The sequence below is a fragment of the Neolamprologus multifasciatus genome, chromosome 8 (assembly GCF_963576455.1).
Source record: "Neolamprologus multifasciatus chromosome 8, fNeoMul1.2, whole genome shotgun sequence".
In the NCBI taxonomy this organism is placed as follows: Eukaryota; Metazoa; Chordata; class Actinopteri; order Cichliformes; family Cichlidae; genus Neolamprologus; species Neolamprologus multifasciatus.
This window is the reverse complement of record NC_140446.1, coordinates 10,125,562-10,260,409: the sequence shown is the minus strand read 5'-3', so window position 1 is coordinate 10,260,409 and position 134,848 is coordinate 10,125,562. Positions and strand designations below refer to the sequence as shown.

Below are 134,848 nucleotides of genomic sequence, written 5' to 3'. Positions count from 1 at the left end.
CTCAAATTTCTCAAAAAGGTCAAGTCAGTAAATCCAGACTTCGCTGGGCCCATTGTGGTCCACTGCAGGTATGCAAGAGCTGAGCTAATGTAGCCTAATGTTCAGTATTTTACTGTTTACCCCTAATGGTTTTAATTATCCAATTTGTTTCTATGGAGATCAGTGTATTATGCTTAAAACATCCCCTTTGTATGTGTGTGGGCAAGCAATCTCTCTGCTAAAGATGGAAACATTTGGAGTGACTATAGCAATACATGTGTTTACAAGCACAGATGTTGCTTTGTTCCCTCCTGATGTCTGTTAACGTGCTAGTGTCAGCTGAGGATTATGGTTCACTCAGCTCAGTGTGTCATTTGTTTTCCATCTCCAGTGCTGGTGTTGGGAGGACGGGAACCTTCATTGTAATAGATGCCATGATTGAAATGATGCACGCAGAGCAGAAAATTGACGTGTTTGGGTTTGTCTCCAAGATACGAGAGCAGCGCTCGCAACTCATCCAGACAGATGTGAGTTGGAGAAGGATTATGTTAGCCACATGACGTAACGCTAACACCTGGCATGTGTGTGGGACATGTGAATTATCCTTTACAGTAAATCATCTGCAACTAGGCCCATGCACAGTGTGTGTTATTCATCTGTGTGTATTTTCACTCCAGATGCAGTACTCATTCATCTATCAGGCCTTGCTTGAATACTACCTCTATGGAGACACAGAACTGGATGTTTCTTCTCTGGAAGGTCATCTGCAGAAACTGCACAACACCTTTAATGATGGTGATCGGATTGGCCTGGAGGAAGAGTTTAAGGTAGAACCTCTTTTTACATTCAGACCCATAAAGGATCCCATCTAACAAACGCTCACACAATATTACAGACTAAACTTAGAAATCTCTAAAAAAAACCTAATGAAAATGCAGTTGTTTCTTTATTAGTCATTTTAACTTATTAAGCTTTTTATTTGTCAGTTATTGAAACACTTTTCATAAATGTTATGAAGCATGTGAAGGTTCTGGGAACTATGAACCTGCCCACGCAGGCACTAAAAATATACACTAATAATCAATGCAAAAGAAATTCTAGATTTTTCAATCCCCTTCAGTCATATCACTTCTAAGAACATATAGTGCAGTCAAAAGGTACTTAGCTTCTTCCCCAGTTCTTTTTTTCTTTTTTTTTTTTTGCATATTTGTCACATGTTTCAAATCAAACAGATCAAACAAATTTTGATGATCTGAAACCACTCTTCTTCAAAATCAGCAAAGAAGGCCATCTCATTGCAAATGATCACAAATGGTCAAAGCCCGTTATTAGGTTTAGACAAGACACGTACACATAGATAGCTGGTTTACTCTTAATAAATGAAATCATGATATAAAACTGCCTTTTTATTTCCTTTGGTTATCTTTGTCTAAACGTATCTGAAATATGTGAAAGAAAAAAAAGAAATCAGCACACCACTGCACATATAAACCTGACTTGCATACATTCCTCCATTGCTGCATGAGAATTCAATTGTGCTACAAAATGGTCATTATGATTTATCATCAATACTATAGCTTAGTTTATTTCCCCTATTTTGATTCATAAACCAAAGGACAGTGAATATTTTATAAAGTTGTAACATTTAGATTTTCCTTGCTTGATCCCTGTTTAGAAACTGACCAACATGCGCATAATGAAAGAGAACATGAGAACAGGAAACCTCCCAGCCAACATGAAGAAGAACAGAGTTCTGCAAATTATTCCCTGTAAGTAAGATGAAATCCATATAAATAACCAACTTATGTCAAATCTCGAGCTGCAGATTACATTGCCTGCAGCTGCCTTTAGAATGTTTTTCTAATCCTGTCCCTTGCAGTACTTACAATACCATACTACTAATGTAAACATGTTTTTGAGCTGCTTCAATCTGCGTGTTTATGATGTACTGTTTCCATTTCAGATGACTTCAACAGAGTAATTCTTTCCATGAGAAGAGGTCAAGAGTACACAGACTATGTCAATGCATCTTTTATAGATGTGAGCATTTTGTATTTCCTAATTTGTTCTTTCTGAGGTTTTAAGGTATTTGTGTTAACACAAATAATTGTACCGATGAAGCTTTATATTATACTGATAAAGTCCTTTATATTTTGATGTGACTCAGGGCTACAGACAGAAGGACTACTACATTGCCACACAGGGCCCTCTGCAGCACACAGTGGAGGATTTTTGGAGAATGGTGTGGGAGTGGAAATGTCACTCCATAGTCATGCTCACTGAGCTCCAGGAGAGGGAGCAGGTAAGCTGCGGTAACTAATCGCTGCAAGCCAGCTATGATTGATGGCTGTAATAAACACAACGAATACACAACATAAAACGTCCCAGTTCTGATTTCCTGTCTTTGTCACGAAACTGTACATTTATTTAAGTTCATATTTATGAAGTATTTAACTTGTTAAACTACAGTTTCTTTTATTCATCGCTGTGAGTAAACAAATTTTCATCTGTTTTGCAGGACAAATGTTGCCAATACTGGCCGACAGAGGACTCAGTCTCCTATGGAGACTACACAGTAGAGCTAAAGGGAGACACCCTGTGTGAAACCTTTAGCCTACGAGACTTGGTACTCACCTTTGTTCCGGTAAGCAAATTAAACCTGTCCTATCAATACAGGCAAATGTAACACGCCTGCTCTGCGTCTTTATCAGTTATAGTGAAATAAAGGCTTTTATTGATCCTTCATGCAATTCCTTTATATAAAATAATTGTTTTTTATAATATGAAAATTGAACAAGTGTCACAACACAACATAAAATAACTCCATTACAACTTCTGAATTCTTACCCAATTAAACAATAAAGTATCAAATAAAAACAGAACCACCTCATTCCCTCCTAAATTTACCCCCCAAAAATGTAAAATGTGCACAAAGGCATACACTTATTTGAAAAAGAAGGTACACACTTTCAATTCTGCAATTTCACGATCAGGATATAACATAAAAAAAATAAATAATTTAAAGCATCTGGCCATTAGCACGTCTTAAAATTAGGCAAATAGGACCTCAGATGAACACTACCACGTCAAGCCAAACTGTAGAAACAGTCAGTAAAATAACTAAGAATCATTTTCAGAATGGTTCTTAGTCATCAGTCATACACTTTCTGTATGATTTTTTTTAAGCCAATTACTTTTAGAATATCTGCTGTGCACGAGCTAATGTGGCTCCAGCTTTAGCTTTTGGGCAGATGTCCTCATGTTATGAATTTGCTGGGAGATCCACTGGTGGGAAGATTGGTGGCTGTGTTGAATGTTGTGATCTAAAGTTTGACAGATAGATACTGATACTGATTTGGTGATTTTCTTTCTTTTTTTTCTTCTTTTTTTTAAGAAAGTCAGTATATCTGATGATAATTTTTTACCTTTTACAGACGTGAAACAAACACATGCCTTATTCATTGGTCCTTACTAAGACGATATAGTGATGCAGTTTAAAAATAATACAGTTTTATTGACTCAACAAGTTATGAATTACAGAGAATACGTGTGTACCCTCTGGTGGACAAACTATGTATTGTCTCGTTTCATTTATCGAGTGTTTTAAATGCTAAAACCAATAACAGCAGCAATCTCTCTCACTGTAGTTTAGTGTTTGTCAATGAACTTATAGCCCTTCCCAGCAGCAGCTGCTTACCTAAGATCCCTGCTGATGTTTTGTCATGTATGCTTGTATTTACCCGATTTCCAGACCTCTTACGGACAAGGTTTTTTTTTCTCTATTATGTCCTGATACATAAAACCTTACAACTGAATAAGGGTGTACTATATATTTTTTAAATTGCTGTATTGCAATGATTTTCAAATCGTTTAAACTACAGATGTGAGTGAAAATGGTATAAAGATATCAACAAGTTGATATGACAGATTAGTTGCTTAGTACAGTGTTAGTTAAAAGATGAGTTAAAAGCAGGATTTTTTTTTTTTAGAAAGTTGAAAGTATTTTTATCTTTGTAAAGCTAGACAGGCTCTAACACAATTGTCTAACAACAACAAATCTCTAAGTGAGTATATCGATCTCTCTGGGCTGCCAGAGGGGAAAATGAGGATAGGAAGTGTTTAGGGTTATCAAGCGGAGCCTCCCATCTCATATATTTTATTTAATTCGACCCGCCTCACCTCCCAGAGGCTTTGTAGTACATTCCTGACTCCCTGGGCCTCACCCATATGTCCACCACTCGTCTGCTGCACGTTTAACCTGTACTGACGTCACACTTGCCATTACGCTTTCATATGCTGCTAATAAATCATATTTGAACGATATTATGATCCCTCATCCACCTGTGGGTTTCCTCTCAAAGGAGAAGCAGACAAGGATGATCAGGCACTTCCACTTCCACGGCTGGCCAGAGATCGGAATCCCGGCCGAGGGGAAAGGCATGATCGACATTATCGCCGCAGTGCAGAAACAGCAGCAGCAGTCTGGGAACCACCCCATTGTTGTACACTGCAGGTACAACACATAGAACTCTATTCATATAAATATTATATACACTTACCTTGTCACATTTGTTGTCTTCTTTTTTATCTGACAATATAAAATATAGAAGGATTTTTGCATTGCAAACACTGTTCGTGCTTTGTGTGTCCTGCAGTGCTGGTGCAGGGCGAACAGGTACGTTCATTGCACTGAGCAATATCTTGGAGCGAGTCAAGGCAGAAGGCCTGCTGGACGTGTTTCAAACTGTGAAGAGTTTACGCATGCAGAGGCCTCACATGGTCCAAACAGTGGTGAGTGGTTCACAAATATTTAAAAGCACTAGAAAAATGTCTCGCTTTAGCTCAAGTGTCGCTGATTTCGTAGGCAATTATGTGTCCGTCTCTAACCATCTTTTTGTTTTTCTTTCCGTCCCACAGGAACAATATGACTTCTGCTACAGGGTGGTACAAGACTTTGTTGACATTTTCTCAGACTATGCCAATTTTAAATGATGAGATTTGCCTTAAACATGGTTTTTAAATGTTGTTTTCTAAAGCCAGTTTGTCAGTTTTATGCGTTTCTTTAACTTGGTTAAAATAATCTTCTATTTTGCTATGCACTTGTCCTACCATTAACTCCAGCTCCTTTCTTGCTGTAATATATGGTATGTCAGTCGATGAGAATTGTAAATGAAAAAGCTAGATTAATAATGTATATTTCACAACATGTATGATCATTTCTTCGTCATGAAGTGTTGTTTCAGAGTCCGATTTTAGTTTTGTTGTATAATATTGTACTTTAAATGTTTGCGTTATTTTGGATTGACCACATAATATTTTTAAAAGTTGTAGTTATTGTAAATGTATTTATGTATTGACAATGACATTCCTTTCTTTTATTTGGAGAAGATGGCAGGAATGTTAATATTTGTTTTATGTTGTAGTTAATTGTACACATACATTCTTTCATTTTGATGACTTCTGAGATTAGAGGTGATACTGAAACTGTTTTTCATTCTCCTCGAGCTACATGGCCATCGCGATTGTGATGCTTTTTCCAATGGAAACGGTGTCTGAAAATGAATGAATGAATCACATCAACCATAATGCAGAGGGCATAAAGTTACGCACCAAAGGCTGAGGTGACGATACATAGGTTTTAGTTTGTTTTTTTTTAAATATGGACTGAGGCAGAAGTTCAACAGACGTAGCAGAATCGCAAACGATTCGTAAACTTTAACGTTTTGTACCTCAAAAGGTCGTGTAACTGCAGTGAACATGGATGTAACATAACTAGAGTCTGCCTTTTGTCTGTAGACAGCAAAAAGCATTTTGCTAAAGTGGCTGCACATTAACAAGCACACAACTAAGCCTTTTACCAAGAACCTGTAATACTGAAGAGCATGTTTACTGCTTTATTTGTATTTTAGACTAGAGTTTTACACAAATTAGTGCCATATGTACTTTTTAAAGACCGGAAGTGTGGTCTCCAAATGTAGTAACTGCAGTATAATTTTACGATGCACAGTCACAATACAGGGAAGTAATAGAAGTTCATCATTAATCCTGAGTCCTGTAATGGCAAAAACCACAATATACCAATGTGGTGCTTCAGTGCCTGTCTAATGCCAGAGAAACAAAAACAGCCCATTATATCTACGTCTACTTCTTTGACACCTTTTAGATTCCACTGGTTTGTTTTGGCACAGTGGTAAAAATGAGGAAGCAGAATGTTTTAAATAAAAACTGTCCAGTGGAGTTTGAGTCTTTTGAAAGTATCTGAATGTTTGAGCTTTTCTGTGCATTTTTCTGAGGTAAATCCATCTGGTACTCCATTAGCAATTTTGTTGATGCTGTATGTAAATATAGGCTGACATGACAAAGTGCTAACATTGTGAAATTCGCTGAACAGCAAGAACCTGTCAAGTGATTGGTCATATTTTCGTGTGCTAAATGTATATGTCTGTGGGAGATGTGAGGTTAAGCACAAGAAACAACCCAAGTCTATTTTTCCCATGGCTCCTTTTCTGTCCGTGCACCCTTTTTGAGAAACTCGAGGTGAGTCTGTTTAACCTACAGCTCTGCCTTTGCTATCTCTGTGGGTGGCCTATCCATTTTTTGACTCTCAGTGTCTTTGAAATGCAAATTGCAATATTAAAATCTTCTGAAAATGCTGCGGGTGTCTCAGAAACATGTCTTGAATATGCAACAGCTTTTATGTTTCATTTCAAATTTAGGTGAGATACACAGGAGACAGCTTAAGCTGCCAGTTTGGTTTGTTTGTTTTGCTTTTGAATCAGTGACAGCGGGGTGTTCTTAATGCAATATTTGTGTGGAGAAAATGCTGCATTCACTCTACATAACAGAGTTACACTTTAACTGTAAATTAGTACTATAACTTTCATATCAACTATTCGCCATGGTTTTTACACATAATTATATGTTGTCTCTTACTTCTAAAAAAACAAAACAAAAAACCCCCCACACAAACCAAAAACTATTAATCTACCTAGCTCAAGCTCAGGAGATAGAGCAGATCATCTACTACTCAGATTGGTGGTTCGATCCCTGGCTGTTACAGTACACATGCCAAATATCCTGTGGAAAGGTACTGACCCCAAGTTGCTCTCTGAAGGAATGTGTGTGAATGTTTGATTCTTGTATGAATGTGAACGTATGATTGAGGCATGTTGTATAGAGCACTTTGGACTGGTTCCTAGAGCCCGGGATGTCTGCACAACAATAGGCATTTCCCAGCATACATTTTTACTCAAAGCAGGAAAAACATATAAACACTGGCCACTTCATTAAGTACACCTTTTCAACCGCTCCTTAATGTAAATATCTAACTCGGCCAACCACGTGGGAGACACTCAGTGTGAACTCAGAATCAGAATAGAGATGAGGGGTGATTTAAGTGACTCTGAATGTGATGGTGCCAGACAGGCCAGCCTGAGTATTTCAGAAACTGCTGATCTGAGTTGTCTGAGAGAAAATTCCTTGTTTAATTCAGAGAAGCATGGATTGATTAGTTCAATCCAGGAAGGCAACATACAGGAAGGCCACGACGTTAACACCATTTTATGTGAATCGTAAGACAATAAAATTTAAAAAAGCAACAGTGGAGACATGCCACAGACGAACACTAGCCACTAATATGCAAACAGAGAAAAACCGTAATGTCGATGTCTATACAAAAGACTGTTTAAGAAAAGAAAGCGAAAACCTCAAACTAATTCAAAACATACACAGTAACAAAGAGGTTTTGTTTGTCCTTCCTTACTCTTCCTACGCTTCCATTCTATAAAAAAAAAAAAGTCATTTAAAAAAAAAAAAGCTTTTTTAAACTTGTATATTTAGTTTAAGCCAACAGGGGGCAGTACGCCTCAATCTATATGTAAAGAGTTTTTAATTAAAGGGGCCATTGATCCCCATTAACTGTAACTGCACATCACCAAAAAAGAAACTACAACAAGCTACACATAGGCATACAACACCATACCAAAAACATATGTAAAACAAACAAAACAGCTCCTTACAACACAAATTATTCCCCATATCAGGGTGAGTATTGTGGAAATTATACATTTATTGCGATAGCAATTCATGTTAACAATTTCTACCTTCAGTTAAGAAAGTCATAGCAAATAGATACCATTTGAAAAACTATTTTTCCTTTTCTTAAACAAAAATAAAGTTTTTTGGGTTTCCCGGGTTACTAGTTTGGGGCTAGAATAATCATATCCCTCTATGCTGTAATGTGCATTTCTGTACAAAATAATTGTGGGTATTAAAGCAACAATATTTTTCATCATTTTTCTTTTTCTATTTGGACTAAGCGGGGGCGATGTTATCAGAAGGAGTGCACAACTGGCTGGATGTCTCAAAGCTGTGAGCACAGTGCCAACACTCTGACTCTGTCCTATTGTTCTTTACTCAGTCCTCATTCAGTGTTTGCAGTCCTGAAATAATACTGATAATGTGATTAATATTAATATTACACTCTGTAGATTCTTAAGGAAATGGTCTGCTTTGATAGGGGACTTTTTTCTGCTTTCCTTCAGTGCGTCATCTCCCTTTTCTTCCTCACACAGCTGTAAATGTCTATACAGGAAAGGAGACACCTTGTCCCACTTCCTGAGATCAACAGCAGACTTTTGGCATTTGCGAGTCATTGTGAAAATATCTCTGGTCTCTAACATGTTTTACAACATCACAGAAGCATGTTCTCTTAATGATGCAGGGAATGACGGTTTATCTTTTCACCCACAACTGCAGCTGCTCCTCTCTACTGGCCAATCACAGCAGCTCCTCCATCACTTACAAAGCCAAGAAACGATGTGCATGTCATTTCTTTAGAAAACAACTCATGGCAAGGTTTTCAGCAGCTCTAGTGCATAGCTCCATTTCAGCTTCACACACGGCAGAAAACCCAGAGCAATATGCATATTTACAAATGTGGCACAATAACAGTATCTTTATTGACACACAGCTGGCTTGGGATCTGACAGTAAATAATGTTTTGTGTTCTACTACATCATACACGTAAGCTGTTACACACAGATTTCCGTTTTACGTGAAAAGAAAATTGTAGTAAAGTACCTCTTCTCTTGATAAATCCTGCACTCCAACTGAGTCTCAGGGCCATACATGGTCCAATAATTTCGAATAGACTTCACATGTATACTGTTGCATCATCTGAATAGAAATGTTGGCCATATATATGGCTAATATTTCTGACTTTCTGGCATTCATGGTGTATGATATTTCACCAAAAACAGCAAAGAAATGTCACTAAAATTTTCCATTTCTAATAAAACATCTAACCAGGAAACTCTCTGAATGCTGTCTACAAATTTATGTTTAATCAAATCTCTAAAACATCTTTTATTTGATCCCGTTCTGGGTACTTCAGTTTTTGATCACCATTTATGATCACTACACCCAATTGCTACATATATTCCTCTGGAGTATAATTCTGTAACACTGGTAAAGATGTGCTCATTTCAAATAGAGATTTTGGTCCCATCTGCTGTATTATTGATAAAACATAGATAATGTGCATTTGCTAGTTAGAAGCTTCTTTAATTATTTTTTTTTCAAGGGAAAGCTCTGGGAAGTCTAATAATCAAGTCATAGATCTCATAATCGAGATGACACACCTGATCTAATATATTACACATTGTATCCAGATGCAAGATGGATCTAGAGGTATAACAGAAACATAAAATATTTTTTTAAATTTCCAATACTGTTAATATACAGCAGCTGTGGCATAAATATTGCACAAGGTGGTTGTCTATTAAATTTGTTAAACTCTGTATGTGTGCTTACATAGCAAAAGGTTGCTGTCACCAGTCATTCAGGGAGGAGTAATGTAAGGCTATTTTTGTCAAACAATTACGTTTCCTATCCTTCAGAAAAAAACACAAGTGACAAAAAGCCTCTTTGTTGACAACTTCCTCGGGCAACCAGCGCCATGGTAACAATCCTCAGCGGGAAGAGTTGCTGCCCAAAAAAGGTCAGGATGAGTGAAGAAGTCACATGAATTATGTATTAACCCCCTAACTGACTCCATTACTTTGGTTGACCCCAAGCTAATTCTATGTTGTCATTCACAGTGCCTTCCATTTTCTTTCCAGTATAATATGGATCATGAGCCATTTACGAGCAGGATGACATGAAATGTGACCTCTCTGCTGAAATGCTTTCATATGTAGCTTTGGAAAATAACTTCTGATTATACTGAGTACATGTCAAAAAAAAAAAAAGTCTTGTCACTAGTTCTGTCACTTTGTCCAAAACAAGCTCAAGTTCCTTTGAAAACATCTCCTGAACAAAGCAACTCTTTGAACCAACAATGAGATTTCAGCATTTCATGGAAATTATGGTAAATTATGGGTATTTAATCCTTTCCACGAAGGAAGTACTGAAGGAAAGGTGGAAAACAACTGAATTTAACAGTATTTAAAACTCAAGCAGCAGCCAAGAAACCATTCTTAAGCAAGGAAAACAGGAAGTAAAGGCTGGAATGCTATGCCAAAATACATAAGTACTGGATTGATAATCAGTGGGAACAGGTCCTAGGAAGTGATAAATCAAGGACTCAAAATTTTGGTTAAAATCACTGTCAAAGGAGGTCAGGAGAGAGGTGACAGTGAGGGTCTGCAGCCATCTGTAAAACACAGGTCATGGTTTGTGCACAAGAAAGCATAACAGACTAAGGCTGAAGCAGTGTTGGATCTTCTTTACAGAAAACAGAACAAAAGGCATCCAATAGCCGAAGAAGAGGCTTTCTTCTTAAAAGCCTTTAAGAAGCCTGGAAAACTATTCTTAAAGACTAGTAAAGTAAAAGAAATGACAGGAAAGCTTGCCTGAGAGAGTTCAGCTGTGTTGAAGAACAAATGTGGTCATACCAAATAATGACTTTCAAGCTTGTTAGAATTGTGCAAAATCTAGTTTTGCCATATATAATGTATTTCTATATATTTATGCACAGTTTTCAAAATATTGCTGTAGACTTTTGCACACTACTCTATGTCAGCACACTGTATACATTAAAACTGCTGTAAAGAAACAATTGCCTTTACAATCCACACTTTATTGAAATGAAACACATTATGACAGTGCTCAGTTACTTTGTTTCAAAGAGTTTTTCAAGATTATAGTTATGGCTATTAATTGCCCTTTAAAGTGCAGTTTCTTTTTCTGATAGTAATCTGTCAGTAGTGATATGAATACTGATGGCAATACTTATCTTTTAATTTAGTTCAGTTCACTGTTATTTATATAGCGTCAAATCATAACAACACTTGCCTCAAGGTGCTTTATATTGTAACAATAATACAGAGAAAATCCCAACAATCACATGACCCCATGTAAGCAAGCACTTGGCAACAGTGGGAAGGAAAAACTCCCTTTTAACAGGAAGAAACCTCTCAGCAGAAACACTCTGGGAGAGGCGGCCAATGTTCCCTCTAAGCTGCACTGCATCGCGCACTGCTGCCACGGTCTCTGCACACAGAAAATCTGTGTTGTGCACAAAAATAAATAAATAACCTGAATTGAAATTAAAATAAATATGTTAACAATTCATTCTGTTTTGCAGTGTGAGTCAGTAAGTGACCGCTGGAGCAGCCATCATTGGCTGGAGCGTATATACATTCGTATATACGCAGCTAATCAACGTTGTTGACAGGCTATGACAGCGTCCTTATGTGGCGACACCAGTGTTTTAGCTAGCAAAGCAGCGTGGCTGATGTGGACTGAAGCCACGTTAATGACAACGTGTACAACCATTGGAGATGTGAACAGGACAGACGGAACAATTGACGGAAAAAGTGTGGACTTTATACCAGTTTTTAAATTGTGTTGATAGATTTATGATAAAAATATATGCAATGTTTTTTTTTCCCTGAATACTATCATTGTTTATATTTACTGCGGGAAACAACGGTAAAAACTGAGTTTTATAAGGAAAGTGCTTGAAAGCACTCTCTGCCAGGAGTGATACATCGTGGGCCTGCAGGTATCAGGCTGTTGTTCTCCTTTATCTCATAGTGGACAGAAATTATTTTTTGGAGTGACCCAAATAATTTGTGTGGCATCAGATTTGATGCAGAACACCTGATTTTCTGTAAATAGTTTGAAATATTTATTTTTGAAAAAAAAAAAACGCCTTGGCTGCATTTTTAGGTAAACAGCTGCAAAAAACCTTGTTGTTTGCAAAACTAAGTTACTTTTTTCAAGAAGTAACTATATAATTCATTGCCCAACATTATATACTGTATTTTGCAGACAGAGAGTTACAGGACTCTCCCAGACCACAGACCAAGTCAGAGCTTTATATATATATATATATATATATATATATATATATATATATATATATATATATATATATATATATACAGTGTTGGGGAGTAACGGAATACATGTACCGCCGTTACGTATTTAAAATACAAAATATGAGTAACTGTATTCCGTTACAGTTACCATTTAAAAAGGTGGTATTTAGAATACAGTTACTTTGTTGAAATAAATGGATTACACGGCGGTACTTCCTTGTTTCATATTGTTTAACAGCTACGTTCTGTTGTTCCAGGTGGCAGCGTTACGGTTGCCATGGTTACAGGGTGACGCTCTCTCTGCGTGTTTCCTGAGTGAGAGGCCTTTTTGTTGTTGTTGTGCTAAGCTAATAGGCAGAATGACCGGTATAGCTCTAAAGAATGTAGCATCATAGGCAGCGTAGTCCGTGCTGCAGGGAGAATGGACTGCCATACCCGTTACGTGTCTGTGAGCGAGGGAGGGAGAAAAAGGAAAAGTAAGAGCTGTCATCCAGCAAAAAACGGGAGCTGGAAGCATCTAAATATAATAATAACTACTGCAGCCAAGAAGAGTGCCTGACGAGCCCAGTTGTAAGTAAGCTATTAAGACTCGACTGTACACCGTGTTTTCCTCCAAAAACTTGGAGCAGCCTTTCAACGCCTCTCTCTGTCTCTCGCAAGCAAAGTTGACCCAGATAACAAAGTAAAGCTAGTTTTCGGCTACGAGCCCGACACAGAACCCACCGTATTAGCCAGAGGTCCCTTTACTACGGTTCGGAGCCGCGGACCTTAAGTAACAGTAATAAATCACAGCAATAGTACATTCACGTAGTTGTAAACAGCATGATAATATATTAAGTAATCCAAAGTATTCAGAATATGTTACTCTCATTGAGTAACTGTCACAGTCAGCTGACAGCTGACTGTGACAGGAAGATGGCGCCTTTGCTCGGCTCGACGTCTACCTGCCTACGCTGTATTGTATGTTATGTTTTTATATCAGCCCTGACGTTTAATATATGGAGCTATGCTGCTGTGATTTACGACCGTTCTTCCTTGCTCCACATCAAAGAGTCTATGGAACGTCTTTATGATGACTGGGACAGTTATAGAAAAACTTTCCCCCCACCATTTGTGCAATCTTCCACCTCACCGGATTACTTCTTGCTACCGGCGAAACGTGCCCTAAGCAATTCCAAGAAGAAATCGAGGAAAAGAGGCTGTAGGGCCGGCATCCAGGTACACATCAGACGAGCCTACAGATCGGAGATCTCCCGACTCGTCTGGAGGCGTCCCCGGTTTCTGCTACCAGTTACCCTTCCGGATTTGATTGGAAACACGTACTTGCAGCCACTACAGCGTGGATCCTACCCATCTGATGCTCTGGATTTTGCCGATTATCCCCCCACCACTGCGCCCTCACAGCCCGCATCGCACAACCGGTGGTTGGCCCCGCCGGTTCCGTGGCGCTGCTGGAGACCTCGCGTGCGGACACGGTGTTTGCTGTCAATTCCACTCCGACAAGCTGATGGGAAACCTGCGCTACCAGCTTTTAATCGGATTGCGCTCTTGAACGCCCGCTCCATCGCAAACAAATCCTTCTCTCTGAATGAGCTCTTCACAAGGAAAAGCCTGGACTTTCTGTTTCTCACCGAAACATGGCAGAAGGATGGCGAATTTGTTCACCTAAACGAACTGCGTCCTGCAGACTGCTCTTACTTGGGCGCCCCCCGTTTAGGTCGCCGTGGTGGAGGTCTTGCCGTTGTCTTTAAGGACAGTTTCATCTGCAGAGGTATGCAAACTGAAAACTATTCTTCCTTTGAGTCGCAAACAATTAAGGTGGGCTCTACGAACATCTTTTATTGTGTTTTAGTCTATCGCCCTCCTGGCCCTGCTACTGAGTTCTTAAAGGATTTTATGGACTTCTTATCTTCTATTATCAAGCTGGAGAAAGTTTTAATTCTTGGGGATTTTAACATTCATATTGATGATGCCTCATCTAACTCTGCAGCTGAACTTCTATCTATATCTGAGTCTTTTAACTTTGTCCAACATGTCTCTGGTCCAACCCATTTAAAAGGTCATACCTTGGACCTTGTTTTTTCCTTGGGCCTCAACATTGGCAATGTGTTTGCTGAGGATGTACATTTGAGTGACCATAATTGTATCTTTGTTGAACTTAATTTTAGCTCTAAACAGACGCCTGTGAAGTTAAAAACTCATAGACGCATAATAACTGAGACTACTGCTGAGAGGTTCTCCATTATGTTTGACAGGTCTCCACTTTTTACCGGAAACGATGTAAATGTTCTTATTCAGTCTTTTAATAGGGAATGCACATCCATTTTGGATCAAGTGGCACCTATTAAAACAAGCTCGGCTTTACAAAAGAAGACATGCCCTTGGATAAATGAGACTATCTTAAACTTAAGGAGAATATGCCGCAAAATAGAACGACTATGGAAGAAAACCAAACTTGACGTACACAGGCTCCATCTTCGAGATCTCATGCTCTCCTTAAATGACACAGTGAAAACTGTTAGATCTGAATATTTTTCTAGGCTCATAACAAAAAACAAGAGAAATCCCAAGTTTCTTTTTGACAAAGTTAGTGCTATTGTCTCCCCAGATGTGGTACCTTTAGATGTACACTCTAAAGTAGATAGTAATAAACTCCTCCGATTTTTTGTTGATAAGATTAACGACGTCAATGCTAAAATTTCCCCAAAGCTTTCTTGTTCTCCGAGTCAGGCACTCCCATTGTACTCCTGGTCAACTTTTACAACTGTAACATATGAGGAAATAGCAGCCCTGGTTGACAAAATGAAGCCATCCTCAAGCCCCTCAGACATTATCCCCACTAAGCTTTTTATTAATGCCTTTGACACCATTGGTCCTTGGGTTGTGAACCTTTTTAATGTTTCTCTTCAGACTGGGGTGTTCCCCAGCGTTTTTAAACATGCCATTGTGGAACCAAGGCTCAAAAAACCCAACCTGGACCCAACACTACTTCAAAATTTAAGACCTATCTCCAAACTCCCATTTATGTCAAAACTCCTTGAGAAGGCAGTAGCTGTCCACCTTACGGCATACTTGGAGAAATATAACATCCATGACTGTTTTCAATCTGGGTTCCGTAAATTGCATTCCACTGAGACAGCACTACTGAAAGTAACTAATGATATTATGATGTCAGCAGACTCCGGAGAATACACAGTCCTAGTCTTGTTAGACCTTACCTCAGCCTTTGATACAGTCAACCATACCATCCTGATAAACAGACTGAGAGACCTGGTTGGGATGTCTGGCTCTGTTTTAGACTGGTTTTCATCTTATATATCTGAAAGGAGTTTTAGCGTGTCTGCAAACCAGATCATGTCCTCAGGGCTCTGTGCTGGGACCTATTCTGTTTTTAATATACATTCTTCCTTTAAGTCAGATAATACAGCAGTTTCCTGAAGTATCTTACCATCTTTTTGCTGACGATATTCAGCTATATTATTCGTTTAAGCCTGCTGAAGCTCATAAGCTCTCCAATCTGAGTGACTGTTTAACCAACATTAAACAATGGTTGAACAATAACTGCTTACAGCTAAACCCAGACAAAACAGAAACTTTGATTATTGCACCAGGCAGTGCAATACCTGATATTAAACGGCGACTGGGTGACTTAGGTTCCTCCCAGAAACATAACCTTAGAAACTTGGGTGTCATTTTTGATGAAGCTTTTTCTTTGGAGGGACATCTAAATCAGACAGTAAGAACCTGCTTTTTTCACCTGAGGAACATTTCTAAACTTAGATCCATCGTGTCAACAAGTGAACTCGAGATGATAATACATGCTTTTATCTCTACAAGACTTGACTACTGTAACAGCCTGTTTACTTGTCTAAACATGAAAGGGCTATCCCGCCTACAGGTGGTTCAAAACTCTGCAGCGAGGCTACTGACCCGCTCGAACAAGGGTGCTCATATGACCCCTGTGTTAAAGTCGCTGCACTGGCTACCAATCAGATTCAGGTTCCATTTTAAAATTCTAGTTTTAACTTTTAGAGCATTACAGAGACAGGCACCCCCCTACATTGCTGATCTGATTCATACACATACCTCCACTCGTAACCTGAGGTCAGCAAACCAAAATCTTTTAGTGGTCCCCCACACTCGTTTTAAAACCCGAGGGGACCGATCTTTCCAAGCTGTTGCACCCAGATTGTGGAATGCACTTCCCCTATTTCTACGGGGTTTGGACTCAGTGGAGACCTTCAAAAAGCAGCTAAAGACATTTTTATTTCAAAAAGCTTTTAATTAGACCAGGGTTTTCATGGTGTATTTTATGACTGTATTATGTTTTTACCTTGTAAAGCACTTTGTGACATATGTCTGTGAAAGGTGCTATATAAATAAAGTTTACTTACTTACTTACTTAACGTAACGGAATACGTTACAGAATACATTTTGGGGCATGTATTCTGTATCCTGTTATGGAATACATTTTAAAAGTAACCTTCCCAACACTGTACACACACACACACACACACACACACACACACACACACATATATATATATATATAGGCTAAAACACTTAATTAAAAGTAGTCTAACATAAATGTAAATGCTGTAATTTCATTTCATTTATTTATTTATAAAGCACATTTAATAACAACAGGGATTTGATTATTTTAATAAACCAACAACAATGACAACAATAAATATTGTAGAAAAAAATACTCATATTATGGCTTCAGCTGGTCTGTTAACAGCCTCCAGCTCTAGTGTACCAGCTGTTGACCAATGCTAACACGGGGCCAAGAAAGCTAAAGAGGCACTTGAAAACAAAAACATTCCTTCTGAGTGAAATTTGGCTACATCAAAAGAGCACTGGATTGGAACCAGCAGGCAGCAAGGCCATTTGTTGGAGGCAAAGTATATGCCACCACAAGCCACAAACAGGTGTAGGAATGCCTTGGTCTCCGAGTACAATTCAAAGAAATCTGATGGCACATCAGATGGCATCGAAGCTATTTTGGGCACATATGAATACAAGTGTACCTTCACATTTTCAAAGCTGTCTGGTTTGTCATGGACTGTGACCTGGAGCTGTACTTGAAACAGATAGTTAACTGAGCTAAATAGGCAATTTCTTTTTTAAATTCAGATTTCTCAAACAATAAGAAAATAATGTACAACAGAAAAATTCAGTCAACCACAGGCTAAAAGCTGCTAACAATGACAGTCACAAAAATTGTAATCACTGTATTCACCCTTTAATTAATGGTGATTAAGTAATAAATCAAAATTTTGCCACTAAATGAAAAGTAACTGATACTAATATGGTACATAGTGGGAAGATATTCTACTTAAAAACACTAATTTCAACAAACGTGGTGTTAAACAAAAAGACAGGGCAAGTATAATTAACAAATTTTATGCCTGGGTTCCATGCCTGGAACACCTCACCCAGGAGGCGCCCTGGGGGCATCCTTGTCAGATGCCCAAACCACCTCAGCTGGCTCCTTTCGATGTGGAGCAGCAGCGGCTCTACTCTGAGCCCCTCCCGGATGGTCACCCTATCTCTAAGGGAGAGGCCAGCCACCCTTCGGAGGAAGCTCATTTCCGCCGCTTGTATCCGCGATCTCTTTCTTTCGGTCACTACCCACAGCTCGTGGCCATAGGTGAGCCATAGCTGAGAATATAACCCCTCCAATAAAATTATGAATTATCTTGCATAAATATTCTGTTGATTTTTTTTACTAATTTCCGTTATTACCAGCAAAATAGTTGCATGTTTAATCATCTGGGAATTTACCCAGATTTATTTAGACAAAGATCTCAACCTCCCCAATGTTCAGCACAAAGTTACTCTGACATGTACCATTAATATCTGAGGAAAGAACCGGAGATCCTGTTGTCTGTCTGTCTGACAGGAGAGCATCTGTCTATCCTATGGGATCCTCACTGGCTTGATAATGCATTGCTGTTAGATTTGTTCTCACACACCCTCTTCCTCTTTTTTTTCTTCTTCACAGCACACGGTCTTCCTACAGAAAAAAACAAAACAGTCTGACTGTAATTCAATCAGATAGCTCTTACTGGAATGCTAATGTGACACGATGCCCCCTAAAGTGCATTACCAGTGTTATCCTACTCCTCCCTCGGCCATATCAGGTTAATATGCTTTCAAGTTTCTTTTTTAGGAATTCCAGGGGATGCACTGATGAACCAGCTGCCCAATTTGGAACCAAAATGTTTAAAAATAGAAACAGATCTATCTATCTATCTATCTATCTATCTATCTATCTATCTATCTATCTATCTATCTATCTATCTATCTATCTATCTATCTATAACTTTCAGCATGTTTGTGACTCTAAGCCTCAAGTCCACTGATCCATAATAAAAAATATGAATTTTGGTGGTGGGGGAAAAAAGCGGTTTGAGCAAGCAATAACCAAACATAGGCGAAGGTGTGCTAGTGAATACACCAACAGAAAGGGACAGTATGTTGGAGTTCTACTAAAAAAATCATCATAAAGAAGAAACTTGTCACCGAGCACTAGAGTTGTGTTTTGAAGCATTCTTAAAAGTGTGTCATCTGAAATATCGCAGAGGAATAAACCACATGAGAATCTGCCTACATAGGTAACAGGCAATAGTGTGCCCATGGCTTTGGTCTCAAAACATATGTAAACAATAGGAAAAGTAAACAATATCCCTTCCCAGACGCCTTAACGCCCACTCACACCCTGGGCCATCTGACCTCAGGAATTCGCATCATAAGGTGGGGCCAGGTTTCACAATGAACTCACCCGAAACTCTGGCTGATTGGGACCCACACCCAGTTCCACACCTTGGCTCAGGCGATTAGAGGATCATCAGGGGGTCCTTTTGTCCCTCTGGGGGGGGGACACTCCCACCAGGTTTATATCTGGGACTCTCCACCATTTGACCTTAGAACTGAAGAAGCCTCTCGGATGAGAGGTGAAACGTCTTCAAGTAACTTAAAGAAGTCCAGACGCTTTTCTTTGCAAGCTCCTTTGACTACGATGACCTGGATGACTGAGAACCTTCACAGACAATAGGAAAAGGGGCACCATCAAAATTTTGGTGAAAGCTTGGGCTTGCTTTTCCCCCTCAAAAGATTCAGCACAGTCTTAACAATTCATTAGATGTTAATGAAGTAAAGATTCTCAGCTTTAACTGAGTTTAATAAATATAATTACATTAGCTTCGTCAGTATTACAGCTATTTTTATACAAAGCCTCAAAGTAAGTGGATAAACTAGCATGATTTTATTTTTTTTCCAACTTTAATTTTTTTTAAATTAATTTTAGTTAACATTAAAACAAAAGAAAAAAACACAGTAAAGAAAATTACAAACATACAAACAGGCTGGAGTTTACATTTCTTTTCCATCTATTCCATGCACATTTCTTGTTGTGTTGTTTTCTTGGTGCCACTTCGGAATGCTTTCCACTTCCTCCATTGTCCATCGTATTTACATCCCATCAGTCTGATATTGAATGTTATTTTTTCCATCTCTGAGATACCCTCTACAAACTAGCATGATTTTAAATACAAGGATTGTTTTTAATACTTGGATAAAAATTGTTTGCTGTCAGTGACTGCCTGAGGTCAAGAACCAGTTGACATCACTGGTTTCTTCCCTTGAAAATCTCTGCCAGACTTTCACTACAGCCACCTTCAGTTTCTGCCAGTTTGTGGGTCTCTCTACCTTGAGAGACCTTGAGTAACTGAAAACTATGCTCTGTTGCACTGAGATCAGGTGACTGACTTGGCCATTGAAGAATATACAATTTCTTTGCTTTGAGAAACTCTTGGGTTGCTTTGGGTCACTATCTATTTGAACTTTGAAGCACTGTCCCAAGTAATTTTTCGAGACTTGAATGAATTTGAGCAGCAAATATAGCCCTATATAACCAGTTCAGAATGCATCCCCCCCACGCATGTTTTTCCTCCCTACAATGGTTTGTTTCTTAACCAAGGAGAGAATTCTGTGATCACCTACTTTAGCTGCCTTCTGTGCTTCTCTAAGTCTTCTGGTGCTTCTGAGCTACAAAGTGCATTCCTTCTTTTCAATGTAACATAAGGAACCAGATTTCTGTTGCTATCACCAGATTGCTATCACTCTGATAGCCTAACAATTGGCCTTCTTCACTTTCATCAAAACTTGCGTCTCTTTGGACATATTGACAGTTCCAGCGAACAGCTACCATACATTCAAACTTTAACACTTTATTTATCACTAAATAATGAGGGGAGTTGTCTATCAGGTGAGGCGAGTAATTTGTCAAATTACTTTTGAGTCTCTGAAAATGGAAGATTATGTATAAAAAACAGCTACAATCTCCAAAAAGTTCATTCTAAATTTCTGTAAAACCCTGTGATCAATCACATCTTCATCATTTGTGTTAAAACTTTAAAATTGTTTGAAAAGCGTAACCACAGTAAACTATGTTAAATTACTTTCTACACCCAGTGTCAGAGGACATAAAGGAGTGGACTTACTGGCATTCCCAGAGAGTGCCTACATCTGGGTTCAATTTAACACATAATGAGGAATAGCTGTGACACTCTGAAATCAGAGGTCCTTGATATTAACATGTGTCAAAAAGGGAGGGCACGATGTTTTATGGGAAATTCATTCCAGCTCTTGCCTCACTGAATAAAATGACTTAGAATAAGCAAGTTAAGACCTTTAAACTGCTACATATGTCCTTTTAAAATAAGTATGATCAAGTGTGTTAAATCTGATGCTAAGAAACCACAACTCTGTTTTATATCAGTGAATTTAGACTGCCACTGTAATAAAAAAATGCAAACAAGCCACAAAGAGAATAGTTCATTTTCCTGTTTTATTATATTATTGACTGCAGTTTTGTTGTATCAAACAGGACAGACGGTATATCTTGATTTAAAGCTGACATCACAAGAAGTGCTAGGAGTCATCTTTGATGTTATTATTGAAGTGGGGCACATTAACCATTTTTAAAAAAAATATTTTTGTAAACAAAAATGGTTAATGTGCCCCATTAACCCCCAAAATCCCCAACAAAATGATTCATGAACTAAAACATTACCGACTCCTATTGTGTGTAGAACATTAACTGCAGACAAGAAGGACAGCTTGGTTCAACTTCCCCCACAGTAAAATACTGAAGCCAAAATTGTACTTTTAACAGTTTTTGTTGGTAGTTTTAAAACAAATAAGGACTTGTTTAAATCAAGGTAATTACAACCAGGATGCTATATTTATAAAATATTTATAAAGTCATTCTATTGCTTAAATTCAAATTGTTTCTTCAATTTGAGAGTTTTGACTTTGATTTAGTACAGTTTCAAAAATGCACAGTAATGTTACCAAAAACTTCCAAAACAAAACTTTTACTCAGTGTCCTTTGTTTCCCGGACAACAGCACTTCCTACCTCACATTTTCAACCAGTGTCTATACTCCATAAAGCAGATGGCAGGATGAGGTAGAAAGAATTTTACTCAGTGTGGAACGGGGGTCAGTCTTACTGCTAGCAAGGGATGAGGTGGAGGAAGGTCAGACATCAGAGCAGAAAGCAAAAGGTCAGAGGAAGACACTGCAGCTTTTGAGGAGCCTAAGCAGTCACCTGCCATCCAGAATAGGAAAAACTGAAACAAACACACACACGCACACACAGAGAGAGAAACATTCTTTAGCAAATCACAGATCCTTACTGGTTTCCTAGTTAGAGCCAGTTCAGTAGGTTTAGACAGATTCAAGATTAGGCAGTTCATTAAAATAACAAATAACCTAGAATTCTCTGATAAGGGGGAAAAGAATAAAGTGAGAACTTAGACAGAATGAAACCAAATAAGATACCAAATCCCACAACTTCAGAGACCTAAGTTATTCAATAAATTTTGTCCACAACAGACATTGGGTGTCATTAACTTGCCCCTGCTCGGGCTATTTAACAGCTGGCATTTTCTCCTTGTGACCTTTAACCTTCAGGCTCTAACATCTGGCCCCCCTCTACCTGATCTCCTGACTCCTGACTTAGCATGACTCCACTTCCACAGTTTTGAGTAAACTATCTTTTGGCCTCACTCAGTCAGTAGAGAAAATCAGATACTGAAATTTTTGGGGGCATAACAGACAGAACAGACCAGACTTCACTTTAGCTTTTTAGACCAAACTAATTATAGGAGCTGCTCTTAGATTGGGACCCTCATTGCATGTCAACTCTTAATGAATGCAATATATTCTGTTTTATTACTGTGCTGCTTTAACTTCATTGATGGAAAAATTACAAAAGTGTAACGATCAGATTGTATATGTTCAGTGAAACCTGCAGTTGTTTTACTGAGTTAAAGTGAGTTAAGTCAAAAACTCACTGCAGATTGATTATCTGTTCAACAATTCAGCGGGAGACCTCAGTGCGAACTGTGAGGAGGCGCTATCTAACCTCTGAAGTGGCTGCAAATTTTACCAGGGTTTTAGACGAATGCCCCCCTGTGATTTTACCTGCACCCTGTGATTTTATTTTTAGTCATTTTAACAGCAAACTGAAGAAAAGCCTTGACTCCGTTGCTCCACTTACCACCAAAAAGATTAACGTAAAACATGCATCACCCTGGAGAAACGAAGAAGTCAAAAAATTCAAAAGAAATTGCAGGGCAGCAGAAAGGAGATGGAGGAAAAATAAAAATACAATCAACCATGAAATATTTTGCGAGCAACTTAAAATGTACAATAATACATTAAGGAATTCAAGAAATTCATACTTTGCCAAAATAATCAGTAATAACAAAAATAATCCCAAGGTCCTCTTTTCCACCATAGATCATTTATTTAACCCTGATTTTAACAGCTCCCACAGAACCCCCACAGACTCGCTCTGTGAGCAGTTTGCAGACCACTTCAGGGGAAAAATCAGCGCCATCAGATCTGATATTTTATCTTCTCGCGATATGATTTTAAACACATCTGAGGACTCGATTGTACCCGAGGAGACACTGGACAGCTTTGTCCTGGTTAATGCTGAGAACCTTAAGAAAGTTTTCTCCACAGTGAGACCCACCACATGTCTTTTAGATCCAATCCCTTCTTCACTCTTTAAAACACTTTATGGATCTTTTGAAGCTGAGCTTTTATACATGATGAATTGCTCTCTTCAGTTGGGTGTCTTCCCTGCTGCCTTTAAAACGGCGGTGGTGAGGCCCCTTCTGAAGAAGAGCAATTTGGATTGTAATGATTTTAATAACTACAGACCTGTATCCAACTTACCATTTTTAAGTAAAATTTTAGAAAAACTTGTTTTTACTCAGATTAATGACTTTTTGAGTGATAGACAGATCCTGGAGATATTCCAGTCTGGATTTAGGGTGAACCACAGCACAGAGACTGCTCTCCTAAAGGTTTTAAATGATCTTAGATGTAACTGGGACTCCCAAAAGCTCTCAGTCCTGGTGCTACTGGATCTAAGCGCAGCCTTTGATACAGTAGACCACGCTATTCTTTTAAACAGACTGAAACACATGGTGGGCCTCTCTGGTGCTGTACACAACTGGTTCACTTCCTATCTCTCAGACAGAACTTTTACGGTGAGTATGGATACATGCTCCTCTAAGATCCATAAAGTGACATGTGGTGTGCCTCAAGGGTCAGTTTTAGGCCCTGTACTTTTTAATTTGTATATGCTCCCTCTCGGCGGTGTCATCAGGAGGCATGGAGTGAACTTCCACAGTTACGCTGATGACACTCAGCTGTACATTTCCATGTCTCCTGATGATACCAGACCAATGGATGCCCTTTTTAACTGTATTTTAGATATAAGATCTTGGATGGCAGAAAACTTTTTACAGCTTAACCAGGACAAAACTGAAGTTTTAATTGTCGGTCCTGAGGCTCAGAGAGAGAAACTCTTGTCTAAATTACAGGCATTTTCACTATGTCCTTCGCTACAAGTGAAAAACCTGGGTGTTATTTTTGACTCTGAGCTTGGTTTTATCCCACATATTAAACATGTAACCAAAATTGGATTTTATCATCTAAAAAATATAGCCAGAGTCCGCCCTATTCTCTCTCGGGCCAACACGGAGATGTTGATGCATGCTTTTATTACCAGTCGCATTGATTACTGTAATGCCCTGCTCTCTGGTCTTCCTAAAAAGAATAACTTTACAACTTTTACAAAACTCTGCAGCTCGTGTGCTGACGAAGACGAGAGGGCGGGCCCACATTACACCGGTTTTAGAATCGCTGCACTGGCTCCCCGTGTGTTTCAGGATCGATTTTAAAGTTATTTTATTGGTTTTTAAATGTCTTAATGGTCTTGGGCCTTCTTATCTCTCAGATCTGCTTTTATCATATGAACCCTCGCGGACCTTGAGGTCCTCTGGTACTGGCCTTTTGATTGTCCCTAAAGTCAGGACACATACTCACGGAGAGGCAGCTTTTCAGTGGTATGGTCCTCGTCTGTGGAACAGCCTGCCGGAGGAGCTCAGGGCTGCAGAGAACGTACATGTTTTTAAGAACAGGCTCAAGACCCACCTTTTTAACTTGGCTTTTACTTAACGTTTATTTATTTTACGCTTATTTATTCTATCCTGTTATTCTATTGTTAATTTAGGTTTTACCTAATATTTATTGATTTTATTCTTATTCATTTTTTAATCTTCTTACTCTATTTATATTTATATTTATATTGTATCCCGTTCTTATTTATTTTATCTTTTTACCCAGTATATACTCTTATTAGGTCATATCTCCAGTGTTTCCTCAGAGGGCGCTCTCTGCACCAGGGCTGTGATCGACCGTGGCCGCTGGGGCTCTGGGGGTCCTCTCAGCCTGGCTGGGGGGCTTCTTTGCCTCCCTCCTGCTGTGTGCCCAGCCTGGAGGCTGCGGTCTGTGACCGGCTTCCGGTGCAGACGGCTCCCCATGATAGTGTTTCCTCACTTGGCTCATGCGTACCCAGTCCAATTTTACTTTTTAAGTGTGCGTGTGTGTGTGTGTGTGGGGTGGGGGGGTGGGGGGGGGCTGCTTTTAACCATGTAAAGCACTTTGTGCTACATTTTTTTTGTATGAAAAGTGCTTTATAAATAAAGATTGATTGATTGATTGATTGATTGATTAAAGTGAGTTAAGTCAAAAACTCACTGCAGATTGATTATCTGTTCAACTGGCATCATTACATGTCCTTATCCTCCTCATCTTACATCCATGTTGTTCTTTATATTCAAGAGCATAAAGAACAAGAAAAAAGAAAGAAAAAGTCTATTTATTGATTGTCATGTTTCGGTGACTGCTAAACTAATGTGTGGACTAACAAATATTTTAAGCTCCTATTTCCCATCTCATCCTGTGGTTTGTCTCTGAATTATTGTTCTAAACTTTCAAGCAATTTGTAAAATTGGTAAACAATGTATTGTGAAAGACCTTACTACTTTTCTCTTTACATGTATGGGTCAACAAGTTGACAGTATCTCAGGAAACATATTCCCTTTTCTTTTAGTTTTCATGCTGTTGAAGAGAGAGGGAGAGAGAGAGAGAGAGAGAGAGAGAGAGAGAGAGAGAGATATCTATATATTGCTCCCATGTTGAATGTAATACTTCAAACAGCAGTGATCATTCACTTCCAGCTGGTTTCACTTTAAGCAGGGAAGCTACACATTCTCAAACCATGAGACTCCTGAAATTAGAAGGTGAACATGAAGGTCTGGTCATTCTGATACAAGTCAATGTTTGTGCACAAGCTTGACGTACATGTTGGAATCAAATCATTACAGAGCACAGCTGCAAGTGGTCAGAGAAAACATTTTGGGAGGAATCTAAACAACATAAAGACTGGACACAGTGCAGCTCTGCCAAAGCTTATACTTTGTATAAGCTTTGGCATATACAAAGCTTATACTGCTCAAATTTAAACTTTGTGTGATTTTGCCCATGTTTTTAATATAACTTTTCCTTATGTTAAGATAACTAGCTGGTGGCTGGTGTTGAAATTCAACCATAATTTGACATACAGCCATTAATGAAATGTGGAATATTGTAGTATTTGAACTGTAATAACTTATACAATTTTTTTGGCCAAAAAGATCATCAGTCCAACACAATTGCACTAAACAGACATGTAGCTGGACTGAGCAGAGGACAAACAAGTGGGGTACACAATCAGTCAGTCGGTGAATCTGGGTCCTGTGACACAAATTCAACATACATAGAATATCGTTTCTTCCCTAACCTAAATACAGGCTCAAAGTCACAGTAGTACTGCAGCCAAAGGAGCAGTGTGTGATAGGAAAATGCATATGTGTGATAGGAAAATGCATATCGTGCAAGGCAGTAAGACTGTAAAAGCCTTATATACATAAATGCCTTGAAACCAGGAGGGAAAGCCAATAAAAATGCAGCCTGTGCAAGTTAATATACCTATCAATCACTATCAAAGCTCTAACAAGATGGTCTGATCTTTTTGCTGCAGATCTTAAGTGGTATGAGAATTCGGGTTTCAATTCAGTTCACATTTATTTATATTGCTCAAATTCACTCAAAGTGCTTTATATTATAAGGTAAGATCCTCCAGTATTCTGGAGAAAATGGCAACAATGTAGCAACACCTGATGAGGAAATATTTTGCCAGGGTGAGAAAGAAAAACTCACTTTTGACAGGAAGAAACTTCTGACAAAACAGGGTTTAGTTAGCCAGGCACCTCTAGCCCTCCCCTTTTAAGGGAGGGACTAAGGGGAAAAATGGCATTCTGTAATGCTACAATGAAAAAGAAGTGCTCAATGCATCGCATGAGGTCCTGTAGCAGTCTGAGACTTACTAAAATAACTAAGAGAAGGTTCATGATCTCCTGACTATAACCAACTATAAGCTTTAACAAAACTTAAAAAGTAAGTAAGCTAGACTACTTGCTTATTTTTTTAAAGGGCAGCATATAAATGTATTTGCCCAGTTGCATCCGATTGCTTGCAGTCAACATGAAAGAAGCTAGGAATTAACTTATTAATGTCTTTCTTAAAATCTGGATTTCTTATAGGTAAAAGTTCAGTCCTGTTACCCATGCATGAAGACCATGGGGTTCTCTTTTCTGGAGAACTGCTCAGTAGTATATTCATTTGTGCACATGTTCTCCAACACAACATGTCCTGGAGGAGCTTAGATAAGTTACCATAGCAAGGTACCCTGGTGAGTTGTGAACCACCAGTAGTGAAAAATGCAGGATGAAGTCGTAAGTTACCTTCCTAAATCCCCAGTCCTGGTACATGGTAAATGCCTCAGTTCCATCTGCTGGTCTATATTAGCTGAAAGATTTGAAATAGCATTCTGGCAAACACGGTCCTTGTTTTGCTATAAACGTGAATGATTACATGAATGCAATCAGAGCATGTTCAAATTTAACTGGCAAATGGAACTACAAAAACTACAAATGGAAACCATAAAGTACCAAAAATCTTGTCCTTTGCTTAAAGATTTCGTGTTTTTTTCTTATCCAGAATCTGTTTATAGACATTAGTCTTGGACTGAGGCACTTGGAGCATAAGTACAAACAGTTACCCCCTGCTCTCTCTCACTGCGCACATCACTGGATAGATAGATACTTACTGTTAATGATGATTTTCATATTTAGTGACAGACTGATGGAGCGTTCACAAATTCAAGCTGAACAATAGGACCATACCGCCATCTTGAAGGAAATGTTCAGCTTGTCATTTAGAATACAATTAAGTGAGAATAACTGTTGCCGTAATAATGCGTGTTTTTCTTTGATCACTGCACAAAATACTGGAAGAGCTCCAAGCAAAAATAACACCTCCGTCTGCGGTTCCTCCATAAAGAAAACAAACCATTTCCTCATTGCCACTTGTACTGATTGCACAAAGCATACATTAGTATGCATGCATATCACACTCATACATTTACCGTTTTCTGTTGATGGGAGCAGGTTTTTTCTCACACAAGCAGCAGCACTGTGGTGTTGAACTGCTGCACTTAAAGTGTACCCTGGTGTGCGAATAGCTGGGAAACAAAAACACCCAAGTCTTTGTTTTGTAACCTTGTTAAAAGTGTGGAAAAAGCAAACACAGCTTGCAGGCAGTGGTGTCCATGTCAAGACCCTGGGAGTTTAATCATCATCCTGTGCTGGATGACCAAGCCTCTTTATCTTTAAAAGGGTCTCTATCTGAGATTTCAGTAGAAGTATTAAGATGGGTTTTTTCTTGGTTTGCTTTTTCCCCCCAAGTTCCAAGTTAAGATTGCATCTTTAAAAAAGAAAAAGGAAAGAAAAGGGAGGGGGTTGCTGGTATCAACGATTAAAGCAGGAAATTGACTTTTTTCCTGCTTTTCCGCACTTCTCTCGAACATCCCTCCAGGTTTGGTTCCAGCTCTGGTTCCAACTCAAGATCTAACATTGCTTTCATGTTTGACCCACTTCTACAAGACAGAGACAATGACAAAGAATTATAGGGAGAAGGAAAATGATTTTAAAAAGGCACCAGTGTAAGAGAGCAAGAGTGCTAGAGAAGTGGAAGAGATTAAAAAAGAGAGGCAGAATATAAGTAACCACACATACACACACTGAGGAAAAATGACAAAGACAATAACATCGATGGAGAGGAAGACAGTAAAAGAAAGGGGACAAACAGAAGGCAAGCTGAAGGCGCCTGTGAAGGAGGGGAGTGGGTTAAGAGGGAGGAGAGAAGCTCTGCTTCTCCTAATAAAGCGAGTGTATGTGAAAGGAGGTGCTGAAAACAGACTGAGCTGAGAGCTGTGCTACCACAGAGAGAGAGAGAGAGAGCGAGCGAGAGAGAGAGAGCGAGAGAGAGAGAGAGAGAGAGAGGGGGGAAACAGAGTGTGTGGAAGACAGAGGGTTAGAGAGAAAGAGTGAGAGGAAGGGGGAGACAGAGAGGAAAGAGAGGGGCAAAGAATAGAAAGAGCATTGTGTGGCTGCTGAGAAAGAACCCATGTCTGCACAAAGAGGTAGGTGTACTGCTTTGACTGGTACACACACACAAATGCACGCACAAAAGTAGGAAATCCTTGCCAGTGTATCCAGCAGTAGGATGTTGCAGCAGTCTTTTCAATAGACGTTAAACGTCAAGTGAGTGCATGTTCTCTTCCAACTGTGTGACTTGCCTTACTACATGTAGCAGCTGTGTAGCAGTGCACGGAGGCAGGTCGATCACTTTTCCACAGCATGTGCTAGACCGTGTGTACAGACGGCATAACCAGATGTCTCATGTGCGTTCAACATATGTGAGTCAGTGGGATACTGATGGGCCATGTGTAGCTGATGACAAACACAGTGGCACACGTACACAGAGTTACTACCATGATTAAGAAAGGTTAATTACAGTTTATCAGACAAAGTCCTTTTTTATTAGCCCTATTTTTATCATATTAACTGAATCCAGCTAATCATGTAATCAGTTTGACTGTTAAACTATTATGGGTATTTGTACTGATAATTGCCTGATTATTCTATCACTGTGAAGGAGGGTAAGGGTACAGCTTTTAACTGAGTGAAAAGTAATTAATGAGTTTAGTTTAAGCTGTCTCTGAATTAGAGAACATTTTTCAGCTTATCTTCCGGTTTCTATTCTCCTTATTCTTTAGTCATTTAGAGATCATTTTCAATGATGTGAGCACTGCAAATTCAAAGAAGTACAACTACATTTGTGGTGGTGAGTTTTTCATTTTTAGTATTTGGGATAGCCTAGTCCTCTTTAAAAAAAATTGTTACTATTGCAATAATTGAATTTAAAAATCCAGTTAAGTCAGTGTTGGTGTCAAATGCCTTCCACCTTCCTCATATTCTCAGGAAATTGGTTCATGTACTGTCAGTGTTTCTGAATACTACAAATGAGTCGCTTTTATATGCACTTAAAAATAAAAACAATCTGAAAAGCTTGATATTACTAGATGTCAGGAAGAAAATTAGTTTATTCCTAATTTGGACGACTTGTCTCTTCAAAGTCCTTACAGCGTACCGGGGTTAGTGTTGGGCTCCTTGTGCATCAGGAACGTGTGGTCATTACCACAAATGTGTACAAATGTCACATATGTGCATGTTTGGTGACATGTAGCTTATCTAAAAGTGTCGAGATAAAGCAAAAGAGCAATCATGAAAACACCATTGTGTTACTGGTTACTCATTGGGTTGTTTTGGACTGAAACAGCAATAGTTATTTTTACTGCTTAAGTTCATGTTGGTCCAGTTGAGCTCGAGGTCAGCACCAGTCTGTCCTGCAAGGTCAGACTGGACTAAGCACTAAGGACAGATCACTTCCCCATGGCAAGCAGGGATGGTTCCTCACATTTCTCATCATATGATGTTGCCAGAGGTTCCCCTTTACAGGAAGAAGCTGTTTCACAATTCACAAGTCTAAAATATATTTATAGATCTGCCAAGTAGGCGATGTTGCCTCCCTCTTAACATAAACAACAAATGAGGACACAACATGTGGAAACAAAAATTCATAGAATAAGTCAAGGATGTTGTTTGGCGAGGCATAGCTGCTTGTGATGCGCGTGAGAAACTCTTCGCCATGTGCCTGTCCGTGAGGAGGAGAGGCACTCCACTGAAATCAATTTTATTTTATTTATATAGTGCAAATTCACAACAGTTGACTCAAGGTGCTTTATTTTGTAAAGATCATGCAATAACAGAGAGAACCCCTTGGTGACAGTGGGAAGGAAGAAAAAAACCTCAGGGAAGGCAGCCATCTGTTGTAGCTGGTTGGGAGTGAGGGGAGAGAGAAGAAGACAGAGCGAGGACAAAAACAAACTATGGGAAAAAGAACCTGGATTTAATAATTACCATTGAATAAATACAGTAGTGGTGTATGACCAAACAGGGAGTGCAAATACACAAATTTGTAGTTGACAAGATCTCACTGGGCCAAATAACAGGCCTGGGCAAATTCCCACAGTGGTTTCAACCTTAACCTCTAGTGACTGTAATGACCAATGCCTTTTATCATTAACAATCAATTATGGGTCAACCTCATTACCACCTGCAAAAAGAGGACAACCTCCACCCAAACTGTGTTTTTAGAAGTGAAGAAGCCTCTTAAATGACAGCGGAAATATCTTCAAAAATGTAATTTTTCCAAATTACCCCAACCTAGATGACTGAGAATCTATACAAGTTCTGTTTGCTCCTGTACAACATTAACATTATCCATTATTCCAAAAGTTTAATATTAAAAAATATTGTTTTCATCAGCTTGCAAGTATCAGGTTGCACTTACAAGCAGCTCGGTACAATTTACTGGTACTGAACTGGTTTAAATGGTTTTAAATGCTTCCTCCACAACACCTGAGAACAAAACATTCCAGCTGTTCCACTGCAGATATCTAATATCATGAACCTGTAGTAATCTTTAGTTTTAATTATTGCATCTGACAGTTAGTGTTTATATACACCTTCCACATTTGATGACTTCCTTTTATGTCTGTTCTTTTTAAACTGGATGACTTTCCCACCACCGATCTATTTATTTATTTTTTGTTAAATAGAGGATACAAACACTTAGATTACTATGCTCTAAGGCACATTCTGCTGAGTCTGTCTTTATGCAACACACACAGATGTACGTTCAGACAGTCTGCGTGTGTCCACATATGTTTATGAGTAATTAAAGCCAAACCACCAGAGCAGCACAACATTTTAAGACCTGCCTCGAAGGCAGGTTGTTGTCTCGTCTTCCCGTCATTATAAAACCACACGAGCAAATCTCTAGCTGCGTCACCCATTGACTCATCACTAAATGTAAAGCAACTGCCCTCTCAGCATCTGCTGATGCAAAACAACCTCAATCATGTTCCTCTATGTTTCTTTCTCTTCCTCTCCATATCTTTATGACAGGCGTTTCATGAGTCCAAATTTTCCCATCAGCAGGGGTGGAGATTTTTTTTAGTGTCACGCCATTCAGAAAACAAACAAACCTCAGTGCTCTTTAACATACTGACAGTAAAGAGGTATTTCAGTGCTTTTTTTTTTTCTTTTTTTGTGAATTTAAGTCAAATCTGTATCGGGTTTTTTGTATGATGTTTAAATTCTTAAAGTCTTACACAAGTACATTTACGACTGCATAAAGTGCAGGGAGTGATCACCATGAGACAGAAGGATGAGTGTACGGATGGATTTTCTGCTGTTAATGTTATTCTATGTGCCACAGTTACTGAACATTGTTTCTATAGATAAAAGCTCCACATGTTGTCTATGTAAACAGCACTCATGCATACTTTAGGCAGCAGGGGTTCCTGTAAATGTTATTTTAAACCCTGTTCTTTCAACTGCCTGCATCCTGAAAGGTAAAAGTTCAAGCAAATTTAGGGCATGATAAAAAAAAGGCTTTAATCTTAAAAAAAAAAAGATTTCTGGATGTCAACTAAATGATAGCAGATGCTATGCTGTTCCAGTGGCCCCTTGTGGCATCTTTTTCCCACCACTCTGTCATGACTTCGAGGTTCAAACAATCCACCTCAGCAACACAATTGTGCTTACAAGGGATCGGAAATGAAAACACTGGCGGCGTGTCTGCGGAAAATGCTTGCCAAATCTGTATGCTTGGGAACAGGAGACTGTGTGTGTGTGTATCTGGCAGACAGTTGTGCGTGGTGAGGGGAGTTTTGTTTGTTCACACGAATGTTTGGAAATAATATTTGGTTTTAGACTAAGGATTAGACTATGCTTATATTTCTAATGATTCGAGAAGGCGCAGTGCCATTAAAGTTCCTCACAACACAGAAAAGCAAACCTTATTCCGTATGTAAAAGCCTGTTGATGTTGCAAGAGAATTCCTCTGATGTCATTTGCCAAATTTTCTGCTCAGGTAAACCCTCATTTTCTGTCTCAGCATGTTTTGGTATCCTTTTAGCCGACAGCTATATCATTCTTACGTGGTTACATATAAAGTTGCAGTCTTCCCCCACTTTAATCTCAAAGCAAATGACAGGAGGACTTTGAGACAAATTGCTCCAAGTTGCTGCACACTCAGACTTGACAGTAACTTTAAGACAGGGTAAGGTTCAGTTCTGTCTGCCACCTTTATAACTCTTTGGTTACGCGTCACTTCTAGACTTCGATATTGTACGATAATAAGTAGGAGTCACTTGTAATTAACGGAGTGAGTCACTGATGCCAAGTTTTGTTACTTTATTTATGTCAAAGTCAGAATAGTTAAAGCAGTTGTTGGAGACTGCAGCAAAAGCACAGTTATTGTGACATTTGGAATGAATTATGATCCATTTGCCTTTCAAGTGGTTGCTGTGAAAATGGGAACTGGGTCAGTCTGTCTGCTTATTATTTGCATAAATTCAATAATCTGTCAACAGTAAATCTGAATCAGACCACTGTTACTTGGACAGAGGTCTGCTACAAGTTGACCTGTGCGATCGCCTTGTGATCGAAAATGGTTACCCAATGGTAAAAGACATTACACACTCAATCGGGAAGTCAGTCAGCTCTTACTGGTTACAAAATGCCAGAAAATTCAGAGAAATACCCAGGCAACCACCAAAGGAGGATGAGACCCTATATTTACTAGAGATGAACAAGATCCAGTTCTAAAAATGTTTAATACGTCAACATGTGGCTTCATTCTTGCACCTCTGCAGCTGCATGCCCTCAAGAAAAAGTTTGATTAAGTCCATATTTCTTCTGAAGCAAGTGAATAGCCTCAAATGATGTAGTTCAGACAGGAATGCTGAGTTAGTGGCATTATATAAGCTTTTGATGAGCTTAACTAATGTGGAAACTTCAGTATCAATGCTGTCTTTTTTTCCTTCTTCAGTGTGAAAATTTTAAGAAGGGTTCTGCCATATCATCTACAATAATACAGGTCAAAACTTTCATATGATATAAAAGTGTCATATCCTTTCTAGTATACACAAACAAGACAAGGCCCAACATGTCCAACAGTGAGAACCGTGTCATGGAGCAATTTTGGGAACCCTTGGCAAAGCACACTACTTTAAATATGCAGAAAAACCCCCCCAAAATGAACTACCCCCGATAAAGGTGGAAATAAACTTGTTTCATGATTTAAGGCAAAACACGCGCCATCAAGGCTACAAAGGCGGAGATACTAGCAGTTGATGATTCCACTGAAAACTGCTGGAGTTCCCACTAACTCCAAATGAGAGGAAGCACAATGGTGAATTGAAAGCATCTGGTGACAGCATCCCAGGTAGAAAATGTTTTTTCAATTTCAGTTTTATTACGAGAGAATATAGTGCAGGTTATCTAAACAGGAACAAAGATATGTTACTTTATTTATTTTTAAACTAAGACATTAAGCAGTTATGCTATACATTTACTTACAATTTTGAAGAAGAACACTACCTAGGCTATTTTTGTACTTACGTCTGACTTATGCTGTGTTACTAGATATTTTCCCATAAATAAAATACAAAAATTCCAATTTCAGTTCTGGGTTAATTTCAGGCACTTTGTCTTGCACCTACTTCAAAAGTCTATAATTTTTCTATGTCAGATTTGGTCATCAGTTGCAACACTTGTCATTTTGACCCATTTCAGTTAGAGGGTCAGCCATGCACTTACCTAATGTAAGTGCAGAGAAGCATCCTAATGGGTTCATTGTGTAACTGACGCCACCAACGCTTACATTAGAGCCTCTTATTGCGTGTTTTGTTTGGGTTTCCGGCAATGCATTTAATTACCAAAATTAGGGAGGGGATAGCCTAACATATGAAACAGGAAATGACTGCCTTGTAATCCATTTATTTCAACAAAATAACTATATTCTAATTATAACTTCATCACATCATTTAAATGGTAACTGTAATGAAATAAAGTTACTCATATTTTGTATTTTAAATATGTACATATGCCGGTACATGTATTCCGTTATTCCCCAACACTGACTATAACACTGTTGTTGGTGGCACCTTGTAGCAACAGATAAACATTTTATTGTTTCATATTAAAAATAATCACCTACATCTAATTCAAAATGAATGCTGAATATTCTGAAGTTTTTTTTCTGGATTATCCTCACACTGCTCAAGGAAGACTCCTCTGGATACAAAGGAATGTCTGAATCCCTAGTTCTCACTTGATTCATTGGCTCAGTAAACATTTTCCTTATTAGTTTATGGTTACGACCACTAGCCATAACTCTTCTTTAGTACAGGATGTTATACATTTTGTAAATCATGGTCCCCCGTTAGTGTCGAACAGACAATAAAGCTTGGTTTGCTTTATGGGATGACTTTTGATAGACAAGTGCCTAACATATGAGCTTGCAGTGTCCTCAGTTTCTGATTCAGATCTACCCTTTGTTAATCGCAAACTCACAAACTGCCTTAAAAGCAAGAGTTCAAAACTAAATTGAGATGTATATATTAAAATAATAATTATGTGCAACTTTTTTAAAAGTACAGGCTTAAGAAAGTTCTTGCTCTTCCGACTTCCACCATGTAGCCATTGTTAGAGAGGAAATATCCATCAAGCTGTATTAAAAGCTACAGGAAATAGGCTTTAAAAGAATACTTATGCATTCATCCATACACTTCCACTTCTCCAAATTCAGGCGCCTAGAGCCTATCCCAGCTGACCTTTCGTCAGTCTGTTGCGGTAATGTTTTATCACTGTTTTAACATAATGTACTTTTACAAGTCTACAGCTACTGTCATGTGCTGGGTTGTACTATGTACAGAGCTGAGAGTGAAAATACAAGGAACTTGCAAGCTTTGAAATATCTCCATTTGGACATTTATTTTTCAAGCATCTAAGTTGCTTATTTCAATTTAGTGGGCGTTTAATTTGTTTTATTGTTACCATTATTCCAGACCAAGGATGCTTCAAGTTTTGACAATCAAGCGATGATTTAGGGAGCCAGCATATTTGGGAGACCCACATGACAAATGTATTTTTATACTCTGTTACAGTATTTAAGTAACTCTAAAAGTTGGATTTCTTAAAATCACCTGTGTCAAATGTTAGAAATGGATAGTCTGCTTCAATGGGTGTACAGGAAATGCTTTTAAACGCCATTTCTTGGAAGTGATGTTGAAACAATTACAGGATATTTATTACAGGAGTGTGTACGTAATGTATTATTGTGGGAAGGCTTGAATTATACAGCTCTCTGAAGTTAGGAAGGTTGGCAATCGTTCTCTAGTGTATGTTTGATTATGTATGTGCATGTGTGTTGCAAGAGAGGAAAACAAATGACAGAAACCATCTGTGAATGGATCAACAAATCTGCAGGCAGGTCATGTTCAGGGGTATACACACGCACACACACACACACACACACACAAACTTTTCAACAACCTCCATTCTTCTACACACACCCCACACATAGACACACACACACACAGCCTTACAGAACAGAAGGGAATTCCGATCCGTCACTGAGATGACATCACAGTCTCCAATAATAAGAAACAGTCAAACAAGGGAGTCCCCACTTCCCTCCTCCCTCATACACATCCCACAGAATGAACAGAGGGTAGAAAGAGTAGTGCTGGGCAGAGTGACTCTCATTAGCTCCCATAGAGAGAGTCCCTTTTAAGGGGTTCACATGCACACACGAGAACGCGCCGACATACGCACAAACACGCTTTAGTTGCATCTCCATAGCGACCAGCTCTGCTGTCCCAGCTTGGGGAGGAAACTGAGTGCTTTAAAGCTGCTACAACGCAAACACACACACATGCACACACATACAGCTCTGTTCTAATCCGTGTCCGGCCACGACGGAAAAACCTCTCCTCATCTTATCACCCGGCTACCTCCCTCTGTCACTTCTCTCCTCTCCCCGTCCAGCCCATATTTTCTTTGCCTTCAACTTCCACCCTCTCTCCCTTTCTCACATACCCTCCCCCTCTCTTTTTCTCCCTTTCACTATCTGTCTCTGTCCCTTACCCGTCTGAAGTACACAACAGAGGTAAGTGCTCTCGCTCGCTGTGTGCCTCTGGGTTTAATGTGCTTTAACTTTCAGTCTTTCAGTGCGTTTTCTCACAGTAGACTGAGGTGAGCTTAACTATCGGTGCTGCGGGTACTGTTGGTGAAGTAGGCAGAAAAACTGTTTTGTCCTGTACTCTGCCGGTAGGTCAGTTTCTGCTTTGCCAGCTGTCGTGCGCGCCTCGACAGTATCTGTCAGTTCGTTTGCCCTGGCATTAATCAAACAACCATGTGTGTGCTTGTATATGTGGGCTTGCTTTCATACTGGTATCTTATTCATTGATTTTCCATCACAGTAGCTTTGTGACCACAGACAGCCTTTTATACCCTTTTTGTGTCTGTTCTTGAAACTGTGCACTTAAAAGTGCATATTATCTGCTATAGCATTTTGACTTTATCCCATTAGAGCAATTGTGATAGCTCTATACTTCGGAGTACTTCAAGAGGAATGAGAACCAAAAAAGTAATATTTAATATCAAAATAATAACTAGCACATGTTGAAATCTTTAATCACTGTTTTCATACACTCTTGTGGGACTATAGCTATTGAATTAATAGGTCAGCCTTTCTTTGGTAGAGTTGACTTTTTGATTATATCCAATTGTCCTTCTGTGTTGTACAAACAGTTCAAGTATTTCCACAATAATAGTTCTCTTTAAGTGCTTTTCATAGTGGATATCTGATCTTTCAGCCCATGTTAAATACACCAGTGAGATACCCTCTCTAATGTGCTGTGGCTGAAATAACAACTCCCCCTAAAATCAATGAACAGTCTGGCAACAATTTACAGACCCCAAATCAGAAAGCCCTTGGTTACAAAACACAACAAAACAATTAAACGCTCTTTCCAACACAGTTTCTCTCCAACATCCAAGCACACACATGCTGTGACATACGCCACATCTGGAACCAAGAGTGGCTAAACACATACTTATTTAACAGTGTGTCCCCATCTTCCCCTTTTTACCCTCTCGCCTCTCCTCTCCTTCCTGTCTCTGTCTGTCTCTCCACCCACGCTCTCAGAGATGAAAGAGAAGAACCCCTGGCCTACGCCTGTGACCATCATCATCATTGTGATTGGTGTCATAGCGATTGTTGCCCTGGTGACGGTGGCGGTTTTGCAGAACAAACCTGTTCCCCAAAAGTACAAGGTAAAGTACTGAAATGTTGTGACCTGTTCCCTGTGTGGGAGTCAAATGTGTTACACAAGAATCTCAAGCCAAAGTCCACAAACCAAATAAGGCATCTTGTCAGTATAGGACCTCAGCTTGTACAACCGGCTTTACAAATCCACCACCAAATATGGCCAGCGGATATCAACAATAACATTAAATCATCTCTTTAGTTACAGTTGCAGACCCAGGTTTGAGTCTCACAGCTGAAAGCATGGTCTAGTTTTTATAAAGTACTGTACTCCTAATTCACATGGATTGGTGCTACAGTTTTGGCAACATGTAGTTTATACAATTATTAACCTGATGTTAAATGTTTGCATGTAACTAATTAACTAGAATTTGTTATTTTTCCGCTCCTCCTCCAGTATGGGATTGTGCTGGACGCTGGATCTTCCCACACAGCTCTTTATATTTATCAGTGGCCAGCAGAGAAGGATAACAACACTGGCAGAGTTGAACAGACACACTCCTGCAAAGTCAAAGGTACAGTATATGTTGCACAAATACTCTCATATGACAGTGCAAACTTACGTATATGCATTAATATGTAGGAAATTGCATATGAATCTGCATATTTACTGATATAGCTATTAGTGTTTGTGTATGTGCGTGTGTAAATTTGGTCATAAATGATATATTCCTGTTTAATAATGATTCCTTCTAAAAAGCTACAATTAAGTATAATTGTATTATACTATTTTCCTTAAGTCCAAGGTGATTCATTTTCTCTTCATTCAGTTTGAAATCTTATGCTCTTTTAAAGAAAACTGCATCTGAAGCCAAAGACTGATCAGAATTTACATCTAGAGACTTGGTGGATTAGCATAGCCACTTACTAATTATTCATTAGCATTATTGAGTACACATTTGATGGTTCCTTAAAAAGTCTTCACATTAAATTTCATATTAAATGACAAATGGCACTGGGCAACACCTTACCGAGTCAGCCATTGTTTCAAATGTTGTGTTAAGTCTATAAATGGATTTTGTTCAACTTCCCAGGACCACTATAGAAAAAAAATTGACAACAGATAACGCACTAATCAATTCAGACACTACCTGAAAATGAGAAGCTGGAGTGTAGGTGGGTTGCAAAGTGGCTTGGAGATACACACCAACTGTAGGCAGATTAAGCAATGGCACACCGTTTATGATTTATGATTTGTCACATACAGTGGCTTGCAAAAGTATTCGGCCCCCTTGAACTTTTCCACATTTTGTCACATTACAGCCGCAAACATGAATTGATTTTATTGAAATTCCACGTGAAAGACCAATACAAAGTGGTGTACACGTGAGAAGTGGATCGAAAATCATACATGATTCCAAACATTTTTTACAAATAAATAACTGCAAAGTGGGGTGTGTGTAATTATTCAGCCCCCTGAGTCAATACTTTGTAGAACCACCTTTTGCTGCAATTACAGCTGCCAGTCTTTTAGGGTATGTCTCTACCAGCTTTGCACATCTAGAGACTGAAATCCTTGCCCATTCTTCTTTGCAAAACAGCTCCAGCTCAGTCAGATTAGATGGACAGCGTTTGTGAACAGCAGTTTTCAGATCTTACCACAGATTCTCGATTGGATTTAGATCTGGACTTTGACTGGGCCGTTCTAACACATGGATATGTTTTGTTTTAAATCATTCCATTGTTGCCCTGGCTTTATGTTTAGGGTTGTTGTCCTGCTGGAAGGTGAACCTCCGCCCCAGTCTCAAGTCTTTTGCAGACTCCAAGAGATTTTCTTCCAAGATTGCCCTGTATTTGGCTCCATCCATCTTCCCATCAACTCTGACCAGCTTCCCTGTCCCTGCTGAAGAGAAGCACCCCCAGAGCATGATGCTGCCACCACCATATTTGACAGTGGGGATGGTGTGTTCAGAGTGATGTGCAGTGTTAGTTTTCCGCCACACATAGCGTTTTGCATTTTGGCCAAAAAGTTCCATTTTGGTCTCATCTGACCAGAGCACCTTCTTCCACATGTTTGCCGTGTCATCCACATGGCTTGTGGCAAACTGCAAATGGGACTTCTTATGGTTTTCTGTTAACAATGGCTTTCTTCTTGCCACTCTTCCAAGGCCAACTTTGTGCAGTGCACGACTAATAGTTGTCCTATGGACAGATTCCCCCACCTGAGCTGTAGATCTCTGCAGGTCGTCCAGAGTCACCATGGGCCTCCTGGCTGCATTTCTGATCAGCGCTCTCCTTGTTCGGCCTGTGAGTTTAGGTGGACGGCCTTGTCTTGGTAGGTTTACAGTTGTGCCGTACTCCTTCCATTTCTGAATGATCACTTGAACAGTGCTCCGTGGGATGTTCAAGGCTTGGGAAATCTTTTTGTAGCCTAAGCCTGCTTTGAATTTCTCAATAACTTTATCCCTGACCTGTCTGGTGTGTTCTTTGGACTTCATGGTGTTGTTGCTCCCAATATTCTCTTAGACAACCTCTGATGGTTGCTGCTGTATTTGTACTGACATTAGATTACACACAGGTGCACTCTATTTAGTCATTAGCACTCATCAGGGAATGTCTATGGGCAACTGACTGCACTCAGACCAAAGGGGGCTGAATAATTACGCACAGCCCACTTTGCAGTTATTTATTTGTAAATAATGTTTGGAATCATGTATGATTTTTGTTCCACTTCTCACGTGTACACCACTTTGTTTTGGTCTTTCACGTGGAATTCCAATAAAATTGATTCATGTTTGTGGCTGTAATGTGACAAAATGTGGGAAAGTTCAAGGGGGCAGAATACTTTTGCAAGCCACTGTAGGTGTGTAGGAGGGTATTAGTTGAAGTGGGTTGGCATGAAGATCAGTTGAACTTTGGTGCCTGTCTGAACTAATGCTATGCCTGTTTTGTGAAAGCTTAAAATAGCAAGTTATGCTAGAGCAAAAGAATATACTGCTATACACAGAGCTAGATGTATTTTTGGCTTAATGTTTTGTTGTATGTTGATAATACTGTGGTAGCTATGTATTCAGTAAGCCAATTAATAATTTTAACAGAATAAAAACAATTACACATGTATTCCTAGTCCCTTCACATCCAATTAGTAACTGTACTCTCTGTTTTCTGAAAAATCTTTATCTGTGTTTTTGTTTTGGTTCCAGAGAATCTAGACGTAGTTATTTTGTAAAAGCAATGACAGACAAATGAAAAACAATAGCTTATTGCCAACACAATCTCATGGTGATGACAAGACTGTAGGAAGTCAATGCGCAAGCAAAAAAGGCATGTCTGGCACCTGCAAATCTGCAGAATAGCATTTTTGTTTTTATGTGGACTAAACAAAGGAGCTATTGTATGTTTATTGGTAAGCCTTAAAAGTACCCACGGACATTTAGAGACCACCAAACTGGGTGTTTCCCTACAGCTTCCCGACTTTAAGTCAAATATAGATACTGTATCGTACCAAATAAACACAGAATAATTAAAATTTAAGCATGGTATATATAATTTAATTAAACTGTTGTCATTTACAAAAAAGTCATTTATTACCAATAACGCTATTAATTAGATACATGATATACATGTAAATACCCATAACTGTGTTATATTTTGAACTGAAACTAGTAAGGCACTCCTGGCTGCATCTTTGCCTAGTATTAGGCAATTTATTCTATAAGTTCATTTAACCTCAATAACATCTTTACCTGGCCCGTCACCTTCTGAAATACAGAACAGTTCCTGAAATTTTAAAAATGAGTGAATTTTCAAGAAGGGTAGCTGTAAAGACAAGGCTCTCGCTGTGCTTTATTGTTACTAAATTTCTGCCCAGTGACTCTCCTGACTTTTTGTTCTAACAGGTAAAGGTATTTCCAGCTATGCGTCTGAACCATGGAAAGCAGGAGAGTCTCTGAAACAGTGCATGGGCGAGGCTGAGGAGACTGTCCCCAAAGAAAGAGCTCACGAGACCCCACTCTATCTGGGAGCCACAGCAGGAATGAGGCTGCTGGAGTATGTCGCACAAGCTTAGACATTTTCATGATAAAACCTAGAAAAGAATGTTTTTTAAAAACACCCACAGTGAACAGCTTTTCATGCTGACACTATTTAGCTTATCCCCTGTCTAAAATCTGAAACTGTGTTTGCATTGGCAGTGCAAATAGTGCTATTTTTTGTAACCATTTGCATTTGCACATCCTGTCATTTATCTCCACAAGAACTGCCAGGACAGTGAATAGGCTACTGTCAAAGCCATTATGCACAATACAATGTATATATTATTTATGGGCTGCTGTATTGATCTGACTTGTGGACGTGACTCACACCTACATTTGTGCCATGTGTGCCTGCAGTATTGTGAATAGCTCAGCATCAAAGAACGTATTTCAGGCTGTGGAGAAAGCCCTGCGAAACTCCCCCTTCTCCTATCAGGGAGCAAGAATCCTCAGTGGGCAGGAAGAGGGTGCGTTCGGGTGGGTCACAGTCAACTACTTGGATGATCGTCTCAAACAGGTCAGTATGTGCACATCAAACATACAGGTCAGTGCACATTTGTCCACACTGAGGACGTACTTTGTGTGTGCCAGTACTCCCGGTTCTGCACTGACCGAGTGTCATTTTACCTCTTCTGCAGGGCTTGAAAACAACAGGCGCTCTTGACCTTGGCGGGGCGTCTACTCAAATTAGCTTTATATCCGATGATTTTGACGGCTCAGAGTCACCGATCAACTCTGTCAACTTCCGACTCTATGGAAATGATTATAACCTGTATACTCACAGCTTCCTGTGCTACGGAAAAGACCAAGCGTTAAAAATGGTGGTGGCAAATCACACTCAGGTAAACTTCTGACCTTGGTTCCTGTGTTTTGTGAATGAACTGTTCAAACTAATCAAATATGGGATGTTATCTTAGAGAGCCATAATGTTCTTAAATGTGCAAAAGTACTTAGGCGTCATTGTTCTCCATCTGTTGCACCTCACTATCTCACTCTCTCTCCTAGTCAGGTGCAACAACAGTATTGGATCCTTGTTTCCACTCAGGCTACAATGAGACAAAGAACTACTCCGTCCTTTATGACAGCCCCTGTGTGTCAGGCAGGAAACCTCAGAAAGTTCCAGAAAAATTTTATCACATTGGGAAAGGAAACTTCCAAGAATGCCAAGAAGTTGTCAAAAGTGTATTTAACTTTACTTCCTGCAAATACAGCCGATGCTCTTTCAATGGGGTCTTCCAGCCTCTTTTGCAGGGGCCATTCGGGGTAAGTGAGTGTTTCTCCATGTGTAGATTTAACCTGGTTTATAAACAGTCATCCAAGTATATCTGGTGACTCGTTTTAGCATTTAGCATTCATGCATTTATTCATTCATTTTTTGCCACATCTGTGAGAATGACCCTGTTCAAGTTTAAGAACTGCCCGACTATCCTCACTTTTATTGACCCAAAAGGAGCGACTGAGTACATGAACTCATCAAGAGAGTGTTTATTTAAGTCAAGACAGAAAGAATCTACGGTGCCTAAAGTCTATTGGCTTCAGACAGAATAGAGCTTTAGGGCACTTTTTCATTTGCTTAATTTTTCGGTCCAAGAAGCTATATCTTTTATACTGCTCACGTCTGCTCTGAAGATCCCCTGTGAGCTCTAACCTCTCTAACCACAACTCGCAGATTACAAGGCTGCACAACAAAACATAGACTACTATCAGCAGATGCAGGCTATGATCATGGGGTTGGAGTTCATCCATAGCATGAGACTTGTTCGTGAGCAGCCACATGTATGCACACAAGTGCACACATTTTGGGCACGCATTTTGCATCCAACATGGAAGAAAATTCTTACAAAAATAATGCAGTTATATCATGTGGACTGTCTATAGCTGTACATGGCTTCCTAATTTGCTTTTATTCACTGTGTGCAAATTTTATAGAAAACAAAACAGAAGACCAGTAAGAAAACAAATGGAAATATTTCAGTAATGTTATAAAAGCCTGAATGAAAATTAACCAGAAAAATTATGACCTGAATACACCCAACAGATGCTGATTCGAAGTTCCCTCTATGCTGTTTTCTACCCCACCCCTTGAGCAACCCCATCTGATTACGATTCTGTGAGAAGTGTGAACTCGCTGTATCACAAAGTAGAGGATCAACTGGAATTATTGAGTCAGAATCTATCTGTGGGAAGCACAGAGCACTCGTGTCGTTTGGGCGTGCACAGGGGTTACACAACATACAGTATAATCGATTCTGCAATCCTCGAAGTACCAGTTTATTGAGTTACTTCTGTTTTTAATGTGACTGGCATTAATTGTGGAATGACTCAGCAAAAAGCGCTTGTGTTTCCTCATCTTCCTGATCTGAATAAGAAAATAAACCTTTGTAACATTAACTGATACAATAATCAGTCTGAAGAGACAGTATACTTAGGTTGTAGTGATAGAATAGAAAACGTGCATGTTTCCCTTCTAAAACCCCCCCGAAAAAATAAACTAAATCATTGCAGTACTACTGAATATTGTATCTACCACCAGTGTTGGGAAGGTTACTTTTAAAATGTATTCCATTACAGAATACAGAATACATGCCCCAAATGTATTCTGTAACGTATTCCGTTACGTTACTCAATGAGAGTAACGTATTCTGAATACTTTGGATTACTTAATATATTATCATGCTGTTTACAACTACGTGAATGTACTATTGCTGTGATTTATTACTGTTACTGAAGGTCCGCGGCTCCGAACCGTAGTAAAGGGACCTCTGGCTAATACGGTGGATTCTGTGTCGGGCTCGTAGCTGAAAACTAGCTTTACTTTGTTGTCTGGGTCAACTTTGCTAGCGAGAGACAGAGAGAGGCGTTGAAAGGCTGCTCCAACGGAACTTATTGTTTTTGGAGGAAAACACGAACACGGTGTACAGTCGAGTCTTAATAGCTTACTTACAACTGGGCTCCTCAGGCACTCTGTTTGGCTGCAGTGGTTATTATTATATTTACATGCTTCCAGCTCCCGTTTCTGCTCATGACAGCTCGTACTTTCCTTTTTCTCCCTCCCTCGCTCACAGACACATAACGGGTATGGCAGTCCATTCTCCCTGCAGCACGGACTACACCGCCTATGATGCTACATTCTTTAGAGCTATACCTGTAGCATTCTGCCTATTAGCTTAGCACAACAACAACAAAAAGGCCTCTCTCACTCAGGAAACACGCAGAGAGAGAGTGTCACCCTGTAACCATGGCAACCGTAACGCTGCCACCTGGAACAACAGAACGTAGCTGTCAAACAAAACTCAAACAGTCCTGTAATCCATTTATTTCAACAAAGTAACTGTATTCTAAATACCACCTTTTTAAACGGTAACTATAACTGTTGCATCTTCAAAAAATAAAAATACAATAACTGAGACTTACAATGAAGTATCGTTGCAACTGGTTTACTGAACCTTTCTTTCGGGGCATGTACAGAACACGAGCATCCATTTTTCTACTGCCTCCTACAGGACACACACTTCTTCCTCTTCCTTACAACATAAATGTAACATAGAACCACTACTGCCTCTCATGGCATTACCATTTTAAACAACACACTCATATATTTATATAACCACTAATTTCTTGCGATACCACATCTCCTCCCCCCTTAAGTCAACAACTCCCTTGACTTACAAAATAACTGTTTATCTAAAGAATGCTTAACAAGCAATCAACATGTAATTAAGGTAACCATACAACCATACATATGTTTCCATGTTTTTCTTTTTTTCTTTTTTATTAACTAGGAAGGTACGTCCTTCCTGTGAGATCAGAGCGCATTGTTGCTCTATTCCTGGAAGATCTCACTCTATCTAACAAAGTCCTTTAAAGTCTCTGGTGGACGTCTCTCTCTCTGGGAACGTCGCAACACGGGTGTCACTGAGGAGTCTCCGGGAGCCGGAGTCTCCGGAGCATAGGGCAACTCCGTTGCCGGAGGTTGTGGCGATGTGTCCAACTCTGATGGCAAGAAGCACTCAGGCACTGCTTCTTTGTCATGCAATGGCTCCACCTCCCTGTCTGGTGTACTGGGAACAGTGTCAGCCACTCTTGCTCTCACCTGATCCACGTGCCGCTTCACAGTTTGACCTGATCCAATGGTAACAATGTAAGACACTGGACCCGATGCTCTCACAATGACTGCGGGAATCCACTTCGGGCCATAGGAGTAGTTTCTGATGAAGACCTTGTCTCCTGGTGTGAAACTTCTCAGTCTTTTCTTGGTGTCGTGATTTTCTTTCTGTTTCAATTGTTTGTGCTGCACTTTTGTTTTCACATCAGGCATGAGCAAGTCCAAAACTGATCTGAGTCTCCGTGACATCATCAACTCTGCAGGTGATAAACCAGTAGTGGCATGCGGTGTGATGCGATAACTGAACAGAAATCGGGACAGTCTGGTTTGCAAGGTATCACCTTTGACTTTCTTCATCCCCTCCTTAAAGGTCTGGACCGCCCTCTCAGCCAGCCCATTTGAAGAAGGGTGGAAAGGTGCTGATCTCACATGGTCAATTCCATTCTGCTTCATGAATGACTCAAATTCAGCACTTGTGAAACATGTTCCGTTGTCTGAAACTAACATTTTAGGTAGCCCAAACACACTGAAACTCTGGCGCAGTTTCTCTATAGTTACCTGTGATGTAGAGGATTTCGCAGGGTAAATGTCCATCCACTTGGAATGAGCATCCACAATGATTAGAAACATCTCCCCGAGGAAAGGCCCTGCATAGTCCACATGGATTCTGGACCATGGTGACTCCGGCCACTCCCAAGGGTGTAATGGTGCAGTAGGTGGTGACTTATAGTGTTTCTGACACTCCTCACATGCCTGCACTTCTCTTTCAATGTTCTCATCCATCCCTGGCCACCATACATAAGACCTTGCCAAGCCTTTCATCTTCGACATGCCTGTATGAGTCTGGTGCAGGAGTTTCAATATTTTGTCTCGGCCTTTGGTGGGAATAATTACTCGGGCTCCCCAGAGCACGCAACCATCCCTCACACTCAGTTCCAGCTTTCTCTGTCGATACGGCTTTAAACAGGCATCGGTCTCAGTTGGCCAGCCTTTTAAGGTGTACTCGTGGACTTGCGACAACAAGACATCCTTAGCTGTCCATCGTTTGATCTGTGCAGTGTCCACTAATGTGTCATCCAGTACATCCATCATCAAAACCTGCTCAGCCATCTCTTGCTCAGGTGCTGAGTCTGGTACCGGCAACCGGCTGAGCGCATCCGCGTTTTCATGGTGTTTTCCTGGCTTGTACCTGATGTTGTACTCGTAAGCACTCAATGTCACGGCCCATCTTTGTACTCTTGGTGAGCCCATCTGAGGTATAGGCTTCTTTTCATTGAACAGTGAGATCAAGGGTTTATGATCTGTGTAAATCGTGAAAACTCGGCCATACAAGTATTTGTGAAATTTCTTGATGCCAAATATCACAGCTAAACCTTCTTTGTCAAGCTGAGAATACTTTTTCTCAGCAGGAGAGAGTGTGCGTGACATGAACCCCAAAGGTCTCTCGCTTCCATCCTCCATCTTGTGTGACAATACGGCGCCTACCCCATATGGGGATGCATCACATGAGAGAACCAACTCACGGTCAGCAGAATAAGGAACTAACACCTCTGCTGAGTTCAACAGGTTCTTGGATTTCTGGAATGCTTCCTCTTGTCTCTTTTGCCATGTCCACCGTACCTCGTGTCTCAAAAGTTCATGTAAGGGTGCCAACAGGGTTGCCAGGTTTGGAAGGAATTTGTTGTAGTAATTTAGCAACCCTAAGTAAGCTTTCAGTTCAGTGACATTTGTGGGGGTAGGTGCGTCCATGATTGCTTTAACTTTCTTTTCTACCGGGTGGAGCCCCTGGGCGTCCACTATGTGCCCCAAGTACTCCACTTTCTCTTGCATGAAAGCACACTTGCACCTCTTTAATCTCAACCCAGCTTCCTCCAACCGGGTCAACACCTCATCCAGGTTCTGTAGATGGCTTACCTCATCCACTCCAGTCACTAAGATGTCATCTAAATACACCGCTACGTGAGGAATCCCCTTCAAAAGACTTTCCATGGTCCTCTGGAATATTGCTGGAGCAGAGGCCACTCCAAATGGCAATCTGTTATACGTGAACAGCCCCCGAGACGTGTTTACTGTCACATACTTTTTCGATTTGTCATCCAAGAGTATTTGCTGGTAAGCGTGGCTCATGTCTAATTTTGAGAACTGCTTACCCCCGGACAGTGTGGCAAACAAGTCCTCCATTCTGGGTATTGGGTACTGCTCCAGTGAAGCCACGGTGTTTACAGTAAGCTTGTAATCCCCACACAGTCTTATTGTCCCTGTGGGCTTCAGGAGTGGCACTACTGGTGCCGCCCATTCAGCATATTTCACTGGCGAGATGATGCCTTCTTTCAACAGTCGGTCTATTTCCTCGTCGACTTTTGCTCGCATAGCAAAGGGAACAGAACGTGGACGGAAGAAGCGTGGGATGGCATCACTTTTCACATGAATAGCAGCTTTCATTCCTTTCAGGGTGCCCAATTCCTCTTTGAATACATTCTCATGTTTACTTAACACTTGCTGAAGTGCTTTTTCTGTTGTTTTGACTTGGTGCAGCTTTCTGTTGTTACAACTGTTTTTCACTTCACCCCAGTCCAACTTAATTTCCTCAAGCCAAGCTCGACCTAGCAAGCTGGGGCCGTTGCCTTCGACCACCACCAGGGGCAGATGTTTTTTCTGCTGCTTGTATTTGACGCTGACTCGTGTTGCACCAACCACCTTAACAGGATCCCCTGTATAAGTTTCGAGCTTGATTTTGATGGGCTGCAGGCTGGGGGGCTTGCTGTCTTTCCCTGTTTCTCGGAATGTTGCTTCGTTCATGACTGTTAGGCAACATCCAGTGTCAATTTCAAAGTTCACCTTTTTTCCATCAATTTGCATATCCACAGTGTAGGGGTCTACTCTTCTCAAGTGTACCACACTGCCACGCCCTAACTTGAACAGTTTTCTTTTGTGCCCTTGACTGCACTTGACACAGTTCAACATGAAAGAGTCATCTTCAGAGCTATCAGTTTTGTTGTTCTCTGCTTTCTCACCCACATTGTGAGTACTGTAGTGTGAACTCTGCTTTTTTTCTTTCTTTACATATGTCGATCCATACTTTTTCTGGTTCAGTTTAGTCTTGCTTCTACAAGCTCTAGCTATGTGTCCCATTTTACCACAAGCATGACATTTTTCTTGTTTGTACTTACAGTCTGCTGCTGTGTGCTTGGTTCCTTTGCAACGATAACACTCTTTACTTTCTCCTTTAAAGGTACGACTCTCCTGTTGTCCTTTAGTGAAACTGAAACATTTTGCTGACGCACCTGAGGTCTGCAGATCCTGTGCATTTTTATTTGCAGTCTCCATGGCTACTGCAATTGACAAAGCCTTGTCAAAAGTGAGATCTATTTCTGACAAGAGACGTCTCTGAATTCGGTCATCCTTAATTCCGCAGACGATCCTATCTCTCAACATCTGTTGTAACGTGTTGCCATAGTTACAATCCTGAGCCAGGCGGCGCAGCTCCGCTACATATTCCATGACGGTTTCATTCGGCTTGCGGGAGCGAGAGTCAAACTTATACCTTTGCACAATTTCACTGGGCTTCGGATCGAAGTGATTTTTCATCAGAAGCACCAGCTCTTGGAAGGTTTTGTCTTTGGGCTTGGCCGGGCTGAGAAGGTTTCGCATCAAGCTGTACGTCGCTGCTCCGACGACACTTATTAAGATCGCTCTTTGTTTCTCTGCATCGTCGATCCCGTTAGCTGCAAAAAACTGCTCGAGTATTTCCGTATACTCATCCCAAGTCTGATTCTTTGGATCGAACGCTACTAGCGTGCCAATTGTAGCCATTTCCGCTTCGAGGTTACTGCCTTCTATTTCCAGCCGAAAACTTTTGCATTCTTTGAAAAGCTAGCCAAACCTGTAGCCGACTCGATCACTTTTTTTTTTTTTCTCTCTCTTTTCTTTCTGTCCGATCGCCCAAACTCCTTCCCCTAAACGTCCTCGTCGCCAAAAAGATGTTGCATCTTCAAAAAATAAAAATACAATAACTGAGACTTACAATGAAGTATCGTTGCAACTGGTTTACTGAACCTTTCTTTCGGGGCATGTACAGAACACGAGCATCCATTTTTCTACTGCCTCCTACAGGACACACACTTCTTCCTCTTCCTTACAACATAAATGTAACATAGAACCACTACTGCCTCTCATGGCATTACCATTTTAAACAACACACTCATATATTTATATAACCACTAATTTCTTGCGATACCACAATAACGGAATACAGTTACTCATATTTTGTATTTTAAATACGTAACGGCGGTACATGTATTCCGTTACTCCCCAACACTGTCTACCACAGACTATTTTTTTTAATTAGCAAAGACTAATTTGACGGTTGTTGCCACCTTAATCACACAGCTAGCCATATTTCTTATAGTATAACTGCAACAGACCCCAGCAACATGGTTAAGATGCCCAGACAGTGCAGTACATGTGGTAAATCTGCCATGTTGAAACCTGGCACACAGCTATCGGCTACAGCCACCTGTGTTAGGATCCACCTCTCAGTCATAATAAGCCACACCCCCAACAATCAAAACAAAATTTTAATTTATTTAAAAAAAAAATCATCCCCTTGCAGTTGTAATGAACAGGGTAATTAGCCAATACCTTATTCTAAAATATTTAGGGGAAAATAGTGGTTTAAGTGGCAATTGTTATGATTATGATATAATGATTTCAATAAATGTCCAATAAATTTCCGTAGTATTTATAAATTGATTACTTCACTTTCTAGAGATATGCTGATTTCCTCCTGTCTCATCGCTTTCTCTTTTCATCTTTCATTTTAGGCGTTCTCTGCTTACTACTTTGTGATGAACTTCCTCAATTTGACGGATACATCCATGCCCCTTGAAACTGTGAAGGAAAAGCTAAGCCAGTACTGTGCTACCTCTTGGGATAAGGTCAGAGAAAATGTATACATTGGTTATACACATAAGAAATGTTCTGTCATAGTCACCCCCTTCTGTGTCTTATCTATGTCCTTCAGCCTGCCTGTAATGTACACTGATTGTATCCTTGCGTTTGAACTTCCTGCACAGATAAAGAAGCAGCATCCTAGAGTAAACGTAAAGTATCTGGCTGAGTACTGCTTCTCGGGCACCTACATCCTCACCCTGTTGACAGAAGGATATAATTTCACTGCAGAGACTTACTCAAACATAAAATTCATCAAGAAGGTCAGTAGATCACTGTCCAGCTTTTTCCTGTCTCTTAAAGAGAGACATCCACACCTGATAGGTCATACTGACCTGGCCTTGTGCTTGTGTGTGTGAGTGCATATATAAACAAATACCTACTGTAACATCCATCTTTCTGGACACATTTAAGTCTCTGTTGGAAAGTGACAGGTGTGGAAAAACCTCAACTGTGTAAAAGGTGGTTTAAAAATTTTAGGATTACATTTAACTTGGACTAACTGTAATCCTCTCTGCCAGTTTGAGCATTCAGCTGTCCTTTGGGAGGCCAGCTTTAACAAGCATTGGTATAAATACCGGGCACAAGTTTTATGCTGACAAAGAGCTAACTAAGCTCTGGGTTACTTAAGAATTTCATAGCACCCTTATCAGACAACACTAATCTATTCCAGCTACATCTAATATGCTTGCAGTTTGCAGAAACAAAAAGCTCTGCTGTTCAAACAAGAAAGTAAAAAGCAAAGCATAGAGGACATAAAACCCCTCAAAACAACAGAACCACTCTCTACCACCACCTTAAAAGTGATTCAAAAAGTAGGTAGCAACAGCCTGTGAATTACACAGCAGCAAAGCTCTTCTCATCTGAAGTAAAGCGCAAAGTCAGCCTTCAGTTTAGGTTTCAGATTAACACGAGACTCTCAGTTGTCTCCTCACAGAACACACAAGGGAAATAGACTACGCAGAATATTGCACGTAACCTAATCAAGCAGCCAGAAAACAGATTGCAATTCCTTTTTTATATGAAACACGGCAAAGATTTTACACTTCAGAGGAATATTCAGCAACCACCTCCTCAGCCAGCTGCACACACACACATGCTGTCATCAAGAAAGCCATACAAACAATGATCAGGATCAGGGATCAGGATTTCACGGCATGTTAAAAGATGCTGTAATATAGTATACAATCTAGAGGACTAAACTTTGCATTAATTCACACCTACTTCTTCTACCGCGCAGTGCTGTGAAAAAGCAGGCAGTAAACAACAACTTCTTGTTTTTGTTTTTTTGCATATTTGTCACAGTTAGGAAATGCTTGATTACAGTTTTTGCTGCAAAGGGCAGCAAAACCAGTTCTTACAGCAGGTTTAAGGGGCAATTACTTTTTTTCGGGTTTGCAAGGATAGGTTTAGATGGGTTTTTTTCCATAAATAAATGAAATCATGATTTAAAAACTCATCATGTATAGGGATGGGTACCGGTATCCGGTGCCATGATGGCACCGGTTCTGACATAAACGGTAGTAACCAGACCGAAAAGCAGCGCACATTTCGGTGCTTTATTTCGGTGCTTTTTTTTCCTGAGATGTGATACACTTTGAATTCTAGCCAATCATTTTACGTTTCCGGGGATAGTAGGCGGGTCCAGGTACGTAAGTTCTTTTAGAGCAGAGCTACAGATTAAAAATGCCCAAGGCGAAGCGGTCAAAAGTCTTGCTGTACTTCACAGCAAAAGATGCAAACTCAGCAGCCTGCAACAAGTGCTTTAAGGTGATACTGTGGAAAGGAGGTAACACCTGAAATCCGATGAAACACCTGGCGACGCATAGCGTTTTTTTTAAAAGCCGAAAAATGCGCCGTATTTGATAGCTTGCTGCGAGACCTCACACCGAGCGCATCTACTGCAGGTGTGGTGCCTGTTATCGGACGAAGAGTTAGCAACATCCCCCAAAAAGCTGAAGAGTAGAGTCCTGGCCCCTAGCCCTGCCAGTGTAGCAGAAATGATGAGGATGATGATGGCAGCAGCAGCCGTTCTTCTCTGCGTGAGTAGCTTAATGTTGTTCGTGTATAATTTACGTTGAGTAGGCTAACCACGTTATTACATTAATGTATGTAAGGTGAACTAGCAAACACCATCATAGCTACATGCGGCTGTCTTCTTGTTTGATGGCAGATACTCCCTTCACCCTGGCCAAAAAGGCAAAAATGACCAAATAAAAAGTGGGAAACAGTTAAACATGAGAGGTTTTTGGACCAATTTTGTGTTCTCCATTCTTTAAGCACCGGTTCGAGCACCGTTTAAGCACCGGCACCGTTTCAAAAGTACCGGTTTGGCACCGGTATCAGATAAAACCTAAACGATACCCATCCCTAATCATGTATTTAGTCAGGTATGTTGCTAATGGGTGTAGATCTAGATGTAAGCCACTCACCCTCCTTCTCTCGCAGCCAAGTTGGCAACATTATCAGTGGTTACATCCTCTGAGTAAAATAGTAAATGGCCGTATTTGTATAGCGCTTTACACACTCAGTCATCCACCCATTCACACACTGGTGATGGCAAGCTACATTGTAGCCACAGCCACCCTGGGGCGCACTGACAGAGGCGAGGCTGCCGGACAGTGGCGCCACCGGGCCCTCTGACACCCACCAGTAGGCAACAGGTGAAGTGTCTTGCCCAAGGACACAACAACCAAGACTGTCCGAGCCGGGGCTCGAACCGGCAACCTTCCGATTACAAGGCGAACTCCCAACTCTTGAGCCACAATTAAAGCCCCTTTAAAAGTTAAATTATATTACACACGAGAATGCTTAACTCTTTCCAAGAAGCCTTGATTAGAAAAAAGTAGTGAGCAGATAAGGAATTTATTGCTCTGTTCTAGAGACTTAAAATGCAGTCATAAAAGGACATAAATCACACCATAACAAGAAAAACTCAAACCAGTTCAACCTACATGCAATACAACAGGATTAGTTTGGGTGTTACCTCGTATTACTCCAGAAAGACTAGGTGGCAAAAAACAAAAAAACAAGAAAGCAGCCAGTCTGCTTCCTTGTTTTAAACTCTGACAATTATTACTCTGCTGTAATTATACACAGACATGCACACAAATTGGATTCTGTGTGATCAAATATCATAATCATTTATTTAAAAAATGAATAAATAACACGGCTGAGTAGTTGAAAAACAAAGGATTAACATCAAACGTTGATTCACAATAATGCTGATTGGAACTGCTGGTGTTCTTTGAACCCCTCAATGTGGGGTCTATTACAGGCACTGGATGATACTGTAGCTAGATGGGGGACCCAGTTAGCGAAGGGTAGACCAGCAGCTGTTTCAGACTGTGCAGTCACAGTTCTAATTAACATCTCGTGTAAGAATTTCGATGTTTACTTTTTGAATTTCTTTTTTTACAATTAGCAAGCATATGCTGTATGACTGAAATTACGCATAATACCCTAAGGAAGGCATTTCACTATAAGCCGCTACATCAGGTTAACCTCGCTATACTGACTGGTGACAAATTAAAGGAAAAACCTGAACTCTTGATCCCTAGTGTGTGGGTTGAACACTTAAAAGAGAGTTTGGACTGGCACATTAATCAGTGCTTTGGCATACTGAAGATCTTCTAGTAGTAGCAAGGCTTTTTAAGACAACTGAATTTAAACACTTTTTATTTGAATTTGTCAACAGTTTATGTTTATGGCGATCGCTTCCCTTCTTCTTTGTTTCCAGATAAAAGGCAGTGATGCAGGCTGGACTCTGGGTTACATGTTGAATCTCACCAACATGATCCCAGCTGAGGCTCCTGACTCACCCCCTCTCCCCCACGCCGGCTACGTCTCCATAGTAACCATCATGACAATACTACTCATTGGCCTCCTCTTACTTCTCGCCCTCCGCATATTCTGGCCCCGTTGCTCCAAGAAAACACAAATTGTATAAACACTCTGAAACGTTTGTATGCATGTACAGTTATGTGCAAAAATCTCGAGTCACTCCTCATCTATTTATATTTTCCTTTCAAGGAGCCACATGTACTTGTAATCTAAGCAGCGAGAGGTGAACCGTCTTCAAGAAACTTAAAGAAGTCCAGGCTCTTTTCTTTCCAAGCTCCATAGACAACCATAACCTTGATGACTGAGAACCTACACAAACAAGTATTATTTTTAAGCTCTCTTGAGCAATAGTTCTCTAGACTTCCTGAAGGTCTTTCACAATTCTTCTTTAGACATTGCTGCTTTTTCACTTATTTTCAGTTCAGTCTTTGTACCTCGCCATTTAAGAGGATTTTTTTTCTTAAGCCACTTAACGCTGACCTATGAGTCATTCAAGTATAAAAGAAGACACCTAGCTCAAGGGATGAACTAGTGTTCTGTCAACACAAAACAGACAACTTAGCAATGAACTCATTTTAAATAGTATCTTTAAGCACTCTGTTATTAACAGCTGTTGCAAAAGCGTATCATGTGTTTACATTTCTTTCATTGAATTCGTGAAAAATGCCAACGGTAACACAGTTTAACAGGCACAAAATGTCTTTTTCACCAACAAAGAGCTATTATTTTTTAAAACTTAATATCTCAGCATCATGTGCAATGTGTCCTTAAATAAATTGAGGAAACTGGACAAGGAAGAACTGGCAGGCCTGAAAAACTATCTACAGGAGATGAAAGTTATCTTTAAGTGATTTCCTTAAGCAATAGGAAAGAATCCAGCAAAGACTTGACATATAACTGGAGAAATGTATCTGGCTCTGATTCTGTCAGAATCTTATCCACCATGCAACATCGTCTGGAACAAACGATTGGCAGGGAATTCATTTTTAGCGTGATAATGATCCAAAACATACTGCTTAGACAGTAAAAGCATACCTGGATAGAAAAATACACAATGGGACACTATCAGTCATGGATTCACCTCCCCAGAGCCCAGATTTCAACATTACTGAAGCAGTGTGAGATCATCTTGCAAGAGAACAGAACAAAAGGCAGCCAACATCCAAAGAAGAGCTTTGAATGTCCTTCAAGATGTTTGGACAACTACTTTCTACTCAAAAATTACAAGAAATCTTGCCCAAGAGAGAAAAGGCTGTGTTAAAGAATAAAAGTAGTTCAACCTTCAGATATGTTGCATTTGTAAAAAAACGTTTTTTTGCTTGAGTTTTATTGTGTTTCCATGTATATTTGTATGTTTCATTAAATCACTACCCCATCCCCCATTTTCCAAGCAAGAAATAAAGACATGAAGGGTGGCTTAAGACTTTTGCACTGCACTGTGAGTATGTGTGAGTGGCAAATGAGATAGAGGACATTTGCAAATGTTTGTGTTTGTGTTGACTGTTTTACTAGGTAGTGGGGAGGTTAAAGGTCATACAGATTCAAGGATAACAGTTGTGCATCCCTGCTTGAAGGACATTTCCTGTATAAGAGTGTATGTGTGGTGTGTGTGTGTGTGTGTGTGTGTGTGTTTGAGTTTGAATGTGTGACACCTGAAAGTGTGCTTGTACCCACGTCGGTCTGCATGTAAGTGTCTTAAATAATGAATACGTGAATGTGAAGATACTACTGTATAAATAAAATAACTAAAGTTTATAAAAAAAAATCAGATTGGCACTTTTACACTTGTTAAAAACATAATCACTCGTACTCTTTAATGTTTCATGATGCATTTACATTTTATCCCAAAAAACAAATGATTTTTGATTAAAAACAACAACAAACCAACAATTTCAAAGTTCTGCTTTTCATTGAATCCCTTAACAAAAAAACCCCCAAAAAACAATTATTTCTGATTGTCAAGATTTGAGTCTGTTTTAAAGCTGCTTTGTAAGTGAGTAAAAACAGAAATAACTGCAGGCATAAAACATCCAGCATTAATTGTATATTTGTTTTATTGCTACTAAAACGTCTTTCGGCATATCCCTTCATCTCCCACAGTGTTAAAAATGACATATTTTTGCACCTTGGTTACACTTTTAAAGAAATACTTCCCTAAACAGCATGAGATAGCAATTTCAAGTAAAAGCTTCATGTAAATCCATCTGTAATATGAAAGTGCTGCCCTCTAGTGTCAAGAAGCGACACATTGCAGGGTTTTTACCACTTGATTTTCTACATTCCACCAAGAACTGAAGGCTAATCATAACTTGTAAGGAACCATGAAGAAAAACATTTGTATTCTTTTTCCTGTATATAGTGTACACAGGGCTCACTGACGAAACGCCTGATTCTTCTGGTACTGCTTTACTGTTTTCAATAAGGCAAATTTCCTATGCAAATACCACCATAGATTATGAAACGTGCCAAGAGTGGATGTTAAATCCTCTGGAGCAGACTGAGCTGCTTTGGAATTTCAACATCAAGATTTGGCAGGAAATGGAAACTTGTGGGGGTTTCCCTCTGTTTGGGGGGGTCCAGCCCTTCCTCTGTGCCAAGATCTCTATCGGCAGGGAATTGCACAGTAAGGGTGGAAACAACGCCATGCTGATAAACACTTCATTCTTGGCAATGGAAAAGAGCAATCGCTTTTTTAAATAACTTTGCTTAGATGGTGATATATACATAAATTTGTTCAGACTCCTAAACTCCTAAACTCTAGACATAGAAAGAGGTCAAAGCCGGTACGTCCTGTGCAGCCATGCATGGAGAATATTACACAGCCCCTTAAGAACAGTTTGTACTAACATACCCTGGAAGCCCACACAATCTGTCATCTCGGTTTTCCGTTAAGAGCACTTCCTGATGCCAGGGTGTAAGGCGCCGACTTCCCGTTCTGTCGTATGGATGCAGCCTGTTCTGACACAGAAGGGATGGTTGCTGGGTGATCTATCACATGATCTGCAGTATCGGCCAGCTGGTCGCTCAATTGATCACGGTCGATGATGTTGGTGGTCTCTGAGTCCAGTTCCCGAAGGTTTTCTTCATAAAATCGATGTCTAAGGCGTTTCATTTGGGGAAGCTCCCAACATGTCTCCAGCACAACCAGGACACACACCAAGCCCAGCAGCAAGTAGACTGGAAGAGCAATTTTATTGGTCAGTAAATAAAAGGTGCAGATGAAATAACAGTGACTGCTTTGTTTGATGAATTTGTAATTATAACATTACTACTGTTACAGGAACACCTAGAATTTTTCATACCAACAAACAAAACTGTGGGGAAAAAAGGTGTCACAGTGAAAGGAGCCGCTGCAACATGGAGCCGACGGAAAATTATAACCTGACTCTGAAGAACCCCTTGGCTTAACGAGATTAATAGCATGTTTCGCCTCAGTAATTATCTGTCAGGCCCTCAACGCAAACAGTTGCTTTTGTTCATTCTTGGACGCAGCAGGCAATCATTTTAAGCCTACAAGCTTTAAAACACATCCCCAAAATGAACACCCACAGCAAAGTAAATAAATGCACTTATTGCCTTCAGAGTTGATAACAGAACTGACGAGCTGATGCTGGATCTACATTTGCCAGATGCCCAAAAATACAACTGCTTCTCCCTCCGTATAAGTTATGGAGGAATGCAAACATACTATCCCACACTGGCAAGCAAAGTAAATATCACACCTGGTGAACACTGGCATGTTAGTATTATCAGTGTGATTATGTTAGCATGCTGACATTAGCATTAAACCTCATGAAAATCTTTAAAATCCAATGCACATGACGAAGAGTCAAGAAATGGCTAGAAAATATGAAGCATTCACCTTTATGGATTTGATTAAGTCATTCTCTTTTAAAACTCATCAGAATATTTTTGTTTTAAGAAATGAAGGCTGTTCTTTAAAGAAAATTGCCAAAAAGCTAAAGGTTTATTAAAACACTATGTATTACTAACTAAAGCACTCTGGCGCTTACAGTTATCATTTAGGGAGCTTCCTAACTCTAGAAAAAGAAACTGTGATGTTCTTGTTTACTTGCTTAGTTGCGCACTCCACCCTCCTTTGTACTCCTGTTAAAGCCACTTTGCACTGTTGCATGAAGAAAGTAGTGCACACCTGTGTATAAATTGTTCAGGTTCTCTACAATGTCCAAACAGAGAGTAATGGCTGGTGGGAATTGGGAATGAAAGCACTGCTACCCCATGCTAAAAAGACCCAGATGAGATGGTTCAGGCATTTTCTTACAATCCCTACTGGGTGTTTGGAGATTTTCTGGGCAGGTCCCATTGGGAGAAGACCCTGGGATAAACCCAAAACACGCTGGAGAGATTATATATCTCATCTGGCATGGGAAATCCTTGTAATCTGGCAGGAGGAACTGGGGAGAAGGATGTCTAGAATATCCTGCCTAGCCTGCTGACTGACTTTAGCAAAGGGGAAGATCATGAATGGGTGGCTCAATTCTTAGAAAAACTCTGATGAATATCAGAAGACATTTACCTTATTTTCAGAGTCACTGAGCCTGATTCTCCATGTGTTTATTGACTTTTTAAATCAATAGAACAGCTTTTAGTTGTGAAAACATAATTATATTTGAATTGCTTCTTTTTATTTTCTAATGATCCAATAACCTTGAAGCGTGATAGATGGCATTTTACACATTGCGTCTTTGGAACAAAAGGTGCGTTTATATAGATATTTTATTAAAAGTCAGGAATTTCTAGGTGTCGGTTTAGCTCAGAGGTTGAGCAGGAGACACGAAGCCCTTTACTGTGTGTCTTCTCTGTTTCCTCTTTACTAAAAACTATCTTATAGGCAAGAGAAAGCCCAAAAAATATTCCATATTTTGATATTTAATTGTTTCTTTTTACAAAATAAATCATCTATTTCATGATATATTAGATAAAAAAATGTGACTGCCTTTTTAAATTCTACTCACCTGTAATGGCCAGCCGGTAGAGGTGTGGGTGTGGATTTAAGTCTTTACTGGGAGTTTCTCCTGGTACATAATCTCCAAGGCCAATAGTTGTCAGAGAGATGAAGCAGAAATACAGAGCCTCTAGGAAGTTCCAGTCTTCCTCGAAAGCGACAAAGATCCATGCAGGGATAATTAAAAAGGTAAGGGTCATGATGAAGGCAAGGAAGGCAGCATGGATGACTCCCAGGTGTGACTTAGACATAGCCCATCGTCGATGGAAGTAGGACAGTGGACGACGTGTGACCACAGACATGATCCGTTGAACCGCAGCAGAGAGGAAGAAGAGGGTAACAGGGATGCCAAGGAGGGAGTAGAAGATACAGAAAGCCTTCCCCCCATCAGAGAGAGGAACAGTGTGGCCATAACCTGAAGACACAACAAAACATGTGGCACTATGTAAATTACAGAGTTACAGTAATAAAAGGAGGAATTCTCCTACAGGATTCACCCGGGATTTGTGAAAAGTAACTGTAGTTAGCGTCAAACAAGACTCGTCAAGTCTTAAAATGAAGCACAGATAGCAGGCTATAGAAATAAAGAAATAATTAATTTATCTTTAACATTTTTTAGGATATCCTCTGTAAACTTTGCATGATTTCACGCTGCCTATTAGTTTCCTTTTGGTTAAAATAAGCTACCCAGTTATGGATCCAGAGGGTAGATTTCTAATTATTAAACTATCAATATTGAACAAAAAACTATGTATTGTAAGTATATATGGTCCAAATGTTGATGAACCCTCATTCTTCCACGGATTTTTTTAGTGCACTCTCTGAACACCTTGATTGCACACTCATTCTTGGAGGCGACCTCAACCTTGGACTAAATGAAGAAATGGATAGGCTCAACACAACAGGAACTCAGCGCAATTGGCAGTCCACAAATATAATCAAACAGTATATGAGCGACTATGGCCTTTGCGATGCATGGCGCTCCCTTCACCCCAACAGTAAGGAATATACTTTCTTCTCACATGTTCATCACTCCTACTCTCGTCTGGATTATTTTTTGGTCAGCAGCTCACTGCTGAGTGACATTTCAGACACTGAGATTCACCCTATAGCTGTCAGCGATCATGCTCCTGTATCTTTAACACTAATACACAAGAATAATACTACGCCAAGTAAAAACTGGAGATTTAACACATCACTACTTAAAGATGAAGACTTTATTAAATATTTTAAAAAGGAATGGACTTCATATTTAGACTTTAATGACACTCCCGGAACATCTGCTTCTGTTCTATGGGAAGCAGGAAAAGCTGTGATGAGAGGTAAAATAATTTCTTTCTCATCACACAAAAAGAAAGAAGAAAACAAAAATATTCAGGAATTAGAAAAAACCATCAAATCCTTAGAAGAAGCCTACGCGTTCCACCAAGATCAAGAAATAATGAACAAAATATGCAAAACAAAACTAGAATTAAATGAAATTATTAATAGAAAAACACAATTCCTTGTACAAAGACTTCGCTTGCAGAATTTTGAACACAGTAACAAACCAGGTCGATTTCTAGCAAACCAGTTAAAAATAAATAAAGAAAAAACAACTATATGTGCCACTAAAGATTTATCAGGGAACACAATATATGACCCTGGAAGAATAAACAAGATTTTTAGGGATTTCTATGAAACTTTATATTCACCACAAATAAACCCGTCTAAAAATGAAATTGATTTGTTTCTTGACAACGTAACTCTTCCAAAATTACTAGACAGTCAAGCAATGGCACTGGATTCGCCACTGACGCCAGGTGAACTCCAGGAAGCCCTGATAAGTATGCCCATTAATAAAGCTCCAGGTCCAGACGGCTTTCCTGCAGAATTCTACAAAGAATTCTGGACAATTTTGGCACCAGTATTCCATGGAATGTTGCAGGAAATCAAGAAAAATAGCAGACTACCACCAAATATGAATTCTGCTAACATTAGTCTCCTGCTAAAACCAGGAAAAGACCCTTTATTTCCCTCAAGTTATCGTCCAATATCCCTTATAAATGTAGACCTTAAAATAATCTGCAAAGCTCTCTCAAAGAGATTAGAGAAAATAACCCCCCTCTTAATTCATCCTGACCAAACTGGTTTCATAAAAGGTCGGCACTCCTCAACAAATACTCGTAGATTTCTTAATTTAATAGACTACTCATACAATAAAAACATTGAAACCATAATATTATCTCTAGATGCAGAAAAAGCATTTGACAGAGTTAACTGGAAATTTTTATTTGCAACTTTACACAAATTTGGTTTTGGAAACTCTTTCATAAATTGGATAAGAATATTATACAATTCCCCAACAGCTCGTATCAGAACAAATGACCAGACATCCTCCAGCTTTTGTCTCCTGAGGGGCACCAGACAGGGATGCCCACTCTCCCCTTCACTTTTTGCAATTTTTATCGAACCTCTAGCAGCAGCACTTAGACAGGCTACAACAATTAAGGGCATAAAATGTAATAACGTAGAACATAAAATCAGTCTCTATGCAGATGATGTGTTGCTTTTTCTGCAAAACTCACAAATCAACCTCTCTGAGGTAATTACTCTAATAAACTGGTTTTCAAGAGTTTCAGACTATTCAATTAACTGGCCAAAATCTACAGTTCTTCCCATTAACTGCTCCTTCCACAATTCATCTTCTGCCCCACTACAATCTGGAAATATTAAATATTTAGGTATTATTGTTTCTCCTAAGCTTTCAGACTTAATTAAATTAAACCACATCCCACTTCTAAAGAAAGTAGAAGGCGATCTGACTAGATGGAAATCTCTACCCATATCACTCATGGGAAGGGTCGCCACTATAAAAATGATGATCTTGCCAAAAATAAATTACTTATTTTTAATGATCCCTAACAAACCATCACAAGATTGGTTCAGATCTCTGGATTCACATATTTCTAAATTCCTTTGGAAAGATAAACCCCCGCGCATCAGCTTAAAAACGCTACAAAGAACCAAGGATAGAGGAGGACTAGATCTGCCTAATTTTCACCAATACTTCTTAGCCAACAGGCTTCAGTTCATCTCAGAATGGTTAAAATGTACCCTCTTAGATGAGCCCTGGCTAGATGTTGAACAGGCACTATGCAATGATCTAGAGATTTCAGACCTACCATTTATTAGCTCAAACATCAAAAGACATGAATGCTTTAAAAGCATCAACATCAGCTTTTCTCTGTCAGCATGGTGGGAGTTTCTAAAAATAACGGAGTCTTCATTAATCCCATGCAAACGTACACCTATCTGGAATAACCCTGACATATTACAAAACAAAAATATGATTAATTTCCCAGAATGGAGTTGTAAAGGAATTAAATACTTAGAACATATATTAGAGGGAACAGAATTTATTCCATTTGACAGACTAGTTACACAATATGGGATCAACAAGAAAAGATTTTTAGAATATCAACAAATTAAATCCATAGTAAAAAAGAAATTTAACCTCAGTCAAGTTGAATTACAAACACCACCAAGTGTGGTTCAATTTCTTACTCTTAAATCCCCCAAACTATTATCTAAAATATACAGAACACTTTCTAAAATAGATGAATCAATATCCCTTCCTATTGCAAAGTGGGAAGCAGATTTATCAGTCAGCTTAGACCAAAACGTCTGGTCTCAGATTTGCTTAAAAACCTTTAAATTTATTAAAAATCCCAATCTGCAATTAATACAATACAAAATACTGCATAGAGTGCACTATACAGGTCATCGAATGTTTAAGATGGGCTTTACATCCGCCAACAACTGCTCACACTGTCAAGGCAATACACCAGACAGTTACATCCACGCTCTTTGGTTCTGTCCACCAGTGCAGAAGTTTTGGCACGAGATATGTGAGGACTTATCAAAGTGTCTGAAATGTAAAATTCCAACCTCCCCTTTAGTATGCTTGTTGGGAAATTTGGATGATGTCACTACAGAAATTAATACAGTCCACATGGTTTTTATTGCCCTATGCATCGCCAAGAAAACGGTCCTCATGAACTGGAAAAAATAAAAATAATCTTAATTCTAGCCAATACAGAAACTATCTAATAGATCACATTAGTCTCGATATAGCCTCTGCCACCACATTAGATCAATCCCTCTGGGCTCCTTTGATCGGCTCCATCACCTAGCGGGGGTGGGGGGTCGTGGTTTGGTCCCGCCTTGGCTATTGTGGTTGATGTGGAGGTTGGGATGGGCTTAGGGCACCTGGAGGACCCCTAGAGACGTTATCCCTGGAGGGCTTAACCCGGGGGTTGTGTTCATAACCTGGTTAGTGGCTCTGGTCGCTCTCAGAGGTTGTTCTCCTCGTGGCCGCGTGCAGCGGGCTGGAGGATGGTCTGTGCTGGCGGACGTAGGTTACTGGCCTGGTGGCCTGGCTGCCCCTGAGTGGATCCGGGGCGGGCGTGGGGGTTTGGGGTTCGGGGGTGCTTCGCCTCCGTGCTGGGGCTCTGGCTGGGCCTTGGGGGCTTCGGTCCTCGTCGGTGTGTCGCCGAGGTTGTGGGCGGGTGGGTGCACGGGGGCTCAGCCCTGGCGCAGGGGGCCTCTTGTGCATCGGCCTAACCGGGGGGCTCTTGAACTGGCAGGGAGGTTGTTCCATCTTTGCAGGAGTCCACTCTGCAGGTGGGGGAGAGACATAGGAGAGGTGGAGAATAAACTTAACCTGGGTGTCTGTGTCTTGTGTAGTCTGGGAGATGATTGAATGTTGGGGTGGGTACAGTTTCCTCTGCGGTGGGGTAGAGTGGGCTGCCCCGGGTCCTGTGGGGCTTGGCGGTGTTGCTGCCGTAGGCCCCGGTCTGGATGGGCCTGGGCTCCCTTGCCTTGGTGGATACCAGAGGACGGGGGTGCATATTGGGGTCAGCGGGGGAGCTGGCCCTAGGGAGGGACACCCTCCCCTCCCTTCTTTTCCTCCCCATCCCCGTCTGCCTCCCTCTTCACGCTCCACCACACCCACCCACACAGGTAGGGCTTTGGGGTGCGGGTGTGTCACCAGGGTGCAGGGGAGACATTCCCCCCCCCTCTGTCCTCTTCTGGCCACCTGTGCCTCAATTTTATCTCACAACTTAGACATCCACATTACTTACACTCTCATAACACACACATATATATATATATAGGGCCTTGAGGGTGGGCACGTTAACGGCGTCAAGTAGACGGTCTGTGTATTCAAACCTGCCTCTGGCGCCGGTGCCCACCTCTCAATTTTAAATCCATGTAGACATTGAGGGTTCTCGGGAGGGGCCGTGCTAACACCTGCTGCTCTCTGGCAGCAGCACCATGCTCTCCCTTGTTTTAAATACACTTTAGAGCAACACGCAGCAACACTACACTTGAGCGGGAGGAGGGAGGTATGGGGTCTTAACACACCCCTGTTCTCTGCTAGCCATCGGGGCGGGGGGGCTGGGAAGAGATGCTGGCTGTCCGATTGGCCTCCCTGCTGCTGCGGAGCCTGGGGCGGTCTGCTTGCCTCCACCCCGGAGGGAAGGGTAACATCTCTTGGGTCTGGGTGCCGTTTCCATCTCTGGGGGTGAGGATACCTGGACCCGGGATATAGAGTATGTTTGGGGAGTGTGATTGTGTGTACATGTCCATTTACGTTTATTCCTGCGTTGGGTGAGTGCTGAGTGTTTGTATATGTGTGCATGAGGGTGGGAATGCATGTCTGTGTCTGTGTGTGCCTGTTTGTCTGTGTCTATATGTCAGGTCGGGTCTTAGACTTCACCTCTCTGGGAACTCCAAGGCCCTCCAAAGTGTGGAGGCCTATCTCCCCTCACCACACTCCCTGCCGGTGACTGATGCCCTCAGGGGTCGGTGCGTTGGTGGTTCTTGGTGTCCGGGGCTGGGCGCTCAGGTATGTACCAGCTCACTCCCGGTGACTACTTGGCGGGGCCTGGCGCCTGCTGCTCGGTCAGGCCTCTTCCGGGGCGCGGGGGGCCCTCGGGCCTCCGGCCTCTGTGCCTGTGGCTCGGTTCACTCTGGCACAGCTGGCTGCCGGCAGAGCCGGCGGGCACGCCGGTGCAGCCCCCTCTAGCTTCTGCCCGGTGGCTACTGGGTGACCCCTCATCTGGGGATCCTCAGCCCTTCCCATGAAGGTGGCACGGATGCCCCTCCGGTGGTCCTCCTTGGGCTCTTGCACTCTGGGGCCTCTGGATGTCTGGGGCCTGGATCTCCTCCATGCCTGCTTCATGCCCTGGGGGACGGGGCTATGGCTCTCTACATCCTCTAGCAGACCATTACATGGGGAAACCATTTGAATACAAGCGCGCCGATCCACACAGGTGTGCACATGGGTGTTCACTATTCGTAGACTTAAATCACACCTTTCTTGGCTGCTACTTCAAAGCACATTGTGCGCTGTCTGTCCTGCGTGCTGCACAACAACATTCAATATTTAGTATTTACTGCTGTTTTCACTTAGCTAGATTAATGCGATGGTGTTGTGTATAGTATGTTGCATTGTTTTGTTTTTTTTTTTGCTTGTTTTCTATTCTTTTTCTCTCAACAGGTGATCCCGGAGATATTTTTTCTTCCCCCCTTTCTCACTGTCCCTCTCCCCTTCTGTTTTTCTTTTCCTTCCTCTTTCTTTCTCCCTTTCCTATCCCTCACTCATGTCTGTCCCGTCTGTAACAACTGAAAATAAAATAAATAATAAAAACAAAGGTCGATCAAATGGACCAATACGGCAATGCCATGATGATCCATTTGGCAAAATAAATCCATTGGGTATCCTTGTTGGTCTTCAGACAACAATTCTGACGGCTAAAGAACCAAATGGGACAGGCGGAAAAAAAAAAAAAAAAAAAAAAAAAAAAAAAAAAAAAAAAAAAAAAAATAAGCTACCACTTGTGCCATGTCGTATGTGATGCAACAACTACTCTGTTAAAATGCTAATATAGCCATCATAAACTTATATCTCAAAGGTCCTCCTAGACCTCCAGAAAACTGAAGAATAAATAAATTCATGCATTCATGTAAACATAAAAGTCTCACCCACAAGAAGTGTTGGCGACAAATGCTGAAGGTTTGCTCAAAGACTTATCGTTTTTTTTATTTATCTTAAAAAAACAAATGAATTGAGATAAGGATTTATTCTTCTATATGTCTGATAAAAATACTACTTTCCTGAGTGTATTACTTATACAAAGGCCCTGAAAGACAGGACAAATACTGCTTTCATGGATTATTTATAGAATCTGGACCAAAATTCATACAATACAATAACAATACATGTAATAGAGACACCTTGAAACACACACTATTTATAAATGGACATTTAAGCTAGACCTTGATCAATAAAATTAGGCAGAGGGATTTTTCTCATCTTGGCTAATCTTGATTTAAATACACAAAACATTATTACATGATGTATTAAATTCTTCTCCATTTATTAAAATGGCTTGCTTATTGTTAGTTCACTTACCGTACATGTCCAATGACCAAGGGAGCTATTTTTATGTCATTTCTCTTTGCTCACATTAAACTGAGGTAACAGAAAAGTATATCAGTAACAAAGTAACAAATTCATTACTGTCTTTAATAAACATTTCCGGCATCTGTGCTTTATTTGATTATTTATTTTTTACTTTTACGAGTACTTTCTTCTCGTAGCAGTTTCAAAACAGGTTTGTTACTTTAGGCTTAACGCGTTTGAGGAAAGTTTTTGTTTCACTTCACTGCGTGCCTTAAAACATCAAATCCATTTGAGGATAAATGGAGGGAACGGTAAAACAGAAAAGACATTCCTATTTGTGTATCCATCACTAGAGCAAACAGAAGGGAAGTATCTTTTGTAAGTGGCAGGTAATTTCAAATGCAATGTTTCTGTCAGTTCAACAAACATCCGTAAAAACACAAACTGCTTGTGTGCAGTTTGTCACACAGTGTCTGCTAGCAAAAGGTACGGCTGCTGTATTTCCCGGGGAGAGAAAAGAGTTTGAGATAACTTCACTGAGAGATGGGGAATGATGTAAGAAACATAGGACAGGAGAGGAAGGAGACAGGATATATTTAAAGGTAAGGACTGCTCAGTGACATGTGACAAACTGGATAAACTGAAATTTAAAGCTAGTCTATTGTAATTCTACATACTTGTCTGAACTTGAAGGTCTTATTTAAAGTCCAATGCAATAATAAGTAATTTCCTTAACCACCAAATTTTTTCTCCTTTGGAAAGAAAAAAATTAACAAACTAAACATTTATTATTCAAACCACGTTATTTTCCAATGTGTTAAAAGTGGCTACAGGGGATCTTTAACCATAAAGTTATTAGTTACAGCGAGGAAACCTGTTTATATAGCGTGCCACAAATTTACATATGTTCAGCTAAATGGGCCACTCACATTTTCGACACTCAAAGCAAAGGCTTTTAAAGTCTGAACACCTGTATCCGTTGGACTCACCTGTTGTGGTCAGCACGGTGCTGGTGAAGAACAGGGAGGACACAAAGTCCCAGCTACGCTGGGTGTCGTTACCCAGGATGGACACGCCATAGTTACTGGCCTCGAGAGCGCGGGCCAGGAGCTTCTCCAGGCGAGCGTCAGACACACAGGAGTTGTTCCTCAGGAAGTCCCGTAGATCCGCTTTGAGCTTCTGCCGGAGCGCGTCTTCGTACGGCAGCTCGATGGCGGAGAAGATCGCGGCGCCGACGATGAGGTAAAGGATGTAAGCGACAACCAGCAGGCCGAAATTCAACGCTGACTGGTGCCTGTCTATAAACCGAAGGCACGCGCCTCTTGTGCACCCGCGTACCATCCCACTTGCTTAAAGTTTGTTAATTAAAAAAAAACTGTACTCAGTTTAATTTAAAGAAATAGAAATCCTGTAATCTTTTGGTAGAGACTTCTATGCTGTACTCGGTGGATGGACTCGTCTTCCTCATTCTTCATTCCTCAGTGGTAGGGCAATGGTGACGTCACTCATTCACCTTACCAGGTGGAGTGCGTCTTTAACTGCACTTCCCTCTCAAGCCGGTCGAACGGGTTTTGTGTTTTGAGTCAATGGAAATTAATTAATAAATCATGAGCAAGGTCAGCTTTCTTCGGTGACCCAGATTTACTGCGATCAAACATACATTTTGCATTATTAAAACAGCAGAACATCATTTTAAACCAAAATACCATCTTTTATAGGGGTTAGGATACACCTTATACTTTCCAAGCCCATTTTCTTCTTTATTATTATATAAAAAAAACTCAAACACTGTTTTTGAGTAAAATTATGTGTTATCTAAACTTTGTGTGCTTCCATTTTCTTACAATTTTACTCCTCCATACCCCCGTGGACAGTTTTATCACAGCGTTTAAAATCCTCGTTGTTTGTAATTAACACCTTTACCACTAGAAGACGCTAGAGACCATGTTTCTACAGTCGTGTGTGTGCGAGTGTGTGTGTGCATACTGTGAGCTACTGGCGTCATCAGAAAAGAAAAAAGGAACAGTTGATTAAAAAAAAACAACATTTTATTGATAAGTAACCGCCAGACATGTGCTCCACTTACTCCATCATCAATTTATCTTTGCATCTTTCCCTCTCATGTCTGGCATCTGGCAATAAATAATTATTTACAGCCATTAGGGAAGCACAAAATGAAAAGCAACAAGAAGTTACAGTCATTAGAGATGCTGTCAGAGCAGTAATATACAGTGAATGAGACAGCCTGAAATCAATACTGTTGCATACAAAACTGACAGATAGAGGATGGTCATTAATTGATAGTCTTGGCTGGATTAACGCCTGAGTCTGGTGTATCCTCTCTCTCTCTCTGGTGGATATTTGTGGAATTCCCAAATTATCCCGAGACAATAATTCAGTTATCTAAGAATCAAAAGGAAAAATAGCCACTTTTAGGAACGGCTGTGTGGAGACATGATCTGAAGCAGTGATAGTAGGTAAGGTAAGTTCAACACAGAAAACATTGCACTTTTTGACAGTTGTACAGTTGCTGATATAACAATACATTTCAGATGGTTCCACTATAAAAAAAAAAAAGTAGACAAATTAATTTAATAAAGTGTTTAAAGCACAAAAGGTACAATTATTTAGGAAAGTGTAAAAAAAATGGCCACAGATTTGTGCCGCTGGACTCCATCCCCCCCCCCCCCCCCCCTTTTCTCTCCTATACTAATCTTGTGATCCTTAAAAGGTGCCTGACCGTCACATCGTCTGTTTTGATTTTTGATTTTATATACTGTTTTGTTAGTTAGTTTGCTTGTTTTAATCAATTTTAAATCATTGTTTTTGTTTCTAATATATCTGTAAAGCACTTTGAATCACCTTGTTGTTGAATTGTGCTATACAAATAAACTTGCCTTGCCTTGCCTTGCCATAGGAAACTACTCTAGGTTTTACCTCAGCTAAGTGCAATACACCTTACAAGTTTTATACATCACCCACAGGAGCAGAGGGCAAAATTAACTGACTCAAAAGCTTGCTTAGTTACTAAAGAATGAATGAGGAATGCTTCAGGAATGACCTTATAACGAATGAAAAATTCATCAGTACCTACCTAATAACTCCTGGTCTAGGACTTTATAGTAAATAAAGAACAAGCTAGGATGTATTATATTAATAGGTTATTAAGTAATAATTAGTTCATACACTCACTGCTTTGTTAGACACACCTGGTCAATTGCTTGTTAATGCAAATAGCTAATCAGCCAATTTCATAGCAACAACTGAATGCATTCAGGCATGTAGATATGGTCACGAGGACACGCTGAAGTTCAAACCAAGCATCAGAATGGAGAAGAAAGGTGATTTAAGCGCATTTGAATGTGGCATGGCTGCTAGTGCCAGATGGGCTAGTCTGAGTATTTCAGAAACGACTGATCTACTGGGATTTTCCACACAACCATCTGTAGGGTTTACAGAGAATGGTCCAAAAAAGGAGAAAATATCCAGTTAGCAGCAGTTCTCTTGGAGAAAAATGCCTTGTTGATGCCAGAGGTCACAGGAGAATGGCGGACTGCTCTGAGCTGATAAATAGGCAACAGTAAATCAAATAACCACTCGTTAAAACCGAGGTATCTAGAGGAGCAACACATTGAACCTTGAAGCAGATGGGCTACGGCAGCAGAAGACCACACTTGGTGTCCCTCCTGTGGTAACTGAGGCTACAGTTTGCATGGGCTCACCGCAATTAAACAACGTAAGATGAAATGTGTCCCAATTTCTGCTCTGACACTTGGATGGTATAATAAGAATTTGGTGTGAACAACATGAGAACATGGATCCATCATGCCTTACAATTACAGTTCACATTGTTGTTGGTGTGATGGCATAGGCGATATTTTCTTGGCAAACTTCGGGCCTCTTAGTACCAACTGAGTATCATTTAATCATCACATCTGACCTGAGTATTGTTGCTGACCATGTCCATTCCTTTATGACTACAGTGTTTCCCAAACATGAGTTCACTGTACTTAAATGACCTCCACAGAAACCAGGTCTCAATTCAATAGACCATGTTTGTGAAGTGATGGAACGGGAGATTCACGTTGTAGATGTACAGTGAACAAAACTGCAGCAACTGCGTCACATTGTCATGTCAAAATCTCTTAGGAATGTTTCCAGCACATTGTTGAATCTGTGGCATGAAGAATTAGGGCAATTCTGAAGGGAAAAGATGGTCCAAACCAGTACAAGCAAATTGTACCTAGTGAACTGACCAGTTAGTGCAGTTATCTGTATACGTACTGCTGCAAAACCTCATACAAAGTAGTTACTTAGTAGTTACTGATGTTTTCAGCATGACTCCTCCATTGCCTGTAGTCCATAATTACTTAATAAATTTAAAAAAGAGCAGGGACTTAAAAAGTATCTCAGTATTCAACATTCAAACGCACTTAATTCCTTGTTACATAATAAAGGCAAACACCATAAAAATATAATGTAGAAACTACTAGAGAAACAACCTACTTACATTTCTTACACTAAAATTTGCCTTCACCATGGCAGTCATATAATAACATGTTAATAATCTGTGCATAATCACAGGAGGCAGGAGGTAATTAATGGTAAGGTAAACCTGAAATAATGAGAAACCACTGAAGTATGCTTTGGTCCTTGATGCCACATAAAAAGAGCAACAAGTAATCAGTGTAAGTAATTACTGTATTGAGTTATGAGGACAGTGGCTAGTTGTTAATGGAAGGATAATTATGAACTCACCGGTACCTAATGATTCACCAACACAGGATCTCCCAGTTGATTCTTTAGTAAATAATATTTTTCACATGGAATGCCAAGAGCTGGATTTATTAGGCAACTATCAATGAGCGTTTACTATCTGGCCATTGCTGATCCATTCCTCACTTGCACTTTACTAAAAAGGCACGTTTTTGTTTCACTTAATGTAAAGTGTTAGCAGGATGTCTTACCTCTACACTCATATCTGAGGTCTGAGAAGATAACATGTTCCTGAGAGAACACAAACAGTCCCAGTCTGCCTCCAGCCAGGGTGTGGTCATACACGGCTCCCGAGTCGGACAAAATGTCCCTGCCCTCGTACACCACCACCCTGCAAAGGAAGCACAGTATAGCCAACCCAGTGCAAATCAGCCGCAGTACAACACTACCATGTTCACATTAAATTTAAGTTAAAATCATAAGTAAAATGCAAAATAACCTGCAGAAAGTAATTAAAGGCATTTCAATTTCAAATAGTATCATCAAGGACATTTTTGAGGTATCTTTTCTATTCTTCTTCTTTTTTTGCTTGTCCTTCGCAAAGTTACTATAAATTCACACTTTATGTTTTTCTTGATGTTGCATACTTTACTTTTTTTTTCACGGACATCACAAAGGACGTGATGTCAGTTGGAGATATATTCATAGCAGTTACAATGGAGCTTTGGAGCAAGTATACAACATATCAATACATGTCCGTCCTTCACAGTCAAAGAGCAGGAGCTTCTTTTCAGCCTCACATTCACTTAGTGTACAGTTGTACATTCATTCTCCAGTACAGTCATTCAGTAGCAGGAATGCAGCACTGCCACAGCATGTCTCAAAAAAGAGTATTTTTTCAAATCTGTCACATAACAGCTTTTTTCTCTGACTTCTGTTTTTTCCAGATTGGAAATCTCACTATGGCACTGATGTTGTTTTCCCCATCTGCACATAAACAGCACAGAGCACAGAGAACTCGTAGCCTGGGGTTGTTTTTATTTTGTTGTTGTTGTTGTTGTTTTTTATCCAGGCTATTAGTGAGAAATACAACTAAACAGAAGTAGATGTGGCAGGTTGAGGAGAAGTGGGTTGGACTTGGAAAGTGAATTACACTGTTATCATAAAATAACTCTTAGAGATTGATGATATCCTCGAGTGTAAGAACATTTCAGGCTGACACAAATGTGATTTTCACAGATTGAAGAAGTCATTCTGCAGATTGTTGTTGCACTAAAACCTACATGAACTGAACTGGGCCACAAAAAAATTATTTCAAAGAACATGCCCCAGATTTTTTCTATTTTTTACCTAATAACATTAATTTTAATAGTTTGCCATACATGCAAATATACACAGGCATGTTCACCGCTATCACAAATGTCTAAAATTCCTGCCTGCAAGTTGGATTTTGACTCAAATCAAGAAGTTTCTTTGGAAATAATAGGTAATAATGTATGCCGTAGGTAGTAATTGGGTTAAAAAAAAAAATACTGGTATGGTCCTATAAAAGCCAAGCCAATAATACCTGAATGTTCAGCTGTAAATGCTCAGTTGTTTCCACTAGAAAAGAGCTTGAGTTCTCCTGAGGAAACCTGCCAATCTTTGTTTTTCTAATTCTAAAAGTTTGGTGGATTCCAAGATCATAATCCAGCTGTGACAGCTGTTTCTGACAGGTCAACCCCCAAAATATAAACTAAATCCAGGTTCCAAATACAAAAACCATCCAAGAGACAAATGTTTCCTCTCAGTATATCTGGGTTTTTTAAAAAACTTAGGTTATTGTGTAAGTGTATCTAATGAAGGCATGTAAAATTTTGCCTTAATAATATGAAGAAAAAAAAACCCATTACAGGCCATCAAAGGTCATGCAGTCATGATAAAACTTGAAAACTTTGCATTGAGTCCTGTGCAAAACTAAGTACATCCTTAATGCTTCCATAGGACTTAAGTAATGCAAAAGACTTTACCTCAAACTAGCTGTCAAGCACAGTAGTGGAGGTGTGATGATTTGTATATGTTTTGCGGCCACAAGACCTGGGCACTGCACAGTCACTGAGTCAGCCATGAGCTTCCCTGTATACCAAAGTATTCTAGAATCAAACTTGACACCATCTATCTGACACCTACAGCTTGGCTAGCAAATCTATAAGAGAATGGCTGAAAAAGAAAAGAATCAAGGTGATGCAATGGCCCAATAAAAGTCCAGACGTCAAGCTGATTGATATGCTGTGGCGAGACCTTAAGAGCGCTGTGCATAAACAAATGCTCGGAGACCTCAATGAGCCGATTCACCACTGTAAAGAAGATCGGGCCATAATCCTCCACAAGGACGTGAGAGACTGATCACGTCAAACAGAAAATGATAACATCAAGTTATTGTTGCTAAAGAAGGAATGCAAAGAGTCCTGTGAAAAACGCTCTTTTTCACATGACTGTCGGAGATAAGGATGCACTTTTTAATCATATTATTTTGCTTTAGCATATCTAAACCCTCATGACTTCATGACTACAGGGGCTAGCCACAAGAAATTTTCAGGCCTGACATCTAAGCTCTGTTAAAAACAACAGCAAAATTCATTTTACACCCACTCCATGTGTCACAAGCTAAAGCCCAAATCTCATTTTTTGTCAGCATGATTTTCTCTGTAACCAACTTTGAGCATCAATCTCATGGGATATATCATAGTTTCAAAGCAACATTGGCCCAATTAAATGTTGATGATGTAGAGTAAGAGAAACATGTGTCAGAGAAAACTTCAAAAAGTGCATTTGGGATAAACTTTTAATACTTAAATCATCACGTGGGATAGGTTGCTGGTCAAAACAAGTTACGGGATAGCATATGAAAAGTCTCTTTTTCCTACATTTTGATACGAGGCTAATCTTCTAGTTGTATTTTAATCATATTTTAAGTTGATTCTGAGTGGGTCAAGTGGGAGGATTCACTGATCTTTCATGGAAAGACTTCACAGAGCAATATCTTCCGTCAGAAATGAATATATGCTGCATATTCTGGGGTCACTGCCTCTTTCAAGAATCAATAATCCATAATAAATCAAACCACAGTTGTCGTGACACTTTACATTATGGTTTGTACCTGATAAACCCAGTCTTGGGTCGGTGGATGAGGTGCATGCGGTAGGGTGTGTAGTCCTTCCAGCCAATTTTATTGGGGTCGTGCCACAAAGTTCTGACCTGAAACATATTCAGGCGCCACGGAGGACAATCATATTTACCAGAGTATCTAATGTTTACTGCGCCAAACAATTTAATATTCAGAAAGTGTTATCTTTTATTTGTATTTTTTATGATACTGAAAGCACAATAAAAAGGTGGCAGATTTATGAGTTTACTCATTCTAACCTGGTGTCTAGTGTTTCCTGTGTGCCACAGAGCATTGCGCAGATACTCCCCTGGTCCTGTGTTTGAGTTGACCAGTTTGATTGAGACTCCAGCAGTGCCGAAAGCTTTGGTTGGCTTTTTCTCCCAGTAGGCCTGAGACACCTGCGCTTACAGAAAAAAAATCAATGTGGTGGAGAGAAATGGTTACATGTTCTCTATTATGTATTTTAAGTTTATTGCTTGTGAGAATTAAGAGTCAGCGTTCAGCTCGCACCTGTTTCCACATGACAACGTAGAAGCGTTGACTGGACTGATAGGCAAACACAATCCCTGCGTAGTCGTCATCTCGGTTGGTATTTACATAAAATGTGACACTGAAGTCCACGGCGCTGAACTTGTCGTATCCTGTTCAGACACAGGAATATTATTCATGTTGACTAATCACTTTCATTATATGTCTTATATCTTTAGTCTTTTTTATGGTTAATCTCACCTAAAGCGATCCCGGGGTCAGAGTTGGCAATCTGCAGCAGCTCTGTACCCTGGCTGCGGATGACCCAGAGGGGGTCAGACTGCGTGGTGCCTTTAGGGTCCAACAAAACAACCTGAAACTTCCGGAAATCTGTAGACCTAATATCCTGGTTCATGGGACAGGGATCCAACGCATCTGGAATACTGTCATTGTCAAAGTCATCAAAGCATGCGTCTCCACTGCCATCACCTGAAAGAATAAAGAAAAAAGAGAACAAGTGTAACTTGACTTTTCCTGATTATTTTTTGCCGAGATGGGGGAAAAGAACTGGACAAGATAACATGAAAATGTACTGAGAAAACCATGTATGATGGTGGATAGATCAACCTTTTAAGTATTATTAATTACACTACAGAGAGCCATTAAGTGTTTATGTTGATGTCCAAGATCAATATGACCTGAAGCAATGGAAACTGGACTGATAGTCACAAGATTTTATTTCATGACTGCAAAATCCATTAATCATAAATTGTGCAAGTTATTTTCCCTGTGTGACAGCAAACTATTTGTTCATGTCTGCATTTTGATATTAGCTATGTAAAGCCTGACACACCTATGACTGGCTAGAATGGGAATCAGGTATTATTTTATTTTTAAATAAAATCAAATTGCTCACTTTTTTTTATTGATTTGAAACATCCCTGTTTACTTTCTATTTTGCCTCCTTGGGTAGACTAGGATAGGAGAGCTCAGCTGTAACAACACTGACCATCAGAGTCTAGCTGGTCCCTGTTGGGTACCAGTCTGCAGTTGTCACGGTCATCAGGGATGCCGTCATTGTCGTCGTCATGGTCACAAGCATCTCCCTTTCCATCTTTGTCGTGGTCAGCCTGATTGCTGTTGGCAATATAGGGGCAGTTGTCTAGAGTGTTTTGGTGGCCGTCCTCGTCGATGTCCTCGTTGTCGTCGCACATGTCTCCCACCAGGTCACTGTCAGAGTCAAGCTGCCAACACATGTGGATGTAGTGTATAATATGTTTTAGGTCACTACAAACAGCATTATTTATTTAGTGCAGGGAATACTTCTGTATTAGCCTGGGGACTCAGATTAGATGAGAAATTAGCTAAAATATATAAATAAATAAAAAAGAGGTCACAATTAAATGAAATTAAATCTTACGGTTTCTCTTAAGGACCTACCTCAGCATTTCAATCAAGTTGAGTTTTGGGACTATAGCACTACCTAGATACTTTTCTTTTTCTGTTGTAGATTTACTGCCGTGCTTGGGATCATTATACTGTTGCATAGCCCAGTTCCAGCCAGGCTTTAACTGTTGGAGAGATAGGCTTACATTTGATTGTAGAATACTTTGTTATGTGATACATATTTGTTCATGGTTGACTCAATAAGGTGACCAGACCCTATGATTTGGGCAAAACAAGCCCAAATCATCATCATCCATCCAACCAAAAGCTGGAAATGATAAGCTAAAAAATATGGCGACCAGTTACAAGTGTTAGCTAATTGTATGAATTATCAGTTAAAATTATTAATTAAACATAATAAGTAAATATTTCTCTAAAATCAAAAGTTGGAAATAATTAACTAAAACATGTCTCACAGTTGGAACTGCTAGCTCAAAGCATCAATAAACAAAATAGCTTTCTAAACATTAGCTAACCTGTGGTAGCAGCATTTAATGAAGAGTTTTTAAATATAATAGTAACTAAAAGTAGTTGATTAATGGGTGACGGAGTTTTCTTACTGTAACTAATGAATTGTAAGCAACATATAATCACAAAGAGTTTAAAATAAACTGGAGGCAGTCCAAATCTAACTTAGTTAATTAGCTCAAATGCACTTATTTAAATATAAAAGGTATGTTCATAAACAGATTGGTAGATTCATCTGACAGGGTTCTGGGGGTAAGTCAGAAGAAAAAAATGTTTGAAAACTTTTGATTTTTTCAAGAACCTGGTCTGGGTTATGTAGAAGTGGACAGTTGTCACACTGGTCTCCGACACCATCCAGGTCTGTGTCCCTCTGGTCGGTGTTGTAGACTAGAGGACAGTTGTCCCGGTCATTCAGAACCTCTGAAAGAATAGACAGAAACACACACACATACACAGCCTTTAGACTGATTTTTTTTTTTGTGTGTGTGTGAACGTAACCAGACAAATAATATACATCAAGGCTATGTTTCGGTAAATTCAATTTCATCTATATTTTCAAGTTCATATCTACGTTTTTTGAGTTATTACATTGTCACTTTATTACCACCAATTGATCCTGATTCCAAGCAGACTAGCTGCACATTCAAGGCCTGGTACAATGAGTTGTTCTTACCGTCTCCATCTATGTCGATGCTGCAGGCGTCTCCCTCTCCATTGTTATCAGTGTCTGTCTGCATAGGGTTGCTTTCAAATGGACAGTTGTCGCAGCTGTCCCCAACCCCATCCCTGTCAGAATCAAACTGCCGAGGGTTGTACATCAGCGGGCAATTGTCCTGTGTCAAAAAAAACACACATTCACACGGATGTTTGCATACGGCAAGACACACCTGTTTTCAATCATGGCGACTTTAAAGTGGTTTTGTCTCACTCTTTCATCTGTGATGCCATCATTGTCATCATCAGGGTCACAGGCATCGCCCTGTCCGTCCGCATCCAGGTCTTCCTGTCCAGAGTTTGGCAGCGTGGGGCAATTATCCTGCAGCCAGTCACAACAAAGATTAATGGTATCCAGAATGCAGCTCAGGTATCTCTCAACAAGTCTGAATGATTTTAGCTCACGCTGAAGTAGATATCTTACCTTTTCACAGTGATAGGTGGCATTCTGCTTGCAGCTTAATCTATTATTGGGCCAGCCATCCAGATCAGAGTCCTCACCACACAGGGAGCCATCGCCAGCAAACCCCACCGCACACACACACTTGTACAAGACCTCAGATGCCAGGCCAAGGTATATACACTCAGCATACTTGTGGCAAGTGTGTGTGTTGTCTTTGCAAGGGTTGTACGGTTCACACACCTACAAACAGAGCAGCTCTTTGAGAATCCAAAAGTCTCTACGGTTAATGACTGCAGGTCAAAGCAAAGAGAAAAACACCTGCCTGCCTGGTTTTCAGGGCTTCATCCAGACCGAGGGCATACGGTTGAGTGCCTTTATAGCGCGGCGGACAGGGCAGACAGTAGAATCCAGGGTCTGTGTTTATGCACTGTGTAACACACACTCCTTCCACTTCACACTGAAGAGATGGAGGTTGAGAGATTATCCATGTTCAGCATATCAAACATGAACCGTACAAAGGTGTTACGCGTGTTGAAAGAAAATCTCTTTGTCAGGATCAGACTACAGAATATTTCAATGGTTACTAAGTCAGAGAAGTTAAAAACGAGTCCACTGACTTATGGAATTGTCATTAGCGCTTCAGATAAGTATCGGAAAAATTTAAGTTTTGACAAAACGATTCCACCAGGCAAAAAGTTAATGACTGATGAAAGTTCTTAATCTCTGGAGGAATATGAATATCTGTACCAAAATTCATGGTAGTTCATCTAGCTGCCTTGTCACTTAAATCAAAACCATAAATGTGGTATTAGAGGAAAAATCTGGGTCACCAATGTTATTTGGATGCATCATCTGGGAGCCATAAGGTCTAAAAAATTCCCAATAATTCATTCCATAGTTATAGAGACACTTTAACATATGCAACCAACTGACAGGCAGGCATTACCATCACTGGAAACGGCCCTGCTGACCTTGTCAAGTTGGGCCACAATTCACTACAAGGAAATAAAGATGACTCCCTGAAAATCAATGAAATGCAGCATTATGCTAAGAAATTTTGAGGAGGACCTTTCCTTAGCCATGCATCAGCGAAGTTAGGCCATTGTTGCACTCATATTGTGTAGTGTGATCCTGTGTCTAATCTCATTACCTCATTCTCATCTTCACAATGAGTGCCGTTACCACTGAAACCCAACGGGCAGCGTCCACATTCCCACGATCCATCGCGATGCGTTGTGCATTTAACCCCAGGAAAACAAGGATTTGAAAGCAAGCACATATCTGAAATGCATAAAAATTTGCACATAAAAGTCTTTTACACTTAGTCACAAAGCAAATTGTTCAAGTGTGGGTCAATTGCACCATAATGATTCTGAAGGAATTCATATTCAAATCGTTTCTCTTTTCTATCCTAAGCCTCGGTAATTGAATAAAGCAGAGCAAACAGTGAAGGATATTATTTCTTAATCCTCAATTGTTTGAAAACATGTTCTCTCCAATAAAATGGGATTAAGGTTCTCTATGTATGTGAGGCTTAGCCTGCATGTAGAATAACATTAGTTGGTACAGCTGCACAAGGTTAAGGTTTACCTAAAGGACATGGTTGTTTGTTACATCCTTCATAGTCCACAGCATCTCCAGCACAAGGCTTCCCGCCGTTCTGAGGGGCAGGGTTCACACACTCTCGCTGGCGACTCGTGAGGCCCCCGTTACATGTCTCTGAACAGACTAACCATTCAGTCCAGGCCGTCCAGCCTCCAGCAACTACACCGAAATGCATCATTTACCTTTGAGCCACTTTTAATGCATATGAGCGGTTTCAAATGTGCAGCTGCGCGCTCCTACTTACTCGGGCAGAGCGTGTTGTTGCAAGGTTGTGTCTCCATGGCGCTACCTGTGCACCCCTTGCCCCCCTTCTTTGGTGGAGGATTGTTGCACAGACGGACCCGTGTAATGTTTCCTTCTCCACATGTGGTTGTACATGCAGACCAAGGAGACCAAAGGCCCCAGTTCCCGTCAGCACGCACTAGACAAATAAAGACAAAAGAAAGTCAGACCACCGCTACAGCTCAGCAGCGTACAGAGAACAAAACATGTTTCCAATTACGATTAGAATCTCTACGATCTCCATTTTTCTGAGGTTTCATATTTTCGCTGTCTGGGAATTGCCAGTTCACTGTCTTGAATAGGACTTGGCTCAGTCAGTCACTAAAAGAACATTAAGCTGAAACAGGTGACAGATCCGATGTGCAGAGTGATGCCTTACCCTTGCGGTCACACTTCATCATCATGCAGCTGCGGGTTTGGACTGACGGGCCAGAGCAGGACGGCATGATGCCATTGCAGGATCGACCCCTTTGCTGCCCTCCACGTCCACAGGTGGCGGAGCAGTGGGTCCACTCAGACCATGGGGACCAGCCGTCTTCATCATCTTTATTACATACAGGCAACAGACATGTGTTGTTGTTGTTGTTGTGTTTTTATTATATTTATTAATCTTGGCATCCATGTAAAGACAAAATCCCAGCTGCAGAAAAATGATACTCACTAAGACAGACAGGACAGCAACTTCCATCGACAAAAGACGGATTGATGCAGAACACAGGAGCACATGACACCTGTTGACAAACCACCTTTCCATCCTGGCAAGACAGTCCAGTGTTGATACATTTAGATTTTCTAACAATATCACATTATTGAATCCAGATGTTTTGCTGAATGCCAGTTCTTGCAAGGAATGGTATGTTTTCGTGAGTCATAACAAGTCAGGCTAATCCTTCATCCCATCCTCAACAAAAATAATGGTTCTTATAAAAAGAAACAGACGTAGGGATGAGGATGAAGCATGCATAAAATATAGAACTTCTGGAAATAAATGAAACCACATTGCACACAAGTGAAACTTCCCCAATTGGTAAACATCGTTTAAAGGAACAGTTGGACATTTTTAAAATGCTGCATATTTGCTTTTTATGTATTAAGTATTAGAGTGAAGCGAAGCAATAATAAGTTGCAGCAGTCAAGTTGTCAACCACAGTCCTTGTGTATAAAAACCTTGGTAAGCTACCTTGAAGATTAATTTAATGCTAAAGATTGTCACTTATAATTTTCCATTTTACTTTGCTGTTGTAGATGATGATATTAATATCTGCTCTCTATCTCTTATAAATCCTTAATTCAGTTAAATGCTTGCATGGTATTTCCCCAGGAAATTCTGCCAGTGTGTTATTGTAGTTAATAGATGTGTTCAGCACAAACCTGGCAAGTACAGGAGGTGCAGCTGTCAACCTCCCAGTCCTCCCCCTGCTCGTACACTCGTCTATCCTGCACGCACCACGCCTCACTGTCTCTGTCAAGATCATTGTCACTGCTGTCACCATCACCACCTCTGCGGCTGCTTCTGATGCCACTGCCGTTGCCGTTGCCGTTGCCGTTGCCGTTGCCATTACCATTGCCACTGCCACTGCCACTGCTGTTGCCACTGCCATTGCTGCGGTCACGGCCGTGGCTGCTGCTGCTGCTGTTGCCGTTGCCATATCCTCTGCCACTGCCGTTGCTGTGTCCATGGCCTTGGCTGCTGCTGCTGCTGTTGCTGGCGCTGCTGTTGCCGTTCCCGTTCCTGTTGCCTCTCCCATTGCCTTTCCCTTTGCCACTGCTGGTACCACTGCCATGTCTGTTACTGAGCTCATCCAAAGATATCCGTATCTCTTCATTTTCTTTGGACTGAAAATACTAAAATTAACTAAATACATTTTTCAAATAAGAAAGTCTTATTATGTATTTATATTGAATGAGACCAGCCAAACTACTGTGGGCCACATCTGTGGTGAGATTTCCTCTTGGTTTTTTTGTTTTTTTTGTTTTTTTTCCCCAAAGGCGTTTGCCACAGACCACAGTGCTTCCTGACAGAAAATCCTTTATTTGTGCCATTTGCACTGGAAAAAATATTACTCTCAGAATTTAAATTCAGTCAACTTTTCTGTGATGACACAGAATAAAAAGTGTATTACAACCTTGGTAAACACATAGTGTTACTGAAAATGGGCTATTACTGGTTTAAATAATCTAAAAAAAAAATGTTCATGTTTAAAGTTACTTTTACCTTAAAAATGACACAACATTTTAACCTGTTTGCTAAAAAATATTTAAATTCTTGCTCATGCTGCTATAAAATAATGTTCTATCAGGCAATAAGAAACACAATTTTAACAAATACCATGATAAATGTGCATGCTTTTATGCATCTTACTACTCTATCCAAGTCTTCGAGCAGGTTGTTGGTCACAACACGCAGGCCATGGATCTCAGTGAGCAAGCCAAACAGGTCCTCACACGGATGAAGACAGATTTGCGATGACAAGTTGCTGACCTTTGCGCCATCCACACCTGTGGAGGAGGCACGAGTATGTGTGGGCTTTTCAAGATTTAGATATGATTCCGCTTTAATGATAAAGAAACAGGCGGAGCAACTGTACTGATGCATATGTGTGGTACCTGCACACACTCCTGCTGCATAGAGGAATATCAAAAGCTGAAGGAGACCCCTCAGATAACCCATTCCTGCTTACACATAAATAACACATGCAGTCACCTTGAAATATAGAAAGTAACCTCCTATATAGAATCCAAGCAGATCTGAGGCATAGGAAATAAAAGAAAAAGAAGGACAAAAAGAGAGAAATAACCATGCATACCTGCGTTCTCCTTGCTCCTCTGCCTTTCCTGACTAGAAATCACAGCCAGTAGGCTCGTCCCTGCTGCAGCTCCGCAGGGGCTGTAGTGGAATGTCTCCTTTTCCTCTTCCTTGATTGCTTCCCTCCTTTATTATCTTCTCACCTTGGTATCCAGAGTGAAGATCACCAGCACATTTCACTCAGTAATTTGTCACTGAATCATCGAAAGAAAAGAAAAAAGGGATGGGTTTGGTAAGAGAGTAATCTGAGTAAGAAACATGCAGACAGCTTTGCTAGTTCGGGAGAAATCTCTAGCAGTGTTATTTGTTTGAGAGTGTGTGTGTCTGTGTATGTGTGTGTATGTGCGGCAGGAACAGGGGCCATATTTTACCCGTGTGTCTGGCGATGAACTAGGCTGCATATCTCCCAGCGAGGAACCCAGCTGGATGGAAGGAATTGTGTCTATGTGTGTGTTGACGTCTCGATGCAGGTTTCCCAGACACATCATTTACACTCTTCACTCTCCAAAATGAGACTTGCATGCACGAATGCGCACACTCACACACCAAAACAGGCACACGGGCACAAACACACACTGTCACTGGCTGCACAAATTTTCCAATATTTTAGCAGCGAGAAAACTGGCATTACCATAAATCCTTTGCAAAAATTAGAGGCTTGATGCGTGTGTGTTTGCATGTGTGTGCTTTTGGAAGTGCTGTGTGCAGAAGATTGTGAGCTATGAGCAAACTGATGGAATACAAAAACATCTACTTCGGCTGGGATCTCTCTCTGTTTGGTCTTCTCCCTGCTGAGTCAAAAAGGCATCATCATCCCGAATCACATTTTCCATCTGTACACTCCACTTGTGGACTAATGAATCTCACAGATGTGTGTGCACACATGCATGCGCCTGTGCCCATACAAACACACTCACACAAAATCCCAACAAATTTTCTATTTCCAGATACCTAGAAACATCACAGCGGAGAACAAATAAGAACAGAGACCATGTTTCTTCCTGGAAGTGGTTCAGTGACGGAGACAGTGAAAGCAGGTGCTGTCACTGCTCTGGGAGTCAGAAAAAGCCCAAAAGTAATAAGATCTGAGGGGATAGAAAAAGGTAGAGTTGGGTGAGATTACTTGGCAGAGTCTAGCGTGACACTCTTGGAGTGATATGCTGTGCAGAAGGCACACTCTGTTCTGGGATCTGTCTCAAAGTCCTGACTCTGATAGTCTTACACTGTGTTTATGGGGAGAAAATAGTTTTAAAGAGGGCATCCACTATGGTCTCAAAAAAACTGATTGAAGGCTACAGGGGCTATCGCTAGAAGGTAGTACTGAAAGCAACAAGAAGACCTTTAATAAGATTGAGGCAGGATGAGAAACAGGGCACTTTATGCAATCAGGCAGCTTAACAAAAGCAAGGTGGTGTTGCAGCAATTGCCCCATTTCTCCAACAGTAACTAGACCAGAGAACTGAAAGGGCTTCTGCATTATAGTCTAAGTCCTTGCTGTGAGCAGAAACTTCAGTGCCAGGCAAGCCAGACAATAACCTGCAATTGCTGCTCCACTCTAAGCATAGTGGTCAGAGAATTACATGGGCTTAAAGGAAAAGGATTTACATGGACGGGTGCACAGTGAAGCAAGAATGGAAAAGGTTGGGGATAAAGGTGTCATAAGACAGAAAAGGTAGGCATGAATGATATGATGAGACTTGTTAAAGACTGTCCTTTATTTATATATGAGCTCATTTCTGCTTAGTTAAATAAGTGTGTAGCATGCAGATAGATAGGTGCTGATTCATCTGACAGAGTGCAACACTTTGTTTATCTCAGTAACGATCACTGCGAGGTCAGTAGTTCTACAGGTCAGTAAAACAGGACAGCATTAATCCATTTATCAGATATTCTGCAGATTAGCCTGCAACGCGCGCGCTTCTGGGATCTGTAGTCCAGAGTGACGATTTTCTGAATGAATCCGAGTCAATTACACAGTGTGCATGAAGGTCTTCATATATCAAAGGCCTCTGTTATTAGACTCGGTGGTGCTGAAATCAAAGCTTGACCTCAGAGTAATGCGCCCTTTCTAGCAACCGGTAGCGCCTCATTTCTCTCAAACCCCTGCCGTGCGTCACGCTCAGCGCACGTACCCTACTGCTCCCCCACCCATGTGCCCAAGGCGACCGGGCAACCATGAGGTGTGAAGTGAGAGTTGACAAAGCGCCCGGCACTGCAGGCCTGAGCGAAACCGGCCCCCTCTGCGCTCAGGGCTTAGCCCGGCTCAATTAGCGTGACATACTTTCCTCTGTGATCGCCTGCCTTCCGCCCGACTTCTGGACACAGCGGATTATGCCCACTAACTTCGGCTGCGCACTTCCCAGGAGGCACAACAAAAAGGTTTTCTTTACCATTTTACACACAGTTTCAACAGAAAAGTGACTTGTATGACAGCGGAAATGACTGTGGGCAGGGATATGGCTGAGTTTATTCCTCAGAAGGAGATTGTGTATAATGGCTTGCTGCCTTACTCTGACCGGTTGGACCGGGAGGCCACGGAACTGTTGGCGGAGATCAAAGCGAACCTGTGCAGAGCTGTCCTCCTCAGAGAGCTGTGGCCCGGGGTCGCTTTCTGGTCCAGGAAACTTTTCTCGTAAGTATTGAAGAACGGTTGGCGTATGATTTAGACTACCTAAAGGTAACTTAACCCATAGCCAAAGATTCATAACAGTGGGCTTAACAATGGCCCGCATCTTAAAATAAAATTGTGACGAGTTAAGCAAAGTTCATCAGATAGTACATTTGATTGTTACATTTGAAATAGACTGCAATCTGTCTGTGGTTAGAGGTGGAAAAACTTTAAAAGTGTCCTTTGCTGTATTCTTAAGTCTGGAGTTCCAGGAATATTAGTGCACAAAAGCATTTAAAGAAGCAGCTACTTGGTGTTATTGACCTGTCTGCCTTAAGAGGACATCAGGGCATAGTGTTCTGCCTTATAACTTTAATTAAAGGCCGAACCTTAATTCACTGTGTGACTTGGCATAAACTCAAGTTCAATAGATTAGGTTTAGTGTTGAGACAGTCGTACACTGTAGCTGTGTAAGCCTATTCACTGTTTCAGAATATAGGTTAAGTATAGGAAGTAGGAAGCGATCATCCGTTCGCTCAGTGTCCTCTCTCGCCCTTAGGTTTCTGAAGCTGTACGGCCGCAGGTTCAGCAAAGATGACCACATCCTCTTCATCAAGCTGCTCTATGAGTTGGTCACGCTCCCAAACCTGGAGCCACACATGATGCAGAGCTATGCCAGGCTGCTCATTCAGCTTCTCAAGTGGGTGTGAATGCAAATGTACACAAATTTAAACGGGGATGTTGGGGTGAGGGGGTCATGGTAAATCATAAAATCCTCTCAGAAAAAATAGCAAACAGAACGAGCTGGATATTGGTTCGAAATTAAACGAGTTATGATGAATTTAACTGTCGACAGACCTTTTGCCTTCATGAACACGTATTAGGAGGCAACTCATGTGTGATGGCAATTACAAATTGCATCTGAGAAAAAAGATCCTTTTTCAAAACTTAAAAATTATTTATTTATTATTTAATTCATTTATATTTAACACTTTCTTGGAAAAACCTAAAGCCTGAATTATCCATGATGCAATGCATGGGAAGACGAATTTCAGGGCCTAGATGGAAAGAAGAATAGACGCAATACTGCACAGTAAAATAAGTGATAAAACATACCAGAAATACATATATAAGTATTGCACAGCATTTTTATGGTGATGAAAGCCACCATCACGCTGAGGAGAAAGCTTAACTCCTCTGCATGATCCTCTCTTTTCCTTCCTTTTAGTAAAATGAGAACAGGAAGCCATACGATTGGTAAACATCAATGCACCATAAGTGGCGTGACATGTTAAAGTGAAATTTTGCACTTACTTGTTTTCCATTTGTAACACAGTCATTTGATGAGTCAAATCATTTGCAGAGCCGGGGGGGAATCAAACCAAATTATTTTCGAAAATGCTGCATCAGTGTGTGAGCCTGAACCCGAATCACAAATCATTTATTAAAAAAATAAATAATAATAAATAAGCTCAAAATTTTCACCCATTGGGTATAAAATCACACATTTAAACTGAAAATATAGAAGTTAAATCTGCCCTTTGTCAACAAATGGTATGAAACAAAACAAAGGATCTCTGCAAAATATCTCCTATGCTCTTATGAGTTTCCCAGATGCCAATAAATGGCAGATCATCCTCTGAAATGTCAAGTGGAAGTTTAAAGTAGCGTATAATATTGATACTTGGTTGGTATATTGTGTTAATATCTTACAACCATAGAGCAGAAGTTTAAATTTCCTTACACGCACAAATGCACTCAAAGACACTCTGAAAGTAAGTACAGGGGGCAATAAAGCATGCTGGCTTAACATTTATTACTCTTTAAGCGATGCTTTTGTCTCTCAGATCAAATTTGTCACTTCTCCAGCGACAGTAGGGTTTTCTCCAAGACGGTCACATTAATCACTTCCCATTTGTCACCAGTTGTTTTCAGGATTTTCACATCCATCACAAAACAACCTCTTAATGTAGACGTCATTTGTCTGAGTGTTTTCCATTAGATGAAAAGAGAAAGATCTGGGCTAAGCGTATATGAAGTGGCAGGTTTCAAAGCTGAGAGATGAGCATCAGGTCTCAAAAGGCAGCTTTTTTTTCTCATCTTTTGGATTTCGCCGTCATTTTCCCGATTGTCTCTTCTTTCCTTCATTTTTCACATCTCCCAACTGAGAGTTTGTTCCATAGTTGTTAGATGAATAAGTGGGGAGGATTTAGAGGTTGTGGAAATCATGCATATTCTCATCTGCACAGACTCTCAACCTATTTCTGAGGTTCAATCCCTTAAAACTGGGATTTTACAAAGAGCAAAGTAATACAAAAGCACAAAGAGAGCAGAGTGGAAGTTCTCAGGAGGATTAAAAAAAACTGCTCCTTTTTAAGCTTAGAGTTCTCATAAGGGGCACACCATTACTGTGCAATCTAAAAGCTTAACAAGGTGTTTAAAAGAAAACAACAAAAAGTAAAGTCAATGCATGGTTAGCTTGCAGAAAGCCAATTATGCCCACTGCTAGATCTTAAACATGTCTAATTTTTTTCTCAGTGGAGAGTGTTATGAATGTTGGATCACGAGTATTTTATACCAAGTGAATCTACGCCTGCAAATTACTAATGCCTGCTGCTGTCAGTCCACTTATGCATTATTGAATACAAAGAATCACAGCGTTGTGTTTGCATACATGCCAATAAGATGGCAGTCATCATGCTGAGTGCAGCCTGTGAAGCAGTGACTCATTTTCTCCATGATTACAGACTCTTTCAGACGCCCTGTGGTCTTTCACTTCAATATGACATTATTATTATTAGAGGCTTAAATATCTAATAACCTACCAGGACCCTTGTAAAAGCATTATAAATAGGCCAGACAGCTGATAACGGACTTCTTTTTCAAACAGGAAGAAAGAACTTCTATCAAGAGATGACCTCCAGCTGCCGTGGCGGCCGCTCTATGATCTCTACGAGAGGGTCTTCTACTCCAAAACTGAGCACCTTGGGCTCATCTGGTTCCCTAAGTATGAAGCTTTATATTTAATTGTAGCTGTTGTGACATATGGTAAAGTGCAGTATCAAGATATGTGTTTTGAATTAAAGAAGATTGCGTACACAGTAGGAAACCTGCTTTCTTTCCTGCCAAAAATGACACGAGAAGATTGATGCTACTTTCATGCCTGTGTGTTAAATATGAAGATACTTACAACAGTAAACACAAAACCAGCAAACCGGCAAACTCAAAGGCTCAGTTTCTGAGACATGGATTATGCCTAATCCTAGAATAAATCCTTTTTTTTTAAAAATGAGATCTTCATTGTATTTTTCCTTTAGTCTAGGACTAGGCCTAATCCATGACTGGGAAAAGGGTGACGGAGTAGAAACAATGAGAAACAGCTTGCTGGGCTCTCTGAACCGAAGGTATCAAACTCATTTTAGGCAACTGGCTTCTTCCAGCCCAAGATTATCCCACATTGGCCAGGCTCCTAAAACCTTTTCATAACCACCTATTAAAAAATATTTTTTCCCTTTCTAAAGAACTGCAAGTACACACTGAACAGTTTGTTGTAGTTACAAACAAAGACTACTGTAAGTTAAACAACTTGATTTAACCAGTGTAGTGTTGTAGGCAATGTGTAATTATTTATTTTTTTGGTAGTAAGCCTACAAAAGTCAACAGACTTCGACCCTCCAGTTTTGACATTAACACCCCAGAGAACTATTCTCAAGATAAACATCCATACAGTGACAATCCTGAAATGATGTCTTCCAGTAACATCCTTGTGTGGTTGACATGAAGAAACATTTCCTAAAGAACATAGACTGTAGCCAAGGCTTTTCACTCCATTTGCACCGGTTACTAACTGGCCACCTTGATAGATACACATCTTCAACTGCTCTTTAACACCAATTATCTAATCAGGTAATCCAATGGCAGCAGCTCGATCTATTTAGGCATGTAGATATGACCAATACAGTCTGCTGAGGTTCAAACCAGGCGTCAGAATGGGGAAGAAAGGTGATAAAAGTGACTTAGAAACTGGCATGGTTGGTGTTGCCAGATGACCTGGTCTAAGTATTTCAGAAACTGCTGATCTACTGGGATTTTCCCACAAAATCATCTCTGAGGTTTCCAGAGAATGGTCTGAAAAAGAGAAAAAAGACAGTGAATGGCAATTCTCAGGCTGAAAATGCATTATTGGTACCAGAGGGCAGAGGAGAATGACTCCAAAAGCAACTCAAATTCACTCATCGCAAAGAAAGTACTGTATGCACAAGAGAATCTCAGAAGGCACACTACATCAAACCGAATGAGCTATAGCAACAGAAGACCACACCCAATGTCACTCCTCTCAGCTCAGAACAGGAAACTGAGGCTACATTTGCACAGGCTCACCAAAATTGGACAAGAGCAGATTGGGAAAAAGTTGCCTAATCTGACGAGTCGCAGTTTCTGATGCAACTTTCGGGTGGCATAAAAAACATGAATGCATGGATCCATTCTGCCCTGTGTCATATAGAGGGCAGAATGGTGATATAATGTTGTGGAGGATGTTTTCTTGGCGCACTTTGGGCCCCTTAGTACAGACTGGGGATCGATGAGACACCACAGCCTGTTTGAGTATTGTTGCTGACCATGTTCTTCCCTTTGTGACCATAGTGTAGCCCATCTTGGCTGCTTCCAGCAGGACAACATGCCATATCACAAAGCTCAAATCCTCTTAAACTGGCTTCTTGAGCGTGACAGTGAGATCATTGTACTCAAATGGCTTCCACAGTCCCTGAACTCAATCCAATAGGGCACCTTTGGGATGTGGAGCAAGAGATTCACATCACGGATGTGCAGTCGACAAATCCGCAGCGGCTGTGTGATTCTATCATGTTAATATGGACCAAAATCTCTGAAGAATGTTTCCAGCACCTTGTTAAATCTTTACCACAAAGAATTAAGTGTCTCAGGAGTGGATATTGCATTCCATTAAAAAGCAGTATCACTCCTTATAATTCACCCAGTGGCCGCACTGGAAACTTACAGCTGTGTGAATCTGTGTAATCGCCATCAAAGGTCTTCCTGCTTTGATGTTTTAAATATTTTATATTTAGATTTGGGTTCTGTTTTATGGCTTTGAAAAAGTACTGACTTGTAATCAGACCGCACTATGACCACACCCATCACCAAAGCGAGGCTTTGTTCGGATGTTATCTACATTCCTGTTGTGTTTTGTTACCGTGTATTACTTGGTTGCGATGCTGTTGTGTGTGTGACATAATCTGTTGCCAGACACACACAGTCGCACACAAACTCATAAAGAGAAAACAATACCAGCCTTGCAGTCGCAGCTGGTACAAATCTGAGTTGTGGTCTGAATGTTGAAGGTTTGTTTATTCCTGATGAGGACATGTGGATCTCACAGCATAGCTAAGACACACGCACACACTCACACCTCCTCTCTGTGCTTATTTGCAGCAACGTGGACCACATTTTGAAAGCTTTGATCAAAAGCTGCAGACTGTAAGTCTCATCCTCTGTGATCATATAATTTGGGCAGCAGATAATGTGCTGCTTTGATCTTCAGTTGAGCTATGTACTGTAGATCATTGTGTGTATTTGCACCTGTAGCCATCTTTGCTTGTCTGCATCTATTTGTGCTCACGTCTATCTTTGCTATATGTGTGTTTTTGGGTATCTTTTAATGATTTTTCTTAGGTATTTCCCTGCATCATCCACCAAAGAGATGCTGGATGAGTGGCGCCCCCTGCTGTGTGTGTTTGATGTGGTCATGCAGAAGGCCATCAGCAACATGGAACTGTTTCTGCCAACCATCATGCCCCCGGAGGAACACAGCCAGGGCTTCCAGTAAGTGGGCCAACTTGAATGGCTCTGGTTTGAAACAGTGTTATCCTCCAAGTACAGCTTGTCAGAGCCAGAGCTGACACAAAGGGTACACAAAGAGGTACAATATGTTTAACTTGTTAGTAAATCTCAGCATTTAAGGGATTTGGCTTTTTCTTGTAATGTTCAAAATGCATAGCCACTTTTTCAGGCTTTGTAAGCATTTACACCTTTGCTCCTGGGAGCTTTAATGAATAGTGTTCCTCTTGCATCAGCAGTGCTTCCTTGCTCTCTTTGTTTTGCTAATATTTTGCTTTTTCTGGAAAATCTTTGCCCCTCTTTCTCTGCACTCTTCACGGCCACGTTCCAGCTACCAAGCCTCTTCAAAGCCTTCAGTGCATTCTTTAGTTCATTTACTCCTTTGCAAACTATTTGTCTGGATTTATTCTTGGATTCATAAGTACTTTCTGCACAATTTCCACAATACATCATCTTTAATACTCTATTTTTCCACTTCAGTTTTTTTTCTCTTTCTCATCCAGAATATACAGGGGAGGGAATGAGATCATATTTTGGGGAACTTGAGATTGATGAGGGGGATAAAGCCTCAGGTGTGTGTGTCATTGGGTGTGAATGTAATGGTCTGTTTTCTGCATGTGTGTGTGTTTTCAGGTTGTGGTTTGATGAATTAATGAATCTTTGGATGTCATTGCAAAATCAGCCAAGCTGGGAAGGGGTAAGACACACACACACACTCTGAAATCATTTGACACTTAGTTTTAAAAACTGTTCACTGGCTTGAAAGTGGAATTCTTTAAGCCACAGCAAAGTCAAAATTAATGAAAATTCCACCTCTCAAAATTCTTCTTAAATCTGTCACACCAAGCAGCAGATTTTTAAAAAGTTTTAATTTGTTGTGTGATGGATCATGCAGCTTTCCATTTTTCTAAAAGTGAAGAGTAATTCCAAATGACACAGATTTCTACATTTCCTGATGGCGATGATTGAAATGTTGTTAAAGGATTGTCAGTTTCCACTCAGCGCAGATAAGATTTTCCACTTTGGTTTCCATTCAGCCTCATGGGCCACAGTGGCCTGGCTTTGCACATTTCCTCTTCTCTTCTTCAGCATCTCGTCTCCTTTTCTCCCATTTTCTTTTGATGACACACTTCACTTGTGGAAACATCCTTTGTCCTCACAGTGAATGTTTGCCTAATGTTCTCTTACAGCACTTAGTGAACCTGTTTGCTCGCCTTGCCAATGATAACATAGGCTACGTGGACTGGACCCCTTATATTCCCACAGTGAGTCATTAGCAGAATTATGTTTGTATACAAGTGTTCCCGTAAATGTGGTTTACTGGGAACTCATGGGCTGTGTGAGAGCAGTGAAACTATTGTTTGTATATGTGCATGTCTGGATAGATCTTCACCAGGATCCTACGAAGTCTGAACCTTCCAGTTGGGGTCAGTCAGATGGTGTCACCTCGGTATCTTACCAACTCCTATGACATTGGATACATAGTGTTGTGGGTGACAGCACTTCTGGTACGCAGTCTTTAGATTTTTCTGGCAAAATGTGTAAGAAAAAAACATTTACATTTCATTGCAGCTGATTACTTTGCTCTTTTATATACCCCTGCAGGGTGGACCAGGAAACCCTGCACAGAAAGAGCTGACCTGCCTCTTCAACAGCATCGCGTCCTTCTACCATCCATCCAATCACGGTCGCTGGCAGGTAAGCCTCTTCCTCTCACTCGCATGCAAACATGCACACACTATGTGCGACTCCATCTTCGGTTCCTCACTTGATTTATCGCCTGTCATTCGGGACTTGGCTGGCTCTCTTTACGCAGCAGATTAATAACAGAAGGAAATCTCAGATCTGCTCACAGCAGACTGTGAATGTGGCTCTGGGTGATAATTCTTATGTCTAATGTGTGTCTGCAGTCTCGACTGATGAGGCTGCTTCAGCGTCTTCCAGCGAGCGTTGTGCGCCGTGTGCACCGGGAACGTCACGCTTCCCCTTGCTGGATCACACTGGTCCCTGAGCATCAACAGTTAACAGATGCGGATCTGCAGGAGTTCACCCGCAGCCTCACTGGAGCCTCCCTTCTGGCTATGTTCAGGTACTGCACTCTGATGGCTGTTAGCCCAAATGAAGGCTTTAAATAGGAGCTATTATTATCACTAGCGTTGTTTCATCAAATGACCCCTATTTTCTTATACTGGAGTTTGGTTCCGCCCCTCAGTTCATCCACTGTCTGAAACAAGCTGTTTCAGCTTAAATGCCTTCTTCTGATTGGCTGCCCCTTACAACCAAAAGAACAGCAAGTAGGTGGGTCTTCAAAGAGAGACAAGAACTGAAAAAAGCTGTATCAAAGTGGATGTTTAGACTAGTCTGAAGTCCAAGCCACTGGCTCCCAGGGACTACATGTGCTTACCTCAGTTTTTGAAACTTTGACTATGTTAAATAGGAACATCTGTAATGATGTAGAAATGACAGAAAAAAAGAAAAAGCGCAATGCGTCCACTTTAAACTGCTTTTCTACACAGTTCACTTGTGATACATACATATGTGCATGCATAGGGCTACAGTACAGATGTAAATACAGGCATACTCATACACACACTCACATGCTGTTCCTAATTTTGACTTGACTTGATAAGCTTATATAGTGACTTCTCCATAGATCTGGACATTTTTCTCCTAACAGCTGGATCACTACACTAACAAAATATTAACTCCCCATCATTAAGCAAGCGAGAAAATAATCAAGCTGTGCTAATTGCTATGAACATGAAAAACAGCAAAACAACACGAGCGGCTTTTAAAGCAAAGCGTACGAAAAAAGCACCAAACAAATAGTACAACAGGAAATTATGAGCAGAAAAAGTCAAAACAGCGGAAACAAACAAATGACCGTTAATGAAAAGCCCCCCACAAAGAATAAATAGTGATTATATTAGATGTTAGGTAGAGCCACTCTGTAAAAATAGTTTGTAACATGACATTTAAAACAAAGAAAGTACAAGCGACCCTGTGTGGGAAGTCCGATAGAAATGATATCCACTCATGCAGAAATAGTTACCATAGGTGTCATTGTGGGTGTTGGTGTGAGCAGTCTGTTGCATAGTTTGAGCCAATTAACGGTCTTGCTCACCGGAGTTTAATGACGAGAATTTCTCCCGACTTTCTTTTATTTTTCGAGCCAAAATTCAGGTTCACAAATAGATTTGGTTCCATCTTCCAACTATCCTTTTTATCTCGATGATAACACTGCTTTTGTTTCGAGTATCACAGCTACCGAAAGTGTCCAGCTAATATGAAGATCGGCAGGTCAGCCTTTGGATCCCTAAAACCTCCAAACAGCAAGGTTAAAACTGGCTTAAGACAAAAGGTGTTACATATACATGAGTCATACTGTGTTTGCTTTGGTGTCTCAAGTCATCATATCAATGTTCCCTGGGTTGTAACTATGTAAACAGCCAACAAACACACCATCTGAATAATTGTCTGCCAGTTATCTAACTGCTGTGTCTCGCTAATGAGTTCAGTCGCTTCGCCTCCTCGGCCTCTGCCTAATCTGGACAAAGACAGGTCATCTGTGATTAGCTGTCTACGTGTGTCGTTGTTGTTGTCGCTGCATTGCATGTGCACGACTGTTCATCTGCCCTCTCCTGGTGATTTGCAGTAAAACTGACAGTACAGATGCAGCGTACGCTCTTCAGAACCTGGCTCTCCTCACACCAGAGCTTGTCATACCACCTGTTCTTGAGAAGTAAGTATATGGATATCAGCCATCAAGCCTTTTGATGTACTGTCAAAAACATGCTGGTGTAACATCATTAATATTAATGATTTTTTTTTGCTGCTTTTTATCATTCTTTGCCTTACTTTGAAGTGCTGTCTAAGTTTTAGTGAATATAAAAAGAAAGCATAATGTTGGGGGAAAAAAGTTATTTACATAGGAAACTGTTTGCCGTTATATTTGTTTTGATTTGGGAAATTAAGCAGTATTGTCAGTATTAGTTATAAGTACTGCTTGCTTGATGTATGCCTTTGGATGGACAGTATTAAAGTGTTTGCCTTGATAATGTACAAAATCTTAAATCTGGATCATTATTCAATATTTAGATAGAAGTATCTTTTTATGGGATTTCCAAATTGATGTGCGCAAAACTGTTGACCTACCCCTTATTTTTAGATATTTTGTTGAGTGGTGTTGAGCAGTCATTCTTCAGGCCTTCTGAAGGTCTTTCAAACTTGCTTTTTCACCCCTTTTTCAGCCCTATTGTAACCATTTTTCAGTGGAATATTTTGTTTTTTTTATTTTTTCCAATTTCTTTGGTTGATTTTTCAAAACATGATAAAAAGTAACAACAGAAATAAATGTGCACCAAAAATGTATTTGCAAAGTGCTGGTAGATGAATACGGCATATCCTAGTGTGGTGTGAAATAAGGGGAAAAAATCCAGCAACGGAGCTGATCCATTGATTAATGGTCTCAATGGAAGGGTGGAGATATATCTATCTCATATTTGTTTACTGATGTCCATTAACATGCTCTGTCACTTTACAGAAAAATCAAAATTAATAATAATGAATGTACACTTTTATTTAGAAAATCAACATGCACTGTCCCTCTTATCCAAACTCTTTTTGTCTTATTTATCATCCTTGTGTCTCATGTACAACAGAACCTATGCAGCAATGGAGACCCTGACTGAGCCGCACACCCTCACTGCCACCCTGAGCTGCATGATTGGGATGGCTCGCAGTCTTGTTTCCCCTAACAACCATTACCCAGAGGGCCGTGTGCACGTGCTCCCACTGCTTATGGGCTCCTTGCCAGGGGTGGACCCCAATGACTTTAGCAAGTGTATGGTGAGTAATTGATGCGTTGATGAGGAATAAAGAAGAATTGTTAGACAAGTAGACAATGCAGCTCTCACTGATTAAATTCCCATTTTCTGTTGCATATTCAGGTCTTTCCAATTAATAATTCCTGAACGTGGAATGAATAGCTCGGTTTGAAGAACTTTGCAATTAATGCGGTTCAGTCTTCAGTTTCTGCTTGAATTGTAAAATGGATTGGTTCCCTCTTCTAGTGTGCTGATTTTCTTCAGACTGTATTAATCCATCACACCAGAATAAATTAGTGCGTTTGAAAAAGTTATTGCAGCGACATCTGGTGAGGTATTTAACATGCAGCGTGATCATGTCAGATGATGTAAATTGATAAGTTGCACCTGCTGTGTCTCTCTGTCCAGATAACGTTCCAGTTCATCACCACCTTCACCACTCTGGTGCCTTTAGTGGATTGTTCGTCTGCTCCCTCCCAGCGCAATGATCTCACAGAGGTATGCACATGATACATATTAACAAAGATTAACTAAACATAATGGAGAGTCTAAAATCACATATTGATGAGCCAAACGTTTTTGTAACTCGGGGCTATCTTGTGCTTTTGGCATTTACTCTTAAAACTCTGGGATAAATTGGCATCCACCACAGCACTTAAACCGCCTACAATTAGAAGTTAAACCTTTGGGATTTTAACAAAATGAGACAACAATTATTTTGTAAGAGAAGAAGTAAAAGAAGATGAAAAAACTTTCCCTTTCTACACTAAATTACAATAATTGGAGGATCCATATGACATATGTTTGCCGGTATGTTTCTGTTGTTTTTTTCTGTTGCAACATTGTAGCTTGATTTTGTCCAAAAGCAAAAATAGTCTACTGTTATTTTGCAAATACCTAAACCATGGGTTTGAGTAGTATGTCCATGCCGTGATATTAAACATTCCATTACACTACTTAGCATAAAATTAGAAATACTGAATAAGTCAAGAGATACTCCCCAAACTCATCTTTAGGTACACCTCACTACTACTAGATTAGAACGATTTTTACCTCCAGAACCACCTTTGGTCTTCATGCCATGGCCATGGCATATTACAGCAGAAATCGAGACTCATCAGTCCAATTTTAGTGACCCTATTCCTGGTTGTATCCTCACCTGAAAGTTCACAGCTGACCAGAGTAGGACCTACTCTTATGCTCTTCTGCTGCTGCAGCTCATTTACTTCACAGTTCGACATGCATTCAGAGATGCTTTTCTGAATATCTTGGCTGTAAGAGCAGTCTTTAAAGTTACTTTTCCCTTCCTGTCTGCTCAAAATAATGTGGCTATTTTCCTCAGACCTCTGGTATCAATAAGGTATTTTCACCCAGAGAACTGATGATCACTGGATATTTGATCTTTTTTGGACCATTTTCTCTAAACCCTTGCTTGGGAAAATCCCAGTAGAGCAGCAATTTCTCAAAATACTCAGAGCAGTCTGTCTTGCACCAACAGCCATGTCACCTTTCTTCCCCATTCTGATGCTCAGCTTGAATCTTCATGACCGGTCATGTTGGTCATATCTACAAGCCTAAATATACTGAATTGTAGCCATGTGATTGGCTAATAACTAGATAACTGCATTAATGAGCAAATTAACTGGTGAGCTGTGAGTTTGCGCCATTATTAAACCGGTTTACTGCAGTGCACTAAGCAGTCAGCCCATTGTTTAAATTGCGTATTAGCCAGAGCATACGTTTGGATGCTTCACCATCATTGCACGGCAATTATGAAATAAATGTTTACCTTATGAATAATATTAAAAACAAACAAGATTTTTTATCAGCAACAGTGTAATCATAATTTATAAAGTCTTAATTAATAGCTGCTTAATGCCGAAAGGTGACACTGATACTATAAAAGTGAAACATACTCTTCTTGTGCTACTCATAATAACTGAAGAAAAAGAAACACTCACTTTATTTACACTATTTACAGTCCCTTTTCCTTTTTACATCTATTGTACAGTGGGTGTCAGCCTGTGTTATAAGACACAATATTGCCACCTACATACAATACTGAGGCGTTAATTAGTTACTAGCGCTGGATATTTTACAAAACTGTAGCATTGTATTAATATAACATTAATATAACAAATAACATCATTTCAATTGAGCGAATAATAACTATTATTATGATTAGCACTGTAATATCCCTCATTTGAATAATAGTAACCTTAAATGCTTAATTTACATTTGTTGAAATATACTTATTTGCTACCTCAATGACAGTTTGATGAAAGCACTGAAATAATTTTCATATTTCATACACCAAATGTGCAAATGGTTGCATGGCATAAAACTGGCAATAGGGGAAATCACTTGCTAGGTCAACAGCATCAACACAATCTGCCTGGCAGAACCTTTAAAGGTCACTAATTGCAATATAGTATAATATGATGTTTTTAAACTTTACAGAAATCAAAGCGTAAAAACTGAGATGTGGATTTTCCTGGTAGCCAGCTGCTTAGTTAACCCTCCTCTTTCTGTGTCAGAGTTACTCTTCAAAAGCTTTCTTCCGAGACAAGCACACCTACAAAGAAATAAAATAACGCACTGTAGTATTCCACAAATACTAATCATCTCTTCCTTTCTTCCTCACAGATTGAAAAGGATCTGTGTTTCGCTTCGGCTGAGTTTGAAGACTTTGTTCTGCAGTTCCTGGACAGGTAGAGATACATTAACAAGTCTGTCATTTAGTAAAGCTTTGTTGTCAGTGTCTGAATGCGAATGCGTCTCTCTGTTTGAAATGCACCAGTTTTTTTTTTCCTCCATGGCGCTGTTGACATTTTCATTACTGCGGAGTGTTTTAAGTGTGTGCTTGTGTATTTGTGTGTGTCTTTGTGCAGGTGCTTTGCTCTGATAGACAGCAGTACCCTGGAACAGACACGAGATGAGATGGAGACGGATACTCAGACTCATTTGGAAAGCCTGGTGGAGTTGGGCCTTTCCTCCACTGTGAGCACAATCTTAACACAGTGCTCGCTGGAAATATACAAGGTAGCGCATTAATACACACCGACACTTTCAAAGCTTTCACTCTCTCTTTAATTAAGTTTATTAATTCAGTCCCCGCAGTACTCTGACCTTACCCAAACAATTCTTTATCACCTCCTAATTTCGACTGCTGACCTTAACATGGCATGTATTTCCATAGCTATGCAAATGATATCCAGCTATATTTAGCAATGAAGCCACATCACACAGTTCAGCGAGTGAAAATTTAGTGGCTTGGCTTGTAATTTTCTGCTTCGAAATTCAGAGAAAACAGAACTTATTGTATTTGGCCCTAAAACCAGATTTACTCAGGATGACATTACCTTGGCCTCCTCTACTGCTATGCAAAAGCTTGGAGTCATTTTTTAACTAGCATATATGGTTTGCAAAAAAAAAAATAGGCTTTTGAGTGCCTTCTCTTATCTGTGCATTGTTGTCAGAGATTGACGCATACAGTCTCTAAGTGCTGCTGGAAAACTAGTCCATGTATCTAATACATCAAGGCTTGACTATTATAATTCCTTATTATCAGGCTTTTCTAAAAGCTTTTTGAAAAGCCTCCCACTGATACAAAATGTAGCAACGCAGCATGGAGAGTACTGACAGACAATGGAAAGAGATTATCATATTTCTTCAATATCAGCTTCTTTTCACTGATTTCCTGTAAAGTCCTGACACATTCCCATCTCAGGACGTCAAATGATGCCATTTTCAGATGCCACCTGCGTCTCACCATTACGCACAAGGTGACTTTTTGCATCGGTGCCTTGATGCATTGCCCCCGAGAGACGTTAACAGTCCTTTCTCAGAGACCTCGAAAGAGGGATGGCGGTGGGGCATAAGCCACAGGTTTATTAGCCAGGAGACCATTGTCTGCAGCTTGTTTGCACCTTTGTGTCACTTTAATTCCACTTGTTTCCACTTGCTTTTAACTTTCACTCACTGGTGAGGTTTAGATAACACTTCTTCACTACAGCAAACCTACCCACTGAAAAACACGAGTAACAGCCTCCATCTCTCTAATGCCATAACCTTGTGTCACCACAAGGACACCTTGTGTGTAACTGAGACACACCACCACAACTCCACTGAGAGCAGGTTGAAAATCCAGGATTTAGTTTATATCCTTTCCCTCACATACAAAACCCACAGAGTGACCAAGCTCTGCTGTATTTAAAAGACCTCATAGTGCCGTGTTATCCCAGTAGAGCATTTCATTGTCAGACTGCAGGCTTACTTGTGATTCCTAGTTTCGAGATCTCCTCTCTCCTGTGGTACCAGATCCTTATTTGGACTGATGAGGCAGACTTTTATAATTATACTTAATAGCTAGGGCTTGATCATGTGACCCTGATCCATCCCTTAATTACACTATAAGTGCAGACAGAGAATTGGATGTCTCAACAATGTTGGCAGAAGGCTGACGCTCTATGAGCCTGGTTCTGTCAGAGGTCACTTCATGTTAAAAGGGAGTCTTTTTTTTCCCACTGTTGCCAAGTGCTTGCTCAAAGGGGATGAATGGAGTTTCTATATTGTTTTAGTCTCTACTTTACCATATAAAGTGTCTCATTTGATGGTTATTAATTGAGAAATGATGTTTATTTCTAATATTTGTCCCTAAATAAATAAATGAAAATAGCAGTAATAAAGTACATCACTTGATCTTCTTAAATCCTTCCTCTGCGTTAGGTTGCATTGCAGAAAGTGTTTAACTTTGCCACCTCAAACATCTTCGAGACATGCGTGTCAGGCAGGATGGTGGCTGACATGTGCAGAGCTGCAGCAAAGGTACGTATATGTTTAGCTTCTTCTTCTCAATTTCCATTTTATACAATATGTGAAGGTTTTCATTCAAGATAATTAAAGAATGTCAAACTTCTTTAATTATGTGCTTAAGATGTTGGAAAATGCAGTTTTTCTACATGCATATTTACTATGTTATGGACTCATTTTGATGGTTTACTGTTTGTGATCTTATGCATGTATTAGTGTTTGTGCTTGGGCATCTAAATGTATGTGTGCATATCTATGTGTGTACTTTCTGGATGTGCACGTGTGTCTGTTTGCAGTGTCATCCTTCCGAGTCTCTCCGACTGTTTGTCCCTCACTGCTGCAGCATCATCTCCCACATTACTGACAGTCAGTATAACTGTGCAACAGTTCAGTGTGTGTGTGTAGTAATGTAACTCTGTTTGCATTAAGGCTGTTCCAATAAGCGTTAAACTAGTTAATTCAGAATTCATTCAGTGATAAATGAAACCTGCAGTTTGCAAAGTAAATAAAAATCTTCATTCTTTAATTTGCAGAACACTGTTAGTTCATTTATGATTTCAAAGCAATTAGGAGGTATTATAAAACACCGTATGAAGTCATAAGAGAATTTAAAGTGAAATTGTAAAAAGCAAGTGTTTTTCTCTAACAGTAGTATTCTTTAGCAACTGGTGGTGTCTAAGTGGGACAAATTTAAGGGAAATTAGAAAGAAATTAGAAACTGTGTGAATTAACTTTGAGACTTGGCTCATGTATGTTGGCAGCCCAGTTGTATGCAAAAGCTTGGGCAGTCCTGGAAAAAGTATGTTGGCCAAAATTTCACATAATGAGGTCAGTGTATGTATAAGTAATCCCTGTGAGTCAAAAGCTCAGACTTCAGACTGCTCTAAATGCTTGGTTTCAGACAGTGGATGAACTCAGAAGTGGCGCCAAGGCCCAGCATAAGATAGACAAGGGGGGGAATTTGAACTGCGAATCATGCAAAATCACTTTAGTGGACTCTGGGAAATAAATGAAGATAGAAGCTTGACTTTAAAAGTGCCCACTTCTTTAAATGCTAATTGGTTGTTAGTTGACAGCTTTCATTTCATGAACTTAAAATGAGAAAATGTTAATGGTATGTGTGACACGTGCAGTTTGGAGGGAAAGTTTCCTTGTGATATACATCGGAACAGCTGTTTTACTTGAAAGTTTTATTGGTCTTCTGGCTCCTGTCTCCACGTTCATAGTTACCTTAACCTGCAACTTGAAGACATTTCAGTTTGCATATAAAGCCTGACACTCCTTTACAAGGGCCAGTTTGCATAATTTTCCATGCCTGTGGGGTGTTACAACAATATAAGACTCAGGTTTGCACATTAAAGGAGAAAGGAAACTCTTTTCGCGGATGCTAAAGTTCCATTTTATAAGGAGAAGTAGGCATGTATGTTCCCTGTGAACGACCGTTATTGAATAGAAGTTTGAGACCAGCTATCAGCTTGCCCAGGTGATGAAGCCCTCATTCAAATTCTGATTTGTTTCACCTCAACAACTTGCATGATGGCATGGTGGGGCAGTGCCTCACAAGGGAGCCTTAATGACTCACATGTTGAACCCTGATGACAGGGTAGCTCAGTTGACTATCACCATCACCTCCAAGGGGGCACCAATAATCTGAAGAAGTATATTCATTAACTTAAATTAAATGTAATAAAGTGTAACATAACATTTAAGAGATGGTTTTGACTGGCTATCATTGACAACAAAGTGTGTTATTTACTTGTTTTTACTCACGTGCCCACTTTTGCATAATTTTATGTCAAATACATCAAAATTAGACCAACGCTTTAACAAGACTTGACATACTATGCTAGAGTAAGCAGCACTTTAAGTTGGGTTCTAAATTTTGGACCATAAGATCCTCAAAGTGGTAAAAATAATATTTTTGTCAAGCAGATTAATAAAAATATACTAGTGATTATTAATTAACATTAGTTAGTTAAGTTAGTTAAAACAGCTTTAGATGCATTTTATACAGGTAAACTAATAGGCTGCCAGCTATGCAGCTAACATGGCTAAACAAGTGAATTTTGATCCCAAAATTCGACAGTAGGAGCTTGATCTGTCTGGGGAGCAGTGAAGTACATAATTCAGCTTGTTTATGTGTGTGTGTCTGTAGGTGAGGAGCTGCAGAGTGAAGATGAGCTGGATAAGGAGCTGCTGTGGAATCTTCAGCTGCTCTCTGAGGTGAGAGAAGGACACACACACTCCTAAAAACGTAATGCGTGTGACTGATTATAACAATACAAGGCTTTATTGTGAATCTAGAAATGGCTGTTTGCTTTAAGAGAAGGGAATTTTCTTCACTACTGCTTGAGTGATTTGCACATTGGGGATGCCTCGGTGGAAAACACTGAAAACGTACGAAACCGGCTGGTGTGTTTATCTGTTTTTAAATTTAAAACGCTATAGTTGTGACATTGTGAGACCAAAAAAAAAAAAAAGAAAAAGAAATACAGCCAAAAGACTTTTTTTGCATCATACACCCTGCACGGTCATAAATTGCAAAGAGCTTTATTGGTAACCAGAAAATATTGATACTCTTTCAGGTTTGTTTTATTGCCCCTGGGAGCTTACCGTGAGTGGGAGCGCGCCAGACGCTACGATTTACTGGAGAACCTTAATATTTAAGACACAACTCTCCAGTGAATTGCCTGTGTGTTCATGTACTCCTGTGTGTGTGTGTGTTCTCTCATTAGGTAACCCGTGTGGATGGCAAACAGATGTTAAAATATCAAGGCGACCTGGAGCGGATCTTGCGTGTGTGTGTGCGTCTGCGCTGCAAACGGGCGTACACACTCGCCTGCAGTCTTCTGGAGCACACACTCCGATCGTTTTCCCTCATCTATCCCACTGAGTACCGCAGCACCTCTGGCAGCTTTGATACTGACCTCCCTATTTGGGTAAACACACACAGGCGCGCGTACACACACACAATATGGCACAAAGAGATAGGAAAGAAAACATCGGCCGCCATTATTTAATCCTATAAAGTGATGCTGAAGTTAAAGTCAGCTCCTTGCCTCTAGTTCCACATGCTGTATGGTTATTGTTGAAATAATATAATATTAAATCTGTCGCTGGAAAACTTTGCCACTAGTTGGACCTTTTCAATTCTAATATGACAATCTGAAAGCCTTCATTAAATTTAAAGTAAATACACCGCTGGATTATATTACTGACTAATGCTGCTCCCTCTTCAGTCAGACAGCCGCTCACAGGTAGACATACGAGTGGTGGAGGGGTTGAAACATCAGCCAAAAACCTAAAAAGCCAGAGAAATAGATGGGAGATTTTGCAGCATAAATAGACCACTAAATTGGGAAAGTATGTGACATGAGGCGTGTATGATGTGAGCAGAGTGAGCCATTTTACCTGCCTATGCAGTTCCTTGACTCTAATTGCTTAGTTTCACCTTATGCCATATTCACTAACAACCGCGCAGGCGAACTGGCTGTTTTCACAAACATTAAAGTATTTAGTGAGTCACAGGAAATTATTAAATCTTCTAGGAAATGTAAAAGGCCGCAAGCTGAACCATTACAGCTGCTCTGTATTGTCCTTTAATTTATAATGCTATCTTACAGGTTTAATTATTGCAATGCAATTTCCTTTTTCCATTTATAAAGCCTAGTTCACATTTAAATTAAATGGCTACACTTCTGGGCCATATTCTGGCCAATACTGCCTGTACTCTGGAATGAAAAATAACCACATCTGTGTTGTTCAAGGAAATTAAAAAAAATAGTTTCCCAAAGCCGGAAGCCACAAAAGCAAGAAATCCAAGGGGAACACGTAATTTTTCTTTCCCCAATAACTTTTAATATTTGTTTTTTTGTGCAGTATTGAAATGTTACCTATTTATTTATAAAACAAATCCCTCAATACCAACATTTTGTGATTGAAAAATCCACAGTGGATGAGCCACATACCTCTCACGGATAGATCTATATATTTTTAGAAAGGAATAAACAAAGAAAAAACAGTTCTTCATGAAATAGGAAGCTGTGGTTTTGTAAATGTCAATGCAATTTTATGCAATTTTTTGCTCAACCCCTCAAATTAAAGCTCAGTGCCACAGTGGATCATGTGCATCCATCTCACCCTGTCCCTAGCAACCTCCTCTGTAACACCAACCCTAAATCCATAAATGAACTGTAACTTGAATATGTTTTGTTAGAAAACTAAAAATAATAAAATAACAGTGTTCAAAAATGTAAAAAAGTGGAATAAGTTCAGATTCCATGAGCCCAAAAAAGCTGCAGAGTACACACTATGAAGTGCTAACACTCACTAATTTAATTCAGCCTGTCATTGATGACCGTGGGTTTACATTTAGAGGAAGGATTGTGGATATATTGGACAAATTATGTTGAATGTGGAGCTGTCAGGCAGGAAGAAAAGAGGCAGACCACAGGGGAGATTCATGCATGCAGTGAGAGAAGACATGCAGAGTGTTGGTGTGACACAAGAGGATGCTGGGGATAAGGTGAGACGGAGGATGATGATCTGCTGTGGAGACTCCCTAAAGGGAGCAGCCAAAAGAAGAAGAATATTAAGATGAATCTGCTAGGTAAAAATATTTATTTAGTGTTAATCTGAATGCCAGGTATAACCAGATAAATATGTAGATAAATATGACAGTGGTATTTAGATATTTTGACTTAGTAGCCAGTAGTTAGCAGTCGTACTAAATTTTCAGCCCTGTGTTGGGTTTTGCTTTTTGTAGTTTGTGGCAGATTATAAAATTATTTTATCAGTGGTAATCTTTTATTGTGAAGCTGCATAAGCTATGATCAAGTAAAAGTACAATGAGGAACACTAAATAAATAAAGAATCGTTTAAAAGTTGGCAAAGTGGCTCAGTTACACAGTTTAGCTCTGTATATACAATGTATCTGTATTTATTATTCAGTTTATGAACTGAACAATGCATTTCCAAATTCTGAACACATTATCAATGACCGCTAAATCACTGTGATTTTTCCTTTCCACAATTAATTCAGACAACAAAACACACATTTCAGTTTTTCAAGCGTTCGGGTCAACTTCTGTTGTTTGAATGTGCAATGGGCTATAAATAAAATAACAAAATGACATTCAAAATAAAAAAGGCTCAAACTGTTTTGTAGTTTCCCAAATTATAATTTATTTAACAGTATTCAGTGGGTTACATACTGAACTGAGGATAGAAACAAAGCATCAGTCCTATAGCGCTGGTATCGATCCACTACCAATACCGGCGTTGGTATCAATACTATGGATATTTGGGTCAATCTGCTCACCTCTAGCAATCAGGCTGAGCTATCTCATGAAGGTAAATCTAAAAAGTGAATCCAGGGTTAACACAAGGTTTTCCAAATAAGCCACAAGTGTTGGATCTGACTGATTTTACAAAGAAGATATAACTATACGATTTGGAAATATAAGGAGCTTACACACATAGTACAGACTGAAAGCAACACAGCTGCTTCTGACAATTTAGTGGTATAAGTGTCTTTAAAAAGTGTCTTTAAAAAGTTTTTCCAAGGGTGGAAAACATGCACTATACTCATAAAATCTATCCTATTTGAGGCCAGGAAGGAAAATCTGCAAAAATGCTGAGTGTGTAAATTAACAGGGTATCAATGCTCCCTGATAATACTCATTTGTAATTCCATTAACATTTAGAGGTGCGTGAGACAGTTTTAGTTTTTATTTGTTCATCTGCAGTTCCAGTGTCTGAGAGTAAAGATTAAATATTAAAAATGTAATTGTAATTTGCGCATTCGATCAACAAGTCAATTGTCAACAGGTTTTAAGATCATATATCAATGCTTATAGAGTAATGAAATTGTTTGTAGCCAACAGGAAAATGCAGCACTAAAGTTGCATCTAAGAATCTATATTTAGTACTGATGCTCATCTGGGAAATGCTTTAGATGCTATTATGAAAGCAGATCCTCTTACAGTCTGTACACAGAGGTCTGAGGCATCATCACAGATTGGTGATGCTATATTCCAGATTATTAAGTGGTTAGTAGGCAGTGGTTTCATACCTGTTGATCTTAAATCTTAATCTTTTAATCTTGAATATAGCATGAAGTTGTTATGGTAATGTTACCAGCTGAGAAGTGAATCGCCTTCATAACACTGAAAACCCAGGGCTAAATATGACGATACCTGGATAAGCCCAAGTCCTCTTTTTGTGCTGAAGTTTTCTCTTTAAAAGTTACGGAAAATTCCTGTAAGGCAACAAAATTACTGCATTTTAATACAAGGTTTGAAATGTCCTTTATACCTTATGACAGCTGGAGATTTGCTGAGCTCCTTCTCCTTCACTATTTATTTCATTCCCCGAGAGAAAAAAAAAATCTCTGGATTACTCTTTTTCAGTGTTGGGTAAGTTACTTTAAAATAGTAACTTAGTTACATTACGAGTTGCTTCTATCAAAAGTAACTCAGTTACTTCAAGTTACTTTTTAAAGTAACTAGTTACTAGGGAAAGTTACTTTGGTTTTACTCAGAATTCTCTTGTTAATGTGTTGCTTCCACAACTTTGCCAGTCTTCTAGCTTGCTTACTTGCCACAAGTGCACTGTGCCACCTACCAATAGAAAGGAAAAGATAATGTGCATATTTCCACGAGAGAAATCCCACGCCTGGACCGTCATTGACTGCTGCCATGATTCTAGCCTACGTCACAGCGTCATGTGCGCCTTTTACATCCAACACAAAAACTGCAGTCGTGGTGCTTTGATTGTACTCAGAACTCGGAAATTCTGCCTTCTGAATAGGAAGATATAGGTAACACCAGACTGCAGATGAGCTGCGTACAGGGCTGGACTGGGACAAAAAATCGGCCTGGGCATTTTGACTAGAGACCGGCCCACCATTATAGGAAAAATCATAAAGGCTTTGAATGAAAACTGTTGTGACAGTGATGTACACTGTTTTGATGGTATATATGCATCAATCTATCAATCATTTGTTGTAAGATTCAGATTATTATTTTTATTTTTTAAAAGCTAGACATTTTAAATGAGAATAAGAAAGAAAAGTATTCTTTGTGCCCACCTCTCCCTGTTAATGCCCTACCTGGCCCCCCTGGCAAAACTTTGCTAGATCCGCACCTGCACAGTTACCAGCTGTCAGCTACCTAAAAAAGGATCCTGGGGTTATCTGTCTCTCAGAAACAGTTCATAACTTCCCTTCAACTCATTCATGTCACCTAAAAGGTAAACCTGTTTCTCCATCACCTGTTCAGCTCTGATGATTCAGTAAGGACGTCTCCTGGTTTCATCTTCATGTTTCCCTCTCACCAGATAACCAAACCGATATCATGACCAGCAGCTTTTTTACAGCTGTGGCTCCAGCAAACATCAGCTGATACTAGAAAGTAATATTAAATAATTTCTAACAACAGCTGATCAAGCTTAAACGTGCTGCTGTTGTTTAACGCGACTGGTTTCCTCTTTCTGGCACAAAGTGGGGGGATAAACAAACAAGAGAGCCGATCAGCTGATCATTGATTAGTTTTTATGATTGAAGTAGAAACCGGAGAGGGAGGGGGGAGAATGAAAGAAGAAGAGGCAGCTGTGCAGCAAAGACACAGAATAACTCCAGCTTTGTGTCTTTTTCATTGTAGCTGAAGTCCGGGACAAACTGTTCCTTTTCACCTCAATAAGAAACGCGTAATATTTTCTCTGAATACCAGACAGGACGGTTGGCAACTCTAATAACTTATGAACAAAATAAAGTTCAACATCATTAACTTCATAGCACCCACCCAGCTGTATAGAAACTCCGTCATGCTAGCTAGTACGCAGTACGGAAAAAGTCCGAATAACGAAAATAAACTCCACCTAAACTTGGTTTATATCTGACCCAGATAGACTGCAGATCATAACTTCTTACCTGAAGTTCAGTTCACACTTGGACCGGCGGCCGCCTCGGGTCTCTTTTCCTTCTGCGTCCCCTTTCCCTCATCCACCTGCTGGCCTCCACCACTTGCTAATGTTACAGAATCTGTGGAAGCTCCGCGATAGCCACTGCACGAAGTAACGAGTAACGACCCTATCTAAATCCCAGTAACGACTAACGCATTCCTGATTTTGGCATAATAACTAGTTACCGTGCTCGTTACCACAATAATAACGTAGTTACTGTAACGCGTTACTTAATAACGCGTTAGTCCCAACACTGCTCTTTTTTCTTTTTTTTAAAAAATCTTGATGATATTTTGGCACAGGAGTGCTGGGTTCTTGTGTTTGTTTTGATGACTTGATGGCAGTAATTACAGCTATGTTCCTCTGTTGTTTTTCACTGCTTTACTTTCTTTTTTCATTTCTAATACCAACCTCTCTTCATTTGCAGTTCACGGTCACCGATTCTGTACTTTAAGATTCATTCTCAGTGAATTTCTTTTTAATTTCATTTCAGTGCTTCGCTAGTTGGATTCAGCTGCTTTCATATGATAGTAGACCAGTCTCTTGCGTCAATATTTTTCTATTTTCCATTGAGTTTTGACCTTGTGCTTAACGTGTTTAAGTATTTAAATACCAGTTGATGACCCAAATTTGTGGTTTTGAGCCTGACTGGTTGTGCTGGTTTAACTGACAGTTCTTCCAGTGGAAAAACTGGCAGCCACCCTCTACAACTATCTGACAAAATGTTCTGCCTGACTTTCCAGGATTGGGGCAGACCAGGAGATGTGGCAGCGTTGGGTGTGTGTTGGCACGTACCTGGACCGGAGGAGGAAAGCTTTGTTTTCCATCTTTTGTCCCACCTCCTGCACCCTGAGCTGCAACGAATCAAGGGCCACGTCTCTGGAGAGCAGCCAATGAGCAGGTGTACTGTCATTTCTCTCAGTTTTAAGTATTCAGACGCAATTAGGCACACTCACAAAGATAACAAATAAAGGTGTAGCCTGTCATTAGTGATAAATGAGCTTTGCCTGCTTCCAGAAATTACATGACTTCAGTCTTAAATATCTGTATTTTTTTCTTAAGCCTAATTAGGGGTAAAGAGGGGGAATGTTAAATTCAGCTGCCAAGAAATTCAGAAATTCCTTGAACATATAAACACACGCGCTCAGTGAGCTCATGTGTTGCCTGATTCCCAGAGAGGAGTTGTTGCAGAGTCTCGCTATTGTGCAGCACTGCCTTCTTGGAGCTGGAAATCTGCTGCCCCCACTGGATGGACCACACGCATCCGACCTGTGAGCCCTATACCTGCATACACACATGGACACACCCCCCCTACACACGCACACACACACACACACACACACACACACACACATATATATATGAAACAAAAACATCATGCAATCTTGTCATGTTTTGCTCCTTACACTTTGCTTCTTGTCAGGGTTTCCTCCATGGTGAATCTTGGGGAGGTCAAGCTGTATATAGGTGTTGACTACGGTATGAAAACAGCCACATAACACATATTTACAAACACTCAATCTCCCATTAGTTTCTGTTGGCAATGCGGCCACTCATCCTGTATTCTGTGCCCATACGGGGCTTCTGTATTTCTTCTATCCCTCCCCCTCCAGATGCTTCACGGGAGAACTACCGAGAGTCCATCTGCCAAACCATGAGACTGCTGCTACGTGAGTGAAGATTTTAACTTCACCACAATCCAGTTTCTTCTCACGCCAGATGAAACATCTTTGCATAATTTACCCGTATCCACTTCTCTTAATCCAGATCACATCTTAGAGCACTCAGAGGATGATACAAAGTCACTGTTTGTCATTATTAAGGTATCCTTCTCTTTTTATTCTTTATATAAAATGTTGTTAGTCTATCCTGCAGCAGGCCTGCAAAGGTCTCACAGAACCCTTTGTCTGTCTGCCTGACTGCAGATCATCAGTGACCTCATGTTTTTCCGAGGCACTCAGAAGAAGGAGTTTGACTCACGCTGGAAAAGCTTCACCCTCGTCAAGAAGTCCATGGAAAACAGGGTGAGTTGGAAAAGTACACAAACTTACTGGTTGTTTGTTTCGATGAGTCATTAACAAAGTGATTTCAATACTTTGCTTTTTTACTTTTGCAGCTTTTCGGGAAGAAGCAGCACATTAGAGCTCTACTCATTGACCGGATTTTGCTCCAGCATGAGGTTTGTTTAATAAAAACACTGTGCCTGGTCTTGAAAAAAATATTGCGGGGTTTTTGAAAGGGTACACATTACCGGTGTAAACATAACTTTCCACTCATGATTCACCAAAACAACACAGTAATAATTTGACTGAGAACACTATTTTCTTCACATATTTCAGTATATTATCATATTTTTTTTACTTAACCGCTGAAAGTCTGATGTCAAAAAAGTCATAATTGACATGCAATCTAGAATTTAAATGAAGATTGTATTTTTGTGTGAATAGATGAGAAAGATGGTTGTGGAGGGGAGTGAATATAAAGTGGTTCATCAGGATCTGCTCTGCGATCTGCTGCTGCTTTCTACCAGCACTTATAGCCAGGTAAAAAAAATAAATAATTAAAACACACATTAAAAAAATCATGTAACAATAACATCATACGTCCACCAAGACCTAAAATTCCTTATACACCATGCAAGAACTGAGTCTCTGGATCTGGACTAGTGTGTGATTTTTTTTCTTCATATTATATTTTAATATTTGTTAATATGATATGACACAATTTTTGTCCCATCTAACAATGATGACAAAATCTTCCAAATCTTCCCAATTCAGTTTTGGATCACCTCCAAAATGTGTCTGTCTGTAACTGCTTGTGCAGGCCTGCTAACCACAAATAAACAAAACAAATCACGTAACTTGACAGAGTTGATTAAATACTTAATGAAGAACTGATCTGCTGAATTCTATATTCATGATGGCACTTTTGATATAAGCGAAAAAGTGTGAGAATGCATGCATGTGCATCTGTAAAACTATGTGTGCGTGTTCGTCCTTGCAGGTACGCAGCAGGGCACAGAATGTGCTTATGGCTGCCTTGGGAACCTATAGTTTCTCTTACAGAGACCTCATTCCCCGAATCCTACAACTGTTGTCGCCACAACACACTGGTGTCACGCAGCAGCAGTTTAAGGTACTGTGCATGCAAACTTGTTTGTCATACTGGTCACTCTCCGTGGTGCTGAAACGTCATCTGTAGTGCTAAATTTTGTCCTCAGTAGGTGGCCTCATTGTCCTGCACTGGTCACTGCTTTGGAAGCTTTACTGCTTCCTTTTTGGCAGGAAGTATTTTCCTTTTTTCCTTTTGACCCATCCTACATCGTTGCCTCTTTCTTTCTGATATCTTCTTATATCTCAAAAAGAAAATGTTTCAGTATAGGAGTCATTATTAACCTTATACAGTAATTTTTTAATGAAACAGTGGTTCCTCTGTGCAATGTACTTAGAAAATAGCAATGGCAATGCGAACAACTCCTAGATAAAAAGTCACTATTATCACCAGCTGTGGTTTGTATACACGGGAGAAGCTTTGCAGTTTCTGTATTACAGTACTGGCCTGGGTAAGCCTGGTATTCTAAGCAAAAAAAATGTGATTTAAACCATTTTCACACATTCACTGCAGCCCTGAACTTTTCCTGAACTTACCCAACAGGGGTGCGTATGAAGATAAAAATTTGACACTGTCAGATCACAGATTAGCCGGTCTTTATCCTGCAAGCTCCCTCATACAAAACCTGTGACAGATTTCACTGTTGTACAATACGCTGGATGATTCACAGCTACCATATGTCATCCTGCTCACTTTTTCCACACTTTCACCACATGTATGAGTAATTCTAGTAATGTGACAAAGGACAAATGCAGCCTTATCCTGATATATTCATGTGTGAAAATGGTTTACGTTGCTGTTTCATTCTATTGTTTCCCATTCATTTCTGTAATTGGGCAAAAAAAAACTGTACTAGCAACATAATCACATTGTTTATAGTATTTGACAGAATGTGTGGTTTTAAGCAAGATGGTTGACCTGAAATTCTGTCAAAATTGCATATATAAGGAAAAAAAAACAATTTAAAGACACTGTTTGAGGATTGTGGTTGCTCTGCTTCCACGTCTGCAATGTTGCTGTTTCGAATTGCTGTTTCTGTGGCTGTGATCAGATCCATCAGTGGGATTTGTCACAGTGCCACAGCAAAGTTCAACCGTTTTGCAAGGATGTTTTTCTCTGCTTGGGTGAGTTGTCTGTCAGACAAATTTTTCACCCACTTGTACACATCAATTGTCCTTTGATCAATGGTCCTTAATCAGTGGTTGTTGATCAATGTTCATGACAATTTGCATATTAATGATCAAGAAACGGACCTCACGGGCCATTATTTGTCAGTGGTGCTAGTTTCAGTCATTGTGGAGATGCACTGTTTATATTACTGGGGAAACCTGCAGTCAGCAGTCTCAGATGTTTCTCCCACTACATCCAGATGATAAGAATCAACCTTTTGGAAATTATCTAAAAGATTAATGAATTTAATTTAGTTTCAATAAATATGGGGCAAGTATGTTACATGAACCAGGTGACACAGCAGCATTTTTAGGCTGAGATAGTTTGGGATGCTGGTTTCTAGTGCCTTTAAAACACAATAAAATTAATAGTAATAATTCCACATGTTAATAACCCATACAGAGAATAACTGTTTAACCAAATAAAGATTTACATAGAGACGCGTTGAAATTTCCAATCAATGCTCCAAATGTTACTGAACCCAGAACTGTGAAGAACCACAAAATCACTGGAGCCCAATGTAAACACGTAAATATTAAATTTAACATGTTTAGCTTCTTAAGCACATTGCAAAACTGCACACTTACAGTTATCATCATCATAACTTATAGTATCATTACATAATATCACAAGAATGTTCTAAATGTTTAACAAACATGACCATCATTTCCAAATTTTTGAAGCTTCAAAGATATACCTAGTATCTCTTTTAATGTTTGTACATATGTGCATTTTTTCACAGGGTGCTCTGTACTGCCTTCTGGGTATGTACAGTGGTATTCCTATGGCCAGTGCAAGGGACTGGGAATGGGTTGGGCAGGTGTGGCCCGCTCTGGTCCGCTGCGGCTTATCACCCACAATGAGCCTGGAAAAACCCTCAATCGGTCGTCTGCTTGATGACATCACTGACAGGATCCTTCGCCAGCATGACACTATCGGAATCAACTTCACTGTGAGCAAAGTGATCATTAACCATCAAAATGCTACCATCACCTGATACTTTTTGTAACTGTGTGCTGCTCCCCTTTGCCCACTTCTACCTCTAGGTGTCTGAGGGATGTGTAGAAGTAGCCTTTCAGATTGCACAATCGAAAAATCCCACACCTTGTTTAGAGGCACCATCCAAAGAGGAGATAAAAGAAGGGCTTCAGCGTCAGCGAATTAGAAATGTGGTTGCTGCACGGTAGGGATAACAAGTAGATTTCTCTAGTTCATTGAAAGTCTTTTTGAAGTTTTTCACATGATATCCCATGAAGATTACTGAACATGATACAGCCACCGCTGGCTTCTAGGCCAAAATGTGTATTCCCTAACAGGTTGGCAGTGGCTTGTGGAGGTTGCTGGGGAAAATGGTTTGGTTTGCTGGTGGGTTGCCACATTTACCTGTAGTTTTTTTGGGGGGTAAATTTTTCTGCAAGTACTTGCTAACTACTTGAAAAAGTGTGAAGCAAACTGGAAGTGCAGAAGGTTTGTGCCTCAGCGCCATAGCCAACATGTTTTAAAAAGTGCAGCTTTTACTTTGAAGTTGAATTTTCTCCATTTCTGGTTTGAGCTGTACTTTTCACAGTTTCAATACAGCTCGGAGAGTACCACGACAGTGTTTGTAGACAACTGTCACTGTCACTTCTATTCAAACAGTTGCAATATCCTCATGACGAAAGGAGTCACAAGTAGGTTTTCCCACTTGTTAGGTAAAAAAGGCAACACACTTTTTTTTATCTAACAATCGATGGTTGTGAAGTTCTCATCAATTAGTCTGTGTGATTGGACTTTTTTTTCCAGTGACTGGCATCAACCTCCAGCAACCACTTGCCAGTCTGGGAATACTTTCCCCCTCTACACCAATGGTTCCAGGCTCTAAGTCTGTGTGACTGGGGCCTAATGCAGTTGATCACTTGATTGATGTTGGCACCATGATTGTCACATTTTGAAAATGGCAGAAAAGTTAACATTACATGATCAGTGGTCATGTGTCTGCAAAACCCGAATATTCCTATAATATATTATTAGGTTTGTAATATGTAAAATTTTGGTAGTTTAGTAGCCGGGGGTGGTACTACTAACCAACACCTGTTTTTATTTTGTACAGGAAATATGAAAAGTTAGTCAATGACCTCTTGGACTGCCTTGAAGACAGAGACTTGTAGGTTTTCTGTCCAACTGTTTATGTGTTTTGAGATGTTAGAATACACTAAAGCTGTTTTCACACATAAACTTCCATTTCTGTCTACGCTACAGAGGTGCACAAAGAGCCAAATATCCAATACAGTCGGATTTGACATTGATCCGTCTTTAACCTGCCAACTCCCTAGTACAAAGTGATGTTGAATTCCACTATAAAAAATACATTGAATGCCATGTGTGCTACCTCCTGCAAGCTTTATCGAGCCATCTCTCTTGCCTAAACCAAGGAAGTATTTCCAGTAGTGCAAACATGTTTGAAACTGACTATTTCCTTCTGTCTGCTACATGTGAAACCTGGAAAATATCCAAACCAAATCTCCAGAAAACTGTCCAAAGTTTCTGTGTGAAAACAGCATGAGTAAGCTATATAGTACTGTATATTCTGCACTTTTGATTCTCACAAGCAACTCCAAAAGAACTGACCCATATTTGTTCCGTCAAAGGATCCACCTAATTAAAAAACAAAATGTTATTCTTATAGCATCTTTAAAAACAATAGTCATATTGTGCTTCAACAGACAAGCAAAAAGAATACAAGCTCATACAAGTTCATTTCAACCAGAAAGCCAAATAGTAAGCCCAAACAAAAGAAGATAACGTGAAAGTAGAGTTGAGATAAAGAAATAAATAAAAAGAGATGCAGTATAAAACACAAATTGACATTATAAATAATAAATACTAATAAATAAAAGAAATAAAGACTAGAGGAGAAATCATGACAACTGAACACATAAGAGGCTATAAGTGATGACAACACATAAAAACAGTTGTACAAAAATGAGTTTTCAGAAGTGATTTAAAGGTAGTCACTGATTCTGTGAGTCTTGTCTCCTCAGGCAGGTCATCCAGAGTTGAGGGGACCTGCTGGTAAAAGCATGAGCACCTTTAGATTTAAGCTTTGAGTTTGGAGTAGCCCTAAGGGAACCACCTGAGGATCTAAAGCTGCAGACTGGCTTATACGGAGTCAATATTTCTGCTAGGTAGCTTGGGGCCAGGCCCAGACAAGCTTTAAAAGTGATTAGTAGAATCTTAAAATCAATTTGAAAATGTAGAGCCAATGGAAAGAAGCCAGGATGTGACGCTGTCTGCTTGTGCTGCTTGTAATGCTTGGCAGTAGAAAATAGAGCTAAGACATAGAACTGCATTTCTATTATTACCAACTCTTTCTTTTTTTTATATATGCCTGTGATTCAGACCCTGGAAGTTTGAGCACATGGCCACAGAGTGGCTATCTCTCTTGTTGAGGGAAGATCACCCACTTCCCCCTGACGCTGTCCTCTACTTCACACAGAGCCTCGTGCATGATTCCATCAGCATACGCAAGGTCTGAAGCTGTGTGTATGTGTATGAGCTTTGGTTCATGTGAAGTTTCCAGTACACTGTATGTTCCAGACAAGCCAGGGTCAGATAGCAGGGAATCCGAGCATTTTATAGTAAAGCTGAACTATAATAAAAACCCAGATCATTATTAGAGTCATTATGGTTAAATTAATAGTAATTTTTAGCTCATATGACGAAGAACCAGTGAGCTCTTACCATTGCGAGGCATATTAGGCAGATTTTAGTAAGCTTGGAAGTAAATTTATTTATATGGTGCCTTTCACAAATCACATAAAAACAAATATACAATAAAACAAAATGAAATGCCACCTGATTGCTACTTTTAAAAAATTAACCTTAAGGTGTTTTTTGACATCTGCTCAGTTTATAGATGATAGAAAGGAAGTCAGTGTTCTAAAGAAGGGGGCTACAATTGCAAAGGCTCTGTCTCCTTTAGGTTTTAGTCTAGATTTGGGGATAACAAGGATAACAAGGCGTGATCATAAGACCTGAGAGTCCTGCTGGTGATATATGGCTACAAAAGTTCAGTTATGTTGGAGGGCACTTCACAATGCAAGGTCCTAAAGGTGGAAAACTGAATTTTGAATTGAATTCTGAATCTAATGGGGAGCCGTGGGGTCAGCAGAGGTGTGTTGTGAGAGCACTTGAAGGATCTGTTGCAGCATTGTTTTTGTGCAAGCTGTAGACCCAAGGAGGTTTTACTGAGGGAGATGAAGACCAGACCCTTAACCAGTTCTTTATCAGAACTCGCCCCTGGGTTGCTTATGTGTACTTTAACGTAGCTAGAGAGCAATCCTGGATTTCCAATAACCCGGGGAACCAGGCTGTCTGGGGCATAAATAATGATCTCTATATTTTTATTTTCATTCAGATGGAGTAAATAATCTAACATTCATGATTTTTTTTAACAGTTCAAAGATTTTTTAAGATAAATAATAATAATAATAAAAAAACAGGTTTAAAAGTGATGTAAAGCTGAATATTACTGGCATAACATTGATAAGTAATGTGAGTAAATGATCACAAAAGCTGAGATAAAGAGAGAAAATGGAATACAAGTGAAATAGGATCCAGAACAGAACCCTGTGGAACACCGTGTGATGATTTGTAAATAGATGTAACTGTTCACCCAAACTCACGGTCAAGGTTTTCCATTTCCATTTTCCATTTTCACAGCATAAACTGAACAATACTTAAAATGTCATTGTTTTTTATTATTTTGTCACTGAAATCTGAATAAGTGAAAAATATCTCTTGTTCTTTGTTCCTCTCTTAGCAGCTTGCAAATTAGTTCCACAAAGACTAAAAGCAACTACACAAAAACAAGAGGGAGTCAGATTTAATCCTAGACCAGACACTGTGTTTTTGGGCATGAGTCAAGAATCAATTTGCTCATCAATACTGACAAATACACATATAATGGGATAAAACCCTAGATCTTTATAAGGCTGTGAGATCAGCACAGGATCACGAGCACAGAAGGTGGTCACACTGAGCCAGACAGCAGTTGCTACACAACGCAAGAGCTGCAGGTTTTGAAAAACGCACATTAGCGCTCTGGCTAAAATCCCCTTTTTTTATTTAACTTGTTGGACAACCGAACACTCGCTGTGTAAAAGTGCTGTGCTCACATCAGTTTGCAGGATACATAATTAATTGCTTAGCTGCAGACCATTAAACAGTATGTAAACATACCTGCATGTGTCACTTAAATCCTGTTGTGCTTTCATGATTATATATATTTGTGCACTGCAGTCTAAGACAGTCATCTGCAAATTCAACAACCATTTCTATTTATTTATTTATTTTTTCTCTGTAAAAGCGGCTCATGCAAAGTGTAGAATTTATTGAAAACACAGCTAGAGTTTCACTTTTACAGTTATTTGTTTGTATTCAGGTGTGTAATTGAGCAAAATGTCATACCTCTCCAAAGCATAACTGAACAGCGCAGACAAAAGAAAAGAGTGTAAGCTAAGCAAAAAGAGACCTGTGCAAAAAGTGCAATTTAATGGAGCTAAGACACAAAAACTATCATAAAAGCAGAAGCAATTCAAAGATTAGCTACAACACTGAGACCAGGCTGTTCTCCAGTTCGCTATCAAACGACTGCCGGTAGTGTCAGCATTTTTTAATACCCACAGCACTTTTACTGGCCCTAAAGGATCCCCTGTGACTGTGGCTAAAACTGTCTCCCTGTAGAGGTCAAGTAGGGTCACTACAGTTTGTGGCAACAGTTACGATGATAAACTTGTTTTACTCTTGTTTTGGGTAATATTTCCCACCTGTTAGGTTGCAATCTCGGCAATGGCTGGTATCCTGAAGCAGCTGAAACGACTGAGTAAGAAAGTGGCCGTAAAGCCATCAGATATCAGTGAGTTTACATCCAAATGCACACAATCAACCACCAACTACATTATTCAGCTTTCATGTTTATTTCTAAAGCAGGATTTTTAGTTTCGAACTTTAGTAAGATAATAGTTATAATCAGTTGAAATCAACCACTTTGAAACAATAACATCTAAATTTGCTTTAAAAATTGCTATAAACCACAAGAGCTTTCCACCACAAACACACATTTCCCCACAAATAAGACAAATAGCACTCTTGTGTATGAGTGTAAAGGGTGCTTTCTGTTATTGCTTTGTATTTGTAGGTGGGATCGAGGAAACTGATGGGCTGTGCGTGGGGGATCGGGAGGGAAATCGCTGGCTGCAGTACGACAGCAACAACCTACCTCTGACTCAGGAAAAGTGGGACTCTCAGTGTTTTGTGGAGAAGACACACTGGGGATACTACTCGTGGCCGAGGTGAAGACCGTGACTGAGAGATGAGGCGTTGGATGTAGAAACGGAAAGGCTGATTAACTGCTTGCTTGCAAGGAGCTAAGTAGCTGATTGACTTAACTGCGTGGTTGATTTGATGCTTGGCTTTGTGGCGTTGTGACCACGTTTATGCGTGTGTGGCTAAGTGCCGGATGACGCGGCTCTGAGTGGATGGATAACTAGCAGGGTGTTGAACTCGCCTTCTGTCACGGCCTGTCCCAGATAAGGCTGACGGAACGACTTACTGTCTGGCCTAGATAGAAGAATTGATGTATAAGTATAGCGCCGGGTGCCTGTCTTCTGTCTTGGTATTCAGACGCCTTGCTGACTACTGACTTTATAATCATTCATTTATCCTTGCTGCTTGTTTGAAGACAGTATGTGTCTATCCAGATTTTTCCTTTGTGTTGTTATCTATAAATCATCGCAGCCTCTTCTTTGTCTCCTGCTCCTTTCAGAGAAATGATGATCTATGCATCTTCGGAAAAGCCAAAAGATGACCTGCCATACGAGGAGATGAGTGAGGTGCGTGCTCATACAGGGCCACACACAGAATCATTCAGCGAAGCCTCACTATACCTATTATTACATTTTGGCTGTGTTTGTGTGTCACACAGGGTGAAAAGATCATCTTTGAATACTTCTCGGACCCAGAATTTATTGATCAGCTGATCGAGTTTCTCTCTCTGGAGGATCGGAAAGGAAAGGACAGCTTCAACCCTCGACGTTTTCTCCTCTTCAAGGTGCAGTTGTCATCCTCAATCGATCTGACAGACCTTATACAAAGAAGTGACGCAGCATAATGACACTAGCCAAGGCTGAATCGAACTCCACAGTGCTGCATTTTCTATCATCAACTTTTGTGATTCATTTTTCTCCATCATGCAGCGGTTTACTTGTGTCAAGCAAAACCCTGCTTTCCTTTTTTCTCCCTTTTTTCCTGGTAAAAATACACACACACACAAACTCACATGCTCGTGCTTGATTGGCAGGGGCTCTTTCGTAACTATGGTGACGCATTCCTGCCATTACTCCGGCCTCACCTGGAGCAGCTTGCCAGTGACCCCCATGAGAGCTCCCAGCGCTGTGTGTGTGAGATTACTGCAGGGTTAATCAGAGGCAGTAAACACTGGAGCTTCGGCAAGGTACTGGACACACACACACACACACACACACACACACACACACACACACACACACACACACACACAGTGAGAAACGTACACACTGCACCACTTTTTGATAAGAAGAGTCAATATTAATAAAAACTTCCATTATTGTGTATGTGTGTGTGCGTGTGCCTCAGGTGGAAAAGTTATGGCAGCTTTTGTGCCCTTTGATCAAGACGGCATTAACCAACATCACAGTGGAAACCTACACAGACTGGGGAACCTGCATCGCTACTGCTTGTGTGAGTTGCTCACATGCATACAAATCCACTATAGATAACTCAGGGCTTGTTATAAAAAGTAGGACATTTTTTTTGTTTAATAGCTAAATAAGATTTTCAGAAGCTGATATTTTAAAAATCTACAGAGCATGTGAAAATTGTCAGATTTGCCTTGACGACACCTTTTAAAGCACAAACTCTTCCTCGCTATTCTATTATTGTTCCTTTATGGTAGTGCAGTGCTGGCTGACATTTGTACTATTGTATGCATTGTATGTGCATTGTAAACTGCCATTACCCCCCCCCCCCCCCCCAAAAAAAAAGAAAATACAACTTTGAGAAACCCTTTTACTTCTCACATGGCCCATATTAAGTTTTTATTTGTCTTCTATTTTTCAAACCACATTCTTTATCATTTTCGCCTTATGTTTAGTGTCAATGCAAGTATGCTACCCTAACAAGTAAAACCAGGTTGAGATATTAGATATTAGGTTTATTAAGCATTTATACTCACCAGGCAGAGGACTGTACTCAGATAGGCTGTGGTATTTAAGCGATGCTTAGCTGGTACTAAGGGGCCCAGAGTGTAGAAAGAAACGCAGTCTGCCCGTTCCCCTGTGACATCAACAAAGCATTTTTTCCCAGAAGCTGCTGCTCACTGGATATTTTTCTCTTTTTCAGACCATTCTCTGTAAACCCTAGAGATGGTTGAATCAGCTTTCTCCCCCATTCTGATCAAATTGATCTCTAGGTCACCTTGATCATGTCTACATGCCTAAATGCACTGGATTGGCTGATTAGGTATTTGTATAAATGACAGTCCATTTAGCTGCATTATTGACTGTGTTATTCATCACACATTCCTTTGAATTAAACAGAACAGCTTTGCTTACCATAAACTGTTCTTGCCTTTTTTTTATTGGAGCATAAAACATGCTGTTTGGAACAATGAGGGCATAAGGCTATACCTGAGCTATCCAGTTTTGTTTTGTTTTTTATTATGATTATGCAAAAACAAAACAATAAAAAGCCAATTATGAAAATTATTTTTGTTCGTATTGAATGCTGTCCAACAGGAGGGAAGAGAACCCAGGAAACTCCACTGGCTGTTTGAGTTGCTGATGGAGAGCCCCCTCAGCGGAGAGGGCAGCTCATTCAGAGATGCCAGGTAATGTATGTGTGTGCATGATAACTGCATACAAAGTATTTGCAGTATTTAAGAGGTTTCTGATTTCAGGCTGCAGTAGTAACCTGAGCTGACGTATGCTGAGCAGACATGCCCGCAATAACACAACGACCCCCCCCATTCTTCCATCTGCCCCCTCTCTTTGTCTCTGTCAGTTTGCTGTATGTGCTTCAGGGAGGTCTGGCTCAGCAGCAGTGGAGAGTTTCTGAACTGCTGCACAGGCTGCTAGCCTACCTGGAGCCCAAGCTCACCCAGGTGTATAAAAATGTCAGGGAGCGCATTGGCAGGTGAAGAACTTATTCTGAATTACATAATTGTGTCTAAACGAGTTAATCTCATTAGCTTGTGTGTACTGTTTGGGTTGTTCAAATTAGAGGCTCGTTATTTATCTCTAACTGTCTCATCTGTGCCCGTACTGGATTTCCCTCTCATCTCTCTCCTTTCTGCTCCCTTACCCTTTTTCTGCTCTTTTCTCTCCAGTGTCCTGACCTATATCTTCATGATAGACGTGGCTCTGCCCCACACCCGGCCCACTACCTCCCCCCATGTGGCAGAATTCGTCACACGGGTCCTAGAGCGACTCAAGCCCCTCACAACGGAGCCGGAGATCCACAACCACGTACACGAGGAGAACACCCAGGAGACAGATGAGCGCACCCAGGCTGTCAAACTACTCAAGACGGGTCAGAATGTGGATGAAAAGAAGTAAACTGTGTGTCTTTTAGGCAGGAAGGCCAGGGACAGACAGTGGCTGCATGTCTCTCTCTCTCTCTTGCTATATAAGCTTGTTCTCTTGGTGAAATAGACAGTCATACTAAAACTAGATGGACCAAATTAAAAGCTGTGATTCTTCATTGATTTCACCTTTCAAATTTATTTTAAACGGTAGTGAGGTGTAGATCGATAGGAAATTTCGCCCGTGTGTGTTCAAGCATGTCAAAAAGGAATTATGGAAAGGAGTCCAACTCAATATTTGGATAGGTCTCTTTAGTATAATATGTAATTTGTCCAGGTCACATAAGGAAGTCATTTAAACTACATTTCATATTGATTTTGCTTTCGTCATAGAGGCTAGTCTAATTTAACCAATTGTATTCAGGCAAAATGAAATTTCAAGCGTTCAGAAGCAAATTGTCTTTTCGATGAAGGAGTGTTCCTGCATAACATTTATAGTGGAAAGACGATGCAGCAAAGAGTCAGAAGTATGAATTTGCAATTTTTGAGTCTAGCTGTGTTGTGTTGGCACAACCTACATAAATATGAACTACAATTTGATTACAAAGATAGTAGCTTGCTGAAATGAAAAGAATAAAAATTCAAAATTTGAAGTGATGTAGGTGAGCAATTGAATTTATTAGTTAATTGTATGGCTGAGTAATGTATTATCCAGACAAAACAGATAAAGAGTTGCAATTGTTACCAGCATTGATTAAAAATATATATAAGGTGTTACTAATAAAAATGTAAATAGCTAGCTGAAATACGTGAAACGATCTAAGGAAAGTATGGCTTAAAAGTAGCAGTTTAATTGTTGTGAATTAATAATCAAAATAGTTAAAACCGCTAATAGAATTACTGATTAAAAAATGAAAGTGGTATTTCAACATAGGAGATAAAAATGAGCAGGCAGGTGGGCAGATGACATGAACACAGAGGTCAGAGGTCAATTATTTATATTATTGTGTATGAATTTTCTAATTTACTGAAAATCACATGTTAAGGGAGTAATACCTTCAAGTAGCAGATTAATCATTTAAATAGAAAAAAAGTTAACAGTCATAGTCAGCTCAACTGCCTAACCCTAAATAGTAATTCACATTCAGTTATAATGAGGTAAGATAGATGCTTTTGAACATGAGAGGTTTTTGTGATTAAATGATTCTTGAGACCATTATGTAGATTACATTAGATGAAAGAGGATGGCAAAGTTTTATAATGTTAAATACTTTAAACTAATACCTATGCAGAATGTTTTTCCAGTGAAAGATAGACAGACACATATGCAAACCTCTACATGTAAAAATTACCTAGCGATTGAAGATAGAAAGTTATTTGAACTTAAAGATTTTGTAATTATTTTTGCAGATTTTATTGTATTACAGTAGTCACGCCAGCTTCGGGTTTTTTTGTAGTTTGCCACAGACTGAATTTAGATCTCATTTCTTTGCCTCAGTATTTGTGCATTGCTGCTCTTTCGGTTTCTGTTATTACTGTAATCTCCATTATACAGACAAATATCTGGCTGTGGAATTATACAAGTCATTAGATACTAAATAATGATAGATTGTGTTTTATTACCAGAGCCACGCAGCTCCAGTTCTGTGGGGTTTTTTATCATTTGCCAGCAATTCAAACTCTCCTTGTGTGTTTATGTGTGTATATATGTGCTATTTGCAGTCTTAAAATGGCTGATGACGAGTGCAGGGCGAACCTTTACCACTCCTGTTCAACAGCAGCTACAGCTCCTGCCTCTACTCTTCAAGGTAAGAACAAACACACACACGCACACACACACAGGTTCTAGCACAGCATTATTACCCACTCAATCTTACTTGCCCATTAAACTCAATTTCTCTCTTCATTTACTCAAAATGGTGCGTTGCTCCTTGTCTTTCTACCTCTCTCCCTCTCTCTCTCTCTCTGTTTTCTCTCTCCTCCTGCAGATTGCCCCGGTGGAGATTGATGAGAGCTATGATGAGATGAAGCAGGATGCACGCACGTGTCTCTCTCTCATGTCCCAGGGCCTGCTGTATCCTGAGCACATCCCTCTGGTTTTGGCTGCACTGGAAGAGGTAATATGTACACACAAATCCAGAAATACTCACAAAAGCACACACTCACAACTGCCTCACCTGCCTGCTGTCAATGTTCCAAGCCTAACCTCCCAAGGTATTGTGTTAGACTAAAAACAACCTATGCTATTTTAATTAGCTCGCAGAATTTCTGCGGTGAGTTTTTATGTGAGTGGTACCCCTGTTGTGAAATAGCGGTTCTAAAACTACCTTCATATCGAAGGGATGAGGAAGTATTGCAACATTTTTTTTTGTTTCTGTGTTCTGGGAAGTCCTGGGTGTAAACAGTTATTTAAAGGAATAGTTTCATTTGGTGGGAAATCCTTACTTTATTGCTTTGTTTTATTTTTGATCGAACACCAAAAGGTTTTCATGTGGATCTGGTGCTGTGCACAATGAAAAGTTGCAGATCAACAACTGTTGATGGTAATTTGTAGGCAGCAGAAATTTGATACAGACTTTCAGAATCGATTGTAACAGGTTTTGTAACCTAACCCTAATCCTGACTTTTCATGCAGAGCCATCATCAGGTCTGTGCTTTAATTTATTAAGGTTTATAAGCACATACACTACACTGAGAAAAGTACTGTTCTGCCTACAGTGTCATGAAAAAGGTTTATTTACCCTTAATAAATTAAATAATTTATTCTATATTAATGCCATTCACTCCTACATAGTTTACTGAAGCATGTCTTACCATCTTGGCTACCACTCTGGAGTATTTATTTGTACATGCTGACAACTCTCAAATCTGATTTGTAAAAAAAAAAAGCTCAGCATGGTAAGCGAGCCATGAGATGAGGCTTAAAACCTTTTTTCTTAGCTGCTTCATGTTTGGCTGCGCATCCATCACTGATAAAAGCAGCTGAAATGAGCTTACTTAAAAGGGAGGCTAGCCTTAGCCTTAGTGATAGGATGATGGCCTTGGTCATTTAGAAGGTACTCGGAGTAGAGCCACAACTCCTCCACATCGAAAGGAGTCAGTGTTCTGGATATGCCTCACTGACAGGAGGACATTATATCACTTTACTGGTTTCTAGGAATTAATTGGTATCCCCCAGAAGAGCTGGATCAGGTGGCTAGGGATAGGGAGGTGTGGCTGTCTCAGGTAACCTGAAACCAGATGGATGGACGAATGGATGAAAAATTTTCCTCATTAAGTTATATTTTAGTTTATGGATACAGATGGTCAAGAGTTGTGATAGGAATGCCTGTTTACATATTTATTATGATAACCATTGATTTGGATGATAACGAGTAGATATTTGTGAAATCTTGTAAACCCCAGCTGAGAAGCATCAGGAAACAACATAAATATGATATATATTAGCCCGTTTGTTTGTTTATTAGGTCTTTGCTGGTATGGCCAGCACCAGATTCCAAAATGTCTTTCTTCTGTTGCAATCTGTATTTTTATTTTGCATTAAAATGTGGACAGTGTAACCAAATGCACCAAAGTGGTATAGAATGTGGTATAGAATATGGTAGGTGTATATGGCATACCCTTATTTATACACATTCTGTGTATATTTATACTTAGTGAAATAGATGTGCGATTATGAATATGTTGGCATACTTATATTGTGCAGGCACAGCCTCACAGAGTCATCCACATGCTTCTTGAAAGATTTTAATTGCATGAAAAGAGCAAGTATTACATGTGGATCTTGTGTACTCGAGTTTATATATCTTTTATGAGCAAGATATCACCTTCAGGGCCTTTGGGGCATCAGTACAAACTCCAACTTGTCTCTCATTATCTCATCTCTTTTTTCTCTCCCCTCTCCTTAGATGGCAGGCAGCAGGTCATGGCATGCACGCTTCTCAGTGCTGACCTACCTCCAGATCATGGTTTTCTACAATTTGTTTACTCTGCTCAGTGTGCCCGCTGAGGTTCTCCGCATTCGAAAACTGGTGATGCAGCTGCTGCTAGATGAGCAGCTTGAGGTAACGTATTCACAAGCGCTGGTTTAACACAGCCCCTGGGATCTCTGTCAGGAGATAATAAAGGGCTGCTTTTCTACCTAAACCTTAATCCATCTTTTCCATTCACAGTTATTGCTTAAAAATAACAGTCTGTCTCAGTGCTCACTGTAGTTACAGGGATGTTGATTGAGTACTGTGGCTGCCTGAAATCTCTTTGTCTGTGGCAGCTTGGACGATCTAAAAATAACATTCAAGCTAAACCCAAAACAATTGTTTATTTGTCTTGACTTTAAATCCTCTAAATTACTTACTAATGTTTATTTATTGAATCGAATAAAAAAAAAGCTTTACAACTGGTGCTCGGAGAACAGAAGTCTCTTGAAATATTGAGTAATGTCAGCTTTTGAGCAATCAATGTCCCACTTGTCTTGCTTTTAAACCCTTTAAACTGTCTACGTTTATTGATCTGGATGTACAGCACAGGTGAAAATCAATAACTCCTGCACTCCAATTGAATTGTCTAAATTACCAACACAGGTCCTTCTCTTAATATTTTGTTAACTGTGTGAGTGTAGAGTTGATTAATGCTTTGTCCTCGTATCACTGTCTGTTACAGTGCCTCAACCATCACTCAGAGCTTATTCATAATTTATGCAAAGTGATGCAGGAAGGCAGTGATGTTCTGCAACTGAATTTTACATCAGCTCAGCTCAGCATCTATCCCTCCTCCTCCTCCTCCCCTTCCTTTGCTTATATCTGTCCCGTGTACCTTGCTGTTCACCGATCTCCTTGGGCTCGCCTCCCTTAATAAATTGCGCATGCATTCCTTGCCTCTAAAAATGCCTCGTGTTCTCCACAGCACTCTTTATTTGTCAGTTCTGATCTTCAAGGACCTGTTTTTTCCTCCCTCTTTCTCTCCTTCCTGTCCCGCCTTTCTCCTTCTCATCGTAGGTGAGGGACATGGCATGCACCACCCTCAGTGGTTTACTGCAGTGCCAGTTCTTCCCTCTGGACTCCAGTCTGCAGACACAGCTCCAGACGCTGAGTCAGACTTGCCTCCCCAAGGCCCGAGGGGAGCTGGCCTCTACAGGTACACACACACACATTTCCGTGTGTGTCACAATTGCACAGTGAGGCAATCACAATAATACTTGCCCTATTACCCTTTCTTATCCCAGGGGAAATGCGAACCTTGAGATTCGAAGAGCTATTTTAACTCTCCCTTTGTGTGTGTGTGTGTGTGTGTGTGTGTAGATTTAGTGCGGCGCCATGCTGGAGTGCTCGGCCTCAGTGCGTGCATCCTGTCGAGCCCCTATGATGTCCCAGACTGGATGCCTCAGATATTGATGGACCTGAGCAGCCATCTCAATGACCCACAGCCTATAGAGGTGCGCGCACGCATTAGCCCCACCACACACACTCATATATAAACATCTAGCTCAAAACAGTGTGAGCTGAAAGAATACAATTTCATTGTCCAATTGAGGAGAAAATTGTGTCTTTGGTCTTACTTCAGGCATGAAGAATACATACAATGTAATCCGTAGAGCAGAGTTTGAATAATACATTATAGTGGTGTGGAGCCAATGATGACGATGGTTTAGTGCCTCTCCCATAGGAAAGTGAAAAAGATGAGAAAGAAAATCCAATAAAATACAGTTAAAATATTGTATTTGTAAAAATGTTGACTAACATGTCTGTTACTGTAAATCATAGGCTGAATTTAAAAGGTGGAGATATCCATAATGATGATATCCGTATCCATGAGCTCCTGCTGTTCATATTTTCACGTGTCAAAGTAGGATCGTGGCCCCACGTTTGGGGTTATTTGGAGTCAGAAATGTCAGTGTTTGGCAAGTCAACGGAGTGCTAACTTATCAATCTATACTAGCAAACTTGGCTACCAACTTTCCGCTCAGTGTCATCCTCAGAGTCATGCAGCCGATTAGCACGATTGCTGCAGAATCACTAAACTACCGTGAACCACATCCATATACATAGGTAATCACAGATACATGTAAAATACACATAAAAAAAAAAGTCAGGAAGGTGTTCTTATCATCTCATCATCATCAGATTAATTACTGACTTTCCTTCTTTAGCCGAATAACTTTATCCTTCATTCTTAGCTAACTAGAAACAACAGTTTCTAACAGTGTGCAATGAATAAATTATTTTTCCAAATTAGTTTTTAATTATTGTAAACAGTTTAGATCGTTGCTGCAAATATTTTCAGCTGCTAATCTGCATTTTACATTATGTGTCTCTAGATAGAGGATTTACCAGCCAAAACGGGAACTTTTGAATTTGCAGTTCATGTACTTAAACTAAGTGTAGGCTTCATTGTAATAGATAGTGGCTGTAATCAAGGGTGGGTATGAGCGTTCACTGTTCAAAACAAATGAAACAAGAAAAACAGTTGCTATCAACATTCGTTTTATTGCAGGACTTTACTACGGACTTTAATGGAAATGTTCCACTACCGAGAAACAGCACATCACTTTGGGCTCACGTATATTAGTTTACATAAACGTTTGGCCCTGAATCATGCATTACATCTTGTTTATCTAGAAGCCAAATATCTTTACATTCACACTTGAGAAATAACAATCCTCTTTTCCCTGCTGTGGTTGCCAGATTAAAAATTATTCTGTTGCCTTTTTATTATACATACCAGTGTATGGAAAAAGACAAACGCGGACAAACTCTCAGGCCTCTGGTACAGAGCAGTTAACAGTTATATAGACTGCATAGAGCTATATACTGCATATTTTTTTTAATAAAAAATACTTGTTTGCATTGAAAAGGGAAAGTTTTTAACTACTCATAAAGTAACTGTTTGTTTATACACTTGGATGTATGCTCTGTTGCATGTGTTGTGTGAAGGCACCATTTCTATATGATCCCAGGCATGTTTTTCTGCATTGTGTTCTATAAAAATCTAGGATGCTTTCACACTTGGTCCCTTTCAGCCCTCTTAACAACTCAGAGCTATTAGTCAGTATTTTTTGCGCATATGTGAACACTTCAACTGAACTCAGATGAAGGCATGAGAACACCAGGTATTTCTCTTTCTCCCACATGCACACAGCAGTGGAGGAAACATTGGCTCCCTTTAAGTCATTTTAGTCATAACAAACCTGTAAAAGCACTCTGCTGAAAATGCTGTTAAATTAAATATGATACAAACGCCTAACTAGTGGACTGCAGCTAATGATTATTATTCATGATGGATTGATCTGCGTCGTTTTTCTACTTTAGTCAATTTTTTTGTTTTATAGAAATTCTGAAAATAATAAGTACCATCAGACTGCCCTCATTGGTCTTTTTTTAATCTACTTCATGAAGACTGAGCTGTGTCCTTTTAAAAAGACTAATAAGTGATCGTGTCCCTAATTTCATGATGCCTTCATTGGTCAACAAAAAGCAGATACCAGTTTATCTGTGACTGGTCAATATCAGCCAGCTGATGTATCACCAGGGCTTTAGCAATGAGGCAGATAATTGTATTTTTTCATGAATGGGATGTTGAGCTTTGTCAGCGTGTAGAGGACTAAATGTGCACTGATGAACCATGCTCTAAAAGCGATACTTAAGATGTATGTCTATTTTTATTCTTGGATGCTAAAAAAGTAGCTTTGCATGATTCATAGTTCAGATCATTACTTATTTACCAAATATTTACCATATACAGTGGGGCAAAAAAGTATTTAGTCAGCCACCGATTGTGCAAGTTCCCCCACTTAAAATGATGACAGAGGTCAGTAATTTGCACCAGAGGTACACTTCAACTGTGAGAGACAGAATGTGAAAAAAAAATCCATGAATTCACATGGTAGGATTTGTAAAGAATTTATTCGTAAATCAGGGTGGAAAATAAGTATTTGGTCAATAACAAAAATACAACTCAATACTTTGTAACATAACCTTTGTTGGCAATAACAGAGGTCAAACGTTTACTATAGGTCTTTACCAGGTTTGCACACACAGTAGCTGGTATTTTGGCCCATTCCTCCATGCAGATCTTCCCAAGAGCAGTGATGTTTTGGGGCTGTCGCCGAGCAACACGGACTTTCAACTCCCGCCACAGATTTTCTATGGGGTTGAGGTCTGGAGACTGGCTAGGCCACTCCAGGAATTTCAAATGCTTCTTACGGAGCCACTCCTTTGTTGCCCGGGCGGTGTGTTTTGGATCATTGTCATGTTGGAAGACCCAGCCTCGTTTCATCTTCAAAGTTCTCACTGATGGAAGGAGGTTTTGGCTCAAAATCTCACGATACTTGGCCCCATTCATTCTGTCCTTAACACGGATCAGTCGTCCTGTCCCCTTGGCAGAAAAACAGCCCCATAGCATGATGTTTCCACCCCCATGCTTCACAGTAGGTATGGTGTTCTTGGGATGCAACTCAGTATTCTTCTTCCTCCAAACACGACGAGTTGAGTTTATACCAAAAAGTTCTACTTTGGTTTCATCTGACCACATGACATTCTCCCAATCCTCTGCTGTATCATCCATGTGCTCTCTGGCAAACTTCAGACGGGCCTGGACATGCACTGGCTTCAGCAGCGGAACACGTCTGGCACTGCGGGATTTGATTCCCTGCCGTTGTAGTGTGTTACTGATGGTGACCTTTGTTACTTTGGTCCCAGCTCTCTGCAGGTCATTCACCAGGTCCCCCCGTGTGGTTCTGGGATCTTTGCTCACCGTTCTCATGATCATTTTGACCCCACGGGATGAGATCTTGCATGGAGCCCCAGATCGAGGGAGATTATCAGTGATCTTGTATGTCTTCCATTTTCTGATGATTGCTCCCACAGTTGATTTTTTCACACCAAGCTGCTTGCCTATTGTAGATTCACTCTTCCCAGTCTGGTGCAGGTCTACAATTCTTTTCCCGGTGTCCTTCGAAAGCTCTTTGGTCTTGGCCATGGCGGAGTTTGGAGTCTGACTGGTTGAGGCTGTGGACAGGTGTCTTTTATACAGATGATGAGGTCAAACAGGTGCCATTCATACAGGTAACGAGTGGGGGACAGAAAAGCTTCTTACAGAAGACGTTACAGGTCTGTGAGAGCCAGGGATTTTCCTTGTTTGAGGTGACCAAATACTTATTTTCCACCCTGATTTACGAATAAATTCTTTACAAATCCTACCATGTGAATTCATGGATTTTTTTTTCACATTCTGTCTCTCACAGTTGAAGTGTACCTCTGGTGCAAATTACTGACCTCTGTCATCATTTTAAGTGGGGGAACTTGCACAATCGGTGGCTGACTAAATACTTTTTTGCCCCACTGTATGTGGCCTTGTTGCCACATCTCAGTTCATATTCTGTGTAAAACAAACTCTTTTAGGTCCCCTCCTCCCTCCTTTAAGCCATTTTTGTTCTGATTGGCTGCCCTTCACATGAAAACAGCAGTTTGAACAGGTCTCATGTGTTCACAGCCAAAGCGCCAGCCACTAGAACTCTGTAGGATATCATACAGAACTAAGATTGGAAAAAAAATATTGCATCATAGAGATTTCGGTCTTCATACAGGTTTAATATGAGCATCCACCATGTTTTCGATGAAAGAAAGCAGGAAAAAAACCCAATAAAAGTCCAGTAAAGCTGATAAACTCACTTGTGTTTTGTGGTGTTGTTTCTAAATGTGCACACTGCATTCACCTAGATTATGTTTATGCATGATGATTTTGATTTTCTTACCCAAAGATGACGGTGAAGAAGACCTTGTCAGAATTTCGGCGTACTCACCACGATAACTGGCAGGAGCATCGACAGTGCTTCACTGACGATCAGCTGCTCGTGCTCACAGACCTGCTGGTGTCACCCTGTTATTACGCCTAGACAGCAATTTCCTGCCTTCCCAGGTCTTCATAACCCATGTAGGACCACTACCAGAGAAATTAATTACACAACGGCTGGGAACTCCAGTCTTGTGCAGCCTGTAAAATAATATCTGATAATGCTAGCAGGGCGCTCTCCCTCTGGAACCTCACTTGCCACCGTTGGCCTTCACTAAACCCAGCAAGTAAGCAAATCTGGGCAAAATGGTTTCAAATTTTTAACTAGCATGGTATTTTTAGTCAAAGGTGGCCACTTTAGAGGGAAAGGTTTGGTTTATATTGAGAAAGTCTTTTTATTGCTAATCATCATTGTTCCGGTATGTACTTTTAAAAGAGTTCTAACTTGTGCACGTTATTAAATACAAGGAAGACATTTCTTCATGATAGTGTTCATGTGTGAAATTATAATAATAATATATATAAATGTATGCAATATATTCAGAAAATATTTGTGAAATTGTAATATAAAAATTATCGTTGTTGTATTTCTACAGCTATATTGTAATACAACACTTATAAAGCTATTTTAAAGCACTCATGATATATAATACCTCATATTGACATTAATTATATAATTTATATAAATAAAAAGAAGAAATAAAAATTGTATATATCATATTAGATCATAAAAATCTGTGACCTGCAGTAACAATGGTGTCATATTTCTATAGGCCACATTTTGTCATGTTCTGCATTAGTTCTGCACTGAGAATTTACCGTGTCCTGTGAAATAAATGCATTATTTGTAAAGTGTGGTGCTTCTTTTTGAGTGTTGCATGTTTGCAGGGTGGGCTGACTGTATAAAGCACCAGCTGTTTAGCTCTGTACAGCCATGTCACATAGCAGTACACTTCATTCTGTGCAGAGCTCAAACATAAAAGCTTCTTCTTGCAAGGATAGTTTTGTGCCACTGCGCCCTGTTACTAGAGCCTGTGCACATTAGCACCAGCGTAGCTAGACCCTTTTTACTGCTGCAGCCTAGTAAGATCTCAGGTCTGAGTTTTAACAAGTACCAGGAGTCATTTAGATTAAGACATGAAAAGAGCAGGGTTTTTTTTTTTTTGAATGCACAATGTCAAAAAGCTTTTAGTGCTAAAACTTGAAATATATTCTACAGTTGAATGCTTGAAAAACTTAAGTGTCTAAACTTTGTGTTTTGACTTATTTTCATAGATTATATATTAATAATTATCCATCTGTTTTCTTAACCCCTCATCTATGTCAGGGTTGTGAGGGACATAGCATTTAAAGCCTATTCTAGCTTTAAATTGGGTGAGAAGGAGGGTAAACAGTGGACAGATCACCA

General features: G+C 40.1%; 5 protein-coding genes across 14 annotated transcripts in view; 3 read left to right on the top strand and 2 right to left on the bottom strand.

Moving 5' to 3' along the window:
• Positions 1 to 6,633, top strand: part of ptprea (protein tyrosine phosphatase receptor type Ea) — a 58,530-nt gene extending 51,897 nt beyond the window's left edge. For all 7 annotated transcript variants that reach the window (XM_085170960.1, XM_085170959.1, XM_085170956.1 and 4 more), the window contains 10 exons: positions 1 to 68; positions 371 to 506; positions 657 to 806; positions 1,655 to 1,748; positions 1,943 to 2,019; positions 2,147 to 2,281; positions 2,498 to 2,623; positions 4,341 to 4,492; positions 4,635 to 4,770; positions 4,897 to 6,633. The exon at positions 1 to 68 is cut by the window's left edge. In XM_085170960.1, coding sequence (XP_085027086.1) covers positions 1 to 68; positions 371 to 506; positions 657 to 806; positions 1,655 to 1,748; positions 1,943 to 2,019; positions 2,147 to 2,281; positions 2,498 to 2,623; positions 4,341 to 4,492; positions 4,635 to 4,770; positions 4,897 to 4,971 — 1,149 coding nt within the window. In that variant the 3' untranslated portion in view covers positions 4,972 to 6,633. The remainder of the gene's footprint in view (positions 69 to 370; positions 507 to 656; positions 807 to 1,654; positions 1,749 to 1,942; positions 2,020 to 2,146; positions 2,282 to 2,497; positions 2,624 to 4,340; positions 4,493 to 4,634; positions 4,771 to 4,896) is intronic.
• A 22,393-nt stretch (positions 6,634 to 29,026) lies between these two features.
• On the top strand, positions 29,027 to 57,001 carry entpd1 (ectonucleoside triphosphate diphosphohydrolase 1). Of its 2 annotated transcripts, none has more exons than XM_085170951.1 (10): positions 29,027 to 29,260; positions 38,245 to 38,372; positions 38,762 to 38,879; positions 42,204 to 42,354; positions 42,696 to 42,855; positions 42,977 to 43,180; positions 43,344 to 43,601; positions 51,267 to 51,380; positions 51,519 to 51,656; positions 55,133 to 57,001. In XM_085170951.1, exons 1-10 carry the CDS (start codon positions 29,245 to 29,247, stop codon positions 55,340 to 55,342), a joined length of 1,497 nt encoding a protein of 498 aa, XP_085027077.1. In that variant the 5' UTR covers positions 29,027 to 29,244; the 3' UTR covers positions 55,343 to 57,001. The 2 variants fall into 2 exon arrangements, with proteins under 2 accessions (XP_085027077.1, XP_085027078.1); XM_085170952.1 differs by lacking the exon at positions 29,027 to 29,260 and adding an exon at positions 29,292 to 37,203.
• Positions 57,002 to 57,021: 20 nt separating this feature from the next.
• Positions 57,022 to 69,129, bottom strand: LOC146512520 (potassium channel subfamily K member 1-like). Its single transcript, XM_085170953.1, has 3 exons — positions 68,645 to 69,129; positions 60,213 to 60,617; positions 57,022 to 58,413 (listed from the first exon to the last, which is right to left on the bottom strand). The coding sequence occupies exons 1-3, from the start codon at positions 68,994 to 68,996 to the stop codon at positions 58,109 to 58,111; spliced, it is 1,062 nt and encodes a 353-aa protein (XP_085027079.1). The 5' UTR covers positions 68,997 to 69,129; the 3' UTR covers positions 57,022 to 58,108.
• A 97-nt stretch (positions 69,130 to 69,226) lies between these two features.
• LOC146512519 (thrombospondin-2-like) lies at positions 69,227 to 85,070 on the bottom strand. 3 transcript variants are annotated; one of them, XM_085170949.1, is made up of 20 exons: positions 83,713 to 85,070; positions 83,268 to 83,578; positions 82,277 to 82,741; positions 81,567 to 81,660; positions 81,285 to 81,449; positions 80,868 to 81,044; positions 80,609 to 80,782; positions 80,169 to 80,299; positions 79,341 to 79,475; positions 79,040 to 79,258; positions 78,830 to 78,937; positions 78,575 to 78,734; positions 78,203 to 78,321; positions 76,997 to 77,231; positions 76,249 to 76,476; positions 76,030 to 76,160; positions 75,777 to 75,917; positions 75,511 to 75,608; positions 72,623 to 72,762; positions 69,227 to 70,058 (listed from the first exon to the last, which is right to left on the bottom strand). In XM_085170949.1, exons 2-20 carry the CDS (start codon positions 83,574 to 83,576, stop codon positions 70,051 to 70,053), a joined length of 3,237 nt encoding a protein of 1,078 aa, XP_085027075.1. In that variant the 5' UTR covers positions 83,577 to 83,578; positions 83,713 to 85,070; the 3' UTR covers positions 69,227 to 70,050. The 3 variants fall into 3 exon arrangements, with proteins under 3 accessions (XP_085027075.1, XP_085027076.1, XP_085027074.1); XM_085170950.1 differs by lacking the exon at positions 69,227 to 70,058 and having other exon boundaries at positions 70,367 to 72,762; positions 83,268 to 83,404; positions 83,513 to 83,578; XM_085170948.1 differs by lacking the exon at positions 69,227 to 70,058 and having other exon boundaries at positions 70,367 to 72,762; positions 83,713 to 83,905; positions 84,083 to 85,070.
• An 843-nt stretch (positions 85,071 to 85,913) lies between these two features.
• Positions 85,914 to 134,292, top strand: psme4b (proteasome activator subunit 4b). Its single transcript, XM_085170947.1, has 47 exons — positions 85,914 to 86,343; positions 86,879 to 87,019; positions 89,210 to 89,326; positions 91,771 to 91,815; positions 92,011 to 92,160; positions 92,809 to 92,872; positions 93,366 to 93,440; positions 93,561 to 93,683; positions 93,781 to 93,873; positions 94,086 to 94,264; positions 95,831 to 95,917; positions 96,837 to 97,023; positions 97,410 to 97,499; positions 99,648 to 99,712; positions 99,893 to 100,043; positions 101,730 to 101,828; positions 102,110 to 102,179; positions 103,969 to 104,036; positions 104,549 to 104,752; positions 110,519 to 110,676; positions 110,951 to 111,046; positions 111,199 to 111,254; positions 111,389 to 111,445; positions 111,543 to 111,598; positions 111,701 to 111,799; positions 111,892 to 111,954; positions 112,223 to 112,318; positions 112,779 to 112,910; positions 114,799 to 115,008; positions 115,103 to 115,239; positions 116,146 to 116,199; positions 117,435 to 117,564; positions 119,871 to 119,952; positions 120,235 to 120,388; positions 120,862 to 120,928; positions 121,021 to 121,146; positions 121,396 to 121,548; positions 121,710 to 121,814; positions 122,870 to 122,961; positions 123,135 to 123,266; positions 123,460 to 123,662; positions 125,377 to 125,462; positions 125,643 to 125,771; positions 127,563 to 127,718; positions 128,649 to 128,787; positions 128,952 to 129,085; positions 133,409 to 134,292. The coding sequence occupies exons 1-47, from the start codon at positions 86,138 to 86,140 to the stop codon at positions 133,541 to 133,543; spliced, it is 5,451 nt and encodes a 1,816-aa protein (XP_085027073.1). The 5' UTR covers positions 85,914 to 86,137; the 3' UTR covers positions 133,544 to 134,292.
• The last annotated feature ends 556 nt before the right edge of the window (positions 134,293 to 134,848 follow it).

Excerpts from the sequence above, each read along its gene's own strand:
- entpd1 (XM_085170951.1), top strand. Across the intron at positions 42,856-42,976 it reads TGGATGATCGTCTCAAACAG|GGCTTGAAAACAACAGGCGC; the intron begins GTCAGTATGTGC and ends CCTCTTCTGCAG. Across the intron at positions 51,381-51,518 it reads GTGCTACCTCTTGGGATAAG|ATAAAGAAGCAGCATCCTAG; the intron begins GTCAGAGAAAAT and ends CTTCCTGCACAG.
- LOC146512520 (XM_085170953.1), bottom strand. The coding sequence starts at position 68,996 with ATGGTACGCGGGTGCACAAGAGGCGCGTGCCTTCGGTTTATAGACAGG. Across the intron at positions 60,618-68,644 it reads CACCGTGCTGACCACAACAG|GTTATGGCCACACTGTTCCT; the intron begins GTGAGTCCAACG and ends TTGTGTCTTCAG. Across the intron at positions 58,414-60,212 it reads CTACCGGCTGGCCATTACAG|TCTACTTGCTGCTGGGCTTG; the intron begins GTGAGTAGAATT and ends TTGCTCTTCCAG.
- LOC146512519 (XM_085170948.1), bottom strand. The coding sequence starts at position 83,576 with ATGGGTTATCTGAGGGGTCTCCTTCAGCTTTTGATATTCCTCTATGCA. Across the intron at positions 80,783-80,867 it reads CAACAACACGCTCTGCCCGA|TTGCTGGAGGCTGGACGGCC; the intron begins GTAAGTAGGAGC and ends ATTTCGGTGTAG. Across the intron at positions 77,232-78,202 it reads TTCTACATAACCCAGACCAG|CTTGACTCTGACAGTGACCT; the intron begins GTTCTTGAAAAA and ends ATGTGTTGGCAG.
- psme4b (XM_085170947.1), top strand. The coding sequence starts at position 86,138 with ATGACAGCGGAAATGACTGTGGGCAGGGATATGGCTGAGTTTATTCCT. Across the intron at positions 91,816-92,010 it reads TTGATCAAAAGCTGCAGACT|GTATTTCCCTGCATCATCCA; the intron begins GTAAGTCTCATC and ends GATTTTTCTTAG. Across the intron at positions 128,788-128,951 it reads AGGGGAGCTGGCCTCTACAG|ATTTAGTGCGGCGCCATGCT; the intron begins GTACACACACAC and ends GTGTGTGTGTAG.